At 44.5% G+C, this 144,179-nt stretch overlaps 2 protein-coding genes and 1 pseudogene across 3 annotated transcripts in view; 2 read left to right on the forward strand and 1 right to left on the reverse strand.

The window, feature by feature from the left end:
* Positions 1–3,139: 3,139 nt before the first annotated feature.
* On the forward strand, positions 3,140–3,310 carry LOC143990656 (U2 spliceosomal RNA; annotated as a pseudogene).
* A 7,763-nt stretch (positions 3,311–11,073) lies between these two features.
* LOC143988992 (cytochrome P450 2G1-like) lies at positions 11,074–104,191 on the forward strand. Of its 2 annotated transcripts, none has more exons than XM_077488975.1 (10): positions 11,074–11,211; positions 35,224–35,393; positions 38,794–38,956; positions 42,254–42,403; positions 58,279–58,439; positions 73,192–73,368; positions 75,632–75,773; positions 82,278–82,465; positions 103,572–103,713; positions 103,811–104,191. In XM_077488975.1, the coding sequence occupies exons 2-10, from the start codon at positions 35,226–35,228 to the stop codon at positions 103,999–104,001; spliced, it is 1,482 nt and encodes a 493-aa protein (XP_077345101.1). In that variant the 5' UTR covers positions 11,074–11,211; positions 35,224–35,225; the 3' UTR covers positions 104,002–104,191. The 2 variants fall into 2 exon arrangements, with proteins under 2 accessions (XP_077345101.1, XP_077345100.1); XM_077488974.1 differs by lacking the exon at positions 11,074–11,211 and adding an exon at positions 29,751–29,793.
* A 28,534-nt stretch (positions 104,192–132,725) lies between these two features.
* The window catches only part of LOC143986772 (uncharacterized), an 11,532-nt gene continuing 78 nt past the window's right edge, over positions 132,726–144,179 (reverse strand). Inside the window, exons 1-2 of the mRNA XM_077485178.1 lie at positions 143,384–144,179; positions 132,726–132,772 (exon numbers count right to left, since the gene is read on the reverse strand). The exon at positions 143,384–144,179 is cut by the window's right edge and continues 78 nt beyond it. Coding sequence (XP_077341304.1) covers positions 132,726–132,772; positions 143,384–144,179 — 843 coding nt within the window. The remainder of the gene's footprint in view (positions 132,773–143,383) is intronic.

Genomic DNA, 144,179 nt, shown 5'->3' on the forward strand with positions numbered 1-144,179 from the left:
CTATAACTTGTTACCCTTTAAAATCTATATTTCTGATTTATTAATCAGAAGATATGATATGGGTTAAAAGAGAATTCTATTGACAAGGAAAAGAAAGGTTTAACATAACACCATTTATTAGAGTAAGTTACAGGTCTATCTAATACACAGAAAATATCTCTATCTATGGTCTTACATCAAGGAAGAAAATACTAGGTTGAAATATAATATTTACATGCAGGAATACAAAGTATATTCTCTAAGACAGTATATTTAGTCACAAGCATACAAGCATATTTAGTTACAAGCAACACCTTAACCATAATTACCCATCCTTACATAGTTCCACTCTTGAGGACTGGTTCCCAAAAAGAGACCGTTACGTCCCCTCTGCCCGGAGTATCTTCCCTTCATACTGATGCCCCATTGGCTGCCTTAACTCGAGCATGATTGGAGGGCTTACTACAAAAGTCGGCCCCCTTTCATGCAAACCCTCGTGACTATTCTAGGAAGAAGATTTAATTGGATTTCCCCAGGAACTTAGCAATTGATTATGGTTGCCTCCCTTCATTGCATACCCCAGCATGGGGTCCTTTGAAGTCAGTAGGTGTAGAACAATGGAATGTGTTATCCCTGGTTGGAGTCTCGGCCCCGCTTTGTCTGCTCTTAACAAGCACCTGGGGGGAGGCATTTTACCTGGCTTTCATAGATGCCAGCCAAATGAGATCTATTTCTAATTACAATATTTTACAGATATTAATGAAGATTTCACATAAACTCATAAGGCAACAAACTTGTTGTATTTCTGCCTCGCATTTCTTATCTTTAATTAAATTATCATTCAATCTCCATATTCCATTCCTTTTCTTCGTTTCAATCACTGAAAGTTCCACATATATTGGGGCATGGTCCGACCAGAGGAATCCCCCTATTTCTGTTATTGGGGGGTGGAGGAGAGGGGGTGATAAGGGGTTTGGTGTTAAAAGAATTATAGGATGAATAATATCACAAAATAGAGGTGATGATAAATTATAGTAACAATACACACAAAATGGAATGTTATAAGATTTGATGTATTTATATATGATATAACACTATGTGCACTTAAAAAAAAAACATAACGGGGGGGGTATAGGTTAATAAATAAGATAAATAAAAAGGGTATGAATATGGTAATGGTTTATTAAGTAATAACTCACTTTTGATCACCTTTTTTTTTCTAATTTTAATATAAACACCAATAAAGTACAGGGGGATCCCTCCTCTTCCCCCCCCCCCCGTTTTTTGTTTTTTCCCTTCTCTCCCTCGTCCTTCTCCCTTTTTTTTTTCCCCCTCTCCTGATTTTTATCTTCTCTATAGACCTTGATACTCCTCCAGTAATGATAGGATGATTAAAAATTAAAACTACAGGCAATCTAGAAAGGATATAAACAAAGGGATAGTAGGGAGATGGAGTGAGAAAAAGGGGAGAAGAATGTGAATAGCTTGCATAGGCCAAAGGGGAGGATATCTGATTCAGTAGCTTAAATACCCCCTCAATAGGGACCTCACCTTTGGTGAGTTAGACTAATATAGTCAAATTATAGGGGAAAAGAGGTGTCATAGGGGTGGGTATAGAAGGGTGGGAGATAATTCAGTGTGTATGTGATGTAGGTATAGGGTGGGTGGGAAAAGTTAGGGGAAATTCTAAGAGATATTATTACTTATTTATTTATTTATTTATTTATTTATTTATTTATTTATTATTATTTTTATTTTTTTTATGGGTAGTGTGAAGTTATGTTCTTTTAATGTAAGAGGTATTAATTCCCCCTCTAAAAGAAATCAAATCTTAAATTTTCTACACAAGCAGAAAATAGACATTGTGCTATTTCAGGAAACACATTTTCGCTCAGATCATATACCTAAAATTAATAATAGAAATTATTGTACATGGCTACATGATACATTCCCTTATTCCAAATCAAAAGGGGTATCAATTGTGTTCCATAGGGACTTGCCGATCCAAATATTCCAAAAACATGAAGGCAAAGATGGGAGATCTTTAATAATAAAGTTTATGCTATATAGCAAAAAATGTACTATAATTAATTTGTATCTCCCTAATTATAGACAAATAGAGAAGGGTACAAAAGCCCTATCGGACGCAATGGAGAAGGTGGAGGGAATAGTAGTAGTGGGTGGTGATGTAAATTTTTTTAATGGATGTAAAGAAGGATACTACAAATACTCAATTACAAAAAAATATTAATAATAGTAGAATAAAGGAATTTAAGGGTATATTTCAAAAATATCAACTAACAGATATATGGAGGGCTCAACACCAAATGGAAAAAAACTACACATATTATTCAAACATTCATAACTCATATCATATCATAGATTAGATTATTTTTTTTATAAATAAAGAGGGTCTAATGATGAAACCAATAGCAATATACAGAATGGAAGCGCACCTCATAATAGAGAGAAGCATGTCCATCGCTGGGGGGAGTGTAAGGCCGCGTACACACGGGCGGACTGTTCGCTCAACTTTGTCCGCTGAACAGTGTTTCAGCGGACAGTCCGCTCGTGTGTGGGCTTCAGCGGACAGTTTCAGCGGACAGTCTGACGAACAAAGTTTTTCGGATTTTCCGTAAAACTGTCCGCTGAAACTTGGTTTGAGCGGACAGTCCGCTCGTGTGTAGGCTTGTTCGTCAAACTAAGTCTCGCGCATGCTCAGAAAGAATTTACACGCCGAAGGTTGCATTGCAGTGTATAGGACGTTGTTTTTCTAGTCCCGTCGTACGTGCCGTTCACGTCATCGCGCACGGTTTCAGCGGACTGTTCGTTCATCGTGTGTGGTCAAGTCCGCTCATGCTAATTTTGAGCGGACTGTTTGTCAAACTGTTTGACGAACAAAGTTGAGCGAACAGTCCGCCCGTGTGTACGCGGCCTGACACTTCAAAGTATTTGTTTTTTGTATATTTTCTTGCAAAATAAAGTAAACATTTTCAATCAAAAAAAACACATCAGGCATCATACCGCAGGATGAATGTAATTTAATGTATGCTTGAAACTGTATCATCATGTAGTGTATTTATGCTCTGCGTCGCAGTACAGAGTGGAATGTACCTCATTGAAGTATTTGTTTTTTGTATATTTTAATGCAAAATAAAGTATACATTTTCAATAAAAAAATCTGTTCTTATCGGTTTAATATCTAATACGTCCCCTATCTGGGGACCATCTATTAAATGGATTTTTAGAACAGGGAGATGGAAGAGGATGTTACTCTGTCCAAAACAAAATATGTGCATTGACGTCTAATACAAAGCTGAGTGCAACACATGTTGAAAAGGCGAGGAGACATATTCATATACATTAAAACATTTCAGTAAAAAAACACATTAGGGGATAATATGTGTAGTGCCCTGCTCCTGATGGACCGGCGCTATTATTTTTTCAAATTTAGTTGTCTGAAGCTGTAGTTGGCTCAGACTAATTCTCTCTAAAAATTCTGGTTTCTGTACCAGTCCAGTTGGGTTGCACTGGTTCCCACTTGACTGTAGGTGTCGCTGCCACCGCCGGTAAGTGTATTGCACAATAGCCACCTTTTCACTCTCCTCTTCACTATCCCTTTCCTCACTTTTTATCTGTGTTGTGTGAGTCACGTTTGTCACTTCACGTTTTGATGAGTAGGGTGTCGGTCCTCAGACCTATCCTGAAAGTCTTGTGGGAGGGTGGACATAGGCCTTCTGGCTTGGTCCGCCCTCTATTGGGGGGTCTCCCTTCGGGTTAGCCCCATAGTACCTAGTACCTGGGTGGGTCTGTTTCGGCAGACCTTCCGGGGAAAGGAGGTCGTCTGGCTTTGGCTGGATGGCCACTGATGAGTCTGGTACCTCAGTCCCTGTCTGGAGCCTAATGCCCCGGGGGATCAGGGTAAGGTCCTTCCTATTGGAGGATATCAGACACCCGTCTGCACTTTTTAGTGTGTCACTCTTTATGTGTGTGCACTTTTTTTGGCACCGGGTGGAATTTTTTCGGGTGTGTCTTGCATGCCATGGGCTTTTTCAATCGAAAAATGCAGCAGGCTAGATGTTTTGAATACCACCTCTTGCTTGGAAATGGCTAAATGGGAGTGGTTTCCCTGCTGTGCATTCTGGAAGAGGGTATTTAAGGTACCGATACCATTTTTGGTGGTTTGTTTTCCAGGGTCCGCTATCCCGACCTCAAGGCCCTCCTGGCCTGGGTCTGTGTAGCATGATCCTGCGCCTGGGGTCGGCTGGCCCGAAGCTCTGCAACTGAGAGTGTAGGTCCAGGAATGTCTTGAGGCCTACTGATCCAGGGGTGGTCCTGTGCTGTCCCGCCTGCGGAGAGAAGCCAAGAAAAGTGGAGGATCCAGGGGAGGACTATTCCAGTACAGGACTGAGCACAAGGCTGGTGTCTCTGGAGGAGCCTGGAAACTCAGTTGGAGGATGCAACCCGGATCAACACCCATACAGTATCGCCGGGTTGGCTGAAAGAATCTGGTACTGTATGGTAGCTCTTCTAAAACTCTCAAGATTTCTAAGTTCAATTGACAAGTCTGTGGCAGAGACTTTGTTGAGCATCTCATCGGCTGCTAGGTCAAATGAGAGGGGCTTATCAGGTGATTGCTGGATCCAGTCTGTGGAGCTATTTGTCCTCTGGATCTGACCAATACCTCTAACCCGCAATTACTAGGTGCCTGAACTCCCCTTTATCCTCTGACCCTCTATTGAAGGACTTTTGTGCTATTCCTGAATAAATGTTAAAAAAAGGACTAAGTATCAGATTCATCATCATTTGGGCTGCTTTCCAACAGGACCCCTAAGCCCAAATAAAACCAGCATCTCCTTTGGGGGTTAGTGCTGCATATGCATAGGCTTAATTCCAGGTGGATTTATCAATGGGATAATTGAACACAGATGACAGAAAAGTTGCAATGAAAAAAAAAGAAATGAGCATTTCTGTTTAGCAGCATTAGTAATATGAGCTGTATATAACTACTTGACTTTAACAGTATTTTTTAGCAATGTTAATGTTAGCAACAGGTATATTGTGCATAGCGCCCTCTTTTGATTATACAATTCTAGAAGCTGCATGTACAGTGGCAGTAATGGTGCAGTATACAGTGCCATCTATTGGTCTGTATACTATATGTTAGCTTTCCTATAAACGAATGTTGCAAGTTCAGTACATACAGTGTCATCTATTGGTTTTAAATTTCTATTGTCAGCCCTATGAAGGAATGCTGCAGACTCAGTATACACAGCGCCATCTATTGGTTTTAGATTTCAAGTGTCAGCCCTATGAAGGAATGTTGCAGACTCCGTATACACAGCGCCATCTATTGGTTTTATATTTCAAGTGTCGGCCTTATGAAGGAATGCTGCAGACTCGGTATACACAGCGCCATCTATTGGTTATAAGTTTCTATTATCAGCTCTGTGAGGGAATGTTGAAAACGAAGAATACACAGCGCCATCTATTGGTTTTAGATGAAAATTGTCAACCCTGTGACGGAACGTTGCAGACCCAGTTTATGCAGCGCCATCTATTGGTTTTAGATTTTTATTGTCAGCCCTATGAATGACTATTGCAGACTCAGAATACACAGTGCCATCTATTGGTTTTAAGTTTCTATTATTAGCCCTGTGGCAGAATGTTGCAAACTCAGAATACACAGCGCCATCTATTGGTTTTAGATTTCTATTATCAGCCCTTTGTAGGAATGTTGCAGACTCAGTATACTACACAGCGCCATCTATTGGATTGTACCAGGCGACCCTGTGGAGACTTCAGAGTAGACTCCGTATGTACAGCGCCATATATTGGTTTTACATTACAAGATAGCAAGCCTTTGTGAAAAATATAACACTATACACAGCGCATCTATTGGTTATATACCAGGCCTGTCAAAGCGGAGTCCGCCGTTTTTTTTTTTTTAAAAGCCAGCAGCTACAAATACTGCAGCTGCTGACTTTTAAAATAATGACACCTACCCGCCCAGCGTGCCCGCGATGTCGGCACCCGAAGCCGATCTCTCGATCATCTTTTGGGTGCTGCCGCCGCCATCTTGGGTATGGGAATCAGGAAGTGGAGCCTTTCGGCTTCATTTCCCGGTTCCCTACTGCGCATGTGCGAGTGGCGCTGCGCAATAAGGATGGTCCCAGCTGTCTTTGGGATCCATGTGTTTCCCAGCAGGGGACCTTCGGAAAGGGGCGTACCTTCTGCAGAATCTACACCGGAAGTGGGTGCAGATACCTGTACTGTACAGGTATCTGCACCCCCCTCCCCCCTGAAAGGTGGAAATTGTGGCACCGGAGAGGGGGGAGGATTCCAATGAGCGGAAGGTCCACTTTAGGGTGGACCTCCGCTTTAACAACTGTTCGAAGATGCACTATTTATAACCAACACCCAGGGGCGGACTGACCATTTGGCCACTCGGGCACTGCCCAAGCGCCCCATGCCACGGGGCCCCATCAGGGTTGCCAGCCTCAGTAAAACCAGGGACAGTATGTAAAAATCTGTGTTTTTTTACATCTGTCTCTGAAATGTCCCTTATTGACATCCTTTTGGTTTAAAAATCCTGAGATTATAGCTGCCCCACCTATCCAGTACCTTCTCAGCCAATAGAAACATGTCTGTGTATACTGTGTACATGTATGCATCTACTGTGTGTGTGTATACTGTGTGGCCCCATAATCGCCTTTTGCCCGGGGGCCCCATGAGTTGTCAGTCCGCCCCTGCCAACACCATTCAGTTTTATGTTATCCAAGCCAAACTGTGGATTGGTTTTCATATGGAAGAACAATGTGTTTGGAAAATGTATCAGGCACCCAATCACAAAAACTTGTGGATTAGTCACATTATGTAGTTTTTTATTATTTTATATAAGATATAGAAAATACAAGGTACTTAATCAGGGTACATTCCACTCTGTACTTCACCGTTTCACATGGATGCACTGCATTAAATTACAATACCGCTCCAATCACGCGATAAATACATTTACTCTGAGGTACAATGCTTATATGTTGCATAGAACAAAATTCCCCAAACCATCAGACAAGCATGACACCGCTTATCTTGAAAACATTGTGTGGTCCCTAATGTACCACTGAAATACCTAGTGGACAATGTTAGATGTGCAGTGCCTGAACCAAACCAGCGATGTGCTGCACATCACTAGTTTGCTTGCTTATTGTCTTGGAAGGATGTATCAGTATGTCCTTTGGGTCCTCTGATCATACTGTGATTGAGCCAGTGGTGCAGTGCCCAAAAACAAAACACCATGGGTGAATAAAACAAATGTACACAAGGGTGTTCATTGGTCCCATTCCTGACCTCCTGGGGCGCAAAACAACTAATGGTGGTAAAGCCCATGCAAGTTCACCTAGCCAAAAGGCCCCGCAAACACAGCTCCTCATGGTCAGCCAAGGCCAACCAACAAGTAGTAGGTGGGGTTCATAAAACAATGGTGTAGCCCCTAAACAGGGCCATCTTTAATTTTGATTGGGCCCTGGGCAAACATTTTCTTGCCCCCCCCCCTCCCCCATTCTGAGATATACAAAAAAATAGCAGATAGACTCAAAATCAGTTTACTACAGCAGATCACACAGCGATTGCAATTGTTTGCCAGAGGTGACAGCCTATCCTTACGGCTCACTGGCTGGTTGCTAGAGGTTACAACACATAATTTCTGCTTGCCAATTGGTTGCTAGAGGTTACTGCACATTATTAGCGCTCACTAATTGGTTGCTATAGGTTAATGCACATCATTTCCACTCACTGAGCAGTCTAGCAATCCCAAATAATTGAGCAAGTAAAGCGCAACATTAATACACATACTACAGGAGAAGGTCAGGGAGTGCAGACATACTGCATGAGAGTACCAGAGATTGCGCACATGCTACAAGAGATTACCAAAGACTGCGGACATACTGCATGAGATTATCAGAGACTGCGAACATACTGCATGAGAATATCAGAGACTGTGCATATACTGCATGAGATTACCTGTGAATTGGGGCCCTGATGACAGCTTTGCAGAGTGCACAGAGGACACAGGAGGCTATATTTGTGCACTAGCTAGCAGATAAGGGACGGGGGCGGGAGCTCCGTTTGGAACAGAGTGGCTGTAGTGCCCACTCTGATCACTGCTCTAACTACAGCCGTTCTTTTCTGTGCATAGAGGCTACATGGGGCAGAGTCAGCACGTCAGTGGAGCTCCTGGCTCCGCCCCATCACTGCTGGCTAGATCGGGAATACAGCCTCCCGCGTCCTCTGTGTACTCTGCAAAGCCATCATCGGGGGCCCCAATTCACAAGTAGCGTTGGCCCCCCTACAAAAATTGGGCCCAGGGCAGGTGCCCTGTTTGCCCTGGCCCAGCCCCTAAAGGTCACACATCTAGGTGTCCTGGAGTGGTGAGTAGAGTAGTAACCTCAGCCTGGACTCCAACCAAGCCACGTCCCCAACGCATTTCACTCTGCCCCCCCTGGAGCTTAGTCATGGGGAAGTAGTAGGTGGGGGTCTGTCCTGAAGGATGAGGAGGAAGGAACATGATGGCCACACATGGAAAAAATACACTTTTTTGGAATGCCGACAAAAAACCTTTACCCTTACAAATCTCCATAGACGACATTTAAAAAATTCTACAGGTTGCATTTTTTGAGTTACAGAGGAGGTCTATGGCTAGAATTATTGCTCTCACTCTAAAGAATGTGGTGATACCTCATGTGTGGTTTGAACACCAGTTTCATATGTGGGTAATACTCACGTATGCGAAAAAAAGGACAATTCCTTATGTCCCTGCATCGACTACTGGGAGTTGAACAATATTACTATTAAAAACAGATACCCACTACCACTAGTACCTGAACTTTTCCAAAGACTGGGAACCGTAACTATTTTCACAAAGTTAGACCTCCGCGGAGCTTACAATTTAATCCATAGAAGACGGCCTTACGTACTCGATTTGGGCACGTCGAGTACCTTGTTATGCCCTTTGGTCTGTGCAATGCATCAGCGACATTCCAGCATTTTGTCAACGACGTCTTCCGCGATTACTTGGATTTGTATGTCATTGTTTACCTGGACGACATCTTAATTTTCTCTGCTTCACTTGCCGATAACCTCAGGCATGTCCAGAATGTACTTGCTTGACTTAGGCAACATGGGCTCTATGCCAAACCCGGAAAATGCAAGTTTGAATTCCAGTGTGTTAAATTCGAGGGCATTAATATGGACCCTTAAAAAGTATCTGCCATCCTGGACTGGCCTGCACCCGCAGATAAGAAAGGGTGCAGCACTTTGTTGGCTTTTCCAATTTCTACAGGAAATTCATCAGAGGGTTCTCTTCAATAATCGCTCCTATTACCAAGCCAACCAGACAAGGGACCCGATTCTGCTGGAATCCTAAGGCGTAATCGGCCTTCAAAAAACTCAAAGAACTGTTTACCTCGACTACTATCCTTAAACACCTTAATCCAGGTATACCTTTTGTCTTGGAAGTTGACGCTTCTAAAAATTGCGGTAGGAGCGGCGCTCTCCCAATGGCAAGGTGCCAAGGCTCTCCTTTACCCAGTGGGGTTCTTCTCATGCAAACTTTCAACATTGGAAAAGAATTGCAATGTGGGGGATCAGGAACTTCTGGCCATCAAGTCGGCTTTGGAGGAGTGGCGTTATCTAATGGAGGGTGCTGCACATCCCATTCTGGTCTATACTGTAATAACGGACCATAAAAACTTGGAGTAGCTGAGAACAGCTAAAAGACTAAGACCTTGGCAGGCCAGATGGGCACTTTTTGTCTCCAGATTCCAGTTCCATATTAACTACAGACCCGGCTCCAACAATGTCAAGCCAGGCTCTCTCTCCCGTATGTTTCATGACTCTGAGGAAACCTTACCTCCGGACCCCATTCTTCCTTCTGGGAACTTCCTGCTTCTTCAAGGGGATCTCATCTTCCGGATTAGACAGGCCTCCATGGTAATGACCCCGTCTGCTGAGACTTATGCTAAGGATGGCCTGTTCTGGCACAAGGACAAGATTGTGGTCCCTGAGGGCCTAAGAGTACATGTACTGGAGCTTTGCCATGACCATAAGTTGGCCGGACATTTTGGTGTACTAAAGACTACTGACCTGGTACAGAGTACCTTCTAGTGTCCTCACCTTATTAAGGACTGTAAGGATTATGTTGACTCGTGCAATAAATGCACCCAAAATAAGAACAACCAGACAAAATCGTTGCACTCCCCCCATTAGAAGGCTTTTCCTCCATCTTTGTTGTGGTTGACAGGTTGTCCAAGATGGCACATTTTCTTCCCATGAGGGGCACTCCCTCAGCCATGGAGACAGCAAAAATTTTCATTAAAAAAAAATAATAATATTGCATGGATTCCTAATGAGTATTGTGTCCGATCGAGGTGTCCAGTTTACCTCTATGTTCTGGAAGTCCCTCTGTGGCTCCCTGGAAATAGAATTGACCTTTTCTTCAGCTTATCACCGCCAGACGAATGGGCAAACTTAGTGAACCTATCAGACTCTGGAGCAATACCTCCGCTGTTTCTCCACTTTCTCTCAGGATGATTGAGCCTCTTTGCTCCCTGTTGCTGAGTTCTCGCATAACAATTCTCTGCATTCATCTATCAACCAGATGCCATTCTTCGCCAACTATGGCTTCCACCCATCATTTCTGCCTAGATCAATACCCGAATGTACCGTTCCAGCAGTCTCTGAAACCTTGGATGTCTTCTTTTCTAACAATAAATTGCTGCAGGAAACCATGGCCAAGGCTCAGGAGTACTAAGAAGATGTGTCACCATCAATTGCAGAAGCATGTTTTGCCACCAATTGCAGCAGCCTGTGTCACCACCAAATTGCAGCAGCATGTGTCACCACCAAATTGTGCCTGGGAGATGTTTACAAGTCATTTGGGAGTTTTTTGGGGGTTAACATGAGACTCTTTAATGCTAAAGCTCCTGCAGAAAAAATAACAAAATTTTTCAGGGACGTTACATTTAGTTACATAGCTGGTAAGGTTGAATAAAGACACCAGTTTATCCAGTTCAACCTGTGTGGGTGTTGGTGTGTTTATGTAAAGTTAAAAGATCTTATACCTTGGATCTGTGAGTGGGCTGTGTGGGCTGATGCTAGACCTGTGATTAGGCTGAGCACAGGATCTCTGAGAGCGTGCCGGCCACAGGAGAACCCTTCAGGACACACTGAGAGGTGAGAGGAAGCTGTGTGAGGCTGGGCAACGGAAACTGAGCTAAGCAGTGGACCCAGTGGTAATTGGCGGTGCTTTGAATTAGGAGTGGCAGGAGTGAGAGCTGAGGCTGTATGAGAGGAATGTGGGAGCTGGGACTGAGGGATGTGACTAACTTGGAGCATTGTGAGTACTGAGGAATGTAAGTAACTAGGAATATTGGGAGTACTGAGGACTGATTAACTGGGAGCATTGTGAGTATTGAGGACTGAGTAACTGGGAGCATTGTGAGTACCGAAGACTGAGTAACCGGGAGCATTGTGAGTACCGAGGGCTGTGAGTAACTAGAAACATTGTGAGTACTGAGGACTTTGAGTACTGAGGACCGCGAGTAATTGGAAGTGACAGGGAAACCCCAGAACTCAAGGGATTTCAAAAAAATGTTGACTGCTGAAGCCAAATTCAACAAAGATGTATTTATTACGTAAAATCAAATAGATGGTGCTGCGCTCCCTTAAACCAATAAAATTAATTAATTAATCCATAAAGTGCTAACCAATAAATAGATGTACATAAAATGTCTGTGAATAGATTCTAATTACCGTGACCAATCGTGATCAGTGATTAAAGTGACTAGTGCAAGCAAACGTTCCAATAAAAAATATATACATATATATATGTGCAAAAAATATAAAATCACATCGAACCAAAACAAAATCGCATAAAATCACACGGTGATGGTGATAAATACAGATAAATAAAATATCTCACAGGGTGTATATAAAAAATATAAAATATAAACTCGCATCAGCCAAAGCAAAATCGCATAGAACCACACAGTGATAGTGATAAATACGAGTAGATAAAATATCTCACAGAGTGTATATAAAATATTAGAACAAAACTTAATAATAGTGAATCACTCAGTGCAAAAGTAAATAAGTCTCTCAAACTGCGGAATAGATTAAAAGTGACAAAAAATCCATAAGGTGCTTCTCGTAGTAACAAGTGCAATACAACGCAAACTGTGCACACTCTGGTGTCTCTTCAGTGTCCCGCACCTAGCAGTTAGGGTGGCCCCTTACCTTACTGCTGTAAGGTGAACAGCATATAGAGACCAGGGTCTCAGATGGTAAAAGCGGTGCATACTAGCTCATTATGCCTTTTGCTTTGCGCAGGTTTACTACCGCTTTAAAGATGTATTTATTATTTAGACATGTAGCTATCCACAAGCAGGGAGAACAATACAGTACATGGTGATATATTCAAAATAATTGGTCTGAAATGGCTGAGAGCCTCATAGTACAATTTATACATTCTGAAGGGGGTGGCACCTTGAATGGGACTCTTTTGTCCCATTTAGGGATGAGCTTCGTGTTCGAGTCGAACATACGTTCGACTCGAACATTGGCTGTTCGTCCGTTCGGCGAAGTCCGAACATTTTGGTCCGTTCGCGCCAAATTCGTGTGGCGCTCACGGCCCACAATGCACTGCGATGGCGCAGTGCATTGCTGGCTCATGATTGGCCAAGCATGCACTGTGACCCCGCATGCTTGGCCAATCGCAGCGCCAGCAGCGAGAAGAGCCATGATTGGCCACAGGCATGATGCCTGTGGCCAATCATAGCTCAGGCTGTGTAGTGCACGCCCCACACTATATAAGGCCGCCAGCGCGGCGGCCTTGTGTAGTGTGTTGGCGTCTGAAGCAGTGGGTGTTCTGTGTACCTTCAACACAGTACACACCGATCGTTTTCGGCCGATTTTCGATCTTGCTGTTGTGTAGTGGTTATTGTCTGCGTGCCCTGACCGCAGTATACACCGCTATATTCACCTCACCTATATAGCTAGTGATCTATCTTTTATAATAGAGCTTGCAGTCAGTAGTGTTAGGAGCTAGTGCGTGCTGTCTGCGTGCTCTGTACCCAGTACATACCGCTATATCCACCTACATAGCTGTTCTCTATTTGAGCCCACTTGCCATCTGCAGGAGTTATTGGAAGTTGTGTGTGCCTCCAGCACAGCACAGTATATATCTGTATATACCCCTTTATCTCTGGTGTTCTATAATAAAGGCATCTGCAGGAGTTAGTGGGTGTTCTGTGTACCTTCAACACAGTACACACCGATCGTTTTCGGACGATTTTCGATCTTGCTGTTGTGTAGTGGTTGTTGTCTGCGTGCCCTGACCGCAGTATACACCGCTATATTCACCTCACCTATATAGTGATCTATCTTTTATAATAGAGCTTGCAGTCAGTAGTGTTAGGAGCTTGTGCGTGCTGTCTGCGTGCTCTGTACCCAGTACATACCGCTATATCCACCTACATAGCTCTTCTCTATTTGAGACCACTTGCCATCTGCAGGAGTTATTGGAAGTTGTGTGTGCCTCCAGCACAGCACAGTATACATCTGTATATACCCCTTTATCTCTGGTGTTCTATAATAAAGGCATCTGCAGGAGTTAGTGGGTGTTGTGTGCCTCTAGCACAATATACACTACCCAACTGCTTTTTTACCCAACTCCCTTCAGGCCATTACCATGTCTGGAAGGCCAGCAAGGAGAGGCAGACAGGCGCGAGCTGATAAAAGAGGGCAAGCAGGCTCTGTGTCTAGAGACAACAGTGCTGGTCGTGGACGTGGTGCATTGTCATCAGCACGTGGCCATGGGACACACTTGTCCTTCTTTTCGGCAGCTGGACATGTTGAACCGCAACATGCCAACGACTTGGTAGAGTGGATGACCAAGCCCTCTTCATCCTCCTCATCCTCTCTCACCCAGTCTCAGGGTACTAGCAAAGCAGCTGCCAACGCATCGTCTTCCCTCGTCTCAATGTCATCATCAGTGACTCCTTCCCTAGACCCACCACGTCCTCCTGAGGAGTCTCCTGAACTCTTTGAGCACAGTGTTGGGTACATGCTCAAGGAGGATGCCCAGTGTTTTGTGGGCTCTGATGATGACACTCAGCTAGAGGAAGGCAGTAGCGTGAGCGCAGAGAGAGGGGATGCTTAAGAAGGACAGGAATCTGGCAGTCATGTTCCACAAGCTGCAGCATACTGCCAGGTTTGCTACAGCGATGAAGAGGGAGGGGATGATGAGGGCACTGACTCCACGTGGGTGCCTGGAAGGAGAGAGGAGGAGGAGGAGGAGGAGGCACATGTCCAACGAGGCAGGATGCCCTCCGGGGGCCAGCTTAGGGGCAGCACACCGACTGAATCACACCGCAGAGCTCCGCCTGTGCAGAGCGCTGCCTCTGCGCGTTATTCTAAAAGTTCTTTGGTGTGGGCCTTTTTTGAGACGAGTGCATCAGATCGCACCACTGCTATTTGCAACATATGTCTCAGGCGTATCTCACGTGGCCAAAACATCAGCCGCTTGGGCACCACATGCTTGACCAGACATATGTTGACCTGCCATGCAGCTCGTTGGCAAGCGTACCTCAAAGACCCACACCAAAGAACAAAGCGGACCTCTCCTTGCTCCTCATCAGCTGGCATCTCCAACCCCACTAGACCTTCAGTCCTCTCTGAAACCTGCTCTGAGAGGAATGAAGGTGTAGAATTAGGTGTGTCACAGCCAAGTGTTTCTGGGAACTCTGCTAGCGGTACACCCACGTCCGATTATAGCAGGCAAATGTCCCTGCCCCAGCTGCTGGACCGGCGAAAGAAGTTCACTCCCAGCCATCCACATGCCCAACGGTTGAATGCTAGCTTGGCTAAATTGCTAGCACTTCAACTGCTGCCTTTTCAGTTGGTAGACTCGGCCCCCTTCCGTGAGTTTGTACAATGTGCGGTTCCTCAGTGGCAGGTCCCCAAACGCCACTTTTTCTCACGGAAGGCGATTCCGGCTCTCTACCGGCATATGGAAGGCAATGTCCTTGCCTCGCTGGACAGGGCGGTCAGCGGTAAGGTGCATATTACCGCTGACTCATGGTCCAGCAGGCATGGACAGGGACGTTACCTGTCTTTCACGGCCCATTGGGTCACTCTTCTGGCAGCTGGGAAGGATGCAGGACAAGGTGCAGTAGTGTTGGAGGTTGTTCCGCCACCACGCCTCCAATATGCTACTATTGGTTGTGACACACCTCTCTCCTCCACCCCCTCCTCTTCTTCTTCCTCCATGGCCTCTTCCAGTGCTCTGTCCTCAGAACCAGCGGTGCTCCGTAGGCGTTCCAGGGGCTACGCAAGTACGCAGGCAAAACGATGTCATGCAGTGCTTGTGCTGGTTTGTTTGGGGGACAGGAGCCACACTGGGGCGGATGTTTTGTCAGCTCTGCAGGGGCAGGCCGAGAGGTGGTTGACGCCACACCAGCTTAAGCCAGGAATGGTGGTTTGCGACAATGGCACCAACCTCCTCTCCGCCCTCCGACAGGGACAACTGACCCATGTGCCCTGTGTAGCTCACGTCCTTAACCTGGTGGTGCAGCGGTTCTTGGGCAGGTACCCAGGCTTACAGGATGTCCTGAAGCAGGCCAGGAAAGTCTGTGTGCATTTCCGCCGATCATTTAATGCCTGTGCTCGGCTGGCTGAGCTCCAAAAGGAGTTGAACCTGCCCAAGAACCGCCTTATATGTGACATGCCCACCAGTTGGAACTCAACGTTGGCCATGCTGCAGCGGCTGCACACGCAGCAGAGGGCCATCAATGAGTACCTGTGCGACTACGGCACCAGGACAGGGTCAGGGGAGCTCAGTTTTTTCTCACCACGCCAGTGGGGCATGATCAGGGATGCATGCACTGTCCTGTCACCGTTTGAGGAGGCCACGAGGATGGTGAGCAGTGACAGTGCATGCATCAGTGACACTTTACCTCTTGTCCACCTGTTGGAGCATACGCTGCGTGGAATAATGGACAGGGCACTTGAGGCAGAACAGAGGCAGGAAGAGGAGGACTTCCTTACCTCTCAAGGCCCCCTTTATCCAGACAGTGTTCCTGCTGTGCCACCCATCACACAGGAAGAGGATGAGGAGGAGGAAGAGGAGGAGGAGGATGATTGTGTCAGCATGGAGGTGGAGGCTGGCACTCAGCATCAGCAGCAGCAGCAGTCTTGTAGGGATAATTTACAGTCCCAAGAAACCCATGGACTTGTACGTGGCTGGGAGGAGGTAGCTGCGGATCTTGTTGTCCTTAGTGACCCAGAGGACTCCGGACCGAATGCCTCAGCTAACCTACGCTGCATGGCCTCCCTGATCCTGCAAAGCCTGCAGAAGGATCCTCGTATTCTTCGGAGAGTGGCCAGCCAGTAATGGTCCCTCTCCTTGATCTACGGTACAAGGGTAAGGTTGCCGACCTTATCTTGCCATCGCAGAGGGAGCAGAGGATGAGACATCTCCGGGAGGCCTTGCAGAAAGGTCTGTGCAACGCGTTCCCAGAGACTGGGAGGTTACAAACTCCTGGTCCTGGACAACGTGTTGCTGAGGCATCGGTCAGAAGGAGCGGTGGAGAAGGTGGCCGTCTGACTGATGCTTTCAGACAATTTTTTAGTCCGCAGCCCCAAGGTATGATCGGTTCCAGCAACCATCGCCAGCGTCTGATTTACATGGTGCAGGAATACCTAGGGGCAAGGTCAGACTTGGACACCTTTCCCACCGAAAATCCTCTGGCTTACTGGGTCTTGAGGATGGATCACTGGCCAGAGCTTGCACAGTATGCAATTGAGCTACTGGCCTGTCCTGCATCCAGCGTTCTTTCGGAACGCACCTTCAGTGCTGCTGGTGGCTTTGTTACCGATCACAGGGTGCACCTGTCCACCGAATCAGTTGATCGACTGACCTTCATCAAGATGAATCAGTCTTGGATAACCCGCAGCTACCAAGCACCTGAAGCTGATGTAACCGAATAATTTTTTTTGAAATATCACATCCCTTCAAGACTGCCTATGCAGATGCTGAGTGACTGTCCTGTTATGTTGATTGTCTATCCTCTTCCTCCTCCGCTGATATGTTGGAAGAACATTTCTGGTTCTGGGTGATGCCATCAGCCCAATTTTTCTGCCCCTGTTTAACAGGGGCGTTTAATTACAATTTTTGATGCAATGCTTTGCAGCAGGGCTAATTCCTGCAATAAAACTAGAGTATATGGGAGAGGTTGCAGTGTCGTGGCACCAGTGCCTAAGGCCCAATTTATCTGCCCCTGTTAAACAGGGACATGTAATTACAATTCTTGATATAATATTTCACAGGAGGGCCCGTTCCTGTGCCCACCCAGAGTAACTGTGAGGACTTATAGTGTTGTGGCACCAGCACCACAACCACCAAAGGTAAATTTTTCTACCACTGTTCAACAATGGCATGTAATTACAATTCTTGATATAATCGTTCACAGCAGGGCGCTCCAGCGCCCACCAAGAGTCACTTTGAGGGCTTACAATGTTGTGGCAAAACCAACACCTTGTTCCGCCATTTCTGCAGAGCATATAGGGCAGGCCCCTACTTTCAAACATCCAACTTACAAACGTCTCCTACTTGCAAACGGAAGGAGACAACAGCAAGTGAGATGAAAAAAGACGGACGGCAAAACAAATTATACATGGGTGATAACCCTTCCCTATGTTTTCCAAAAAGCTTAAAAATTGTTTTTTTGACTGGAGCTACACTTTAAAAATGTACCAGTTGAAAATTACAAACAGATTCAACTTAACACAACAAACCTACACAGTCCCTGTCTTGTTTGCACCGCCTGTATACTGCTGTTCTGAGTATATAGGGCCTGGGGGCCACATGCATTTCCTTTTTTTAGCAGGAATACCTAGGGGCAAGGTCAGACTTGGACACCTTTCCCACCGAAAATCCTCTAGCATTGCATCCTTTAGGCATTGACCCATGTCCCCTGGGGCAGGAGCCAGGTCCCCAAACCCTTTTTAGGACAGCATCTTGCATATTAGCCGTTAAAATTAGCACTTTTAATTTTGAACGTTCAAGACCCATAGACTTCAATGGGGTTCTAAAGTTTGTACGAATTTGGGGTCCGTTCGAAAGTTCTGGTGCGAACCGAACCGCGGGGGTGTTCGGCTCATCCCTACTCATAGAATGTGACAGTGAAGAACAGGACCCGAGCATGCTGAAAACATTTGTCTTGAGAGGTTCCAGACGAATAGGGACAGGAGGGTAGGACATAGAGGGCCATATAATCAGTGATTGGGATTCCCAAACAGCTTGGGAACAACTAGTGCTCAGAATGAAATAAAGCCAGGAAGGAAGATTAATAATAAATTGGGTAAAATATAATTTCTAATCTTCGTGGAATGTTCCAATGGGAATGGTATTGTGACTCGTGAATATTATGAGTCGTGTATGTTCTTGAACAACCTTGCTAGGGCGAATACTGCTATGCAAAATGTGAGCAAATTGTTTCCTGGGAAAACCAAATCCTTAATCTAAAGAAGCTGCTGCCAATGCTTTGAAGCATCATCAACCTGAAAAAGAGTTTGGACTGTTCCTGTCAGGTGCTGGCAGGGGCCAGTACAGTGGAGGGTTGATATGTGGAGGTGCAGGCAACAGAACATAGTAGTTTGCTGACAGATGGAGTAGAGGGAAAAGCGTTATGGATACTAGTCCTGAGCTGACACATCCCAGCCAATAGATATGCCCGGTTGCGTGATGTTGGGGATATCTGTCAAGTAGGATTGCTGGAACAGAGTAAAAAAACTCCTCCAATGAGGATGGGGGCAAGTTTAAAGTAAAGGAAATACAGATACTGGTGGTAGGGGGCTCAGTTATTAGAAGGACAGATAGGGAAATCTGTGACAAAGACAGTGATCGCCAAATATTATGTTGTTTACTGGGTGCATGGGTTTGGCACATCTCAGATCAGATGGACAGATTGCTGGATGGGGCTAGTGGCTAGGGAGGACACAGTGCCGGGACAAGGTCATCCAGCGCCCAGGGCAAAGATGCCAAACTGCACCCCCCTTTCCCTTAGGGTTAGGGTCAGGGTGCCCCTTACCCCTGCAATAAACCATTGCGCCAGGGGCAGCCGCCCCTCCTGCCCACCCCTTGTCCCGGCCCTGGGAGGACGCAGCTGTCATGGTCCATTTTGGTACTAAAGACAAAGTTGGGGGAATAGGGAGCATCCTAAAAAAATATTTCAGGGACTTAGTGGCTACAATAAAAAAAAAAGATTCTTCAAGGAAGTATCCCCTGAAGCACTGCATGTACCTCAAACAGAACCAGAGAGGCAGCAGGAGATTAGAGAACATAAATGGCTGAGGAACTGGTACAGAAAGCAGGGGTTTGCGTTCATGGAGACCTGAGCTGATTTTTCTTTGGTCAGTTACTTGCACTATAGCAGGGACAGAAAGAACCTAAATGGGGAGGGTGCAGCTCTGTTGAGAGAGAAGATGGTGAAAATATTGGAGGAACTTTCAAACTAGGTGGTGGAAGGAGGGATCAGTGAACAATGGTCAGAGGGTGTTACTGGGGGCAATAGCGGTAGTTTAACTAAAATACCTAAACCCATCATGGGCCCGGTTGGTAGAATCCAAATGCAGCCACAGAACAACTAAACAGGAAATAATATGTGCCTGAATGATGGAATGAAAAAAACTGGAGTTGCTGATACACAAGGAGAATTTCGACTTTGTTAGAACATCTTAGTAGATGATAGGAGTCTTAGTAGATGATAGGCTCAGCAATGGCATGCAATGCCAAGCTGCTACTAACAAAGCAAACAAATTATTGGTATGCATTAAAAAGGGGATTAACTCCAGAGATAAAACTATAATTCTCCTGCTCTACAAGACTCTGGTCTGGCCGTACCTGGAGTATTCTGTCCAGTTCTGGGCACCAGTCCTCAGGAAGGATGTACTGGAAATGGAGCGAGTACAAAGAAGGGTAACAAAGCTAATAAAGGGTCTTGAGGATATTAGTTATGAGGAAAGGTTGTGAGCACTGAACTTATTCTCTGTGGAAAAGTGACGCTTTAGAGAGGATATTTTACAAATATCGTACTGGTGACCCCACAATAGGGATAAAACTTTTTTTTTGCAGAAGGGAGTTTAACAAGACATGTGGCCATTCATTAATATTAGAAGAAAAGAGGTTTAACCTTAAACTACATAGAAGGTTCTTTACTGTAAAAGCGGCAAGGATGTGGAATTTCCTTCCACAGGCGGTGGTCTCAGCGGGGGGCATCGATAGTTTCAAAAAACTATTAGATACAGTAAGCACCTGATCGACAACAACATACAGGGATATACGATCTAATACTGACATACTGTATAATCACACACATCGGTTGGACTTGATGGACTTGTGTCTTTTTTCAACCTCACCTACTATGTAACTATGTAACTATGTGGCCACTCACTCAGTGAGGTGTGAGGAGAAGCAGTTATTAGGGGGTTCTTTATTGTCAGACCAGTAAGAATATGGAACTCCTTTCCACAATTAGTGGTGTCTGGCAAGAAGTGTCAATAATTTCAAAAAACTCTTGGATGGGCATCTTAACAAAACAATATGCAGGAATATGGGAAAAGGTTTTGACATAAATACACTCACACGGGTTGAACTGAATGGGTGCAGTCATTATCAGTTATTTCAATACTATCAGAAAACTGCAGAATGATTTCTTCTGCTTTGTTTACTCAGTTTATCAAGGATTTGCTCTCTAAACAGGCCTTGGAGATATGTAAGGACAATGAGGTACAGTGTGCCTATCATGCAGAAAGTGGTAGATGATCACTATGTCTGGTCATAGCAACTACATGATTACAATGTAAATAAAACAGTCATGAATGTTCTTACTATTGAGATCCAGTACGATGTGATTATCTGTAGCCAGCTAATCAAAGATCACAATAGTAAGCAAGCTGTCGTGAATGAAAGCCATTCATGACAGTTAAAACTACTGCTATAACAATGTGCATTACTGTTTTATAAGCAGTAATAGTGTTGTAAAATAAAAATCCCTGATCAACCCCCAGAATAGTACTATGGTGACACTGAACTTCTCTGAGAGTATGTAAACAAAAAATCTTTAAAAAAAATAAAATAATTAAAAATGTATTTATTTATTTTTGTACTATCACCAGTCAATATCCCTGATCACCGCCACACCAGTCATATGATGACACTGTACTGCACTAATGACAGTATGTAAAAAAAAAAAAAGTGAAAAACAAACAAATGCTATTTCATTTTCTCAATTTTACAAAAAAAAGACAACTTCCAAAAACTCGCCATGCCTCTTGTATTTTCTACTTTCCAAAACGGGATGATTTTGAAGGTATTTTTACTATCCTGACATTTTAGGGCCTCAAGAAATGAAAAAGGCAATACATCAGGACTGATTAATTTTCATATATATATATATATATATATATATATATATATATATATATATATATATATATATATATATATATATATATATATATATATATATATATATACCATAGTTGCAGACTTTCACACAAGCTAACTAATATACTGTGCATTGATTTGGGTAATTTGGCAAATTTTTTACCAAAGAAATGTAGCGGAATGAATTTTGGCCTACATTTATGAAGTTAATTGTTTGCAAAATTTTATAACAAAGAAAAACGTGTGTTTTATTTTCATTTTTTTGGTATTTTTTCATTTATATAGCAAAAAATAAAGAACCCAGTCTTGATCAAATACTATTTGTGTGCAAAATACTGTATTTGTGTGAAAAAATTACATACATTTTATTTGCATACAGTGTTGCATGACCACACAATTGCTAGGTAAAGTAGCACAGTGCTGAATATCAAAAAGTGCCCTGGTCATAAAGGGAATAAAATCTTCCAGAGGTTAAATGGCCTGTTTGTTTTAATTTTCTTTTTACAGGTGAAGGTGGCAGGTGGCATTATGAAGTTACCAGAAACACTGTTATACTGTGGGATTGATCTATTAAAGCCATGCGCTGTCAGAGGCGCACGGCGAGACGCAACGCACAGTTCCATATTTACGACATTGTGTGCCGGTAGCAGAGCTCGAACGCACCATTTATTATAGTGGTCTCAGCTCACAAGAGAATGCAATCTGTACACCTATATGGACATGGTGCACGGCATCTCCAATTCAATATTAGCAGAAGATGGAGATGACAATATTATGGGGTGATGTGAGGAAGTTTAATAACAACTGCCCAAGTAACAGACATGCCCAAAATAGAATGAGAAAGTAACTTTTTCCGAGATAACCTGCTGAACCTGCAGGTATGTCTATAACTGCGTGAGATCCATGTAAGCATTGCATATGCACAAGCGGCACTTGCACCCATTCACATGTGTTTTTACATTAAGTGCCCAAAATCTTAGTAGATGTTAAGCAACGTACATGCAGTTGCATATGTTAAAAGGACGCACCTCTAGTCTTTGTGGAAATACGTAACTCATGACAATTTTTATTTTTTAAGCTGGTTCACCTTTATGTATTTTTTTTTTTTTAGGAGATTTGCACACCGGTCATATGAGCATGTCACGTTACCAACATGGGACATGTTCCTTGTTAAAATTATGTAAAAAGACTCTCGCTCCTCCTAGCTCCTTTTTTAAGGCCTAAAAGGGCATGAGCTCCCCCCTCTAATGCATATGATTTATTTTGGCTAGTTTTTGCTTTTAAAGGGGAACTCCACAAGCCACTCCATTCGCCAATGCTCTTGTCTTCCCCCCCCCCTCTATTCCCTTTGCTTTCCGTGGGCTACCTTTTGCTTTTAAAGGGGAACTCCAAGCTCCACTCCATTCTCCAATGCTCGTTTCCCCTCTCTAATGCCTTTGCTTTCCTTGAGCTAACTTTTGTTTTAAATGGGGAACGCCACACTTCACTTCATTCTCCAATGCTCTCGTCTCCCCCTCTAATCCCTTTGATTTCCTTGAGCTAGCTTTTGCTTTTAAAGGGGAACTCCACACTCCACTCCATTCTCAAAAGGCTATGGGCTGCCTTCAAAATCCAAGCAAGATCCCTTTTCTAGAGCATGCAACAGGGCCAGCTAGGAAAGGGGCAAGAAGAGCAAGCACCCAACCCCCTCCTGAACCATATAAGGCCGCATGCACTCAACATAGCTGGCTGCCTTTGAGGCATGTTGGGCTCAGCCCAATACCAACCACAAAGCACCTTGTACCCACTAGTTTAAAGTGGCTTTCCACATTCCTTAAAGCCCTCTGTCTGCACACCCCTAATCCCAGCCTAGGGTTGTGTGGAAGAGGCCCTTGTCCCCCTGAATATGGTAACAAGGTGGTTGACTTTTGCTATGGGCTGCCTTCAAAATCCAAGCAAGATCCCTTTTCTAGAGCATGCAACAGGGCCAGCTAGGAAAGGGGCAAGAAGAGCAAGCACCCAACCCCCTCCTGAACCATATAAGGCCGCATGCACTCAACATAGCTGGCTGCCTTTGAGGCATGTTGGGCTCAGCCCAATACCAACCACAAAGCACCTTGTACCCACTAGTTTAAAGTGGCTTTCCACATTCCTTAAAGCCCTCTGTCTGCACACCCCTAATCCCAGCCTAGGGTTGTGTGGAAGAGGCCCTTGTCCCCCTGAATATGGTAACAAGGTGGTTGACTTTTGGGGTGTCGAGCCCCCCCCTGTCCCCAAGCATGCACCCTCCTTTCTAGGGCTGGCTTGCTGTGTGTTTGGCTAGGGGTTTGTTAGTGTTTGGGAGGGGCACAATCTTTTTTTTAGTTTGAGGTGGTATTTTTCCCATTGGGGGTTCTAATTTTAAAGCCTTAACAGACCCAAATGGCCTGGTATGTATTGGGGGGGGGGCATGCTATTTTTTCTTTTTTGGGGTTCAGATCTTGCAGCTGCAATGTAGATTTGTAAGTTTTCTTAAAGCTGTATATCTTTGAAGCAGCATTTTGGATACATGCTACATATATACCACTTTACAGGAGTAAGCACCCCCCCCCCCCCCCCAATGTATTAGCTTTTAAACAATTTAGCATTTTTAAAGGCATATCTCCTTGTGTGTTTTCACCCTATCAGTGGTGCAGACATCCCCAAAAACTGACAAGAATTCAAATCTCTCTGCCCTCCCCAACCAAAAATAAGAAAGGATTTCATTTAGTTTAACTTTGCAAAGACAGACACATTCCTAAGTCCAACTGTGATGGTCCATTTAGACCTTATTTAACCACTTGTCGACCAGTTTCTGTCATACTGCCGCAGGTCGGCACGAACCGTCGCAGCTATATGTTAGTCAATTTAAGCGGGATATCGGGGTGCCGATGCTCATGACTGGCGGTCATGATGACCGCCGACCATGAGCGATCGCGGGCACGAGAGGCAGAAAAAGGGCATGTGTGTGTAAACACACACACATCCCAGTTCTGTGAGGAGAGAGAGATCATGAGTCCTTACGAGCTGGGAACCACGATTTCTCATCTCCTATAGTCCGTCCCATCCCCTGCAGTTAGAACACGCACATAGGGAACACAGTTAACCCCTTGATCGCTCCCTAATATTAACCCCTTCCCTGCCAGTGACATTTATGTAGTAATCGGTGCATTTTTTTAGCACTGATCGCTGTATAATTGTGAATCGACCCAAAAATGTATCAAACCTGTCTGATGTATCTGCCATAATGTCGTAGTCTCGATAAAAATCGCAGATCGTCGCCATTTCTAGTAAAAAAAATCAAAAATAAAATTCCATAAATCTATACCCTATTTTGTAGATGCTATAACTTTTGCGCAAACCACTCAATATACACTTTTTGTGATTTTTATTACCAAAAATATGTAGAAGAATACATATCAGCCTAAACGGAGGAAAAAATCAGCTTTTTTAAAAAAAAAATTGGGGCTATTTATTACAGCAAAAAGTACAAAATATTGTGTTTTTTGTTTTTTAAATTGACGCTTTTTTTTTGTCTATAGCGCAAAAAAACAGAAAAAAAGTTCTGCTTGTAGGAAAAAAGAGGCCAATTTTGTTTGGGTACAGCGTCGCACGACCACGCAATTGGTTAAAGAGACGCAGTGCCGCATCGCAAAAAATGGCCTGATCATTAAGCAGCCAATTCTTCCGGGCCTGAAGTGGTTAACAGAAAACACCAGCTGCCTCTCACTAGAAACATTTGTTAGTCCAGTCCTGGAAATCTGCATCTGCTTTCCTATTCTTCACCAATAAAGTTATGGGCCTGCACCTAGATGCGCGACTGCTGTGTGTGCATGTCCCGTGGTGCAAATCTGGTTGCTGGAAGCTTTGGCCAGCACACAAGAATGACATCACGTACGCCCCTCCAGGAAGTTGCTTCTATTGTTGCTAATTTCTTCCCACCACCATCCCCATATTTCTCTATATATCTATAGATGTAAGTTCTTGTGTCCACCAACAGAGAGAAGTTGGGTAGATGTCATACTCCCAATTCTGGAGGCATAATAATAGTCTAGCAGAGGGGTCTTCAAACTACGGCCCTCCAGTTGTTCTGAATGAATGACTTGTATAGCGCTACAACTGCGAACTGAATCGTCTCAAGGTGCTTGATCCATCCTGTGCTTTCCTGCTTCTTAGAAGAGGTGGGTCTTGAGTTTTTTTCTGAAGGCCGATGGTCTTCTTCCATGCGGATGTTAGTGGATAGAGCGTTCCATAGCCGTGGTCCTTGGACTGCGAATCTTTGTTCTCCCTTTGATTTGTAGTGGGATTTAGGGATGAGGAGGAGGTTTTGGTTAGTCGATCGTAGGCTGCGATTGGGTGTGTGGTGTTTTATTTTCTCGTATAGGTATTGAGGAGCGTTTCCTTGTGTGCATTTGTGGGTGAGGCAGGGGGTCTTGAAAGCGGTCCGATCCTTTATGGTTAGCCAATGTAGGGTCTGTAGGGATGGGGAGATGGATTCCCAGGGTTTTTTTCCCTGTAACTAGTCTTGCTGCCATGTTTTGGACGACTTGTAGGCATGCAATCTGGTATTTGGGTAGTCCTATGTAGAGGGAGTTTGCGTAGTCGAGTCGGGAATTGATGATTGTTCCAACTACTACTGCTTTCTCTTTTTCCAGAACGAAGGGGATGCGTCTACGTAGCAGGCGGAGAAGATGGCGAGATCCACTGACTACTGATCCTATTTGTGCATCCATCGACATCTCTGAGTCGAAGACGACTCTGAGACTTTTGGCTTTGGTGCTTGGGGAGGTGGTCTGTCCAAGGATGGTGGGTGGTGTCCAAGGGGTCTTAGAAGAAGCTCTGTTTTGGATCCATTGATTGTGAGGGAGCTCGTGGTTATCCAGTCATCTATCAATGTGAGGCATTTTTCTAGTTCCTGGTATTGGTCATTTTGTCCGGTGATGCGAAAGTAGAGTTGTTATCCACATATGAGTGGAAGCATAGGTCCCTTTTCCTGATGATTTTGAGGAGAGGGCAGATGTAGATGTTGAAGAGCACGGGAGACAGGGGTGATCCTTGAGGGACTCCATACAAATTTTCCTGAGTTTCAGAGGTGAAGGCTCCTAGTTTCACTGTCTGTGAGCGATTAATTAAGAAGGATGCGTACCATGGTAGATCGGAAACTGTGACTCCTGCTACTTCTTTGAGGCGTATGAGCAGAGTATTGTGGTCCACTGTTTCGAACACTGCACTGAGGTCCAGAAGTGCCAGGAGACATGATTCTCCATCATCTGCTGCTTCCAGGGCGTCGTCCCATATTTTGAGAAGTGCCGTTTCTGTGCCATGGCCTGGGCGGAAGCCTGATTGAAGTGGATCCAAGAGTTTGTGTGTGTCCAGATGGAGTGGTATCTGTTGTACTACTGCTTTTTCCATAATTTTGGAGATCGTGTTGAGGCTTGTTACCGGTCTGTGGTAGTTAGGGTCTTTGGGGTCGAGGTTGGGTTTCTTTAGAAGGGGTTTGATTATGCCTTGCTTGAGGGTGGTCGGAACAATTCTGTCTTTGAACGACTGATTTGCGAGATGTGTTCTAGTAGGAGCCAAGATGTTGGAACATTCTTTCAGGAGTTCTGAAACTACTATTCCCATTATGCCTAGTCATGTCTGTTAATGTCAGAATTTTACAATGCCTCATGGGACGTGTAGTTCTGCAACAGCTGGAGAGCCGTAGTTTGAGGATTCCTGATCACACTAGCATGTCTTGGAAAAAGGTGTGTTCTCATGTGCCTTGTATAATGCCCAAAAGCTATTGTTTGGAAAATTCAAGTGGGTCATGGCACATCTAAATTCCAAATTTTGCACTTTAGATGGTCATGCACTATACAATCTGATTGACCAATCTCTGTACAACTTGATATTTAGGCAAAACAGGTACTAGGAAGACGTACTTGAAAAATGAATTCAGATGATAGGAAATCAAACAGGCTCTTACACTAAATCTATTTTTTTAAAGATCTAATTAATTTCAGCATATGGTCACCTTTAACCACTTCAGCCCCGGAAAATTTTACCCCCTTCCTGACCAGAGCACTTTTGCGAATCGGCACTGTGTCGCATTAACTGAGAATTGTTTGGTCGTGCAATGCTGTACCCAAACAAAATTGATGTCCTTTTTTTCCACAAATAGACCTTTCTTTTAGTGGTATTTGATTACCTCTGTGGTTTTTATTTTTTGCGCTATAAACAAAAAAGAGCGACAATTTTGAAAACAACGCAATATTTTTAAATTTTTGCTATTAGAAATATAACCCAAAAATGTATAAAAAACAAATTTTTTTTCCCTCAGTTTAAGCCGATATGTATTCTTCTACATATTTTTGGTAAAAAATTATCACAATAACCTTACATTGATTGGTTTGTGCAAAAGTTATAGTGTCTACAAAATAGGGCATAGTTTCATGGCATTTTTATTAAATTATTTTTTTTATTATTCATAATGGCGGTGATCTGCGATTATTTTTTTTTTTTTTTTTTTTTTTTTTTTTTTTTCTTTTTTTTTTTTTTTTTTTTTATTGTGACGGCAACATTATGGTGGACACATCGGACACTTATGACACTATTTTGGGACCATTGTCATTTATACAGCAATCAGTGCTATAAAAATGCACTTATTACTGTGTAAATGACACTGGCAGGGAGGGGGTTAACCACTAGGGGGCGCTGACGGGATTGAGCGTGTCTTAGGGAGTGATTCTAACTGTGGGGGGAGGGGCTATGTAGCAAATTACAGCGATCACTCCTCCCGATCACAGGGAGCAGTAGACCTCTGTCATGACACAAGTCAGAACGGGGAAATGCCTTGTTTATATAGGCATCTCTTCGTTCTATCTCTCCACATTGCAATCGCAGGCCGCCAGAGAACATCGGGTTACCGGGAACTGCGGGCACGCTCCTGCGGCGTGCGCCCATGAAAGATGGCAAATTTAAAGGGACGTACCTGTACGCCCATTTGGCTGCCTGTGCCATTCTGCCGACATACATCTGTGGTCATCTGCAGTCGGCAAATGGTTAAAGATCAAGATCTGAAAATATAAATATATTGGGTATATAAACATTCTCTGTTCTTTGTAATGTATTGAAAGATTTGGGTAAAAAAAGAAAAAAAACACATTTCAAAGATATATTAGAAGTAATAGGAATGAGATTAGCATCAAAAGGGTTAATTAACTGAGAACAGCTACTAATTGCCTAACAAGACACACCCAATTAGACGAAATTAACCAACTGTATTGGGTGTGCGCTATTATTAACAAGAAAACTACAGTTTACATAAAGCGGCAGTTGCAGTTTACATATGCGGCTATTTATTATCGCTATTTCCCTCCCCGTTTTTCTATATTATTAGCTAAATAGTATAATTATACTATGTTTTTGATAAATGTATTCAGGTATTGCTAATTTCCGGTCAATGAGGAATTTACTATATAAAGTCCTGTACACATGATCAGAAAATTGTATGAAAAATAAAGCTTTTAAAGCGATCATATGTACACTCTGATCATTAGTACACAACTTTCGATATTATCAGAAGGACCAAACACAAATGTTTTTTCTCGTACAATACCAGATCGTGCAGTTTTTAGTTTAATCAGTACAGTTGTCGTCTGAAAATATAATACAAATGCCATACAATTTATTATATCATTTCCGAATTTTTATTCTGTCGTACGAGAATTTTAATAACCTTAGTAACCTCTTTTATTTTCGACATGAGACTAGCAAGGGGAAAAAAAAACGGACAATCATTCATCCTGTTGGAATTGAACATGAATTAATGGTATATATCTAATGTTCTACACATCTGTTTGTACAACCAAGCTCATCCGTGTTGATACTTGCAGTCCCACACGTTTAAAAGGTATAGAGGAATGTGGCACCAAATAGAATCTGCATAGCAAAAGGAAGTCTCTTCAGCCCACCTGGTGTGTACAAAGCTTCAAATAGATTTAGGACAATGATGGCTCCAGTCTGTCTGTGAGGACAAAAGGTGGGCCTAATGAGCGGGAAGGGCATCCGAGATCGAATCACAAGATGTGAACCCAGTCGGAGCAGTTGCAATTCATGGGCAAACACTGCCCCCCAGAGGCCAATTATGGCAGGACGGTCAGATTTTTAGCATGGGGGAGGAGACGCCCCAGAGACACTGATTCGTCTACAGGCAAAGGGGGGTGGGCAATGGGATGTGGTGTGGCTGAGGTGGGTTTATCAAAAAGGATTCATCAAAGAGCGCTGTCTCTCTCACTCCACCATGAGGCTCAGCCACGAGGACCTGCTAAGTATTGCTTGTATTATATTCTGATTGTATGCTATGTACTCTTTTAATTTCTATGGATACCTTATGTAAGCTTTCTTATTTCCTTGGGAAATAAATGAGATTTGATTGATTTTAGACCGTGTATTTGGTTTCATAGCTAACTTTATGGTATTGTGATATTAACGATAGCATGTGCTCAGAGTATAGATAGACTAACTAATCTATAGGGACTAGACAAAGTAATACATAACTGATAATAATAATAGGTTGTATGCATCAGTTACTTCACATCCGATAATCTCATCGTGTCTACCAGGCATAATGAACATGATTGTGGTTGATCTTTATTCTTGTCATACCAGATGATGAATCTTAACGGGTCCAAAACTTTTATTTTGATGAGTTTGGAACTCTCTTAATAAATATACAAGGGGGTGCAGATTGGACTACAGATGTTTATTACCAAAAGTATTGGGTGGGATGTCTGACTTTACATGCATATGAACTTTAATGGCATTACAGTCTTAGTCCATAGGGTTCAATATTGATTTGGCCCACCCCTTGCAGCTACAACAGCTCCAACTCCTCTGGGAAGGCTGTCCACAAGATTTAGGAGTGTGTCTATGGGAATGTTTGACCATCCTTCCAGAAGTGCATTTGTGAGTTTAGACACTGGTGTGGATGAGAAGGCCTGGCTTGCAGTTCCTTCACCCCTAACTCCCTCATCCATGTCTTTATGGACCTTGCTTTGTGTACTGGTCCAAATCATTTGGTTGGTTGGGAATTATGGTGTGGGGTTGTTTTTCAGGGGTTGGGCTTGACCCCTTAGTTCCAGTGACGACAACACTTAAGGTGTCAGCACACCAAGACGTTTTGGACAATTTTATGCTCCCATCTTTCTGGGAACAGTTTGGGGATGTCCCCTTCCTGTTCCAACATGACTGTACACAAAGCAAGATCCATAAAGACATGGATGAGCAAGTTATAAAAGAGTTCCACGGTGCTGTACAGAAAACACTGAGCCTGTCACATCAATCTCAGCTCCAGAGGACATTAGCATACTCTAATGTCCCACCAAAAACATTATTATTATTATTATTATTATACATTTATATTGCGCTAAAATATTCCACAGTGCTGCATAGGGAACACCGAGCCAGTAGGGTTGCAAACTTTTTGTTTTTTGTTTTTTTATAGTATAAACTATACATATATTTTGCCATTAAATAACATTTCTAATCATATTAACCTCCTCCCACCCGCCCTATAGCAGAATGACGGCCTTAGAGCGGGCGGGTTCCTTCGCCTGGCCGTCCCTGGACGGCCTGGTGTTTACTTCCGCAATGCGCGCCGCCAGGGGCGCGCATCGCGGAAGTATTGTATTCGCCGTGTCTCCCGGAGACGGGCAAATGCAGATCGCCGTGAATGGCCAATCAAAGCGGCCGTTCACAGCGCGATCGCAGCTGCCAATGGGAGATGATCTCATATGTAAACATATGAGATCATCTCCCATTGCAGTGTCTCTCCCTCCTCACACAGAGACAGCGTGTGAGGAGGGAGAGCGATCTGTGTGTCAGCCCCAGTGCCAGTGTCAGCCCCAGTGCCAGTGTCAGCCCCAGTGCCAGTGCCATCTGTCAGTGCCAGTGCCATCTGTCAGTGCCAGTGCCATCTGTCAGTGCCAGTGCCATCTGTCAGCCCAGTGCCATCTGCCAGTAGTGCCAGTGCCGCCAGTGCCGTCCGTCAGCCCCAGTGCCGTCCGTCAGCCCCAGTGCCGTCCGTCAGCCCCAGTGCCGTCAGTGCCGTCAGCCCCAGTGCCACCTGCCAGTGCCACCTGCCAGCACCAGTGCCACCTGCCAGTGCCACCTGCCAGCGCCAGTGCCATCCGTCAGCCCCAGTGCCGTCAGCCCCAGTGCCGTCAGTGCCGCCAGTGCCAGTGCCATCCGTCAGCCCCAGTGCCGTCAGCCCCAGTGCCACCTGCCAGTGCCACCTGCCAGTGCCACCTGCCAGCGCCACCTGCCAGCCGCAGTGCCATCTGCGAGCCCCATTTGCCAGAGCAATTAGCCAGAGCAAATAGCCAGCACCATCTGCCAGTGCCATCTGCCAGTGCCAGCCCCAGCCCCATCTGCCAGCCCCATCTGCCAGCCCCATCTGCCAGCCCCATCTGCCTCCAGTGCCATCTGCCTCCAGTGCCATCTGTCAGTGCCACGTGTCGTCAGTGCCACGTGGGGTCACTTTGTGGGCATTTCCATTGTCCTGGTGCTCCAGGGCCTTCAAAACTGTAATAGGTGGTTGAGAAATAAGATGTGTAATTTATGCTCCTAGAACGCCTGATGGTGCTATTTCAATATTGGGCCTCTGTATGTGGCCAGGCTGTGTAAAAGTCTCACAAATTTAGTATCGTTATACTCAGGAGGAGTAGTAGAACGTATTTTGGGGTGTAATTTTTGCTATGTACATGCTATGTGTTGGAAATATCTTATAAATGGACAACTTTGCGTAAAAAAAAAAATGCGTTTTCATTTATTTTCCACATTTTCCCAAAACTTCTGGAAAAAAATGAACCATTCAAACGACTCATTATGCCTCATAGATTATACGTTGGGGTGTTAGCTTTCCAAAATGGGGTCACTTTGTGGGCATTTCCATTGTTCTGGTGCTCCAGGGCCTTCAAAAATGTAATAGGTGGTTGAGAAATGAAATGTGTAATTTATGCTCCTAGAACGCCTGATGGTGCTATTTCAATATTGGGCCTCTGTATGTGGCCAGGCTATGTAAAAGTCTCACACATTTGGTATCGTAATACTCAGAAGGAGTAGCAGAACGTATTTTGGGGTGTCATTTGTGGTATACACATAGCATGTGAGAGAAATAACCTATTACATTGAAAATTTTGTGAGAAAAAAAAAATAAAAAATCTTCATTGTGGGAAAAAGATGACAACATCAAAAACCTCACCATGCATCTTAGTAAATACCTTGGAATGTCTACTTTCAAAAAAGGGGTCATTTGGGGGGTATTTGTACTTTCCTGACTTGTTCGGGTCGCAAGAAATGAGATAGGCCACCAGTACATCCGGTGTGATCAATTTTGTGCGATTCGCACCACAGCTTGTAGACTCTCTAACTTTCACAAAGACCAAATAATATCCACTAATTTGGGTTATTTTTACCAAAGATATGTAGCAATATAAATTGTGACCAAAATTTATGAAAACAAAATTATAATTTGCTAAATTTTATCACAGAAACAAAGAAATATGCGTTTTTTTTTCAAAATTTTCGGTCTTTTTTCATTTATAGCACAAAAAATAAAAACCCCAGAGGTGATCAAATACCACCAAAAGAAAGCTCTATTTGTGGGAAAAAAAGGACAAAATTCATTTGGGTACAGTGTTGCATGACTGAGTAATTGTCATTCAAAGTGTGAGAGCACCAAAAGCTGAAAATTGGTCTGGTCAGGAAGGGTGTTTAAGTGCTCAGTAAGCAAGTGGTTAAGTTAAAGGGGTTGTAAAGGAATTATTATTTTTTTTTTTTAAATAACAAACATGTTATACTTACCTCCACTGTGCAGCTCTTTTTTCACAGAGTGGCCCCGAACCTGGTCTTCTGGGGTCCCTCGGCAGCTGTCTCGGCTCCCTCCCGCAAGGACTCCACAACTTCACGCGAGCTCCCTCGCATGATGTGGAGTGCTTGTGGGCGCACTCCCGTGATACAGCCGACGGCTATAGCCGCCCGCTCTATCACTTGGCCCCGCCGCCCGGCATGCTGCGTCATTGGATGTGATTGACAGCAGCGCTTTCAATCCATCCACTGTAACCAATCAGCGGCCAGGCTGATCGTCGAAGAGGATGTCGGGGGTGAGTGTGGGACTTTCGAGTGGTAAGGTAAGTATAACTGGGGGCCAGTATTGTCAGATGTTTTTTCACCTTAAAGCGGGAGTCCGCCGGGACTCCGCTTTTTTTTTTTTTTTTAAAGTCCGCAGCTACAAATACTGCAGCTGCTGACTTTTAAAATAGTGACACTTACCTGTCCAGCGCGCCCGCGATGTCGGCACCCGAAGCCGATCTCTAGATCGACACTCGAGTGCTGCCGCCGCCATCTTGGGTATGGGAATCAGGAAATGGAGCCTTTTCGGCTTCATTTCCCGGTTCCCTACTGCGCATGCGTGAGCCGCGCTGCGCAATGAGGATGGTCCCCGCTGCCTCTGGGATCTGTGTGTTTCCCAGCAGGCAGCAGGGCACTTGCGGAAGGGGGCGGGCACTTGCGGAAAGGGGCGTAATGTACGCCCCTTTCCGCAGAGAGCTAGCCCGGAAGTGGGTGCAGTTACCTGGATTATCCAGGTAACTGCACCCCCCTCCCCCCTGAAAGGTGCCAATTGTGGCGCCGGAGGGGGGGAGGAATCCGATGAGCGGAAGGTCCATTTTAGGGTGGACCTCCGCTTTTAATGCATAGAATGCATTAAGGTGAAAAAACTTTTACCTTTACAACCCCTTTAATAACAAGAGTCCCCCTTTACATCAGAGTCCACAGAGTTCCCCTTTTATATCTCAACTTGCAGAGTTGTTTCACTGTAAGGGTTGACTCTGCAGACTCTGAAGTAAGGGGGAACATGGTGCCTTTTGGTGTAAAGGGGAACTCTGATGTAAGGGGTGCTCTGAGAACCCTGATTTACCTTAGTGTACTCACTCAGAGACAGGAGAGAGAAGGGGGAGAGACTTCAGTCAGAGACAGAGATGGATGGTGAGCTCACTTATCCCTTGGCAGTCAGGACCTCTCATCTAGATGTATCTGAGGCTGCTGGACTTCAAATTTCCATCTCCCGCTTTCCTTTTCTGAGGCACAGTGCCAGGGATTGGAGTGTGAGCAGACACAGAGGAGTAGGAGTGGGAGGAAGAGGTGCAGATCGAACCCTCTCTCCTCTGCCATCTGTGTGCGTGTTTGGTGGGGGGTGGGGGGGGTTGTTAATGCTGGTTTTGGGCAGTGTGAAAGAGAGTGTAACAGACACTCTCAGCTGGGAAACCACAGTCCAGTCTGAATAATGTGTCCGGGTTTCAGGCAGCCTGAAATCCAGACGCGTGGTTCCAAACCCAAACTGTCTGGGTGAATCCTGGCAACCCTATGAGCCAGTCATATTTTCAACTGCGCTAATGGAAGTTACACTCTAATGTCCCTACCAGTGCTGAAAATAGTTCTCAAAGAGTTAGCAGTGGGCGTTTGTCAGAGCCATCCCCACGCCAGGGAGTTTGGCACAACTCTTGAATGGGTTTCCAAGAATTTTCCAAAAATTGTCTCTCTAGCTATCCTAATCTCTTCTCGGGATCCTGATCTACTTGGGGTAGTTGAGCTTTGGTAAACACTGGGTTACACAGTAACATAATCCTTTTCTTCAACTTGTTAATAATTGGCAAAGATATAGGAGACATATATACACTGTGGTTCTGTTTTGTTGTCAGATATGGATGTCCTCACGCTGTCTTTCTGTTCATTGCTGCTCTTCTACTTCATTATCACTGTATGGAGAATACAGAAGACACGGCTCCGACTTCCTCCAGGACCAACTCCATTGCCATTTATAGGTAATCTGCTTCAAGTGAGCTTCGCATTGTACCGGTTTTATCCCAAGGTGAGTCCTAAACACAAGTGCAGAAGAGCCAATCACCCATATACCTGAGTTTAGAGGGATAATCATTGATAAAATGGAATTGGATAAGTGGAAACTCTTTAGTTGATTTGGATAAAAGTCTCTCCATTAGTAACAGGCTGCTGCGCTTACCTCTGCTACTGCATTCTATAGAAATTATTATCTATTAATTAACTCTTACTTTCATATCATATGTTTTCTTTCTTTTCCCTGGATCAATGTCTTACTCAGCTAGGTCATTTTCAGTAGGCATCGTTTAATTACAGTAGTTACACTTCATAATTTTATGGAGAGTTAGAGGTTCATTCCTAGCAAAAGCACCATTTAAACTATAGGTACTCTGGTGAATGGAGTGACTCACTAGCTTCTTATGTAAATCTAGGATGTGAGTGGCAACACATTGTAGCTGTAGTTCCATCTGTCAATATTGGGTTTTCCCCTCCTGTAAAGCAGTCCATGGATGGTGCAAATTTCTTTCCTGCAACTACAGATTGCACGATTCCCTATCAACACAGACAGAGCTAAGGGGAATCCCTCCTGCCAAGACAGCAATTATTGCTAGCAGCTATAGCAGCTGCTAGCAATAATCACAATTAAAATCTGACAGGCTTATTGTACCCAAATTGATCGCTTGATCAACTTGATACATTCAGTTTGCCCATACACGATTCAAATCTCGCCCAATTGATGACAGAAGATAGAGACTGCAGACATACTACAGGAGATGGCCAGGAGATAGAGCACAGGGGTCATGTCCACATAGCGTACAGCATAGCATACAGAGCACAGGGGTACAACACAAAATAAAAAGCGCAGGGGTCAGGTCAGTGAAATATACAACACAGAATATTCAGTAGGGAACAAGGGTCAAGTCTATTTGAGATAAAACATGAATAAAAAGAAAATGCAATACAACACCAAAGACTCTAAAGTTCAGAATTTGTAATGATTGACAACCTGTGGATCGCAGCTGCTCTGATTAATGGCAGAACGAAAAAAAACTAGTGTTAAAAAAATAATGGTGAAACAGAGCACATCTAATTAAAAATGAGCTAAATATATCTTATAATAGAAAATCTATAAGAACATATATGATCTATGACCAATCTATGCAAATATTTATGATCTATAACCATTTAGTCATACAATTTCTAGTGACCAAATTCATATGTATGCAAAACATTAAAGTGTAATGTGCTTGTGAAAAAAAAACACATATACACTGAAGAAAAATTGTGAACAATAAAGTCCATAAATAAGTGACAACATTTTTTTTGCGTATAAAGTGCCTAAAAACGAAAACAAATTTTTACATTTCAATCAAAAATGTGATAAAATGGTGAAAAAATATAAAGATAATTCTTGAAACAACAATCCATATCAATATCATGTAGTGAAACTTGTATACTGATCAAAAACTGAGACAATAACACCCAAAAGTGATCCTCCAGCTGCACCAAACTGACTCGCCAGATCCAATACCTAGTCAGATTATAAACCAGCAGCTGCGCCTTTTTGCAATAAATGCTTGAGTTAGAGGTATTTGTTGGCAAGTGCACCAGGTCCTCTCGAGTGAATTGTACCATGATATCCATATATATAAGGGAGGGAAGAAGGAAGCTCCAATAGTGTGATACCATTTATAAAAAGATTTATTTAAAACATTAAAAGTTACACTCACACTTTTCAAGTCAGACAAGACACCATTTTTGGCATAGATATGTAGCCTAATTGTCTTGAGCCCCTTTAGTTCGTATGCAAGCTGCAAGTACGATCATGGACAGCGTGTTGGCGTCAGTGTCCTGACCCCGCTCTGCGCGTTTCGTCATATGACGTCCTCCTAGCTATTGGATCTGGTGATTCAGTTTCATGCAGCTGGTGGAGGATCGATTTCGGGTGTTATTGTCTCAGTTTTTGATCAGCATACACATTTCGTGCCATGAAAATTATGTGGATTGTTGTTTGAAGAATCATCTTTATATTTTTCACAATTTTTTCAATTTTTGATTACGCACTTTATACACAAACATTTTTTTGTCACTTATTTATGGACTTTATTGTTCACAATTTGTGTTTATTGTATATGTGTTTTTTTCACAAGCATGTTGTACTTTAATGTTTTGCATATATATGAATTATGTCACTAAAAACTGTATGGCTAATTGGTTATAGATCATAGATGTTTGCATAGATTGGTCATAGATCATATATGTTTGCATAGATTTTCTATTATAAGATATATATTTAGGGCACTTAAGATAAAACATAATCAATATAGTGCAATGGTCAGGAAAACTTTTTTAAAGTGGATGTAAACCCAATGTCATCCTTTCTAAACTACTGCCATAGGGGTTATCTATAAGGATATACATGCCTCCTGCATGTATCTTTACCTGTCAAATGTCTCCCCTCTGTCTGCTATGAGACCCGAAAAACTGCAGATTCTGTGGGTGGGTCTGTTGTCTGGAGCTCAGTGAGTGGATGTCGGTAGACTCCCCACCCACCTCTACACTCCCTTTGTCAATATGCATATTCTCCTTTGTATTTCTTACCCTGAACTTCTCCTATGATCTCTAACATCCAGTGAAAAGACAGGAAAGTAACCACATGACTTCAGCATGCCCAATCATGTTGAGATGGGGAACATCCAATTCTGGCAGCGCTGCAGAAGAAAGGAGTGGGAGGGAATTAAAAAATAATGCATGTCTCTTAGGCTAGTGCACGAGATATGTAAATCACCTGTCACTCACAGCAAGGGGGAGGGTTTGACAAAGTTTTTCTCTGTTTGTCAAGATTTATCTGACTGAACAATAAAAGAGTATTGCTCAGAGATGGATTGACTAGTTGTGGCAAGACTGGGCTGAAATGATAGGAAATCTTATACTCTACATTATGACATAAAAAAAAAAAACGGGTTTACATCCACTTTAATTTTTATTTCTGTTATTCCCCAATGTTGGTGGTCAGTGGAATGAAAAAATGCCCTGCATTCTGTGGTCAGTAGGAAAAAAAATCCCTTGGTGCTCAAACAAGACATCTGTCACCATAGAAATAAATAGGCAGTTGCTCAGCCTAACCCAAAGAACAGATTATTCAGTGGCTGCATATTCATTTTCATAGCAGATATAACTTTCTTCCAAGACCATCTATTCATTTCTATGGTGGGACATATATTTGACCCAGAAGGCAGTGGAATTCTACTAATACTGGAACAATCCTGAACAGTTGGAGAAGATACTCCTAGGAAGCCAGTCCAAAGGAGTGACATGTATCAGACGCTTGGAGGAGAAAGTACATGTAGGCAAAAAGTGAGAGAAAGGGATGCAAAAAAATTATGAAAAATATGAGCAACGAATTAATCTAAGTGTTCTCTTTTTTACAGCTAACTAAGCAGTATGGACCTATCTTCACTGTCTGGTTGGGTCCTAGACCAGTGGTTGTACTTTCTGGATACGCAGTTATTAAGGAGGCCCTGGTTAATTATTCTCATCAATTTGGCGCTCGTGGATCCTTACCAGTAACGCAACGACTCACAGAAGGTTATGGTAAGGAAAAAAATATATACAGTATCTCACAAAAGTGAGTACACCCCTCACATTTTTTGTAAATATTTTATTATATCTTTTCATGTCTTTGGGAAATGGACATATGAGTGCTGACAGCATTGCTGCAGAGGTTGAAAGGGGGGGTCAGCCTGTCAGTGACCAGACCATATGCCACACACTGCATCAAATTGGTCTGCATGACTGTCATCCCAGAAGGAAGCCTCTTCTAAAGATCATGCACAAGAAAGCATGCAGACAGTTTGCTGAAGACAAGCAGACTAAGGACATGGATTACTAGAACCAAGATAAATTTATTTATAATTAGAATTTATTAAAGAATTAGCCAGTTACAATACAAATATAACAATACATAATAATCGCAAATACAATTGCCTGTGTGTACAATAGGGTAGCAATAGTGTTACAGATAAAGATAAATTTATTTAGTACAGGTGATGTCACGCGTGTGTGGCGGCAACCAGGTGAGGAGTACAAAGACAAGTGTGTCTTGCCTACAATCAAGCATGGTGGTGGTAGTGTCATGGTCTGGGGCTCCATGAGTGCTGCCATCACTGGGGAGCTACAGTTCATTGAGGGAACTACGAATGCCAATATGTACTGTGATATGCTGAAGCAGAGCATGATCCCCTCCCTTTTGGAGATTGGGCCACAGGGCAGTATTCCAACATAACGACCGCAAACACACCTCCAAGATGACCACTGCCTTGCTAAAGAAGCTGAGGGTAAAGGTGATGGACTGTAAAGCATGTCTCCATACCTAAATCCTATTGAACAGTGGCAGCTGTTGCTCAAAATTTTTGGGGGGCGCAAACAAACTGAAAACTTCTGAAAAAAACATAAATTGCAGCCTCACTGTGCCCCATCAAACGCTGCCACTGTGCCCCATCAAATGCTGCCACTGTGCCCCATCAAATGCTGCCACTGTGCCCCATCAAATGCTGCCACTGTGCCCCATCAAATGCTGCCACTGTGCCCCATCAAACGCTGCCACTGTGCCCCATCAAACGCTGCCACTGTGCCCCATCAAACGCCGCCACTGTGCCCCATCAATTGCAGCCACTGTGCCCCATCAATTGCAGCCACTGTGCTCCATCAAATGCCGCCACTGTGCTCCATCAAATGCCGCCACTGTGCTCCATCAAATGCCGCCACTGTGCTCCATCAAATGCCGCCACTGTGCTCCATCAAATGCCGCCACTGTAACCCCGCCCACTCACCGTCTGCACGGCACTTGCCCTATCTCAGTGGTGGATCAGGCAGTGGGTGACGGTGGCGAGCTGTAAGACCTCGCATCTCCTCCCCTCCTCCTGATTGGCATTCAATCGCAGCGCCTGTCCTTTCAATCAGGTGATGGGTATCAGACCCACGCTACCTGATTGGCGGAAAGGCGGTTCAGTGTTAGAAAAGCAAATATTCACTTTTCTAACTCACCTGGGTGGACTGCGAGCGCAATGCTTTGCGCCAGGAGTCCACCTTTTTTCAAGCCTATTAGAGCCTATGGCTCTAATCAGGTGCTTCAGAAATATACCCATGCTGCTGTAATTCAGGGGCAGCCATGGATAGATTCATGCAATGCATGAATCTATCCATTAGTCATAGAGGGGGTGGCTGGAGAGAGGTGCCCATGCGCCCTTAATAGATGCACAGCCATTGCTATTGAGCATCCTCAAATGGAAGGTGGAGGAACGCAAGGTCTCTAACATCCACCAGCTCTGTAACGTGGCCATGGAGGAGTGGCAGAGGGCTCCAGTGGCAACCTCTTAAGCTCTGGTGAACTCCATGCCGAAGAGGGTTAAGGCAGTGCTGGAAAATAATGGTGGCAACACAAAATATTGACACTTTGGGCCCAATTTGGATATTTTCACATAGGGGTTTACTCACTTTTGTTGCCAGCGGTTTAGACATTAAAGTGGTTGTAAACCCTCCCCCACAACTTTGTTCCATGTAAATCAGCATAAAAAACCCTAATGAACACTGCTTGTAGATATCTCCTTACTTGCTTAGTATTGTAATCCTTTTTGTTCTTTAGAATGAAGTCACTGAGCTTGCCCAGATCTCCCCTGATTTACGGCACACTCTCTATGTGCTTATCTGTCTGTTATCAGGACTTCCTAAGGGCACACCACTGATATCCCAGAATCATTCAGAGCTTCTTCCTATACACCATGTGACCATGTGACATGACATGCAGTGTAAACATGGCCATTACTGCAGTCTTATCAGCTGGAGCTGATAAGACTGACAAAGGCAAACATTAGACATCGGCACAAGTAAATTCTATGAAATAAAACAAGTCAGCTATGAACAGGGAAGCAGGGTTGCCATAGAAACATTGGATTGAGGAGGCTTGGTTAACAGTACAGGAAGTGCTCAATCTAAGGGCGGAAATACACTCCACTGTGGACTCAGAAATCAATACTTAAGATGGCACCGCCTAACCTCTGGAAAAAAGTTTTTTAAAGTTTCTTTAAACAGTAAGTAATATATTTTTTATATTTGGGCTGGATTACAGTGGCTATAGTTTGATAATTACTTATTCTAAGGGACTAAATGAAAAGAAGCATCCGAGTGGAAGAGTTTACTTCCTCTTTAATGGCTGTGTGTTTAGATATTTTGAGGGGACAGCAAATTTACACACTGTCATGCAAGCTGTGTGTGTATATATATATATATATATATATATATATATATATATATATATATATATATATATATATATATATATATATATATAAAAAATACAATCTGGTGAGATCTCTTCACTGAGTTCCGGAATCTTCAGTAATGTTGTACCCATTATAAGGTGATCCCACTCTCCTTGCTGGATATTTAAGGGATAATAATGTCAATGCTGGAGTATCCAAGACTTATAAGAATCCAGGGGCTGATTGAGCCCAACTATAACTAAAATATCAGTTTTGGGTGGACTGACTCTTGAACTTTCCACCTTTGCAAAAGAGGGGAAACATTATTACAGCTCAGTACTACTTCTGGCGTACTAAAGGTCTGCTAAAAATGTTTTCTCTGTTAGAAATACATTATTATTGAAAAAGAAACATTCTAGGATTCTTTCTTCTCAGTATGTTAGCTGGATCTTTGTGCACCTCTCTCCACATCGCCAAACTGATGAACAAAGGATTTTCCAGCTGTGGGACAGTTTTAAGGATATAGGAACTCTGCAGAGGTTACACCAAAGCTATTATGCCAAGATCCTGAAGTCATAACATCATGCAAGAACTAACATCAATTAGATTAATCTTTTTTTTCTAAATGTAGGTATTGTTACCACCAATGGAGAACGCTGGCAGCAGGTTAGGCGGTTTTCTGTGACGACATTGAGGAATTTCGGCATGGGGAAGCGTTCAATGGAGGAGAGAGTTCAGGAGGAATCTCGTTACCTAATAAAGGCTATAGAGGATACTGGAGGTGAGATCAGGAGGAAGGAAGTCATTGACATTTCATGCTGTAACAGGCAGTCCAAGGCTCTGTCATAATATGTATTTTCAGTAGATGTTTTGGAAGACACATAAAAGGAGGAAATCTAATCAGGATTTTCCAACAAAATTGAATATGTCTGAGACTGCTCATGAAGCAAGCAGTCATATTAGGCTCTTTAGAAAAGCATCTTAACCACTTCAATACGGGGCACTTTCGCCCCCTTCCTTCCCAGCCCAATTTTCAGCTTTCATCGCTCTAGCGCTTTCAGTGACAATTGCGCGGTCATGCTACACTGTACCCAAATGAAATTTTTATCATTTTGCTCGCACAAATAGAGCTTTATTTTGGTGTTATTTATTCACGACTCCGTTTTTTTATTTTTTGCGATATAAGCGCAAAAAAAGCGGAAATTTGGAAAAAAAAAACATTTTCTTTTTTCTATTTTAAAAGAAATCCAATAAAATCAAATTTTCTCATAAATTTAAGCCAAAATGTATTCTGCTACATGTTTTTGGTAAAAAAAAATTCCGTTAAGTGTATAACAATTGGTTTGTGTGATCACGGACATATGTACGCAAATGATCATGTACAGATGTGTGCAGGTGATCACGTACATATGTGTGCAGATAATCATTGGGACATGTGATTTTTAGTGAGACATATGTGGGGGACATGTTTTTATTATTAGGAACATGTGTTTTTATTATTTGGGGGCATGTATGTTTGGGGACATGTGTGTTTTGGGGACATATGTGGGGATATTGTGTTTATACTGTGTGGTGTGTTGTGTGTTTACACTAGACTGATGATCAGTGAGTAAAAAGCTGTAAAAAACAGCTCATACTCACTGATCATCAGCCGGCTGCAGCAATGACTCTGTGTGAGGAGAGGAGGAGCCGATTGCCTAGCAACCGGCTGTTTACATCACATGACGGCCGTGATTGGACACGGCCGTCATGTGATCAGGAGGGCCAATCACAGAGCCCTCCTGCCGATCTGAGATGCGCCATGTCCGGGTGACACGAGCACATGGGGATTGCGCCGCTGCGCGGGCACGCGTGCGCGCGATCCCGCTCCTTCTGAAGGACGTTCAGGAACGTCCTATCAGAAGTAGACGACTCCCACCCGGCCGTATATGTGCTTTGGCCGGGTGGGAAGTGGTTAAGCAGCCATGAATGAGCTCATAAAGTCAAAAAGAGCTTGTTGATAAATAATTCATAGTAACTTAAAAATCCCAAACTGGTTTCAAGGATTTTACATGTACCCCTTCTTTGAGGCTCCTAAAATTTTGAGAAAATTTTGCCTTTTTGTGTGGGCTTAAGATACACTGGTGACTTGCATCCCTGACGAAGGAGCTACTGAAGCCCCTGAAACATGGTAGCAATTTATTAAGTTACTATTGTTCTGGAATTATTTCTGATTGGGATTCTAAAACAGGTGTTAATACTGCAGCTGCAGGAACAGATTAACAGGATGCAATCACTGTGTGTAAAATGTCCGTTCAGTGCCAAACTTTATTATTACATGTTATTTTATACATAGATAAGAAAGGGGTGGTGTGAGATGTTATTAAAAACTAACAAATATAAATGTTATTAAAAGCTAACAAATAGAAATATATTATTAAAAGCTAGCGAATAGAACATTTGCAAAAGTAAAACCTTGAGAGGGGAGGGGGGAGTAGAGACAGGGAGAGCTTCTAGCAGAAGATGTGTCTGTGTGTTAGGTGAAGGTTACAGAACACATTTCCACAGTGCGGAAAAAATGGAGTGCTTAAATGAACAATACAGTGAATGTCCATGTCATTTGCCTCCTTTTGTTTATTTGACATCATTCTTCTCCGAGTAAAATTCAGCTGATTGCTGGTAACAAATGTGCAGAGAGACGGCATCCTGTTCAGCTCTCTACTAGTTTTCTCACAGTAATGGGTTCATCAGGGCTGGTGGACCATTTGTTGGTACAGCGGGTAGTCGCACAGAGGCATAGCCTGATGAGGAAGTAAACAACAAATAGGAACACCACAATGTAAGCGCCTAGTTTCTGTAACCATGTTGCTATGCCATATAAAAGTCACCAAAATCTCCTAAACCCTTAAAGGGGTTCCATCCATCTTTAGCAATATCTCTGGCCTTATTCTGTAGTTCTCTTATCTTGGCAAGATGCCCTTTAATAATGTCCTCATTATAAGACATGTATATACAACAGTCAGTGTGAAATACCTTACACATCCCACCATGAGCTGTAGTGAGATAGTTTACCGTTAATCTGTGCTCTAATACTACTTTTCAAAGCTGAGCCATTTCTTCACCTAATACACCTATATCAGTGGTAGTAAGGTTAATAATCTCTTCTACAATTCTAGTGTAATTTTTGTTTTCATTGCTTTAATTCCCCATCCTGTCCAGGAAGGGAACCATGACCATGCCATGTCACCTTCAGCGAACAGCTCTCTTTTGAACACTAAAGGGTATTCTGGACTTTGATATGGTGACTATCTTTGCGAACAGCCAAAGCAGGTGCTAACTTCCCATTATAACATGTGCAAGTAACATTAGTAGGAAGCCAGGCGTAAGCTTACCACATATATAATATAACTCTATATGTATAGATGGTATACCTGCTCCTAAAAACTGGAAGCAATAACATGGAATCTCAGTTTACCGATATTTTCACATATTGGGAACTGTAAGCAATTTGTACTATAAAAAGGGTTCTTTTTCCATGTCTCAGTTCTCACAAACAACAAAAAAAAAAGAAACATCATCATCATTTTTTCAAAGGATATCATCACTTCAGGATTTTCTTGCAGTGACTGCCATGAATCCAGATGGGCTTTCCATCCAACTTGACAGTGGAACCGGTTGTCAAAAGCACCAAATGTGGTTCATCAAATTTTGGTTCTAGTAGCTTTCTGACATGTCGCTGGTTGGGTTCTGTAAATACCTGAAACAGAATCTGTATTTTGTTCAATGTTCTTTGCAAAATCTGAACATATTCTAACAGACTAGAGTGAGAAGCCTGCAACTGTTGGGGAAAATATAGCCATGTTTTTGGTGACCCTCCGAATAAAATCTCATAGGGGGACAGCCCATATGGTTGTTTAGGGGTAGTTCGTACATAATATAGGGCTAATGGCAAAGCTTGTACCCATCCCTTTCTGCTTTAATTTTTGCACATCTGTTTTTCAAAATTCCATTAAGTCTCTCAACTTTACTACTACTTTGTGGATGATGAGGTTTATGGAAAGCTTGCTGTATGTGAAGGGCTTCCATTACAAAATTAATACCCAATTCTATCCCCAGAGTTGATCCAGAGGAAGGTGAAAAACCCCAGCAGAGCATGATCCAATTTGCTGAGGCAGGGGAAAAAATTCTTTCCTGATCCCCCCGAGAGGCAATCGGATTTTCCCCGGATCAACTTTACCTATAAATGTTAGTACCCAGTTATATTATGTACACTTAGGAAATAATCTAGGCCTTTCTTAAAGCAATCTACTGAGCTGGCCAGAACCACCTTTGCAGGGAGTCTATTTCACATTTTCACAGCTCTTACTGTGAAGAAACCTTTCCGTATTTGGAGATGAAATTTCTTTTCCTCTAGACGTAAAGAGTGCCCTCTTGTCCTCTTTCTTGACTGTAAAGTGAATAACTCAACACCAAGTTCACTATATGGACCCCTTATATATTTGGACATGTTGGACATGTTGATCATATCTCCCCTTATCAAGAGTGAATAAATTCAGTTCCCTAATCTTTCCTCATAGCTGAGCTCCTCCATGCCTCTTATCAGTTTGGTTGCCCTTCTCTGCACTTTCTCCAGTTCCCCAATATCCTTTTTAAGAACTGGTGCCCAAAACTGAACTGCATATTTCAGATGAGGTCTTACGAATGATTTGAACAGGGGCAAAATGATCTCTCTCTCTGGAGTCCATACCTCTCCTAATACAAGAAAGCACTTAGCTCGCTGTGGAAATCACAGCTTGGCATTGCATGCTATTATTGAGCTTATGATCTACCAAAACCCCCCGATCCTTCTCCACTACGGATTCCACCAGTTTGTACTCCCCCTAGAATGTATAATTAGCAATTAGACAGTGCATTGAGGTTGGCTTGTAAATTGGAGACCTCCTGTAAGGTCGTTATTCCACTGCATAGCTTGGTGTCATCTGCAAAGATGGAAATGTTACTTTTGATCCCAGACCCAATATCATTTATAAAGATATTAAAAAGTAAGGGTCCCTGCACTTAACCTTGGGGTACACCAACCTTACACCATTCAGAGTAACAATCATTAACCAGTACTCTCTGAATTCTGCCTTTTAGCCAGTTTTCTATCCATTTACAAACTGATATTTCCAAACCTGTAGACTTTACCTTACACAGCCGTGTGTGCGGAACTGTATCGAATGCTTTTGCAAAATCCAAGTATACCACGTCCTCCGCCACCCCTCTGTCCAATGCTTTACTTACCTCCTCATAAAAAGAAATCAGGTTTGTCTGACAACTTCTATCTTTCATGAATCCATGCTGTCTGTTGCTTAAAATATTTTTTCCCTGCAAGAACTAGTCTATGTGGTCTTTTATTAATCTCTCCAGTATCTTCCCAACTTTAGAAGTTAAACTAACAGGTCTATAGTTACTTGATTCAGCTGAATTTTCTCTTCCTCCACTATCAATTCCATAAGTGAGATGCCATAATTAATACACAATTCCTTCCATTTTGGCAGGAACCTGTCATTGTGGAGATGCGCTCAGCAGGTATTGTCCTGTCACACAGTCCACAAGCGACCATTCTATGCTCTATATAGATCTTCAAAAAGGAAACATCGCATTTACTGTTCAGATGTTTTGTCAGGAGTTTTCTGTTCCTTAAAACCGTTTTTTGATTTCTTCATCCTGAGAAATTGGGACGAATTCTTCTGGAAAGCTTCCCTTATCTCCTGCTCAGTCTCCTCACCCAAGGTAAATGGCATAACTGTTTTTGATTCTAACTTCGCACCAGTCCAACAGAGGTAAAGAAAAGGAAAGCACAAGACAAAAAAACTTAAACCAGTGAGGCCAGGGAGAGAGGTGTAGGAACCTGTCAAGCACAGATAAAAAATGGTCCTATGCATATAGACGCAGATACAAAACAAAAAAGTGACAGGTCCACTAATGGCAGCTCTATCATTTATGTGGATTATTACAGACCCTATGCCACTCATACTGATCAAATGTTGCTGCCGTAGCCAAGCAAAGGGCATTACTGGAGTCTGATAAAAAAATACAAAAAAGTTTATGCAATTCAACAATATGGAGAATAAAAGCATGGCTCAGGTTACTGAGAAATGGGGTTACATCTACACTGGTTACAGTTTATAAAATCCCACACTACTAGAATAGAGATTTATTGTCCATCAGTGATCAGCAGCCATCCCAGTAGCAACTTTGGTGCATCTATTCAGTGGTCATTATAATATACAGAATATTACCTGTTTGTTGCAGGACTTTTTTAAGTGACGGGAGCAATTTCTATGCATTTTTATCTGACCATAGTAAATGCTTTTATTCTCCATATTGTTGAATTGAATAAACTCTTTTGTATTTTTATCAGACTCCAGTATTGCCCTTTGCTGCCCTGCAGCTGCTTTATCTCCCGGGTTTCCCTCATCTGAGGTTTCCCACACTTATATTTCTGCCTACCTAGGGTGTGACCATGACTTGAAGCACTTGAAAATTCAGTCTGCAGAGGGATCCTGAAAGCGCTCTTGAGAAGTGAGTTCTGACATGGAAAGGACAGGATTTCTCTGCAGGGGTTTAAGTCAAAATGATGGCTGTGTAATCACTGAGCTCTGGTGGACTATGAAACTTTTCCTTGTTTGTTGGGTGCACTGAAAAGCATACACAAAGAATTGGATCTTCTGAAGTGCCTGGAGCTTTTGATGCATTGAATAATGCATTTTTGCATGTTTAAAGGAAGGGTCTAATTTGGTCTCTATTATATGTAGAATTTTGACAAAAGAGTGAAATACCATATCTAGTTTTATTTCTGTCCTATGTCTTAATGTATCTTGCTTCAGAGTGAGGAACAATTCCTTTGACTGGGAGTATATGAAACTCCTTGTCCATGGGGGGGGGGGTAGTTCCTTGGAATAGACTACTATGTAGGAGTGTGGAAATTACCCTGTCTGATAGACTTTTTCTCTAAAAGGGTTTCCATTTAGGATACAGGTCAACAGGTGTGGTTGAACAATCTGATGCTGTAGAAGGCGATCCTTCCTGCAGAGAAGGATCATCAGAGGTTCCTCTACCAGTGGATGGAATAAAGGGAACTTTACCCATTTTGGCCAAAAGGGGGCTACCAGGATCAATCTGCAAAGGTTCTGAGGCAGCTCTCCTTATAACCTCCCCTAGTAGAATAATAAGAAAAAATGCTTATACAGGGTTTAAGTCTCATTGCTTGGAAATAGTATCCAATCTCTTTTGGATCCCCCTGATGGGCTCCAGCTTGTTGTTTTGGGACTTCACAAAAAATGCTTGTTGATGTCCCATGGGTTGCTTAGAAAATGAAAGTCCTCTGATAAAGCTTATATTCTCTTTATTTAAAGATCTATCTGTTTGGAACTTCTGCTGTGTGGCTCTTTATCCCTTTAATGTACATTGGCAAAATAGAAGCTAGATTCTCTTCTCTCCTCTGCCCAGTGGATGATGGGTTTTGCTGTCTTCCTTAATGTTTATGAAATTCTTTCCCCTTCACCATTTCAGTGTGAGACTGTCATGAAATTTAGAGTACTAACACGTTTACTGGGGTGATTATAGAATATGGTGTTTGTATACTTGAAATGGAGGAGAGCTTTTCCCACTGCCTGTAGTTGAAGTGAGAGATTAGAGGTTCATTTCCTTTGAGCAATGTCTTCATTCAGGTGTGCTCCTCAGCCCCAGCAACTGGTATCTGTGATCATTTTTTGCTTGGATTGAGTAACTCCATAGTAAGCCTTGTTTCAGGTGTTCTTCTTTGGTCAACCATCTTAGGGATTTTTTACCCAGATTGAAAGGCAGATGGTTTGTCCAGGTCTTCCCTTCAATCCGACCGAGCCCAAACTACTCCCAATATGATATGGTAACTAGAATTTACATGGCCTTCCCGATGGACAGTTTGGGGGTCTTACTCACCCACCTTATCTGGCCCACAATCCTGAGAACCTTCTTTTTTACCAGAAAAGATTTTATGTATTGAATTAAGGAGGTACCTTAGAAACAAAATTGACTGTTTTGATGTTAATTATGTTTTCTTTTTCCAATTTTGGGGTCCAGGTTAGCTCCAGAAATAGATTTGAGGTTACCAACAGGTTATTTCAAATATTAGGAAGTTATCCTGGCATGAAATAATGACAGTCCTTTGCTTCTAGGGGATATAAGCAAAAAGTACTAGAGTATATAAAAAGAAACAAACAAATTTGTAATACAAAATACAATTAAATATTCCTAAAATCATAGAATAGGATATATATGCATATACAGTCACTTGTTGTTTGGATCGCATATGGACTCCAAAAGAAGGGGTCATGCAAACGATATGATCACAAAAAATCCCAACATGTTTCGGAAATACAGGGAAATAGGGATAACATATTAATTTCCTTCCTCAGGGGTTAAATAGAAGCGAACTGTTATATGTCTGATAAAGAGAAAAAAATTGTATTTCAGTATGATTAAAACTTTCAATGGAGAGCATATATGTATATTTACTTAAAATAGCAACCATTGTATAAACATAGCAGAACAAATCGGGACATGGGATAAGAGATATACTCACAATTACAATATCCATTGTAGGATAGTGCACAAACCACACTGCAGAGCGACCGAGCCTTAGGTCTCAAAAAATATTTAAACAGCAGTATTGTGCCAGAGAAACAGAATTCAGCCAATTAATTAATTAACTAGTAAACATTGAAAAATCCTAGACTGGGGTGTTTCCGGGTTGTGTTTCAAAGTATGCCGTGGTATGCACTGTGTCCACAATTAAGCAGCAAATCAAAACTCAAAAGGAACAGCCGTAAAGTCAGTGAGCCGTCAATCTAACAAAAAAGTAAAAATATATAATGGTATCAATAAATGTATATTCATTCTTAACGATGAGTCATTTTTGCACATCAGTTGCAGACATATTTTACTATGTATCTCCCAGCGCTTGCACCTGGTTCCAGCTTACTCTAATAAACCAATTAATGAATCACTATTGACCCATTCTGGCTTAAATACTCCTTGTATGCATCAGTTTTCTACTGCACAGACAGGATTCGGTCACACATGTAGTCTGTGAAACAAGGTGAGCGCTTTTTTCAGAATTAAAAACCTGCATATGAGTCTTATTGTGCACATCTGTTGAAAGGAAAGTTTATCTATTCTCTTTACTGGAATCCAGCTAGATTTGGTATTATCCTATGACCTGATTTTTTTTCTGCTATGTTTATACAATTGTTGCTAATTTAAGTAAATATACATATATAATCTCCATTGTATGTTTTATCATACTGAAATACAAAATTTTTATTTTTAACAGACATATAACAGGTCACTTCTATTTAACTCCTGAGGAAGGAAATGAATAAGTTTATCCCTATTTCCCTGAATTTCTGAAACATGTTGGGATTTTTTGTGATCATATCGTCTGCATGATCCCTTTTTTGGGTCCATATGTGAGCCAAACAACAAGCAACTGTATATGCATATATATCCTATTCTATGATTTTAGGAATATTTAATTGTATTTTGTAATTATCATTTTGTAATAAAAATTAGTTTGTATATACTCTAGTAATTTTTGCTTCTATCCCCTACTCATACTCCTACCCGTACAATCCCTTTAAGGGCATCCTTTTTTCCAAATTGTTACAATATGGGATGTGGTAGGAGTTTTTGAGAATTAACTCTTAGGTGATTTCTCTTGATTTTTATTTATTGTCCTTTGCTTCTAAGGCCCCTTTCACACTGGGGCGTTTTTCAGGCGCTACAGCGCCTGTATAGCGCCTGAAAAAATCTGGCCCCTTTCACTCCAGTGTGAAAGCCAGAGGCCTTTCACACTGGAGCAGTGCGCTAGCAGGGCAGTGAAAAGTCCAGCTAGCCGCATCTTTGGAGCGGTGAAGGAACGGTGTATTCACCGCTCCTAAATCGATCCTACCCATTGAAATCCATGAGGCAGCGCGGCTATACCGCCGGCAAAGCGCCGTGCAGCGGTGCTTTGCGGGCAGTTTACCCCTTTTTTGGGTGCTAGTGGGGGTTTAAACCGCCCCACTAGTGGCCGCATACCGCCACTAAAATGACACTAAAAACAGCGCCGCTTTACCGCCGACGCCACTCCTGCCCCAGTGTGAAAGGAGCCTAAGGATCCCTATCAGTTCTGTCATACATATGTTTTGCACAGAGACCAACCTGAAACGTAAGGTTTGAAACTGGAAATGGCATGTTCTTTATGAGCCCTGCAATATGAAGTGCAAGTACTGTTGCTGATCCTGATGTTTAGGGGTGGTGACAATAATGAAAAGTGATAAACCCCAAACTATGGAGGGAATGGGGAAGTCATAATGAACACAATCTCACCCTTATTTCTCCAAAGTTCCAAAAGTCAGTAACAACAGCATTCAAAATTAAATCTCATGTCTGTTCTAGGCATTTTAGGCAGTGAAACCTTTGACGGAACACAATCCCACAATCGATACAGCAGAGAAAGTTGATGGAAAGTAGATGGCAAGCAGCAGCATTATAAAAGCTCCTCTAGCAAGGTCTGCAAAAGCCTGTCTCACAGAGCAATCTAAAACTTTATACATGCAGTCCTCCTTCTACTTTCATGAAAAGGGGTTACATGAACGTCTAAGAAGCTATCAATTAGGTTGACACCAAACACGCCTAATCTTACAAGATCCAAAAAGGCTAATAAAATACATTAGCTATTCTAAGAGAAATATTCATAAGATCTATATCATATTTGATCTCTAATAAATCATAATTTCTTCTGTTGAAAAATATCTTGTTTGTTGGATTGTGAAATCTTTCCTTGTGAAAATATAAATGTATTCATGATGGTGGCCATTGAGGGCTTGTCAACTGAGCATAAAATGCTCCAGCTTACCTTACAACACACCCCTCAGTCACTTGACTTAATGTGTTCATTCTGTAATACTTTCTTTGGGAACCAGGAAACATGGTTGCAATTACTTAGTTTTCACTTTGAATACCTTGTATTTTACTGTTGCTTTTATCTGATTTAATACCTTTTCCATCAATATTTTATTTCATACTATTTTCTCTTTTTAATAAAATTTATATTTAAAAATCATTATGCTGAATCCCTAAATGATCTAATTAGAAGGGGTGTGTAAAGAGTTACCTGCTCAGTTAGCCTGCCCCAGTGATGATCAATATCAATTTACTGGTGCTTAAATTGTTTTCTCATAAGCTGGAAAATCATTCTACAGGTTGAGGTTATGTGCAGGGGGGACCACCTATCCACCTGGCCCAAGCACCCCTCAGTTTCTCTCCCTCTTGGCTTGGCTTTCAGCTGCTGAAGAGAGAGACACACAGGGCATCATTTCTATAATTTCCCCACCCCACTGATCCACCTCCCTGTCTGGGCCACACATGATCCCCCCCCCCCCCATGTGTGCCTGCCCCGCCCCCCTCCCTCCCCAGTGCTGTCTGTTTTTCTCTCCTGGAAAACAGAGGGATGCATCAGAACACTGAGAGCGGGAGAAGGGGCCGGTAAATATGTAATTCATCTCTACCTGTCACACTGCCTCTCTCTCAGGAAGTTGTTATCCCTTTCTCCCTTCTCCCAGACGGTTTGCCGACATCTAGAAGCTTTGATAATTTACAGCCTCTTCCCTGGCTGTCTGGAATTTTCCTGACACTTTTTCCAAGAATTTGTCCCTCCAGTTCACTCCCCCCCTAGTCTTCTCTGCAGACACTTCACCTTCATGCAAGTGTGTGTCCCCCACATACACAAGCACTGCAGGTGACTGGAATCCCGCACCCTGCACACCCCCCAAAACTGTCTCTTTACTAGTTAATGAAGATCACTCCCACTTAACCAACCCTGCCAGACAGCCCATTTGCTTTTATTACACTGTGGCTATTCCTCACCAACCCACAGTATTCCCCATGCCCATCCCTGACCATCCCTCTCTAGTCCCCTTGACCCCTATCTATTTGCCTCTCCTCCCCCTTCCCTCATGCCAGCACAAATCCTCCTCCTTTTTTTCCTTATACAGACCAGGATCCCCCCAGTTTCATTTCAGTTCTTCTCTACCCATCCCCCATCTCATACCCACCCCCGCTTCCCCTTTCCCCTTTCCTCTTTCCTCCTTACCCTACCCTACCCCATGTTTCTCATACACATTCCATACCCCCATTTTTTTTTTTCAGGGGCTAAGGCAGAACCCAGAGATGGAGCATCTTACTATTGCTGCTGCTTGTATGGGTGGGATGTGTACTGTGCCAATCCTAGCTGACCATCTTCTCCTATTTATCCCATGTGATTGGCACAGTACTCATTCCACCCACACAAGCAGCAGCACTAATAAGATGCTCTGCCTCAGGGTTTTCCCTTAACCCCTGAAAAGTCCTGGAAGAGAGCCAGAAACTTTGGAGGGGAAGGTAGATGGGGAGTTGTCATTTCAGTTGTAGATTTAGCCCAGTGACAGCCTGCCAGAATAGGTAGGATCTGTACTGTGACCATTTACCCTCCCCGTATACTGTGCCCTCTGCTCCCCCCTGTGTTGTACCCTTCTAACCACTGTACTGTGCCGTCCCCCCCCCCCTGTATTGTACCCTCCTGCCCCACCCACCCACTGTACTGTACCCCCCTGTTCCCCTGTAAGTTTGTAAGTGATGTTGTGTTTGTATCCACTAATGATTTTTGTATATTTTTAGCAAAATTATTATTTTTGGGGGGCCCTATTTATGTGCATAAGACATCAAATTCTGGTTGCAACAGTGGGACTGAGAGTCTTATTGTCACATGGGGACATTTAGATTGTATTCTTTGATGTCTAGCATAGTTAATAAGGTTTTGGGGGGTCAATATTCCAGATGGTATATGCATATATAATCTGCATCCAAAATTGTCTGTACCACCTTTTTTAGTTTTATTCAGTCTAATAATAAGTCAAAACTTACCCAATGACCTTCCTCATGATTTGCAAATAAGAGCCTTTAAACATTTATGAGAAACAGGTTGGGACACCACTCTACCCCTCAGAAAAAGTTTTCCTTCAACCCCATCGGGGACATCAATGGGATTTAGAGATTGAAACAAAAGGGTTTAAGAACAACCCCTGCTTTCATTCCCCCTTCCCAAAAATCTTTGCACCTTGCGCTTACTTTTTCAAATTGCTTGGTTTTTGGATGTTCTTGTGAAAGTGCTTATTGGGAAACCTTTTATCTTGTAAAACAATGATACACTAACTCTCCCCCTATCACCTGTGTATCACCACTGCGCTAAAAGCAACCTAAACTCTAAGCCGCCACTTTAAAAAATAAAATGTGTATAGTATTCCTTTAACGAGTGCTGGAACAAGTGGCGCTGAATATAGTGTATATTTCCACCAATAAACCAAAAATACTAAATCCTATAAATCTGTGTCAGTGAACTTAAAGTCCTCAATAATACTTCACTATGTGTTCTGTGACTCATAAACCGAGTAAAATAAATAAATATCTTGTGAAAAGATAACCTTCAAGTGAATAATAATAGCAAATAAATATAATCTAATGAAGTAAAAACACCCTGTGACCGAGTGATTAACCAACCCACATGATTTGTTATACACAAACCTACTTCCTACAGAAATGTTACAATTCACACAGTGAAACTTCCTAATACAATATAAAGTGTTACAAAATAACATAATAGTCCATAAATCTTTAAAACATGCTCCACATAGCAAATAGGAATAGTGAAAGCAACAATGATCAGTGTCTCTTGGGGCTTCCCCAATGACGTATGGGTGACCCCCGCCCCCCTCTGATGTAACGGAAACCTGCGTACACTATTATATGTAAATTTGCACCAGTGTGTTCCAAAACACAAAAACTAAGCAAATAAACACATGAACATCAGCATACATAAAATGAAATAAGGTATATGCTGAAAAACCTTATACTTAACAACACACATAAAAATCCCTAATACATGTATAAAAGTCCTTTAAGATGACTCCTTAGGTACACAGCCCCAAAGTGTATATTTTTGTTACAGCATGGTTCCATACAATAGCCAAAAGGGTAATAGGAAGCCGAGTGGCCCTCTTACCAGAGATGTCGGATCTCTATTAAGGAGATCTAATGGGCACAATCAGGGGGGATCACTCAGGTAGAAACAGCGATATAGGCATCCATCAAGATCCTCTTCTCCGCCAGTAATACCAACCTCCACAATGCCTCACAGAACCCATGTTTACAGGAAAAAGGCTTTCAATAGGAACATCATGAAAGGAAAGAGGGTGGCTTCGTAGTGCAACGTGTTTTAAAAAACCAAAGTTAATTTATTCAAAAAACGAGGCACAATACAGCACCACTGCAATCTTAAAAACAGCAAGCAGGAACTTAAAACACGAAAAACACAGCCGCGGCTCGTGCCAGCTGGTTGGGGCTTGATGCGTGGTAACATCCAGTCGGCTAGCTCCACCCAACACTGCGTTTCACAGTATTACGCTTCAACAGGGAAAGGAGGCTAGGCACCTAGCGATCACGGGAGCCGGTGGGGATCGCGACCGCTGGCCACTCGCATAGTGGGCGAATATGTTACCAACGTAACATGAGGCAATTCGCACAGCCAAGCACAACTCCGGCGGCTGGTCAGCAAGTGGTTAATATGTCAAAAGGGGTGAAATAATACTAACATATGGGGATTGGATACCCTCAAAAACATTAGAGTAAAAATGAAAAAAGTGGGAGGAGAGGATGGAAGCTCACGGTATAGAGATTGAATGACAAATTGAAATAAAAACCTGTTTTTTAGTAGCTCAACCAAACCTGTGGTAGCACATATCTATGGAACTTCACTCACCATACAAGCATGATTAGCAAAAAAAAATGTATTGGTGTCAAAAATAATAAAGACATTTACAATGGCCAAGAGGATGTGTGCAAGTGGAATGGTAATGAGTAGAAGTGTTCAATAAAGTGATGTATGGCTCACTGGAACCATAAGAACATAGACCTCTTTGACCTCCCTCTCACTGTACCAATCAGAGTCCCTATGAAGACTCGCTCTTACACCCAAAATAGAACAGCAAAGTGAAGACGTAATCCTGTCATTCATTTAACCTATGAGTTTCTTCCTTTGTCTGTATTACAGTTAGATTGTGTGTATTAGTCTAGGCCTCCTTACCATTTACCAATGAATTCTTGTTATTGTGTTCAAACTTTCACTCATGGTCAAAGAACTCTCATTAACCCAAATCATATCTAAGAGATATTAAATATCAAATATAACTTACTAGTAACATCATTTCTGACCACGAAGGGACTCAAGCCCTCAATCTTCTACACAAGTTATCCACAGAGGCAGTCACAGTCACCCCTTCCTTCTGCTACCCGGGGCCCGTGTGTACCCCAGATCACCCTCTCCATGCAGAGCTGCAGGCTTTCCTGCACCACTCTGCATATGTGGATTGGCAAGAAAGGGATGCAAACTACCCATCTTCTGAAACTGACTGGTATATCCCAATCCATGGGTTGCTAACCCCCCACTTTAGAGCAATCAAAAATCATCTTATAAATTGTATGTGGGAAGAAAAAGGCAGCCATTACATCTTACCCAAATAGCACAGGTAGAATCTAAATCTTTAAACACTTGTCCAATTATGTCCAACTCATCCAATTGTAATTGTGTCCAAATATGAATTGGGAATCCAAATATAAGAGTAATGCCCTATACAAATGGTCGGACATTCCGACAACAAAATCCATCAGATTTTTTCTGACATATTTTGGCCCAAACTTGCCTTAAATACACACGGTCGCACAAAGTTATCGGAAAATTTGATCGTTCAGAACGCGGTGACGTAGAACACATACGATGGGACTATAAACGGGCCAGTAGTCAATAGCTTTTGTCTCGTAATTTATTCTGAGCATGCGTACTTTGTCCGTCAGAATTGTCTACACGCGATCGGAATTTAAACGATCGGATTTTGTTGTCGGAAAATTTTAGATCCTGCTTTCAAACTTTGTGTGTCTGAAATTCCGATAGAAAAAGTCTGATGGAGTCCACACACGATCGGATTTTCCAACAAGATCCGATCGCATATTTTCCGACCATGTGTACAGGGCATTATAGCTTCAACTGTATTTCTGGTATGCGTAAATATCAATACTAATTCTTTACCCCTAGAAGTCCCAGTACTAATGTAAAAAGACAAATATTAATAACTCCCATGTTTTAACCATAAAGCTGGCACATCTTCTCTCTGAACAATCAGGCTTTTGCAGAACATTTTCTGAATGTGCACTGCATGGTCTGAAACTTATTAGACATTCAATGTTTCAGAATTTTTGAATATTGGAATAAATAAATTTGTTTCAGAGTCTAGGTGAGATTTTACACCTAGGTAATGCTAATGTGTAATGCCAAATGGTGGTGTTCAGTGAGAAATGTGAAAGATCTATAAAATCCCTGTTGAGCAGGCATACAAATAAGACATTTGGCCTCTCCGTTATACTGTACAGCTAAAATATTATGTTTCTTTTGGGTTAACTTTTTCCTGGCTTCATCAAGATTGCGATGTTATTATGTTTATGAAAATAAGTAAAAATATTATTTGAACATTTTTGCTCTTGGCTGGATTACCGTATAACAACCTTTATTCCCTGCATCTCCAGGTGAAGTGTTCAATCCTTCGACAATTCTTGGACGTGCTGTTAACAATGTGATAAACTTGGTGATGTTCGGCCGGCGTTGGGGCTATGAGGATGAAACCTTCCTAAAATTTGTCTCTGTCATTAACAATCTGTTTACTTTCATCCGAAGTCCACTAGGATTGGTCAGTGCTTTTTAACATCATTGACATAAAGTATGCTTATCGAGAAAGAAGTAGGTGACTAAACTCATTGTGAAAAACCTGTCATTCTAACCTCCTGACATTAGTGCTTTGTTAGGGCTCATTCAAACCATTAGTGTAAGTTACATTAAGGCGGCCCATATATGTACAGTGTATATACAATAACTTGAAAAAGTATTCATACCTCTTGAAATTTTCCACATTTTGTCATGTTACAACCAATGTATTTTATAGGGATTTTATGTGATAGACCAACACAAAGTGGCACATAATTGTGAAGTGGAAGGAAAATGATAAATGGTTTCCAAATTTTTTCCAAATAAATCTGAAAAGTGTGGCGTGCATTTGTATTCAGCCCCCCCCCTCCCCCCCCAAGTCATTATTGTGTAGAACCACCTTTCACAGCAGTTACAGCTGCAAGTCTTTTAGGGGATGTCTCTACCAGCTTTGCACATCTAGAGTGACATTTTTGCACATTCTTCTTTGCAAAATAGCTCAAGTTTTATAAGATTGGATGGCGAGCGTCTGTGAACAGCAATTTTCAAGTCTTGCCACAGATTCTCAATTGGATTTAAGTCTGGACTTGGCCATTCTAACACATAAATATGCTTTGATCTAAACCATTCCAGTGTAGTTTTGGCTGTATTTTTAGGGTCATTGTCCTGCTGGAAGATAAACCTCTGCGCTAGTCTCAAGTCTTTCGCAGACTCTAAGAGCTCATTTACACTTGCTTCGGCTTCAACACACATTAAAGCTCCTACTGCTTCAACAAGCTTTTCTGATATATTTTTTTTCGGTGGTGATTCGATGAGGCTTCGGTGGTGCTTCAGTGATGCTCTTTTGAAGCTTTGTTGAATCTTGGCAGATGCCCTGTGTGTTTTGTTGATAACTCACACCTGCAATTTCTCCAAAACAAAGCAAAGCTAAAGCTGAATTAAAGCCTCTCAAAAGCCACAGGTACTTCAAGCGAGCTTCAAAACAAGCTTTTTCATAGACTTCTATGGAGGCTTTGAAGACGCTTTGAAGCACCACTAAAGCTGCATGGGGTATAATTTTTGAAGCAAAGCAAACACAAGTTGTAAACAGGACTGTAAGCTAACCATTTAAATTAAGTGACATGAGCTTTGACTGGCATTAAGAGAGCTTTAACAAAGCCTGTCTGAAGCCCTTTTTTGAAGCAAGTGTAAACAAACCCTAAGGGCTCATTTACACTTGCTTCAGCTTCTTAACACATTAAGGGTTAGCTTACGTTTGCTTCAAAACAAGGCTTTGGCTTTGTTAAAGCTCTCTGAAAGCTAATCCAAATTCCTGCCACTAAATAAAATGGTTAGCTTACAGTCCTGTTTACACTTTACTTTTGCTTGGTGCTTCAGTGGGCTTTGATGAGGCTTCAGTGGGCTTTGATGAGGCTTCAGTGGGCTTTGATGAGGCTTCAGTGGGGCTTTGATGAGGCTTCAGTGGGGCTTTGATGAGGCTTCAGTGGGGCTTTGATGAGGCTTCAGTGGGGCTTTGATGAGGCTTCAGTGGGGCTTTGATGAGGCTTCAGTGGGGCTTCGATGAGGCTTCGGTGGCGCTTCGATGAGGCTTTGGTGGCGCTTCGATGAGGCCATGTTTTGAAGCAAGTGTAAACTAGCCCTAACAGGTTTTTTTCTAAGATTGTCCTGTTTTTGGCTCCATCCAACTTCCCATCAACTCCGACCAGCTTCCCTGTGCCTGCTGAAGAAAAGCATCCCCAAAACAAGATGCTACCACCACAATATTTTATGGTGGGGATGGTGTGTTTAGGGTTATGTGCAGTGTTAGTTTTCTGCCACACGTATTGTTTTGCTTTTAGGGCAAAAAGTTAAATTTTGGTCTCATCTGACCAGAGCACCTTCTTCCACATGTTTGCTGTGCCCCACACGTGGGTTCTCACAAACTGCTAATGGGACTTAATATGGCTTTCTTTCGACAATTGCTTTCTTCTTGCCATTCCTCCATAAAGGCCAAATTTGTGGAGTGCCCGACTAATAGTTGTCCTGTGCACAGATTCTACCACCTAAGCTGTGGATCTCTGCAGTTCCTCCAGAGTTATCATGGGCCCCTTGGCTGCTTCTCTAATTAATGCTCTACTTGTTGACCTGTCAGTTTAGGTGGATGGCCATGTCTTGGTAGCTTTGCAGTTGTGCCATACTTTTTCCATTTTCAGATGATGGATTGAACAGTGCTCCATGAGATGTTCAAAACTTGGGATATTTTTTTTATAACACAACCCTGCTTTAAAGTTCTCCACAACTTTATCCCTGATCTCTCTAGCGTGTTCATTGGTCTTCATGATGCTGTTTGTTCACTAAGGTTCTCTAAAAAAAAACTCTGAGGGCTTCACAGGACAGTTGTATTGATATTGAGATTAAATTACACACATGTGGACTATATTTACTAAGTAGGTTACTTCTGAAGGCAAGTGGTTTCACTAGTTTTTAGATTTTAGTTAGGGGTATCAGGGTAAAGGGAGCTGAATACAAATGCACGCCACACTTTTAAAATATTTATTTGTAAAAAAAATTGAAAAACATTTATAATTTTCCTTCCACTTCAGTTATGTGCCACGTTGTGTTCATCTATTGAATAAAATTCCAATAAAATATATTTACGTTTTTGGTTGTAACATGACAAAATGTGGAAAATGTCAAGGGGTATAAATACTTTTTCAAGGCACTGTAAAAATAAATAATAAACTATTAAACATAGAAACACTTGCCTAATAAATCCATGCTTCTGGTCTGGATTCAGCAGCATCTCTGTCATGGACAGAACATGTAATCTCAGACTCTCTTCCTCTATTCACTTCTGGGGTTTCAATACAACAACCCAGAGACATGAAGTAATACTTATCATATAATTATTTTATCAAGGCTATTTACAAATACAGATAGTAGAGGGAAGCAGATCCCTTCACAGGAATACGTTTTTAAATTGGAGTTGGAAGTTCTCATCTGCATACTTTAGGGCAGCAGATCAAACCCAGAGAGTAGGCATGGAAGCCAGGAAGCCAGCATTTTCAGGTCAGTAATTACAGCCTTCACTTTTTAATGACAAGATTCCCCCAAAGCTCATTAAAAATGATTATATAGGTAAGTTAGTAATTTTAAAAAGATATGCATAAATAGTAATTTAACATATTATTTGTTAATGTAGGTAACACGTTTTCTGGGATAAACGTTGGGTGCAATTGTTTCTATCATGTTAAATACCAATGTGTTCTCTTCTCTTTTCTGTTGTTTAAAAACCATGGCCCTCAGTAGACATAGAACTGGTAAATATTAATTCCAGTTAATTCATTCCACTGTTCTATTTGAATTTAAGGTGTCCAATTTAGAGTGGTGTCAACTGGCCAGCAATCCTGACAATACATGGGCTACTAACGATAACTATTACAACTGGTATGTGGGTAAAAAAATGGCATAAGTAAAAATATATGGAAAATTACAAATATGGGAGTTTAGTCTTCCTCTTCCTTTCCTATATTCCAGGACTCCTATTTGGGAACTTTTAGAAGTCTCCCCCTCCCTCTGGTCATACATGTCCTTAGTGACCAGAGAGAGGAGATGGAGACAGCACAACAACCATCTCCTTCCTTCTCTCTCTCCTCTCCACTTGCCACTCTGGCCACTGAATAGCAAGTAAAGAGCCAATGGTATTACTACTCTTGTCAGTTAGTCAGTAGTTGAGCCAAAGTAAACTCCCAATGTCCTGGAGCCCATGTAATTAAACCTTTTAAATTGAGTCTTGGGGCCTAAGCCATAAAGTTCTCAGCAATGGTATCAAACCAGCATATGAGAAAAATGCAGTGGTGCATTATTTTTTTGTTCTACATTAATAAAGTTTTTAATACATTAAAATAATCATCATTTCAGCTAAATGTAGCAGACATTGTAGCCCTATGGCTGAAGGACTGGTGGATGGCTAGCCTTTAACAAGATCAATGCTTTCTTTTCACAAACTGTACTAATAGTAAGATAAACAGTCTTACCATCTTAGCCCACGTACACACGGTCGGAGATTTTGCCAACCAAATCCGTCGTATTTTGCCCGTTGGATTTAGTCCGACGGATTGTGTCCGAAACTGTTGCATACACACGGTCGGGCCAAGTTGGCGAAAAATCCGATCTTTGAGAACGTGATGACGTAATTTCGTTACGATGGGACTACATTCAGGCTAGTAGCCAATAGCTTTGATGTAGGAATTTGATTTGAGCATGCATGACACTTGGTCCGATGAAAATGCTCTACACATGATCGGATTAGGTCCGTCCAGCCTAGTTGGTCGGGAAATCTTTCCAACATGTTGGAAAATTGGGTCGGACGGAGATTCGGACGGAATCAGTCCGATGCATACCACACACAGTCGGATTATCTGACGACACGGTCCGATAAGACTCATTCCGACAGATTCTCCGACCGTGTGTACAAGGGCTTAGGCTGGGTACACACAGGGCAGCCATACATGGATTGACGTTCAGCAGGGACTGGATGAATTTTGATCCATGTATGGGCAAGCTGGTTGTACACAAGTGAGCCTATCAATCAACTTTTGTACAACCAGCCTGTCATGTTTTCTTCCACATGATCAGTGCTGCCGGGTATAGCCGGCAGCATTGATCATTGTATTCTGATGGAGGGGAAGGCTCCCAGCTATCAAAATGCGGTGATGGAGAGGGAGTGACCACATCCACTTTGATTGTGTGGAATGTGGGAATCGGATCTTTTTTTCATTCAACAGCAATCAAGCAACAGCAAGCAAGGTGGATTCATGAATCCGTCCTGCTGTACTATTGTATTCTGACAGCAGGGACTCCTACGCTGTCAGAATACACTAATCAGCACTGCAGCCAATTTGATGCAGGCCGTTGATTGAAGGATGTTTTCCAGCAACATCGTTTGACAAAAGCTGATTTAATGATCGGCTTCTTTCAGCCTGGAAGGCATACACACAGATTGGAATTCATATGGTCCCTGCTGAACCGGGCAATTTTCGATCCGTGTGTGTGTACCCAGCTTAAAGCGGCCATTCAGTAATTTTTTCAACTTACCATCTATCAACCACTTCAGCCCCGGAAGAATTTACCCCTTCCCTGACTGGGCCTTTTTTTGCGATATGGCACTACGTCGCTTTAACTGATAATTGCGCAATCGTGCAATGTTGCGCAGTCATGCGACCCAAACAAAATTGATGTCCTTTTTTCCCACAAGTAGAGTTTTTTTTGGTGGTATTTGATCACCTCTACGGTTTTTATTTTTTGCGCTATAAACAAAAAAGAGTGAAAATTTTGAAAAGAGCACAATATTTTATTTTTTGCTATAATAAATACACAGTTTAGGCTGATATGTATTCTACTATATATTTTTTGGTAAAAAAAAAAAAATCTCAATAAGCGATTATTGATTGGTTTGCACAAATGTTATAGAACCTACAAAATAGGTTATTGATTTATGGCATTTTTATTATTATTATTATTATTTTTCTTTTTTTTTACTAGTAATGAGAGCGAGCTGCAATTTTATTTATTTTTTTTATAACATTTTTATTGCAAATTATAAGCAAAAACAAGTGAGTAAATCATTACATAGTCATTCACAGATAATGAGGCCACATTTGGTATACAGTAAATGCGGATGCAGCCGCTTACAAGAAATAAGGTACCATAAGACAAATATATGACTATGGTGTAAACATCAATAACCAAGTCTGGACTTTTCTGCCCTTCCATGGAACAATCTCTTAATGTTTTCCTTGAAATGGATGGCAGAAAGCAGAACAGTAACATACTTATAATATAACTTATATCTTATCAGCGGAAACTCTTGAAAATATTCTTCATTTTTTTTGGTCTAAGATCAGTATAGGTTAAAAGGGAATTTATGGCGAGTGGAGGTATGGATGTTAAGTAAGGGGAAGTACCGTTTCTAAAGATATCTGTGGAGAGAGCAGACAGGTGCTCTGCAATTTTCTCTTAGAGGGGGTCCAGTTAGATCAGAGATCATGTGGGAGGGGAAGTCTCTCAGGGATCGATCTTAATATTGTAAAAGTGATCTGTCATTGCCTCTGATTGAATCAAGCCTGTACGAGGTGCTTATAGGTGTCTGTGGTCTTGAAGTGAATCCAACAAGACCAAGTAGCTGTAAATTTCGTAGGAGTGTCTCTCACTTGGTGTATAAGGTCCTCCATTGTCATTGTAGCGTTAATACGGTTAAACCAGTCTCGAATGAGCGGTGGGTTATGGGAGCGCTATCTACGTGAAATGCACATTCTGGCGGCGTTGACCATGTGCATGGCTAAGGATTTGTATCATGAGCGAGTGATGTAATAAAAATTGGGCCGGGGACTTATCCAACTGGTAAGTAGTTACAGTAGTGATTATCCTGTGTACTTCTGACCAGTAAGGTTGTAGGATTGGGCATGCCCACCAAATGTGGATAAACGTTCCCACCTTGATGTTGCATCTCCAACATGTCTGGGTGTTAGAGGAGTTAATTAGGTGCAGTTTATGAGGTGTGTTGTACCATCTTGAAGCGATTTTGAAAGAGTTTTCCTGAACTTGAACGTTTACTGATCCCTTATGGACAAATCTGAAAATGTTATCCCAATCAGTATCTGTAAAGTTCGTTTGAAGGTCAATAGCCCATTTTTGCCTTGTTTGGAGGTCCGTCTGAGCACAGTCATAGTATAAGAGTGAATAAGTAAGCAAAATCAAATGGCGCTGTGGTTCTTCAGTGGAACATAGAGATTCAAAGGTAGTTAAAGATCTGGACCAATGCGGCCTGAGTCTGTGGTTAAGTAAAAAATGATGGAGCTGTCGGTATGTCCAGAAGGGAAAGGGCACTTGAGACGTGAGAGTTGCTAATTCCTCTTGGGATAAAAGATTGTCATTGCTAAAGAAATGGAACGCTTTCACTGTTGTATGTGGCCAAGCAACTGTCGGGAAGGATGGGTGCATACCAGGAGTAAATTCTGGGTTTCCTCTAAGAGGGGTCATCGGTCCATTGGTGGAAGAAATTTTGTGGCGATTGCAAGCCCATCAGAATGAGTGTATGGTCGGTTTAATCAAGGGGTGGGTTTTGTGCACTCGGGACTGGTACTGATAGTTAAGCCATGGAAGGGAAGTCAGTGGAACGAGGGAAAATGATTGTTCAAAACGAACCCAATATTTAAGGGAAGCGTCAATGTTCCAGTCGATTACACAGGTTAGGTGACATGCAACCTGATATTTACGAATATCAGGGAGGCTGGTTCCTCCCTTAAGTTTTGGAGTGGTTAGTTTAAGAAAGCTTAAGCGAGGGCGGCATTTATTCCATATAAATGATGTGCATGTTTTACGGTTTGTTGTGAAAAAGGCCGGGGGGAGTTTTATCGGAATGGTTTGCATTAAGTATAATATACGTGGTAGAATATTCATCTTAATGATTGCGATTCTGCCGAACCATGAGAAACGTTCTGGGGTCCAGGTCTGTAAGTCAGCGATAAGCTTCTTCATTAATGGGCTATACTTTAACTTGTAAAGGTCTGAGAGGGAGGCTGGGAGTTGAATACCCAAATATGTAATCGATCTATCTTTCCATTGAAAAGGAAAGTTGGTGCGGCAGAGGGAGCACAATGGTTGGGGCAGGGTGATATTAAGAGCACTAGATTTGTTGAAGTTTATTTGTAAGTTCGTAAGGGTTTTAAAGGTATCAAAGTCTTGAAGTAGATTGGGAATGGTAGTGAGGGGTGCAGATAAGAAGAGGAGAATATCGTCCGCAAATGCAGCTACTTTGTATGTGTGTCCCTTAATTTCAATTCCTCTAATGTCGGGGTTCTCTCTAAGTCATCTTAATAGGGGTTCAAGGGTCAATATGAAAATCAAGGGGGACAAAGGGCATCCTTGACGCTTGCCATTAGAGATGGAGAAGGCATTCGACAGGTGGCCGTTCACCCTGACCGTCGCAGTTGGGACCGAGTACAGGGCTTGTATAAGGTTTAACATTTTGGAGGGTAAATGTATTGCTTTGAGAACTTCAGACATGTAGTTCCAGGCCACTCTGTCGAATGCCCTCTCCGCATCCAGAGACAGCATGAATCCAGGCGTTTGAGAGACGGAAAGCCAATAGTTTATGTTTATGGCTTTAAGGGTATTGTCTCTTGCTTCTCTACCGGGGATGAACCCAACTTGATCGGGACTAATGAGTTGGGGCAGGAGTGGTAATAGTCTTTTTGGTAGTGTTTTCGCGTACCATTTAAGGTCTACATTTAATAAGGAGATGGGCCGGTAATTCGTCACCACCGAAGAATCTTTACCTGGTTTTGGTATGACAGTTATGTGAGCTTTTAGGAATTCTTCGGGGGGGGGGGGGGGGTTAATGGGTACGGTGAAGGAGTTAAAGGCCGTTAGAAAAATGTGGTGTGAGAATATCCGCAAAAGATTTATAATAGGCCACTGTTAGACCGTCCGGACCTGGGCTCTTACCCGGTTTGAGTTGTTTCAGCGCGGCAGAAATTTCTGCAATCGTTAAGGGGGTGTCTAAGTCCTGTGCAGTGCTGTCGGATATAGGATTGGGGCTGTATTGCTGGAGGAATTCCTTAATCTTGTTAAGTATGGAGGAGTGGTCGTTAGGTGTGTCCGTTGGGGGAAGGTTGTAAAGTTTGGTGTAATATTGAACGAATTGGCTTGCTATTTCTGCAGACTTGTGTATCCTTCTACCTGAAGCGTCTGTTAAAGAATAGATAGTATTGGAAGCTCTTTTGGCTTGGAGGGCACTGGCCAATATTTTGCTTGCTTTGTTGCCGCATTCATAAAATGATTTTTTGTGTAAGATGTATTTACATTGGGTCTGTTTGTCTAAGATTTCCAGCAGTTCGAGCTGCAATTTTTATCGGGACGGCAATATTGCGGCAGAGAGATCGGACACTTTTTTGAAACCATTGACATTTATACAGCAATCAGTGCTATAAATAGCCACTGGTTACTGTATAAATGTCACTGCCAGGGAGGGGGTTAACATTAGGCGGTTAAATGTGTTCCCTCACTGTGTGTTCTAATTGTTGGGGGATGGTACTGACTGGAGAAGGAGACCGATTGGTGTTCCTATATACTAGGAACACACGATCCGTCTCCTCTCCTCTGACAGAACGTGGATTTGTGTGTTTACACACAGATCCATGTTCCTGCTCTGTCAGGAGCAATCAGAGGTGCCCGGTGGACATCGGAGGACATCATATGATGTCCGGCCAGGATGGGAGATCCCATCTGCGGATGTCATTTGACAATACGTAAGATATGAAGTGGTTACATCTTTTGCCCTTGTTGTTTTAACTTTGGATAGTAAAACTTTTTTTTCTGCCAGTAAGTACCTTATACAGCCCACTTCCTGTTTCTTGATCATTAGCCTAGGCCTATGACATCATGCACAGCTCTCTCGTTCTCTCTCTCTCTCTCGAGTTTGCCAGGAAGGGAGGGGGAAGAATCATGTGAGCCAATGAGAGGTGCAGAGCTTGAGGTATGCCTCTGTGTAAATCCAGGAAGTGAACAGGCTGCAGCTGCCCACAGTTAAAATGGCTGCAGCCAGACTTGGTGGAGGGAGATTTCTGCAGCATATTTGGCAAATACAGAATCGCAGTATTTATAAAATAATATGCAAAGCGGTTGGACGGAAGCTTCAAAATGGCAAAGTTTGATGTTTTTATTACAAATTATTTGAGCAGACTGCAGCTCCTATTTAAATTTTGCTTATTCTCACAGTGAAAACTTTAAAAAAAAGAAAATATTGAAGTGAATAGAGTAAAGAATGCTTAAGATCACCATCAAGTTGTGTTATGCAGAACCTCTCCCTGTACTTTATTACTCTCCCTGGCAATTGGGGTCTCTGTTCCTTACTCAGTCCAGGTGCCTGAATGACACAGGCACCCTAATATATAGAGACCCACACCAAGATCCAAGATGCATTCAGTCAGGTAGCTGCAACCTTTGGGACAATTGGAGTCTGCAAATTTTCCTTTAGGGCTGGGTTCACACTGGAGAACACAGTGGCTCACAGGAGTCCAGTGCGTCTCCATTCATCATTCCAGGTCTGAATTCAGCCCAAATTGTGGGCTGAATTCAGACCTGAAAAGAACCAAAAGACTCACAGGGCTCCTGTGCAATTCGCACCAGAGCCGCTGCGGAGATGTGTAAAGCAGCTCCATAGAGAGCCGGGCACAATCTCCTGCTATGAAAACCTGCATCCAATTTGCATAAGTGCGAACCCAGCCTAAGACTCTGCCCCATCTGTACAGTGGCACAGTACCACCTAATGGATGGAGGCCTAGTTGCACCTGCCTACATACGCTTCAAGAAATGACCGATTTGTTTCCCAATTGGTCCTGTCTGGTGTCATAATTGATCTATAATCAACAAGCCATTTGTTCAAAATACAATTGTATTCTCAAACTAAGCATCTCAGTGCTGCCGATTATTGCAAAACAACCAACAATTTTTCATTCTGGCCAATCGACTCAGTTTGATCAGATCTGATCTAAACTGAGTCTAAATAAATCAGAAAGGATGTTATGATTATTGGATTGCTTGTAGGTTTGATCCCTTTGATAGAATAGCACGATAATCAGATAAAAAAATCAAAGTAGGTGTGGTCACTTCTGGACAGCTTTCATTACTACGGGTTTACCCATTGGTAGATTTCTCTTCACCTCCTATTATGCCCCATACACATGGTCGAACATTCCAACAGATTTTGGCCCAAACTTGTCTTGCATACACACGGTCGCACAAAGTTGTTGGAAAATCCGATCATCTGGAACAAAGTGACGTAGAGAACATACGATGGGACAGCACAGAGGCCAGTAGCCAATAGCTTTCGTCTCCAAATTTTTTCTGAGCATGCGTGGCACTTTGTGCGTCGGAATTCTCTACACATGATCAGAAAAAGTCAGATCAGATTTTGTTGTTGGAAAAATTTAGATCCAGCTCTCAAACTTTTTCCATCGGAAATTCCGAAAAAGTCTGATAGAGCTCCCACACGATCGGTTTTTCCAGCAACATAATCCAATCTGACTTTTTCTGTCGGAATTTCCGACCATGTGTATGGGGCATTACTGTGACAAAAAAAAGTGGGATTTACCATCACTTGCTGTACTGAGGATAATGGTCACCTGTACAAATAGAGAGAGTGCAAATCTCCCTATATTGGACACAGATAGTAATACAGTCCTTTCTGGGGTTCTAACCTTTTCCTTACCACTTTAAATAATCTTTAACTTGGAAGTAAAATTTTGGACATTAAAAACATTTGATAGGACAGTACATTAACGTGACTTTGAAATGAGCAACAGAAAAGATGATCAATTTGATAGAAAATGTATACTATATTTTGCAAGAAAATATACAAAAAACAAATAGTTTAAACAGGGTACATTCCACTCTGCACTGCGACGCAGCGCATAAATACACTACATAACAATACAGTTCCAAGCATACAAATAAATTACATTAATCGTGTGGTATGATGCCTGATGTGTTGCGCAGAGTAATGTTACTCTAAAACATCCCATCATGCATGATGTCGCATTACCCTGAAAGCATTACTTCAAAAACATGTCACAAAAAGTCAAGTCATACTGTCAAATCAAATGGCATTTCAATAAGCAACTGGTGTGATGGGGGGAGTTCACAGGCCCGAAGCTTTATTGAACTGCCAAAGGATACATAGCGGGGGCAGAGGGTGGGAGGGAAGGGGGAAATCTTCAGACCTCCTCTTCCTCCTTAAAGTCCATCAAGTGATAGTCTCTGAGCAGACTGTGGATCAGTCTGCGACAGTCTTCGATGGACATCCTCTCCCTCTGGTGGATGAGATGCTTTCTGGTGCACCAAACAGCATCCTTAAAGCAACATAGAACCCGCCAGGCACTGTCAATGTCCTCTTGTGAATGAGTTCCACAGAAGAGTCCGTTCAGCACACCAAAGTTTGTGATAGCAGTCTGTGGTACAAAGTCTTTGAGATCAGGTTCCAGGGCCCTCAACAGACCCTGTGCAAAGGGACACTCCCAGAAAACACGCAAAGCAGTTTCCTCCTGGATGATGCAAAAGGGGCAGTGTCTGTATCTGCACAGGTTTCTGGCATGCATGAATGTCCTAAGTGACAACCACCCTTGGATTGCCATCCATGCCAGATCTTTATGCCTGTTGTTGAGTCTCTTTGAAGAAACATTCCTCCAGACCACTTTGCAAGTGGCTGAAGGGAGGCCTGGAACAGTCTCTAAAATGTTTGATGCTCTAATCAGCTTGTGGATAGTTTTTGGCTTCCACAAGTTGGGCTTCACTCCATGTAGCCCCAGCTCCTTAATAAACTTGAAAGTGTCCAAGTAATACCAAGGAGTGTCCCAGTTGTAGGGGATGGAGCTGTCCCATTTGTCCCATCCAAGGGACCTCCAAAGAGGCAGGAGGAAAAACGGGACACGGAGTTACCACCAGAGTCTATAGTCCTCTCAACCAAAGTTCTGCAGATGCATTTACAGGCAAAGAACACCCTCAGTAGAGTTGCAATGTCAGACACGCCCTCACCGCCCTTGAGGGGTTCCTTGAACATAACCACCCACTTTACTCTGTCCATTTTGGATCTCCAGATGAAGTGAAACACTGTCCTGGTTATGGCGTTGTAGGTGTTAACATGGGGGGGCCAGGCCTGGGCGAGGTACTGCAACACAGGGAGGATGTTTTACCTTCAATGGTGAGTTCTCTGAGGCTCCAAAGTCCAAACGTTTGTCGCATCTTAGCCAGTCTTTCTTCCCAGGACATCAGGGCTGCGCCCTCCGCTCCTAACCAGACTCCGAGAATTTGGAGGAAGTCTGCTTTGATGCTGAAGGGCATAGATGCAGAAGAAGGCAGGAACCACTTTCCGAAAAGCATGACTTCCGACTTCCCGCAGTTGACCTTTGCCCCTGAAGCTTGGCCGAAGTCCTCACAGGTCTGGGCGAGTGTGTCGATGGAGCGCCGGTCGGCACAAAACGCGTCACATCATCCATGTAGAGTGAGCATTGACCCACTGTCTGTCTGGTCCTGGTGCGGTAATCCCTCTGATCTCTGGGTTCCATCTGATGCTTCGGGCGAACATCGCTACATAGACCTCAACTGGGAGACCATCGTAACCCAGGGTCCTGCCCCGCCTAAAGGATTTAGCAGCAGAGTGCAGCTCCTCCAACACCAAGGGGGCGTTGACGGCTGATGAACCTGCAGGATCAATATGGTTAGAGATACCTTACAGGAACCTGTCGGCTGCCTGCGTGTCTGTTGTTTTCGGGGAGTAGAGGTTGGTGTAGTAGTTGCTGACCACTTGCATCACAGCCTCCTTTCCCTTCTGGAGTGTTCCGGTCTCGTCACGCAGCTCTGACAAGGGTGTGTTTCCTGAGTGGAGTTTCCTGAAAAAAGAACGAATAACACTTATCACCTTTCTCAAGAATCTCCCCCTTGGCACAGAAGACCATGTTCCTCGATTCTTCCTCAAAGTGCCCTTTCAGGCTCTTCTTGGTGTCCTCCAGGTTCTGCCTAACATCCCAGCCGCAGTGGTGAAGTCAATGGGCACTGGAAGGTGTCCTCTCTTACCATTCCATAACTCACCGGCCACTTATCTCATGCTGGACCTAAGTTAACATTTTTAGTACTTATGGGTATAGGAGGAAACATGAAACTTCCCATGTCTCCCACAATAAAACCAATTAATGGGACCAAATGGTGCCCTTTACCAAGTCAGTCTCACATTTTAGTTCAGTGCATAGTCACTCTAACTCCAGATAAAGAGCTGAATCCTCAGATGAACTAAATATATATATATATATATATATATATATATATATATATATAAAAAATGTACCTGTCAAAGTATGTGTAGCTCTATTATAGGCACACGTAGGGGGGGGGGGTGTACACCCTAATTAATACATGCTGTGCCAATTCCCCCTGCTGCCAGGGCATGCACAGGGGGGTGTACACCCTAATTACTACATGCTGTGTCAATTCCCCCTGCTGCCCCCCCCATTTTGTCTCTTCTGCTCTTTCAAGATGGAGAATGGGGGAACTGGCTAGTAAATATGTACTTTACCGACCCCTTCCTTTTCTAAATGAACACATTGAACACACTAGCTCACGGTGTTCATTTATAACTGAAGCATGGTAAACTGTTTACTATGCTTTAGTTTGTGAATGAACAGGAAGCCACTCAGCACGGCGCACTTCCCATTCATTCACTGCCCAGTGCTGCTGAGGCTGCAGAGAAAGGTATGTGTTTGTTTGAGCTTTGGGGTGTACACCCTAATGCTTTAGACTGTGCAGATCTATGATCTCTATTCATCCAGACTCAAGACTTACACAGCACTGCCCCACAGCACAGAGGACCTGTTCTTTCTTCAGCAGATTTGCCTACTGGTCTCCTCCCCACCCCGTATTAAAACAGTAAAAGGAAAAACAGCACATTGGCAAGCTCATCTTTGTACTACCTTGCTTTCTCTTTTTATTAGCATGACTGTTTGCACTCCAGCACACCTGATATTTGTGCTGCTTCTCCCTCTCCCAATCTAAACTCTGCTGTACAGAGGCTGAAAGAGGCACAGACTTCAGACAAATTCAGATATTTACACCGCTTGCATTTAAAAAATACCTTTAATGATATATTAATGATTACAAAGAAGCATTAACATTCAGTCTTTTATATCTTTGTTCTTCACCCCACTCAGGCGTATGTTTCGTTTGCTAGAGTAATGAAATATCTTCCGGGCCACCATCAGAAGGTGTTTGCAGACTGTGAACATGTGAAATCTTTCATCAGTGAGGAAATCAGCTCCCACAGGAGATCCCTGGATCCAGAGTTCCCCCGAGATTTCATAGACTGCTTCCTCATCCAGGCCAGCAAGGTAACAGAATATATATATATATATATATATATATACACCAGGCTGTACTGCAAAGTATCTGTAAATCCTACAACAGAAAATTTTGAGATTATGGTTAAAGTTGATCATACATGACTTAAATTTCAGGTAGATTTACTAGGAGTCAAAACAGAAATTTGAGCTGTAAGCCACCCAGCTCGATAAAAGTTGATTTTTAAAAAAAAGGAGCTGGGTGAAAACTTGTTGGACAAACAGTAACTGCCTTCAATCAGATGCACTCACTTTTCTGACATTCAGACAGCTGTGGGTAGCTCAAAACATTGTCATCAGTGTAGATTCCTCCATCCCCACTATTTAGTGTGGATGGGGGAATCAATTGAGTGAATTTTGTTTAAGAAAGTATATTCTAAGAGGATAGTTGCCAACAGTCCAGATTTTCCCAAGACAGTCACGGAATTCACAAACAAGATATTTGGGGGGCACACCCTAAAAGATGCATTAAAGATGGTGAAGTCATAAGACCATACAACAGAACAAAATACTACAGCGCACACATTCAAAAAAAAAAGACATTTACCTCCAGCAAGGCTTATATAAAACACATAGACATTTTCAAAAAACATTATCAAAAAATATGGGGATTTGGTCACACCTTATTGCTATATGGTGCTTAAGCCCACTTATTGCGACAAAGTACTCCATGATTAGTGGGTCCTAGACTGGGAGATCGTGCTTCTCTGAACCATGGGAGCCATATACTCCTTTATATGGGAGAACTTAAGGTCTCTACCCATGACACAGGTGGACACTAATGAGAGGTACTTAATGAGGGAGTGGGGTGCTCCTCACCCAAAATATCTTGTTTGTCTATTGTATGGATTCTGACCAAATCCTTTTGGGTGGGGAGCACCCCACTCCCTCAATAAGTACATCTCATTAGTGTCCACCTGTGTCATGGGTCAGGTTCTCCCATATAGAGTAGTATATGGCTCCCATGGTTCAGAGCAGCAGGATCTCCCAGTCTAGGACAGTGTAGGACCCACTAATCATGGAGTACTTTGTCGCAGTAAGTGGGCTTCAGCATCATATATCAATAAGGAAAAAAAACGGGAAAAGAACTGAAAATGGGTCAAATAACGGTGAAGTGGTCCAATCCCTATATACTTATCAAAAAAAAGGACTTCCCCCTGAATGGGTGGGATTTTAAAAGAAGATATCTGAACAATGTCTGTAGTTGCAGGCATTATTCAGATATCACCACTCAAACCCAAAAACATCATATGACGCGTGGCGTGCGGGAAGTGGCTAAAACTTAAACTTCTCATTCAGTAGGTCAATTGTCATAGAATTTTCACATAGTGTAAAACCATTTTATATCGAATTTATTAAAAGAATATTGCACTTACATCCAACAGGAAGAAACAGGCATGTCATCATAAAATCCAATAAATCATATTAATGGAGTAATAAGTGTGGGTGAACTAATTTTTCTTTTTTTTTTGCAAAAAGTGGACTATGCCAGTTGTTAAAAATCTGTAGTTAGGTGATAAACATGCAGTAAATGCAGGATAACTTAAATCAGAACTAAGGCCCCTTTCACACATGCGGACTGTTCATTTCATCAGTTCAGTCACATCAAAACAGATGAAGTATTCATCAGTTTTTCATCAGCTGCTCAACCGTTTCTCATCAGTTTTGTTTACATCCACTACCAATGAAAAAACGGATGAAAAACTGACCATTTGTCAGTTTACATCTGTTTTTCACCCGATCTGTTTTTTTAACGGAAGAAAAATTTAGTTTTGATCCTTTCCAAAAAATGAATGTTGATGGATGCAGATATAAACAGATGTAAATGAATGGATCATCCATTTACATCCGTTTTTCCATAGAGAGATGCATTTTTGTCAGTTTTTCATCCGTCAACGGAATGTGCGAAAGGGCCTTGAATACATACCTGTCTGGTTTCTCACCAGTGTCATCTTCTTCTGAGTGCTGGTTTTTGGGCCTTATCATTGGCTGGTGGAGGATGACGTCACTCCCGCACATACGTAGGAGCTAGTCATCCCGGCACTCAGAGACCAGTCCAGCACTGTAAGCTGAGCTATGCATACAGCAAGCAGGCAGGTTGGGGTATTTTATTACAGAAGCGATCTAGGCCACAGGCAGAAAAAAAAACTGACATAGACATCTTTAGAGATGCCGCAAACCACACTGCTGGGAAAAGTGACCAGAAGTGAGTCTTGCCAAGACTGAAATTCACAATTCTTGTTCTTCATTGCAGGAGAAAGATGTGAAAAATAGTGAATTTTGCCAGGAGAATCTGCAGGCTTCTGTGTTTGAAATGTTCATTGCTGGAACAGATACCACAGGCAACAATTTGCAGTTCAACCTGTTGGTGATGATAAAATATCCAGACATCCAAGGTAAGGCTGTGACTGGTCCATGAAGGAAGGATCACACTGCATTCAGCACATCTGTATTTTAAGTGAGTGTGGCACTTGGAAGGTGAAGACTTCCATTATTCTCACTGCACTTTTCTCACCCAAAATTGTGTGACTTTTTGTCCCTCCAAAAAGTGACCTGTCTGTTTTTACCCATCAGAAAATCAGGCACACCATCATTTTCTATGACCAACACCAACTCTTAAAGGGATACCATCACTTTTAAATGTTTGGTTTGAAATCTATTTTTAATATTTACGATTAAAAATTTAGTTAAAGTGGAAGTGAACTCCCCTATCGTTTTCAGCCAAGGAAGCTGCCATCTTTGCCTCTGTTTAATCTTCAGCTGCTATGGTGCTGCACATGTGATTCATTATGACACCAGCCACTGGATGGTTTGATAGTTTGGCTGAGAGCACAGACAATGTGCAGTTAGCATTCCCGGCATGCCTTTTTTTTTAACTGTTTAAATAGATGGGTTTACTTCCACTTTAATGGAAAAAGGATTCTCACAGCACTATGAGTTCAAAAAGAAGAGTAGATATCCTTTAATGCATTCTGTCCCTCACTGAAACCTTCAGTATAGCAATATGGAGGGAATACAGTGGGTGGGAGTCACTTAGTCATTACTGTGAATCATTCACTCATCATAAATTGGTAATTTAAAGGGCCTAAGCATTACTGATGAAGCAGTCAGTGCCATTAGTACATTGGGGCTTTATGAGACACTGTAGAAATAGAATGTGCTTACTGAAATAGCCTTAATTGAGTGTAGCCTATTGCAATTAAAGACCCAATGTCACCTTGGTCATGCAGGGCAAAGTGACAGTATCTTTGCAAAGTAGGGGTGCAAAGTATCTTTGCACCCCTCCCTCCGCCCTTTATACTTCCCTTGCCTTATCTTCCTTGCCACTCCTTCCTCCATCATAGCCGTCATTGAAATCACTGTTTATGGAGTGGTGATTTGATACTCCCTTGGTCATGTGACAATGCTTTTGGCTGCTTGGCTGCTTGGCCCTAGCACTGTTACAAGGGAGGAGGCTACATGCTTGCCTATACTGGGAGGTTTTTTTTCGGTAGTGTTGCTGCACTGACAAAGGAAGCAGCAGCAGGGGAACGCTTTCAGAATGAGTGTAAGTGGGTGCCCCGTGCAGAGACATTGTCACTTTATACTGCATAGGTATGGTGACAGAGGTTTTAAAAAAAATCTGTTTATTTAAGGTATTTTTCATACCGTATATACTCGAGTATAAGCCGAGATTTTCAGCCTCTTTTTTGAGGCTGAAAGTGCCCCCCTCGGCTTATACTCGAGTCATCGCTGTCTGCCTGCTCGATCAGCGTGTCGAGCAGACAGACAGCGGCCATTCTATAATTCAAAAGCCGCGCCTCCGGCTCCGCCTTCGCCTGTGATAGGCGGAACACTGAATTTCCCAGCAGCCTGTGTTCCGCCTATCACGGACATCGTCTCATCCTCGTACTACGGACGAGGATGAGACGATGTCCGTGATAGGCGGAACACAGGCTGCTGGGAAATTCAGTGTTCCGCCTATCACAGGCGAAGGCGGAGGCACGGCTTTTGAATTTTACAATGGCCGCCGAGGCGCCGACGAAGAGCGGCGATCCTGGCAAGGCACGGGACGGAGGCAAGGCAAGGCACGGCACGGGACGGGACGGAGGCAAGGCACGACACGGGACGGAGGCAAGGCACGGCACGGGACGGAGGCAAGGAGGCAAGGCACGGGACGGAGGCTCGGGACACAGGTAGGCTGGACACACACACACACACACACACACACACACACACACACACACACACACACACACATGGACACACACACACAGGGATGGATGGATGGAGACACACACACACAGGGATGGATGGATACACACACACACAGGGATGGATGGATGGATGGAGACACACACAGGGATGGATGGATGGAGACACACACACACAGGGATGGATGGATGGATGGAGACACACACACACAGGGATGGATGGATGGATGGACACACACACACACAGGGATGGATGGATGGATGGACACACACACACACAGGGATGGATGGATGGATGGACACACACACACACAGGGATGGATGGACGGACACACAGGGATGGACGGACACACAGGGATGGACGGACACACAGGGATGGACGGACACACACACAGGGATGGACAGGCATGTCTCACCCTCGGCTTATACACGAGTCAATAAGTTTGCCAGTTTTTTTGGGGGTAAATTGGGGGCCTCGGCTTATATTCGGGTCGGCCTATACTCGAGTATATACGGTATTTTGTAGAAAAAGAAGAGCAAGTTAAATGGTACATCGTAAATGTGATAACCAAGCATGAGTGGCAGTACCATTTAGCAACCTAAAAAAGAGGAAATAGGAAAGGACAATTCAACACTTGGTGCACAAAGAGCAGGGAGTGAGTAGTGGTGGTGGTGGGGAGAGGTTCAGGGTAGGAGAGAAAGTTAAGAGCTAGAAGGAATGGAGTAATGAGGGTTGGGGGTGGGGCCAGCTGTATGGTACCCAACATGAGGAAACAGCACACTCAGAGCCCAAGGCAGTTTCATAGTATTGTATTTAGTTCACTGCAGTTCCAAAAAAAAAAACACTTTCACCTGTAGAGCACAAAAGTGAGCACCAGCAGCTTTCTCTTACACAAGTGCAATGTCTCTCAGGGTAACAGGCACAGCAGCACTCAGTAACAGGATCAGTAATATTAGTAACAGGTTCAGTAACTCTCAATAACAGTATCAGTAATACTCAGTATCGGGTTCAGTAACTCTAAGTAATAGTTTCAGTAACCAGTACTGAAAATCACTCCACACAGGCACAATGTAGGTGCCAGCCAAATGCTACACAGACCTTGAGGTACAGGAGTGGCAGAGCACTATAGCTACAGTAGGTTGGCTGATACAGGAAGGTTGTACTCCGGTATCATTGTACAACAGTGTATTCTCAGCACACTGGATAACAACACAGCCTTAGTCGATCTTACTGGGCAGCATCTGCAGGAGGGGTGGTGGGCTGGCAGGTAGCTGACATAAGGGGCAGCAGCAGTACTGGAGATCAGTGCTGACTACTAAGCATGCATGAAGTGTCCTCTGTTCTGTCCCTTCTGAGACTGGAACCTTTCCCTGATATTAATTTTGTCTCTGTCAGAGGGTTTCCTCTCCCTACACTAACCACTCACAAAATGGGCACCAAACTCATCAGAGCACTGCTACAGTATATATTAGCACTGCCTTCAACCAAAATGGCCATGGAAGGTCACTGGGAGTTGCAACATACATTTAGTTATCTGCCTGTAACACCTACGAAGGCTGCAGAGGAACATGATTCCCCACAGGATTCTACTCTATTACCAAGGTAGCAAGGCACCACCAGCTGGCTAGTGTAGGAACTACACTTGCCAACAGTTAGGTGTCCAGCCATGAAGGTTCATATATTAGGAAAGCTACACATAATTTCCCTCTAAGTTCTTGCTTAATGAGGTCCGTGGGAGTCTATGCCCGGAAGTGGGTGCAAATACCTGTCTTAGACAGTTATCTGCACCCCCTCCCCCCTGAAAGGTGCCAACTGTGACAACGGAGGGGGGGAGGGTTCCAATCAGCGGAACTTCCACTTTATTCTTTATTATTATTTATTTATTTTTCTAATTAAGGTTGTTTCACATAAATGCATTTTTTGCACTGTTTTCTTCACCCTCTTCTCCATCCGGGAATGTGTATGATAAAGATGAATTATCATTAATTCATTATGATATTTGATATGGATATATAATATGTATTTTTGAGATTCTGTATAAAAATTCTTTAATGATTATCTATGTGTACTGTTACAGCACATTTATATTGAGATCTGAGGTCCTAATGAAGCAGGGTTTTCCAGTGAAACACACCATCCTTTGCAAGCTAATCTCAAGGACATATGACAAGTGACTTTGAATGGCTAACTTGCGCACATTTTTTTTTTTAAGTGTTCGAAAATGTCATAATATTGGAGCATATCCAAAAAAGGTACCCAGCTCGACTCCACACCTTCAATACCGGTTATAAGTGAAGTGTACAAACAATGGAGGTGCTCAGGGGATTAATACCAGCGAGATAAGATCTTATAAGAATTTTTTCTTGTACAGGGAGCAAATGAAACTTTTGCTGGCTTTATTCAACATAGCTTTTGTAAATCCCCTCTAAACTAGAAGTAGTTGGAAAGGGACAATAGTGGAAAAAAAAAAGTTAAAGTAACACTAAAGCCCCGTACATACGATCAAACAATCCGGTGGAAAAGTCGGAAGAAGAGGGCAACGACGAAGAAGAAAGCCGGGCTCCTCCGCTAGTAAAAGAGCTAGCAGAAGATAGCGGAGGAGTCCGGCGAGAAGACCCCCGGAGTTGTGCAATAAACCATTTTAACCTTTGTGTATTGTGTTTTTTTTTTTTTATTTTTACAGGTGAATGGGTAGGGGTACATTGTACCCCATACTCATTCACATAGGGTGGGGGGCCGGTATCTGGGGGCCCCCTTATTAAAGGGGGCTCCCGGATTCCGATAAGCCCCTGCCTGCAGACCCCGACAACCAACGGCCAGGGTTGTTGGGAAGAGGCCCTTGTCCTCATCAACATGGGGACAAGGTGCTTTGGGCCTTCCCCAAGACACCCCCCCATGTTGAGGGCACGCGGCCTGGTACGGCTCAGGGGGGGGGGGGGCGCTCGCTCGTCCCCATCCCCTTTCCTGGACGGCTGGGTAGTGTGCTCGGATAAGGGTCTTATATGGACCTGAGGGGGGGACCCCCACGCCTTTTTTCGCCATAGGGATTCCCCTTTAAATCCATACCAGGTGACCAGGTACCTGGAGCCGTGTTCAAAATGAACGGACTTTCTTCCGTGTGTGTGGGCGAGTCCGTTCATTTCAAAAGTACGGCGGATAGTCCGGCAATATGGTGGATAGTCCGCCGCAAAAGTGCCGTGTGTGGGCAGGTAGCTCGTTCGGAAAGTCCGCCGGAAAGTCCAGAAGTTTGTCCGCCAGACAGTCTGATACGTGTGTACGCGGCATAAGGCCTTGTTTTGTTTTTGTTAAAACTAACAAACCTGTTATACTTCCATTCTCTGTGAAGTGGTTTTGCACAGAGAAGCCCAGAGCCTCCTCATAAGTCCCTCTTTGGTGCTTCTGTTGAGTGGCCACATAGCAAGCAGCTTGCTATGGGGGCACCCAAGCCGAGTCACAGCTCCCTGTGTCCATTCAGACACAGAGCCATGGCCATGGCCCTGCCCCCTCTCTCTCCTTATTGGCTCACTGACTTTGACAGCAGCAGAAGCCAATGGCGATACGCTACTGTCTCAGCCAATCAGGAGGGAGATTCCTGTACAGCCGGGTCTCTCGTGCAACATCGCTGGATATAGATGGGGCTCAGGTAATTTAATAAGGGGCATAGAGGGGCTGCTGCACACAGAAGGCTTTTTATCTTAATGCATATAATGACTGACTGACTTTACAACCACTTTAAAGTAGACCTTTCAGAATCTACATTCCTGAAATTCCTAAATTTTATTTATTTTTTTACTCAAAATCCTTGAGCTAAACTCCAATACATTTGCCTAATTGTAAATGATGTCATCAGTCTGCTGCAAGAGGAAGTATTTCCTATCGCCCAGTGATCAAACTGTACAGTGTAACTTTGTAACAATTCACAGGGTAAAAGGATGCAGTAAGGGTGTTCTGTGTCAGGCATTTGTGAACAAGAGTAAATAACTGCACAGGCATCATCATTTATATAACTGTGACTTCCTCTTAAGCCGTGTACACGCGACCAGACTTTCCAGCAGAAAAGGTCAGACGGTCTTCCCGATAGACTTTCAACTGAGTTAAAATGGACTAAAATTCATTTGTTTTGAACGTGATGACGTACGATGGGACTAGAAGCGGAAGTTCAGTAGCCAATAGCTGCCCTTGCAACGTATTTGGTCCATCGGACCAGCATACAGACTAACGGTTTTCCTGATAGGAATTGAGTCCGTCAGACAGATTTGAAACATGTTCTATTTCTAGGTCCATCTGATTTTTTTTAAAGAAAAACGATCTGATTATCCCACACATGATCGGACTATCTGACAGAATGATTCAGTCGGACCTATTCTGCTGGAAAGTCCGGTCGTGTGTACGTGGCATTACTCATGATAAGCAAATTGGATTTTTTTCTGCTGAATATCTGCATGGCTTGTTCAGTCGGTAAAGAATCCTACAATTCACAAATTATGATTTCAGGAATTCTGAAACGATGTGATTTTTTTTTTTTATATCAGCGGACTCTGAATACAAATATACAAATGAACAAAAGGAAATTGGTCTGTTTCTAAATTCAAAAATCACTGATCACGAAAAATGACTCTACAGGAAATTTTACATACATTACAACTGTACATTTTTATTCATTTCCCATATGATTAAACTTTGGTATGTTTTACTTTTTTTCTTAGAGAGGATACAGGAGGAGATAGATGCAGTCATTGGAATGGACAGACTGCCCAGTATGATCGACCGTTTCCAAATGCCGTACACCAATGCCGTTGTCCATGAGTCTATGAGATATATAGATCTTGCCCCAATGGGGCTTCCCCGTATAGTGACTGAAGACACCAACTTCCGAGGTTTTAACCTCCCCAAGGTGAGAACCATCTGGGCACTTCTCTGCGTGTTAGGGCAAATTGTCTGGATTAAGCTAGGCTGTTATTCAGTTCTTATATGCAATACGATAAATATCACACTACTGTATAACTAAATTTCTCTATGGTTTTAAATTTATTATAGGTTTAGCTGGATATTGGTTTATATGGGTCAAGAGTATTAGAACTCAAAAATTCAGTTGTTTCTGCCATATAAATATAATAGCAAGAGCATTTAAGTGTAGCGGATGACATTTGGGACCAAATGTCACACGCTTTGTAAATTTAGTTTTTGCCTCAGGACCTTACAGTACAGAGGGTTAATTGAGTAGGTAAGCCTTAACACCAGTCTGGCCAGGCCATGATTGATGTTCTGCCTGGTCATGTGAGCGGTGAGGTGCGCATGACAGACGAGAACCAGGCTTGGTTGGATGTTTGGGTATGGCCCTCTCGGAGCCAATCAGCAGGAGTGCCCGGCCCGCTGGGGAGTCTGGGAAGGGGTACTTAAGCAGGTGTGGGTCACGTGTTCGGGGTTCCGGAGTTGTTTGAGAGACCCGTGGGGTCTGTTCTAGTTCCAGGACCGGGGTAGCCCTGTGAGGGGTCCCAGTCACGGGGTGTTTGACATCCCGCAACATGGTCCTGTCAGTGGCCCCTGTTAGACCCGACTGGTCTGGGGTAGGGATCCATCTGTTCCCGAGTCTTGGAACCAGCTGGTCCAAGGCACAGTAACTGAGGGAGGATTTAAAGTGTCCAGGTGTGCTCTCAGTAGATAGCATGTAAGTAGCATGGCACCCGGGGATCTAAAGCAGAACTCAAAACACAGCCGTGTTCCAAGGAAAGGCAGATAAACTTGTTTGTAAAAAACAATGTTGGTGGTCAGACGTGGCCAGCAAAAGGTCCCCTACAGCCGTTGGTCTAAAGAAACAGGTGCAGTAAGTATATATAAAGAAATGGGCGTTAGTCCACATCAAAAATGATGACCACATAGTGTGACAAATAACAGCAAGTGCCAAGCAGCTTCCTGTCATGAAAACACAGGTTGCACTGGCAGTAGCTGAGCAAGTCGGTCTTACCTTTAAATGCCTATAGTGGAGCCTGTCCCCGGGTGGCAGCCATCTAAATGAGGGCCGCACTAAGCATCCTTTTAAGAGCCTCCAACCCACCCATGTCACCGCGCAGGCTAGTGCCAGCACCCATTGTCACCGGGTCCATCTCTCTCACTGCGCATGCACAATGTGCACACGTGCGTGACCCTCAAAAAGATGGCCAAAGGGCCGTCATTGAGGGAAGAACGGAAGAGAAATCCACAGAATGGAATCCCACCTCCTTATGGAGAGACGTATTTCCACCACTGAGGGGAGTGTAACGCCTCAAGCCGTTAATCCCATGGCAAATCATGCCTAACAACAAGACTTATACAAGGAAAATCAGTTTAACTAGATGCTGACCGCCGGCCGTCAAATGACGGCCAGGCGGCGCACCTAATGTGGCGGGAGGCCGTCATATGACGGCCTCCCGTTTAAACAGGGAATGCGCGCAATCGTGCGCGCGTCCCTGTTTCTTCGGTGGCGGCGTGTCACGGAGACACCGCTCGCCACCGAAGGGGGTGAACAGCCATTGGTTATGGCTGTTTACCACGTGATCGGCCGTGATGAAGTCACAGCCGATCACAGATGGTCACACCCCGACTGTGCACGGCGCATGCACGCGATCGTGAGCGCGCTGCGCGTGCACGTAGGTGGCGGCGTGTTCCCCGGGAACACTGCTCGTCACCGACGCTGGTAAACAGCCATTGGCCGGCTGTTTACCCACGTGATCGGCTGTGATCCTTTCACAGCCGATCACTAAAATGTAAACAAACCGCGGTAACGAGATGTTACCGGGTTGTTCTCCTCACACACCAATCGTGTGTGAGGAGGAGATTGCGGTAACATCTTGTTACCGCCTAGTGTACACCAATCCCACTGATTGCCTGCCTGCCCCCCCCCCCCAATAAAGAGGACCTGTCACCACCCCTCATAGTACCTGTCAATCACAGTCCATCAGAGTACCTGTCACAGTCCATCAGAGTACCCGAGTACCTGTCCCAGCCCATCAGAGTACCCGAGTACCTGTCACGGCCCATCAGAGTACCCGAGTACCTGTCCCGGCCCATCAGAGTACCCGAGTACCTGTCCCGGCCCATCAGAGTACCCGAGTACCTGTCCCGGCCCATCAGAGTACCCGAGTACCTGTCCCGGCCCATCAGGGTACCCGAGTACCTGTCCCGGCCCATCAGGGTACCCGAGTACCTGTCCCGGCCCATCAGGGTACCCGAGTACCTGTCCCGGCCCATCAGGGTACCCGAGTACCTGTCCCGGCCCATCAGGGTACCCGAGTACCTGTCCCGGTCCATCAGGGTACCCGAGTACCTGTCCCGGTCCATCAGGGTACCCGAGTACCTGTCCCGGTCCATCAGGGTACCCGAGTACCTGTCCCGGTCCATCAGGGTACCCGAGTACCTGTCCCGGTCCATCAGGGTACCCGAGTACCTGTCCCGGTCCATCAGGGTACCCGAGTACCTGTCCCGGTCCATCAGGGTACCCGAGTACCTGTCACGGTCCATCAGGGTACCCGAGTACCTGTCACGGTCCATCAGGGTACCCGAGTACCTCTCACGGTCCATCAGGGTACCCGAGTACCTGTCACGGTCCATCTGAGTACCCGAGTACCTGTCACAGTCCATTAGAGTACCGAGTACCTGTCACAGTCCATCTGAGTACCAGAGTACCTGTTCCAGTCCATCTGAGTACCCGAGTACCTGTCACAGTCCATCTGAGTACCCGAGTACCTGTCACAGTTCATCTGAGTACCCGAGTACCTGTCACAGTCCATATGAGTACCTGTCACCGCCCTTCAGAGTACCCAAATACCAGTCACCAAACCATCAGAGTACCTGTCACCAGGCCATCAGAGTACCCGAGTACTTGTCACCAGGCCATCAGAGTACCTGAATACCTGTCACCAGGCCATCAGAGTACCCGAGTACCTGTCACCAGGCCATCAGAGTACCCGAGTACCTGTCACCAGGCCATCAGAGTATCAGAGTACCTATCTCCAGCCCATCAGAGTACCCGAGTACCTATTTGCAGCCCATGTCTCATAGAATATACGATGGGGTGTTTGCTTTCCAAAATGGGGTCATTTTGTGGGTAATTTCACTGTCCTGGTGGTCCAGGACCTTCAGAAGTGTGATGGGTAGGAATTAAATGAGATGTGTCATTTATGCTCCTAGAACGCCTAAACGTACTACTTCAATGTTCGGCCACTCTATGTGGCCAGGCTGTGTAAAAGTCCTACACATGTGGTATCGCCATACTCGGGAGGAGTAGCAGAATGTATTTTGGGGTGTAATTTTTGCTATATACATGCTATGTGTTAGAAATATCTTATAAATTGACAATTTTGTGTAAAAAAAAAAAAGCGTTTTCATTTTTTCCACATATTCCAAAAACTTCTGGAAAAAAATTAACCATTCAAAAGACTCATTATGCCTCACAGATTATATGTTGGGGTGTTTGCTTTTCAAAATGGGGTCATTTTATGGGAAATTCCATTGTCCTGGTACTCCAGGGCCTTCAAAAGTGTAATGGGTGGTTGAGAAATGAGATGCGTCATTTTTGCTCGTAGAACGTCTGAAGGTACTACATCAATGTTAGTGCTCTGTATGTGGCCAGGCTGTGTAAAAGTCTCACACATGTGGTATAGCCGTACTCAGAAAGAGTAGCAGAATGTATTTTGTGGTGTAATTTGTTGTATGCATATGCTGTGTGTGAGAAATAACCTGATAATATGACAATTTTGTAAAAAAAAATAATAATAAAAAATAAATCTTCATTTTGCAAAGAATTGTGGGAAAAAATGATAACTTAAAAAAAACTCACCATGCTACTAACTTAATACCTTGGAATGTCTACTTTGTAAAAAGGAGTAATTTGGGGGTTTTTTGTACTTTCCTGACTTGTTAGTGTCTCAAGAAATGAGGTACACCTGATGTACTGAAGGCCTGATCAGAAGTGATCAATTTTCAGCGATTGGCACCATAGTTTGTAGACTCTATAACTTTCACAAAGACCAAATAATATACACTAATGTGGGTTCTTTTTTACCAAAGATAGGTAGCAGTATACATTTTGGCCAAAATTTATGAAGAAAAATTACTAATTTGCAAAAATTTATGACAGAAACAAAGAAAAAGGCATTTTTTTCACAAAATTTACGTTTTATTTTATTTATAGCACAAAAAATAAAAAACCCACTAGTGATTAAACACCACTAAAAGAAAGCTCTATTTGTGTGAAAAAAAGGACGCAAGTTTCATATGGATACAGTGTTGGATGACTGAGTAATTGTCATTCAAACTGTGAGAGCGCTGAAAGCTAAAAATTGGTCTGGTCAGGAAGGGGGTGTAACTGCACTGTATTGAGGTGGTTAAACAAACAAAAACATGACACAAAAACATGACACCACCCTCCCCTGGGACACAGTTGAGTTCCCAATGGGTTGTCTATGGGAGGTAACTGCGAGTACATTATATATACCAGTTGGGTTATCATTTTGGTGCAACTTCTTAAAAGTTAGATTTTTTTCTTGTGTTTCTATGTGTGACTAATATCCAAGTCGGTATTTCATAAATGTAATTTTATAAGATCCCTTTCACACCATGCCACCCATAGTGTCGGCGGTAAAACGCCGCTATTCTTAACAGTGTTTTACCGTCGGATTTGCAACGCATTGCGGCCACTAGCGGGGCACTTTTACCCACCGCTAGCGGCCGAAAAAGGGTTAAAAACGCCGGCAATACGCTGCAATATCGGCATTTTACCAGCGGTATTACAGTTGTTTTCAATGGGGAGCAGCGGTGGAGGAGCGGCAAACACACCGCTCCTTCACCGCTCCAAAGAAGCTGCTGGCAGGACTTTTCCTGACGTTCTGCCAGCGCACCGCTGCAGTGTGAAAGCCTGGAAGGGCTTTCACACTACAGACAATGGTGCAGCTGTTTTAGGGCGGATTGCAGGCGCTATTTCTAACGCTATAGCGCCTGCAAAACGCCCTTGGTGTGAAAGGGGTCTTACATGTAAATAGTCATGCAATGTACCCTTTGTATCCCTTTTGCATATTATTAAATCAATAAAAAACAATTGATGAAAAAAAAAAAAGATTTATATAAGGAAAAATCAGTTTAAACAAACAATTAGCGAGGAAATGTTTTTGCCAAAGCAGCGACTGCAGCAATAGTTGCATCCCAGTCAATGCCAAGGCACACACATATGCCAAGCAAATACACAAAAGGGATACAAAGTGTACATTGCATGACTATTTACATGTTATAAAATGACATTTATGAAATACCGACTTGGATATTAGTCGCACATAGAAACACAAGAAACAATATAACTTTTAAGAAGTTTAACTAAAATGCTAACCCAGCTGGTATATATAATGTACTCGCGGTTACCTCCTGTAGACACCCCATTGGGAACTCAACTGTGTCCCAGAGGAGGGTGGTGTCATGATGATTGAGTTCAGCATATTAACTATATCCATACTCTAATGAGAATAGTGTACTACATAGCCTCGGGTCACAGTAAGAACATATCAAGGTATTAGTTGTGGATGTTCTAGGAATCCAGCGGCTCCCGACTACTGTTCCCACGGTGTCCACCTATTTTTTTCTTTGGTTAACAGACCCTCACTGGAGGCCATCATCAGTTCGTAACTGTACTGAAGGTTGATAATGTCCAGAAGTTGGTTTAATGGAGGGAGTCTTGTCTGTTTTCCATAGCCTAATTATGGACAGTCTAGCTGCCAGTAGGATGTGGGTCCTTACGAGTCTAAGTAAGGTATTTCGTCTATGGTCAGTCTTAGGAGAGCTAGGCCCGGAGTGGGGGGGGGGGGGTATGTAGGCATGCTACGTCAGTTATGATTTAAAAACGGTATTGCAAAAGGTCTCAATATGTTTACATTTCCAAAAATTGTGGAGTAAATCTCCTTTGGTAGAATTACACTCCTTGTATAAATCTTGTTGTTGGGCATGATTTGCCATAGGATTAACAGTGGCTTGAAGCGTTACACTCCCCCCCCCCCCCCCCCCAGCGGTGGACATGCTTCTCTCTATTAGGAGGTGGGCTTCCATTCTGTATATTTCCCTCTCCTTTTTCTCTCGATGACGACCCTTTGGAGGGAAGGGGAAATCTTCAAACCTCCTCTCCTTAAAGTCCATTAAGTGATAGTCTCTGAGCAGACTTTGGTCTAGTCTGTGACTGTACTCGATGGACATCCTCTCCCGCTGGTGGATGAGGCGCTTTCTGGAGCACCAAACAGCATCCTTAAAGCAAAATAGCACCCGCCAGGCACTGTCAATGTCCTCCTGTGAATGAGTTCCACAAAAGAGTCCATTCAACACACCAAAGTGTGTGATAGCAGTCTGTGGTACAAAGTCTTTGAGATCAGGTTCCAGGACCCTCGACAGGCCCTGTGCAAAGGGACACTCCCAGAAAACATGCAAAGCAGTTTCCTCCTGGATGATGCAAAAAGGGTAGTGTCTGTATCTGCACAGGTTTCTGGCATGCATGAATGAATGAATGAATGTCCTGAGTGGCAATCCCCCTTGGATTGCCATCCATGCCAGATCTTTATGCCTGTTGGTGAGTCTCTTTGAAGAAACATTCCTCCAGACCACTTTGCAAGGGGCTGAAAGGAGGCCTGGAACAGTCTCAACAATGTCCGATGCTCTAATCAACTTGTGGATAGTTTTTGGCTTCCACAAGTTGGGCTTCTCTCCATGTAGCCCCAGCTCCTTAATAAACTTGAAAGTGTCCAAGTAGTACCAAGGAGTGTCCCAGTTGTCCCATCCCAGGATGGGAGGCAGGAGGAAAAAAACGGAACATGGGGTTACCACCAAAGTCTACAGTCCTGTCAACCAAAGTTCTGCGGATGCAGTTACAGGCAAAGAACACCCTCAGTAGAGTGACAATGTGGTTGTCACAGAACACCATCACATCATCCATGTAGAGTGAGCACTTGACCTCCCGTCTGTGTGGTCCTGGTGCGGTGATCTCTCTGATCTCTGGTTCCGTCTGATGCTTCGGGCCAAGAGCTCTATACAACAGACAAAAAGCAGAGGTGAGAGAGGGCAGCCTTGTCTGACCCCAGACAAAACTGGAAAGGGGTCAGTTTTCCAACCATTCATCAACACCACACTACAGATGTTATTATACATTACATTCACATACGAACAAAACATTCCAAGACCAAACCTGCGCAGAGCACTGCACATAAACTCATGGGAGACCTGGTCAAAGGCCTTCTCCTGGTCAAGACTGAACAGGGCCATGTGCACACGGCGGCCATGAATGTACTGGACCGTGTCCAGGACAAGCGCAAGGCTGTCAACAATCCTGCGGCCAGGAATGCCACAAGTCTGATCCGGGTAGATGATCTGTCCGATGACAGACTTCAGCCTGTTGGCCAGAACCTTGGAGAGGATTTTGTAGTCCACGTTCAGAAGGGAGATCGGACACCAATTTTTCAGGTCCGATCTCTTCCCCTTTTGCGCTTATACAAAATCGTGATCATCCCCTCCCTCAGTTTCGTAGGCATTCTGCCCTCCCCATCATCTCCTCGTACAGCTCGAGCTGTCCCTGTAACAGCATGCATACAGAGGCATAGATTTTTTTTTTTTCTTGAGTAAGGTTCAACAATGAAGGGTGCAACTGCCAGCATGCCTAAAACACCATGACTGGCAGGGTAACCTGCAATGCCACAACACAATATGGTTAATAGCTGCATACTAGACATGTGCATTATGTTTCGTTTCAAATCGAAATTTGGCTGAATTTTCATTATTCGGACATTCGGATGCATCCAAATTACCAAATCCGAAATAACGTTTCGAATCAAATTAGAAAAAAATTCTAGTCTAAACGAATTTGAAAACAATTCTAATCGAAAAAAATTTGAATAAAAATAAAAAAATATATAAATCAATTTCTAAAAATGAATACAGTAAAATAGAATATAAAATAATAACACAATAGAATGAAAATAAAAGAATAGTAAAGAATAGACATGTGCATTAGTTTTCGTCCAAATGCATTTTCGTCCGAATTTCAGGTAAAAGTGCAGAATCCGAAAAACAAAAGATCCAACATACAGTAAATAAATGCTTTATTTTAATTTTCGTTGTTACAACAGTTCGATATAGAATAGAAGATTTGATGTGACTCTGACAATAACAATCTGTGTCTATTGAACCTGTGGTCGAATGTGCCTAACCTTACCTCTATTAGTCCAAGATTATATAGAGAAAACATTCGACAGAGAGAAAATATTCAACATACTTACTTTCACTTACGATTGCTAGCAGAGAGAGACACACACTGAATCATTTCAATAGACAGTCAATCTTAGCTGGTCCGTTTCAATTTTCACTTGTCAGCGAACCCAAATTATTATTAAGCACAGCAGCAGAACAATAGTGAAGCAAGCTACAGTTCAACTTAGATTTTTCCTAATAATCTGCTGATATTGTGTTAGTGTGAGAACCTTATAGTAATACTAGTGTTTCTGCTAGTGTTGTTGTGATAGCCTCAGAGGCTGCATGTGTTGTGGGGGGGATTTATTATTATAGAATCTTATCACCTGCCTGATCAGTGATTGCTATCACCAGTCCACCAGTTTCTGTTTGAATGAGTATATAATATATATACAGAAACACTTGTAGATGGCCCAGAAACATCCTCCAATGCCTCCATGTTGCTCTCACAATGGGTTGCCGCCATATTCGTTTTATCAGTCACTCACTATCTGACATCTGACACTGTGAGACTCAGACCATTCATTCAACATGAACGATGGAGATTCAACAAAGCAACGAAAAACACACACGTTTATAATAATATTCGTCGGAGCATCGAAACTGTACGGCGCTGCAATCGTACATTTCTGGAGTGAAATGCTTCACCTATAGGCTACAGTGCCTTGTGAAAATATTCGGCCCCCTTGAACTTTTCAACCTTTTGCCACATTTCACGCTTCAAACATAAAGATATAACATTTTTATTTTTTGTGAAGAATCACCAACAAGTGGGACACAATTGTGAAGTGGAACAAAATCTATTGGATTTTTGAAACTTTTTTAACTAATAAAAAAATGAAAAGTGGGGCATGCAAAATTATTCGGCCCCCTTGCGTTAATACTTTGTAGAGCCACCTTTCGCTGCGATTACAGCTGCAAGTCGCTTGGGGTATGTCTCTATCAGTTTTGCACATCGAGAGACTGAAATTCTTGCCCATTCTTCGTTGCAAAACAGCTCGAGCTCAGTGAGGTTGGATGGAGAGCGTTTTTGAACAACAGTTTTCAGCTCTTTCCACAGATTCTCGATTGGATTCAGGTCTGGACTTTGACTTGGCCATTCTAACACCTGGATACGTTTATTTGTGAACCATTCCTTTGTAGATTTTGCTGTATGTTTGGGATCATTGTCTTGTTGGAAGATAAATCTCCGTCACAGTTTCAGGTCTTTTGCAGACTCCAACAGGTTTTCATCCAGAATGGTCCTGTATTTGGCTGCATCCATCTTGCCCTCAATTTTAACCATCTTCCCTGTCCCTGCTGAAGAAAAGCAGGCCCAAACCATGATGCTGCCACCACCATGTTTGACAGTGGGGATGGTGTGTTGAGGGCGATGAGCTGTGTTGCTTTTACGCCAAACATATCGTTTTGCATTGTGGGCAAAAAGTTTGATTTTGGTTTCATCTGACTAGAGCATGTTTGGTGTGTCTCCCAGGTGGCTTGTGGCAAACTTTAGACGAGACTTTTTATGGATATCTTTGAGAAATGGCTTTCTTCTTGCCACTCTTCCATAAAGGCCAGATTTGTGCAGTGTACGACTGATTGTTGTCCTATGGACAGACTCTCCCACCTCGGCTGTAGTTCTCTGCAGTTCATCCAGAGTGATCATGGGCCTCTTGGCTGCATCTCTGATCAGTCTTCTCCTTGTCTGAACTGGAAGTTTAGAGGGACGGCCAGGTCTTGGTAAATTTGCAGTGGTCTGATACTCCTTCCATTTCAAAATGATCGCTTGCACAGTGCTCCTTGGGATGTTTAAAGCTTGGGAAATATTTTTGTATCCAAATCCGGCTTTAAACTTCTCCACAACAGTATTGCGGACCTGCCTGGTGTGTTCCTTGGTCTTCATGATGCTCTTTGCGCTTTCAACAGAACCCTGAGACTATCACAGAGCAGGTGCATTTATACAGAGACTTGATTACACACAGGTGGATTCTATTTATCACCTTCAGTCCTTTAGGACAACATTGGATCATTCAGAGATCCTCGCTGAACTTCTGGAGTGAGTTTGCTGCACTGAAAGTAAAGGGGCCGAATAATTTTGCACGCACCACTTTTCAGTTTTTTATTTGCTAAAAAAGTTTAAAATATCCAATAGATTTCGTTCCACTTCACAATTGTGTCCCACTTGTTGGTGATTCTTCATAAAAAATTTAAATTTTATATCTTTATGTTTGAAGCCTGAAATGTGGCAAAAGGTTGAAAAGTTCAAGGGGGCCGAATACTTTCGCAAGGCACTGTATATAGAGTTTAGCAGGTCCGTCGAATCTTCTTTATACATTAGACAGACACCATAAGCCTTCAAAGACAGATTTGACCGTAATTCATGTGGATTTTCGATTGAATGCAATTTTTGAACGAAAAACAAATTTCAGGAGTAACTAAATAAATTTATTTTTTGGACGAAAACGAAATTCCGAAATAAAATATTTCACTCTGCACATGTCTAGTAAAGAACAGAATAGAATTTCATAGAATGTAATAAAATACAATAGAAGAATATGACCTTCTTCTGAAATTATAATTTAGAATAGTATAAATTCGAATTCGAGAATAGATTTGAAAATAACTCAAAACAATGGAAACTAAAATAATATATATTATATTTTATTATAGTCTATTCTTAGCCCTTGTACACACGGTCGGATATTCTGACAACAAAATCCGTGGGATTTTGTCCGAAACTTGTGTTGCATACACACGGTCGGACAAAGTTGTCGGAAAATCCGATCGTTCAGAACGTGGTGATGTTATTTCGTTACGACGGGACTACGTTCAGGCTAGTAGCCAATAGCTTTGGTCTAGGAATTTGATCTGAGCATGCGTGGCACTTTGTCCGATTGGAATTCTCTACAAACGATAGGACAAAGTCCCATCGGACCATGTTAACGGAAAATTTTATAGCCCAGCTCTAAAACTTTGTTGGTCGTCTGAGGGAGCCCACACATGGTCGGATTATCCGATAACACGGTCCGATCGGACATTTTCCATCGGAATGTCTGACCGTGTGTACAAGGGCTTAGTCTATTATTTTCTATTATTTTATATTCTAATATATTCTATTCGAATTTGATCCAAATTTTTATACTAAATTTGAATTTCAGAAGATGGTTTTATCTATTCTATATCAATATTCAATATTTTCTATTCAAATCTATTAATTTTCTATTCACCCCCACCCCAAAGCACCTTGTCCCCATGCTGATGAGGACAAGGGCCTCTTCCCGACAACCCTGGCCGTTGGTTTTCAGGGTCTGCAGGCGGGGGGGGCTTATCGGAATCTGGGAGCCCCCTTTAATAAGGGTGCCCCCAGATATCAACCCCCCCACCCTATGTGAATGAGTATGGGGTATGATGTACCCCTACCCATTCACCTGGTGAAAAAAAGTGTAAATAAAAAAACACAACACGTTTTTAAAATAATTTATTAGACGGCTCCGGTGGTCTTCCGTCTTGGGAGGTCTTCTTGCCGGACTCCTCCGCTATCTTCTGCTCTTTTACTAGCGGAGGAGCCTGGCTTTCTTCTTCATCGCCAGGGGTCTTCTTCCGATTTCGGGGTCTTGTCTTGCTCTTCTGGGGTCTTGTCCCCCTCTTCGGTTCTTCTGCCAGGCCTCTGCTATCTTCTTATAGCTCTTTTACTAGCATTGGCCCGGCCTTCTGTCGCCGTCACCGTCCGGGGGTCTTCTTCCGACTTCGGGGTCTTGTCCCCCTCTTCGGTTCTTCTGCCAGGCCTCCGCTATCTTCTTGTAGCTCTTTTACTAGAGTTGGCCCGGTCTTCTGTCGCCATCCGGTGGTCTTCTTCCGACTTCAGGGTCTTGTCCCGCTCTTCTGGGGTCTTGTCCCCCTCTTCAGTTCTTCTGCTGGGCCTACACTATCTTCTTATAGCTCTTTTACTAGCGTTCCCCAAAGCACCCCCCCATGTTGAGGGCATGCAGCCTGGTAAGGCTCGGGGGGGGGGGCGCTCGCTCGTCCCCACCCTGTTTCCTGACCGGCCGGGTTGCATGCTTGGATAAGGGTCTGATATGGAATTTGGGGGGACTTCCCCTTTAAGTCCATACCAGGAGGCAGGGCCAGCAACGTGTCAATCTCACCGATGGAGGCGGCGACATTGACTTCCTTCGCTAGTTCCGTCTACCTGGAGCCGTGTTCAAAATGAACGGACTTTTCTCCGTGTGTGAGCAAGTCGTCTGTTCATTTCAAAAGTCCGGCGGACTCCCGCCATAGTTCGATCGTGTGTACGAGGCATTACTAGACCTACTTATTACCAACAATACAAACCTGATCATGGATGTGGGGCAATTTAGGAAACAGTGATCACAGGTCATTGATTTTCAGTATAAATCACACTAATAGGAAACATAAGGGGTATACAAAGACATTCAATTTCAAAAGAGCCAACTTTCCTAAACTTCCAGCCTTGCTAGAAGATACTAAATGGGATATAATCTTGGGAACAAATAATATGGAGGAGAAATTAGTATGCTTTAAGAGCATATTAAATAAGGGCATTAGCCAGTGCATCCCAATGGGAAATTAATGTAAAAGAGCTAAGACAAGTCCTGGGTGGCTTAACTCAAATGTAAAAATTCATATAAAAGCAAAGGAGAAGGCCTTCAAAAAATACAAATCTGAGGGATCATCATTAGTATTCCAACTTTTCAAAGAATGCAACAAGAACTGTAAGGGTGCAATCGGGGCAGCTAAGATAGAACATGAAAGTCACATAGCAGAGGAGAGTAAAAAAATCCCAAGAAATTCTTTACGTACATAAGTAGTAAGAAAGGAAGGTCAGATCTTATTGGTCCCATAAAGAATGATGAAGGGATTCTAGTTACTAAGGATGGAGAGATGGCAAAGGTATTGATATTCTTCTCCTCAGTCTTCACGAGGGAATCGGGGGGCTTCAGTAACCAAAAATGTTTATCCTCATGACACGTCACAGGAAGCACCCTCATAGCCAACAGAGGACAGAATTAGTAATAGACTTGAAAAACCTAACATTAATGGGTCACCGAGACCAGATGTCTTGCACCCGAGGGTCCTTAAGGAACTCAGTCAAGTAATTGCCAGACAATTGTTTCTAATTTTTATGAACAGTCTACTGACTGGAATTGTACTAGCTGATTGGAGAAAAGCTAATGTAGCACCAATATTTAAAAAAGGGCCAAGATACATCCCTGGGAATTACAGACCAGTTAGCCTAACCTCAATTGTATGCAAGCTCTTGGAGGGGACGATAAGGGATTATATACAAGATTTTAGTATAGACAACGTCACCATTAGTAGTAATCAGCATGGATTCATGAAGAATCGCTATTGCCAAACCAATCTTTAAACCTTCTATGAGGAGCTGAGCTACCATCTAGATAAAGGCAGGCCCGCAGATGTGGTGTATCTGGATTTTGCAAAAGCATTTGATGCAGTTCCCCATAAACATTTACTGTACAAAGTAAGGTCCATTGGCATGGACCATAGGGTGAATACATGGATTGAAAACTGGCTACAGGGGCGAGTTCACAGGGTAGTGATAAATGGAGAGTACTCTGAATGGTCAGGGGTGGAAAGTGGGGTCCCCCAGGGTTCTGTCCTGGGACCAATCCTATTTAATGTATTCATAAATGACCTGGAGGATGGGATAAACAGTTCAATCTCTGTATTTGCAGACGATACTAATCTAAGCAGTGCAATAACTTCTCTGAAGGATGTGGAAACCTTGCAAGAAGATCTGAACAAATTAATGGGGTGGGCAACTACATGACAAATAAGGTTTAATGTGGAGAAATGTAAAATAATGCATTTGGGTGGCAAAAATATTAATGTAATCTACTCACTGGGGGGAGAACCTCTGGGGGAATCTAGGATGGAAAAGAACCTAGGGGTCCTAGTAGATGATAGGCTCAGCAATGGCATGCAATATCAAGCTGATGCAAGCAAAGTAATTAGAATATTGGCATGCATAAAAAAAGAGGATTAACTCCAGAGATAAAATAATAATTCTCCCACTCTACAAGACTCTGGTCCAGCTGCACCTGGAGTATGCTGTCCAGTTCTGGGCACCAGTCCTCAGGAAGGATGTGCTGGAACTGGAGAGAGTCCAGAGAAGGACAAAAAAATGGGCTGTAGGACGTCAGTTATTAGGAAAGGTTACAAGCACTGAACTTGTTCTCTCTGGAGAAGAGATGCTTGAGAGGGAATATGATTTCAATGTACAAATACTGTACTGGTGACCCCACAATAGGGATAAAACTTTTCAGCGTAAGGGAATTTAATAAGACATGTGGCCATTCACTAAAATTAGAAGAAAAGCGGTTTCTCCTTAAACTGCGTAGAGGATTTTTAACTCTATGACCAGTAGGATGTGGAATTGCCTTCTACCGGCAGTGTTTTCAGCAGGGAGCATTATCCATTTCAATAGATAAGCATCTGAATGACCTCAACATATAGGGATATACAATGTAATACTGACATAAAATCACACACATAGGTTGGACTTGATGGACTTGCGTCTTTTTTCAACCTTGCCTAGTATATAACTGTGTAACTATGTAATTATATGTCCTTGAAAAAATGTAAAAGTGTTTGGGTATGTAAATTATTCATATTGTTACAGTCCTGTTAACAACACAGCTAGATATGGTCTAGGCATCTACATATCAATGACATATAAAGGGTTAACAGGCTGATCATGCTGAAACTTGGCAAGATATCTAAGGACAGACCATATGTAATTTTCAATGGCTTGGTCAGCATTTCTGCATCTGCAAGTCAGCCTGTCTCTGTGCTGGATATGGATACAGAATGTTCTAGTAAACTATTAACTTTTAAACAATTTGACCTTATTTTAAAAAGTATACATTTACCTGCCTATCACCCAGTGGAAATGTACTGTATATCGGACTGGAAGAGAGGAGATATTAAAGTGTATATAAACCCAAGAATTAAAATGTTATATACTGCATCTTACCAGTTTGTAAGAGGGGCCAGATGTTTGGTACCTAATTGGAGTAAATATACATGTAGGTCAAGGAATGCAGCACAATGAATTAACTCAAAGTTCCAACAATGTGGCAACAGAACCTGAATATCAAGGCTGAATCCAGTACAGCAGTACCTTACAGGAGAATTCGTAGAACAGTCCCAATACCGTAGAAGACACGTTAGCAAGTTTATGATACCAAACGGCATCTTACAAAGAAGGTGGCTGGTAAGAGGTGTGGCAGCAAGGGCTTCCAAGAGGCGAAAGAAAGGAGGTCCAAGGCAGCAGCTACACGTCACCTATACATGGAGGGTGATGGAGGTTGAACTACACTACCCACAAGTCGATGACTTGTTTTCTCTTTTATTTTCTCCTTGCAAACATTCCAGTAATACCCTTCCTGTCTTATGTCATGCTCACAACGTTCACTAACTGTACGGTATCTATTGAAGAATAGCATTGTCACCCTAGGCAGGGCTCGATTAATGTAGGAGATATTGGAGCTGCAGCTTCAGGCCCCTACCTTAATGTAGTCCCAGCAGGGACAAACTGACCATTTGGGCACTTGGACAATGCCTGAGGACCTGGGGACAGTAGGGGGCCCCAGGAGAGACTCTTGGTACCTCCTGCATGAGGGGGTGGGGACAGGGAGAGGGAGGACAATTACAAGCACCAATCTACCTCTACTGCTTTCCATGAAGCAGCTGATAGCCACTTCTTCTCCCACAGCTTTCAGCTGCTTCAAATAAAGCCATAGACAGAGATTGTTACTTGTAATTACCTGTAATTGTAGCAGCTCCCCATCTGGAGCTGCTAGTTACTCTGTGGGGACGCATTCGCAGTACAAACACAGCCACAGGTCCTGATTTAAAAGGTGTGCAGGTGTGGGCGAGTGGGCGAGTGGCCACTGAATGCCTACTGTGTGTATTTGGGGCTGTACACGTTTACACTGAGTGAGTTGCCCCAGGAGTGAGGCAACTCACTCAGTGTGCAAGGGGCCTTTTTGCTGTCTCTCTCATTCCTCTCCATCCGCAGGACTCTTCGTGGATGTGCTTTCTAATGCCCAGGGCCAGGCATGCCTACGCTAATGTGACATAAACATTATGGTGAACTAACCATAACTTGAAGCTGTCCTACAGGTGCCTCCCATTCCCATGATTCATAAACCTGCCCAGAATGCAATATTTTGAAGGAGAAACCACAAAGCAGTGTACCATTCCACCAGCCCAGCTTGACTCTGCCACCTATCTCCCAGTGACAGAATGGAGTAGTGCCATGCACCACCACAGACCCTGTGCATGAGCATATTTACTCTTTAAAGACCTAGCTGTATGGTAAAGAAGAGTAGAGTCTCTGCCACGTGGTCAGGTCCCGATTGCTGGGGCACTGACCACTCCCTTTACTATGCATGAAACCTGTTGCCCCTGCCATTCATGCTCTACTGGATGTTATATCACCCTTCTCTGGTACTTTTTGCCCCTAACAACAGCATGTCATGACTTCACCTCATGTGTGTGCATTATGCCCCATACACACTATCAGTTTTTCTGCTGAGTTTTTCGTTCAGGTTTACCAAAACCATGTAGTGCAAGGGCCTGCCTGATTGCATACAAATTGAAAATCCTAAGGTTTGACCTCATATTATATGATTTTGGTAAATCTGAAGGAAAAACTCATCAGAAAAACTGATAGTGTGTATGGGGCTTTACAGGCCCTGTTTTTTCATATGCCATTACCACCATGCACCCCTTTAAGTAACCTTAGCTCAGACAAAGTTTCAAAAGCTTTACTGGAAACTCTCACTATAACAGCTCCAAAACAAAGTACACAGTCTTTTGCCGAGGCAAGAGTCCATACGCAACAGAGCCCACAGTGGTAGATCTCCAGAGTTGGTGTTCTTCAGGTCCCAGCAATCCCCTTATATGTGGAAGGTTCCTAGAGCAGGGGAGGCTTTCTGATAGTTGCAGCAGCTCTGTGATGTGGCTAGAGATTACATGCTGTGTCCAGTCTGGGTCTTCTCTCCCATGAAGACTGTGTGTCTGGGCAAATCTCTCCCTGTTTTATTATAAGCAAGGGTAGAGAGGCAGAGCTTAGTAGAAAGTGCAGCAAGCAGGTTAACGGTTTCCCTCCCACCTAGAGCAGTAGCTGTCTCACTAGCCAGCATTTCAACCTGCTTTAACACATGGAAACCTACACGCCTGTCAAAATAGCACTTGTGGCTATTTTCATACAGTTGCTGTGTCCCCATAGCGTAACATAGGCTGACTATGTGTTTTAATTTTATTTACTTCTATAAAAAGGCCCCCCAAAATCCTCAGCACCCATCCTGGGGCCCATGATGCTCTTAATCCAGCCCTTACCCTAGGACATGGAGTGTATTAGAACTTCTCTAGGATAAATGTACAGGTAGCTCTGGAACTCTAAAAATACCCTATTAGTAAAGTAGTTGTAGTAGTATTTGGACAGAGAATATGGATTCTGGACTGACATCTTCTCCATTCCAGATTTTCCACCGTTTCCTTTGTTTATAACAAAATACATCTGAGATTGAAGCACCACCCCGGAGGTTATTAGTCCAGATATACATTTATTCTAATATAAGATTCGACTAAAAGACTTTGCCATAGAGCCAACATGTTTCAGAAATTAAGTGTATAGTGTTTTGACCAGACTAATATTACAGTGAATTAAGTATACAGTATTTTGATCAAACTAACATTGGAACACAGAGTTAAAGTGTTTGTTAACCCACAAAAAAAATAAAAATACACATCCTGGTCCCTTAAAGCAGATTACACAGCCCAGTGCTTGTGCTGTGTAATCTGCCCCCCTCTAAACTGTAAAAAAAAACAAAAAACTGAACCTGCCACTTCCTGTATCCCCTCTCTGCACTGACCATAAAAATTAGGGCTGCTGAGCCCTGACCACCGTGGTCACAGTGCGTCCCTGCATCATACGCTGCTCTCCTCTCTCTCTCCTACACTCCCTCCCTCCTTCCTGCCTGTGTCTGTCTCCTCCCAGCCCTGCACCCCGTCACCATTATTGAAACAAAAAAAAATGTAAATTTGTCACTGCCAGCCCTTCTATTAGAGGCTGGCATAGCACACTATGTAAGTTGTTTTAAAAAAATGAGCATTGTAAATACTGATTTTGAGTTGTCTTCAGGCTGGTCACATGACTCGCGGCCGCATTACAGCTACAGAACTTCTGTGGGAGGAGACAAGCAGCCATGTGATCTCCCCAGCTGACATCAGAGTGAGATCACAGCCCCTCCCGCAGAAGCCATCCATCGGAGCTGTAAAGCAGCCGCGAGTCGTGTGACTTGCCTTAAGCTCAAAATCAGGATTTACAAGCCTCAGTTTTTAAAACAACTTACATAGGGTGCTACGCCAGCCTCTAATAGAGGAGCTGGCAGTGACTTCTAAAAATGGGTTAACAAATACTTTAATTAGCTAGTGTGAAGTGAGAAAATGTGTTCATGACAAAAAAATGGAATAAAGTCTTATCTCTGGTGTCCCTGATAGGTTGACACTAATAGGGTTTTCTACATTTGACCCAGGGCCCCCATTCTCTGATAGGGCCCCAGGCGGCCCCTAGTCTATTACAGTTAAGTGTCCCCACTGGTATAAAGAAAAAATAGCTGCCAACATCCCACTGATGGAGCAGTTAATCTTGAAATCTCTGATCTGGTGATTTTGCTTAAGTAGCTAAACCATCTGTAGCACACTAGTCCACCTTTTCCCAGGAACAGCGAACATACATACATACTAATGATAGAAGATGTTACTTTGCTGCAGTATACTTCCCAACCAGCAAAACAAATAAGGACAAGTAACTCAGAGGTGGTGGATCTGGTAATGCCAAGTATCTTAAAGGTGGTGTGACAGATGATGCCAAGAATCATAGATGTGATGGAACAGATGATGATATATGTTGGCGAGTATTTTTTTTTTTTTTTTTTTACAGTTAAATGATGCCAAGTATTTAGTTGGTGTGGGACAGTGGATGACTAATGATTCTAAGAATATCATATGTAGTGCTATCCCTGAAGGAGCCACTGAAAGTTTGCCCAGGTTCTTTTCCAAGTGGACTGCCCCGCAGCCAAGCACACATTCATAGTCACTCTTTGGCTCAATATCAAGTCCAGGGGTGTTCTTTTTTGTTTTTATTTTTGGAGAAACTTGGATAGGGTTGAGGGAATTGAGTGGGATACTCCAAAAACAGAACAATGTTCAGGTTGAGGACAGTAAGCTAATTTCTTTAAAGCTGAAGCAGAAGCCCATGCATATACAGAAGCAAACCGTGGACTTGGCTTGTAGTCTGAGCTCTTCAGGGTACCAGCCGATGTCCCCTTTGGTCAAACACAGTTGACACTCCAACACAAGAGGGGTGACAGCAGCCCAAAAATCTCTAAGATTTCTCAAGCAGTCTGTACTCAAAAATGTTCAAGGAAAGTCACTTGCCTTCTTCAAAAATCCATGCAACACCTTTCTCCAGTGATACCAGACTAGATCTTCGGCAGACAGCCGCTCAGTCAGCTCTCTGTAGCTTCAGCATCCAGGCCCTCAGGTTTACTGAGGCCTCCCAAACATCTTCAGCATGAAAAGACCCAGGAGCCCAGTCTCTCAGAGTATTTATGCACTTTCCCAGCAGCCTTCAAGGCCCTGGGATTGGCCAGGGCTGCATAAATATTCATACCAAACACCAAGCATGTGGCAGTTTTGCCCTGTAGCGTGGAAAGCCATTCAGGCTGGACCTTCCCTCTGCAGGCAAAGACCCAGAAGCTCTGTGTCTCAGACAATTTTTGCAGACTCTCAGCATCCTTCAGGGCCATCCTCCCTGGGATTGGCCAGGGCTGTATAAATATTTATGCTGATATTTGCATTGCTCCACACCTATTATTCAGAGAGTTTTCAAACTCTCTGGAAAGCAAAAGATACATGCAAACCAACAGCAGCAGCAGCAGAAACACTGAGCAGATCTAACTAATCACATGCAGCTGCACTGATTATAGCGAGCGCAACAAATTTTACCTAACATAGTAATTTCAGCCAACTGGTTACAGTGATACAAGCTAAATTTACCTAGCAACAGAAATGCAGCTCCACTGAACACAGTGAGCCAGCACTAATCTAACCAATCCTAGCCCCTATCTAAAAGGGTGCTACACATAGGTGGAAATACAAAGGAGGAGAAATGGTTCTCACAGGGGGTGGGACAGATGACGACAAGTGATCTATATGGTGATCAAATGTGTTTTTTTTTTTAGATAAATTCTTACTGAAAAATGCTGAATTCAGCAAAAAAATAGATTCTGTAAACCACAGTCTTTGCAGAACACCTCATCATTAAAAGGAGGGATCTTGCTGGTTACGCCTTGGACATTCCTAAATAATGGAACTCAGCAGCCTGTCCTCAGCTCTTTGGCTAAAATCAAGCAAGCTAAACTTGTGTGGTGACTCAGCACAGCTCTGCACTATGCCCGCTGCACAGTGCCACCTAGACACTTTTTTGGGGGTAACCCTAAGCTACTTTAGTAATACCACTGAAGGGATCTAAAAAAATACAAATATACTAATATTTCCAAAGTTACTTATTGCACTATAAGATGCAATGAGTTTGTTTCCAAGACCTACACACAGATCTAATGCTGGGCTCAGTATGTGAAAATTATTTATTGAGTAGGATCTTTGTAAAAACCGCTTGTGCCATAAATGTCTTCCTTGTCATTGTGTTACAGGGGACCACCGTATTTCCTCTCCTTTGTTCTGCTCTATCAGACCCGGAGTACTGGAAGTCACCTTATGACTTTAATCCAGAGAATTTCCTGGATGAAAATGGAAAGTTCCGTCCACAGGAAGCTCTGATCCCTTTCTCCACAGGTAAGAAACAGAGAGAGAAAAAAAATCATAGTGGTTTCTTCTGCCTTGTAATGTGGCCATGTGATATCTTCTATCTGCTGCTCTCTGGTTGTTCCAGGAAAGAGGATCTGCCCAGGGGAAGGTTTGGCCCGGATGGAAATCTTCCTATTCCTCACTGCTCTGCTCCAAAAATTCTCCTTCCAACTTGCAAACCCCACCGACAAGCTCAACCTGGAGGAGCTTCGACGTGCCTTCCATAAACAAGGGCTCGCCTATAATCTGAGAGCCATTCCAAGAACAAAAAAATGAATGAACATATAAGACGAAGACTTGAAGACTTACTCCAAAGAAAAAAGAAAGTACTGCTCATTCTAGCTTTTAATAATGATCACTTGATTCTGTAGGTTCTTATATACTTTACTTAAAAGACTGAGACGCCCATTTCCTCATTACTATTCCTCATTATCATATTCCCAAATAAAATAAAAATTCTCTAGAAGTCTTAGAACTTTCTCTTGATACCACTTTTTACTTACTTTGTTTATGCCAGATACTTGAGTGTTGGTGGTGATAGGTCAAATGAAGTCTGATCATTGCTGTTATGTCAACTGCCTGATGTTGCACACTATTTCCTAACAGTGGAAAAATTCATAGTTCTGTTGTTAAGATGAATGTAGGAGTTGGGGGACAGACAATAAGTGCACTCAGGAAGTTGAGAGGATAGGAAAAAAATAGATTTCAGGTGACCACTAATACTTAAAGCGCAGTTCCACCCAAAAATTGAATTTTGGCTTTAAATGATGATGACCCCCTGACATACCACATTTGGCACGTAATTTTTTTTTTGGGGGGGGGGGGGCGGCGTATACCCTCTTTTTAGAGGCATTCAGCTCCCACTTCCTCCCGGGGCTCAGCGGCGCCAGAAGGAAGTTCACTTCTCCCCCCTCCCTCCCTGCATTCTTCTGGGACATGTCACAGGTCCCAGAAGATTGGAGAGAAGAAAGAAATGGTTGCACATCCAGAACTTCCAATTGGCTTTTATTTTGCTTCACAAAGATAACACCAGAGACACCAAATTTTGGTCATATAGACATGTTTTACACATACATCTTGTGCATATTAAGCACAAGATGTATGTGTGAAACACGCCTACGTGACCACAGTATGGTGTCACTGGTGTTATCTTTGTGAAGCAAAATAAAAGGCAATTGGAAGTTCTGGATGTGCAACCATTTCTTTCTTCTTTCCAAGTTTCCCACGGAGGCGGGTTGGGGCTCGCACTCTGCAAGATACTCCAATCAGCCTAATTTTTATACACCTGGAGCAGCGGTTCTTTTTCTTGGTCCCAGAAGATTGCCTGGCCATTCACAGTGTGCAGCGTGGATCGCTCATTCGCAGTGCGTGCCCGACTTTGAATCCACAGCCAGGCTCCCACAGAAAGAATGCTGGCACCGTGGAGAGGAGGGGAAGAGGAGTGGGACTTCGTACGCCCACAGCGCTGGACCATGGGACAGGTAAGTGTCTGATTATTAAAAGTCAGCAGATACACTTTTTGTAGCTACTGACTTTTATTTTTTTTTCAAAAAAAAAAGAGTGTGGGAGGGGAGTGGGCAGCCGCTCCTGCCGGGAGAACACAGTGATTATTGCTAGCAGACATAGACATTGGCAATAATCGCATGTTGAAAATATAACATGCTGGTTGTACCCAAGTCGATCAATGGATCGACTTGGGTACAATCAGCCTGCCCATAGTTTGAATCTCGGCTGGTTCCTGCTGAACTGGCTAAGATTCAAACCATCTATGGCTGGCTTAAGTTCTCTGTGCCTACTAGCTGTCAGTGTCCTCAAGATGATACAGTTTTATGAGTTAGTTAAAGATTTTGCAGATGCTGATAAGTACAGGAAGAAATACTTTTTGTAAATATTGTAGTGTGATGTGTGACCTGCCAGTTCCAGTTACCTGTGTAACATACTGTATATTCTTACAGTCAATAAAATTGAGAAAAAAAATTAGACAAGTGTCTTCTTTGGAACATGACTTAAAACCACTTCCAGACCACCCTCTGTTGATATACATCGGTCCTTTGATGTTAAATACCGTTGTTGTGGCAGCAGGTAGCTGCCATAACCCCGGTATCAACGGCGGGCAGTCTGCTTTAAGATAACAGTGGTCTCTGTGGTGGATTCACTGCGAGATTACAATCTTATACGTTTCACACTCTTCTCGTCTCCTACCTCCGATGATGCCAACCCACAAACCATTACCCACAGAAACCTTCGGAACCTCAGCCCTTCCCTTCTTCATTCTGCTACTGACGGCCTTTATGACAAAATCGCACCTCTGTCCTGCCCAGACCTAACCCCTTCCATCTACAACACGCTTTCATCCTCCCTAGAGATACTTGCTCCTCTTTCTACACGCAGAACCAGGCCCCATCTGCCACAACTCTGGCAAACAGATGACACTAGAAGTCTCAAGAGACGCAGCCAAATCTAAATCCCTGCAGGACTTTACAGTCTACAAATCTGCCCTTCTCAAATACAATTCCTGCCTCCACATTGCTAAACAAACCTACTACAACACTCTCATCAAAACCCTTTCATCCAAACCTCATCAACTGTTTTCTACCCTTAATTCCTTACTTCACCCCCCCCCCCCTTCCCCACCCACTAACTTGCTTACCGCTCAATAGATTGCCAATCATTTTCAAAAGCAAAATAGACACAATTCGCAAGGAGATACAGCCTTCAACTTGTTTCCTTCACCACAACTTCAGGTCCAACACCACACTGAATACTCTCCTCCTTCTGTCCAGTTACCACAGATGAAGTTGATAAACTCCTTTCCATGGCCCACCTCACCACCTGTCCCCTCACAATTACTGTGACCACCTTCCCACTCTATCCTAAACTCCCTAACCGACATCTTCAACCTCTCCCTCTCCTCCGGCACCTTTCCTTCCCCGCTCAAACATGCACTGGTTACACCCATACTTATAAAAAAAAAACCTCACCAGACCCCACCTGTTTGAATAACTTAAGACCCATCTCCCTGCTCCCATTCGCCTCCAAGCTCATCAAACGCCTTGTCCATGACCAAATGATTTGCTACCTCATGGACAACAACCTTCTTGACTCCCTACAGTCCAGCTTCCATCCATGCTCCTCCTCATCAAACTACACTCCCTTTGGCCTCAGTGATTCTGCTTTATCCTGGTTCTCTTCCTATCTGTCTCAGTGCAGTTTCAGTGTCACTTAGAACTCCATCTCCTCCGCTCCTCTTTCTCTCTCTGTTGGGGAACCCCAAGGCTCCGTCCTTGGGCCCTTCCTATTCTCGCTCTATACGTCTTCCCTGGCCAGTTGATAACCTCCCATGGCTTCCAATACCACCTCTATGTCAATTACACCCACCCATATCTATCTCTCCAGTCCTCGACTCACCCCCTTGATCTCACGGATCTCAAACTTACTGAATGACATATCGGTATGGATGTCACACCACTTTCTCAAACTCAAGCTTTCTAAAACTGTGCTTGTTATATTTCCTCCTTCCCGGTCCCCCCCCCCCATGACTTTACCGTTAAGATCATCAGCATAACCATTGGTCCCTCCACACATGCCAGGGTGCTGGGTGGAATCCTTGACTCTGACCTCTCCTTCAACCCCCACAACCAATCGCTGGCTAAATCCTAAATCTTAGGAATTTGACCTTTCTGGACTAATGACACCACAAAGCAACTTATTCACACCTTGATTATTTCCCACCTTGACTACTGCAACTCTTTCCTTAATGGCCTACCCTTATGCAGGCTATTCCTCCTTCAGTCTATTATCAGAGGCGGCTCTAGGCTTTGTGAGGCCTTAGGCAAAACTTAAACATGAGACCCCCCCTCATGCCCATAATAGGACAAATAATTCAAGCACTAAAAATTAACTGTATAAGGAGGGTACAGAGGGAGGGTAAGTGGATACAGTACAGGGGGCAGGAGGGAACAGTACAGGGGGGAGGGTAAGTGGACAAAGTACAGGGGGCAGGAGGGTACAGTACAGGGGGAGGGTAAGTGGACACAGTACAGGGGGCAGGAGGGAACAGTACAGGGGGAAGGGTAAGTGGACAAAGTACAGGGGGCAGGAGGGTACAGTACAGGGGGAGGGTAAGTGGACACAGTACAGGCGGTAGGAGGGTATAGTACAGGGGGAGGGTAAGTGGACACAGTACAGGCGGTAGGAGGGTACAGTACAGGGGGAAGGTAAGTGGACACAGTACAGGGGGCAGGAGAGTACAGTGCAGGGGGAGGGTAAGTGGACAAAGTACAGGGGGAAGGTAAGTGGACAAAGTACAGGGCGCAGGAGTGTACAGTACAGGGGGAGGGTAAGTGTACACGGTACAGGGGGAAGGGGGGTACAGTACAGGGGGAGGGTAAGTGGACACAGTACAGGCAGCAGGAGGGTACAGTAAAGGGGGGTGGGTAAGTTGACACAGTACAGGGGGCGGTTAAGTGGACACAGTACAGGCGGCAGGAAGGTACAGTACAGGGGGAGGGTAAATGGACACAGTACAGGGGGCAGGAGAGTACAGTACAGGGGGAGGGTAAGTGGACACAGTACAGGGGCAGGAAAGTACAGTACAAGGGGAGGGTAAGTGGATAAAGTACAGGGGGCAGGGGGGTACAGTACAGGGGGAGGGTAAGTGGGCACAATACAGGGGGCAGGGGGGTATAGTACAGGGGGAGGGTAATTGGACACAGTACAGGGGGCAGGAGGGTACAGTACAGGGGAAGGGTAAGTGGGCACAGTACAGGGGGGAGGAGAGTATAGTACAGGGGAAGGGTAAGTGGACACAGTACAGGGGCAGGAGGGGGGTACAGTACAGGGGGAGGGGAAGTGGACACCGTACAGGGGCAGGAGGGTACAGTACAGGGGGAGGGGAAGTGGACACCGTACAGGGGCAGGAGGGTACAGTACAGGGGGAGGGCAAGTGGACACCCTACAGGGGGCAGGAGGGTACAGTACAGGGGGAGGGTAAGTGTACACAGTACAGGGGGCAGGAGAGTACAGTACAAGGGGAGGGCAAGGGGGCACAGTACAGGGGGCAGGAGAGTATGGTATAGGGACAGTAATGTATAATACAGAGCTGCTCTCACAGATCCTAGCTATTCTGACAAGCTGTCACTGGGGAAAGAAAGAAAAGAACCTCCATCATAAAAGTGTGTACCACAGTAAAATGTTATATAGTGTGATAGAGATATCAAGAATAAGTAATATATGTACATTCCGAAGTGCTGGTACAATAAATAATAAGCATAAAACATACATGTCACACAAAAAAATCCAACAAAACTGTGCTGTGATAAACGTGTACAGACCCACTGCAAACTATTTGCTCGGACTTCAGTGTACCATCACCAAAACAAAGCATATACCATTTGCTTACCAAAAAAATTAGACTCCTTAAACTTATTAGGTCACATGCACTTGTTATCAGCTGGATATTTACAACCACTTCACTCAAAAAACAGCACTGCAGGCATAGTATCTTGGTCCGGTACCAACCACAGGGAACCCCCGTAAATGCAAAGAATAAAGCAACACCAGGACAAGTAAACAATTTGTTGCTTTATCCCAGTAAATTTGCTGTAAGTACATTACTTTAATAAAGCAGATAATAAATGTCCTGATAATGCATACAATATGTTATTATTCTTTGCATACACGGGGTTGCTGTGGTTGGTACCTAACCAGGCAGAGTGGTGAAAGGACGCTCCTGGGAGAAAGTTATTATAACTGCCTTGTCACTTTTTGAGTGAAGTGGCTGTAAATATCCCGCAGATGACAAGTGCATGTAACTTCAAAAATTTAAGGAATCACATTTTTTGGTAAGCAAATGGTATGTGCTTTGTTTTGGTGATGGCACACCGAAGTCTGTGCAAACAGCTTGCAGTGGATATGCACAAGATTGTGACAGAACAATTGGAGTATGTGTGTGCGTCTGTATATATATAATTCTTGACATCTATCACATTGCACTTTAGGCACTTTCACATGAAGGATCCAATCGGGTCCACCTGTAATATTTTCAGGCAGACCTGATCGGACCCTCCATTCTCTTCTATGGAGCGGTGGATGTAAATGGACTTTTGCCACTTACACCCACCTACCTTCAATCCGACCCAACAAAAACAAACTGAAGGGGGATCCATTACCCTCTGTCTGGGCTGATCAGGATGAATGTCAGTTGGGTATAAACAGACAGTCTGACTGCACATAGAGCAGTATGGGCTGTGTGTGTGTCCGCTTGGCATAAGTGAAGCAAATACAGACCTGTTAACCTCTTGCTCTGCTCGGAGGGTAGTCAGCAGACAGACTCCCTGCTGAGCAAAGCAGAGTCTGTCCCACATGAAAGGGGCCTCATTGATGTCTTGTTTTGTCCCATCACCTTTGCTCTGTCTGCCCCCATGTATTCTCTAACTGTCATCATCTCTCTTATTCCCTTGCTCTGTCCTTATATCCCCTTCTCTGCCCAATCTATCCCTCCTCTATCTCTAGATGGTCCCTATTATGTACATGCAGCAGGCTGTGTAATCAGTACAGTCCCACATGATACAGCACCTTACCTCTACCCACCTCTTAGGATCCATGCCATTCCTCCTACTGTGTCTGCTGGCCCCTCCCCCGGTCTCACTCGGCCCCTCCCCCCTCCTCTCACTTACTTCCAGTTCACCAACCAGTTTGCTGGAATGGAGGCAGTTCTGGTACCGCCCACGTGGGAGGAGATTCTCTTGGATAGAAGCAGCAACTGATCGATGTGCTGAAATGAAAGGCCATCATCTGCCTTTCATGTGGGAGGAGGAGGGGCCGCGGAAGCTCATGAAAGTTAGTGTGGAAGCTGAAGCTTGCAGTTCCCGGCGCTGCATGTTACCGGTCTGATGTCTGCTTTGCTGAGCAGGGCGCTTCCGGCATAAGCACTTGAAGGACCATCAGCTTCAGTGCCCCCCTCTCCTGCCGCCCTAAGGTGGCCTTATACTACCGCCAGCGGCCAGCCCTGCTGAGTGGCTCTCTCTGTGATCCGGAGCTGTCAGCCTCAGAGGTGGCTCTCTAATTAGACAGATCAGGCAGCCGCGAGGCCCCTCCCAGTGCGGGGCCTAAGGCGACCGCCTAATATGCCTAATTAGAGAGCCGCCTCTGTCTATTATGAATGCTGCTGCTAGACTAATACACCTTACTAACTGATCTATGAATAACTGGCTTCCCCTACCCCACTGTATAAAATTCAAAATGCTAATCACAACATACAAGGCCATCCACAACATCACCCCCAGCTACATCATCAACCTCATCTGCAGATATCACCCTCATTATCCCCTCCACTCCTCCCAGGACCTCCTGCTCTCTAGCTCCCTGGTTACCACCTCTCAGGCTCACCTTCAGGACTTCTCCAGAGCCTCTCCCATCCTCTGGAACTCCCTGCTCCTATATATTCGATCAGCCCCTAAGCTGTCCACCTTTAGGATATCCCTGAAAACTCACTTATTCAGGGAAGACTATCCCACACCCACCTAACAACTGTCCCCGAGCCACCCACATCAAATCACTCCCCGCATCTATTACCTTTTCCGCCACCACCCCCTTACTTTAGAATGTAAGCTCTATGAGCAGGACCCTCCTGTCCCTTCTGTTTTGAACAGAACTGTAATTATGCTGCGTAAACTGTTGACGCTATATAAATTGTGTATAATAATAACAATATTGTCACGGTCGTCTCCGCTGCATGCCGAATCCATCGGTAGCGACGTTGATGATCAGATCCTTTCCCCTGTTTAGCACTGAGTCAAGTGAGGGATTGATGGCCCCCACTTGACTCTATGTCATTGGATGATGGCAGTGACGGAAAATGTCACTTATGCCCAACGGACTTAAAGGGACAATGTTTTTTTTTCTTGGGGAAAAAAAAAAGGACAGACATTCATTTGTATTGCTTTTAAGTGTAAATGTGAGATCTGAGGTCTTTTTGACCCCAGATCTCACATTAAAGAGGTCCTGTCATGCTTTTTTCTATTTACATTCCATGTAAAAGGAATAAAAGTGATCCAAAAATAAAGTAAAATAAATAAGATTTTTTTTTTTAAAGTGGCCCGTTCCTCCGAGCTCATGCGCAGAAGTGAAAGCATTCTTAAGTCGCGCCCACATATGATTTCACCTTTGGATTGATGGCCCCAAACACATCACATGTACTTGTGCCCTCTGGCACTTCCGCACAGATTTCTGTCCTGTCCAACAGTGCTCCAGAGTGCCTCTCATACACAACCTCTGTATGACGCAATCCAGCACACTGTGAGACAACTTTCCATAATAACAACGATTGCATTACATGCTTTCAAAACTGCAGAGATTGCGATAGTACAGCCTGTAATATCAAGCTTCATTTATGCATACCCCATGGTACAAGTTCTCCAAATGCAGGAGAGGACGGCAGGACATACACGGCTGTACACTCCAACATTCTAACATTTCTCTCAGCATATCTGCCATAAAAAGGCACTACAATTCTACACACAAAACCTTCCTGGGGTCCTTAATGTTCCTTGGGATGTGGAATGACTCATTTACTAATGCCTTAGAGGTGGTGCTTCTTAAAGGGGCTTCCTCCCCGCTGGAGGTATCCAACGCAATAACCTGGTGCTCTCCTAAAGCGCAGCTAGGTGTGGGAGTCACCACAAAACTCTCAGGCTCAGTGTCAATTTTCTGCTCCTGGTCTTCTCTATGGACAACATTAGTTTGGTATACCACACCAATAACTCCTTTATGGCTTGTGAATAGGGATGAGCCGAACACCCCCCTGTTCGGTTCGCACCTGAACCTGCGAACAGACCTAAACTTTGTGTGAACTTTAGAACCCTATTAAAGTCTATGGGACTCGAACGTTCACAATCTAAAGTGCTAATTTTAAAGGGTAATATGCCAGTTACTGTCCTAAAAAGTGTTTGGGGACCTGGGTCCTGCCCCAGGGGACATGTATCAATGCAAAAAAAAGTTTTAAAAACGGCCGTAGCTGGGGGTATCTATAGTATGCCTGTGAAGGGGTGCATGTTTCTGCTGCTTAGAACTGTCCCTGCACAAAGTGTCATTTGTGCAGGAAAAAAAGTCTTTTAAAATCACTTGCGGCTAAATTCGGCTCCCCGTAATACAGAGAACACTCAATGAGGGTTCTCTGTATTAGCCGACAATTCATTCATTCATTGATAAAAAAAAAAAGCGTGGGGGTTCCCCTAAATTCAATTACCAGGCCCTTCAGGTCTGACATGGATATTAAGGGGAACCCCGTGTCAAAAAAAAAAAAAAATTGACGTGGGAGTCCCCCTAAAAATCCATACCAGACCCTTTATCCGAGCACGCAACCTGGCAGGCCGCAGGAAAAGAGGGGGGGACGAGAGAGCGGCCCCCCTCCCTCCTGAACCGTACCAGGCCACATACCCTCATTATTGGGAGGATGCTTTGGGGGTCTGTGACCCCTCAAAACACCTTGTCCCCATTTTGATGAGGACAAGGGCCTCATCCTCACAACCCTGGCCAGTGGTTGTGAGGGTCTGCGGGCGGGGGGCTTATTAGAATCTGGAAGCCCCCTTTAACAAGGGGACCCCCAGATCCCCCCCCCCCTGTTTGAAATGGTAAGGGGGTACAAAAGTACCCCTACCATTTTACAAAGAAAGTGTCAAAATGGTTAAATAAGACAAACACACTTTTGAAAAATTCCTTTATTAAAAATAAAAAATAAATAAAAAAAAGATTCCAGCGGTGCTAATCCACCCTGGAGATCCGTCGCTGGATAGCAAGAGTGGATTAGCACCGCTGGAATCTTTTTTTTATTTTTTTTATTTTTAATAAAGGAATTTTTCAAAAGTGTGTTTGTCTTATTTAACCATTTTGACACTTTGTGAAATGGTAGGGGTATTTTGTAGCCCCTTACCATTTCCAACAGGGGGGGGGGATCTGGGGGTCCCCTTGTTAAAGGGGGCTTCCAGATTCTGATAAGCCCCCCGCCCGCAGACCCTCACAACCACCGGCCAGGGTTGTGAGGATGAGGCCCTTGTCCTCATCAACATGGGGACAAGGTGCTTTGAGGGGTCACAGACAGGTCTGGTATGGATTTTTAGGGGGACCCCACGTCAATTTTTTTTAAATTTGATGCGGGGTTCCCCTTAATATCCATATCAGACCTGAAGGGTCTGGTATGGATATTTAGGGGGACCCCCACGTCAATTCTTTTTTTTAATTTGACACGGGGTTCCCCTTAATATCCATGTCAGACCTGAAGGGCCTGGTAATTGAATTTAGGGGAACCCCCACGCTTTTTTTAAATCAATGATTGAATGAATTAATTGTCGGCTAATACAGAGATCACTCATTGAGTGTTCTCTGTATTACGGGGAGCCGACAATTTAGCCGCAAGTGATTTTAAAAGACTTTTTTTCCTGCACAAATGACACTTTGTGCAGGGACAGTTCTAAGCAGCAGAAACATGCGCCCCTTCACAGGCATACTATAGATACCCCCCAGCTACGAAATTTAAAGGAATATTACAGTTTTATTGTTTCACTTTAATCATTATTAAAATCACTGCTCCTGAAAAAACTGCAGTTTTTAAAACTTTTTTTTGCATTGATCCATGTCCCCTGGGGCAGGACCCGGGTCCCCAAACACTTTTTAGGACAGTAACCTGCATATTACCCTTTAAAATGAGCACTTTAGATTTCTCCCATAGACTTGTATAGGGTGTTCCGGCTTTTCGAATTTGCTGCGAACAGCCCAAATTGTCCATTGTTCGCTGAACAGGCGAACAGGCAATGTTCGAGTAGAACATGAGTTCGACTCGAACTCGAAGCTCATCCCTAGTTGTGAACACAACCTCTGCTATGTACTCAATCTCTTTTGGCCCTTCCATCTCCTGAGGAATATCCTCTGCAACAGCAGCAAGTGAGCCCTGGTCCAGAAGCTGCTCCCTCCATTTAGCATAGCAGAAATGGTGTCTGCTCCATTGTTACACATTGAGATTTCTTTCAATAAAACCAACAGACTTGTTGCCCATCTGTCCCAGTCTACTTTCTCTGGGCTCCCATCAGAGGCACTATGCAGTACCACTCCAAATGCCAAAGGAGACACAGGACAGAGTGGCTCCACATCAGCCACATTGCACATATCACTTTTGTTTAAACTAACCTGTGGCAAAACCTTTTTAAACACAGCAGGCTGCAACACCATAACTTCACAACCTTGCTCGGGTGGCTCTTCATTAAACTTATGAAGCCCTTTTGCTGTCAGCAGTGACAGACCGCAGTAACCCATTATCACCACAAGTAATTTCAGACATTTTAGTTTTACCATTTGACACATTATCACCAAGGTCGAGTATCTTCTTATCCATCAGAGTGGCACCACAGTTGTCCTGGGTAACCTCTGGCTCCAACACACAGAGCTCCCTTGAGGTTTCTAGGGACACCTCTGCTGCACTACCTGAGGTTACCATGGGAAACCCCAAACCATCAACATTGTCAGTAATACACTTTTCAACATCATTATCCACCTTCCTGCCTTGTATAAGCTGTGTTAGCACATTAGCAGTTTGAGATTGTAGGATATTTAGTACATTGCTTTTCATCTCATGTGAAACACATTTGTCAGTCGGGGCGGCGACACAGTTGTCCTGAGAAACCCTGAGCTCAGACACCATGAGCTCCTGGGTGGTCTCCAGGGACACATCTGCTACACCCGCCATGGTTTCCAGGGGCAACTGTACAAACAATTCAGTGGTTACCCCTGACATTTCTGTATGCAATATCACATTTTTACCACTTGTCTTCCTGCTACACAGTACACTGCCTGAAGACAAGTCCTTATCAGTCCTTGAGCTTGCTGCATGTTCAGCTTCAAACTGGGCTTTGCTACTACAGACTACTACAACTTGCAGCAAGTCTCTGAAAGCAATTTTTTCCACTGGACTTACTCTCGCTTCACAGGGAATAGTCCCATAACCAGTCTCTCTCACATTTGTAACTGCAATAGTCTTACCATTCCACGTTTGTCACTGCACGTTTGGCGAGTAGGGTGTCGGTCCTCGGGCCAACCCTCAAAGTCTTGTGGGAGGGTAAACATAGGCCTTCTGGCTTGGTTCGCCCTCTCTTTGGGGGTCTCCCTTCGGGGGAGCCTCTACCCTAGTACCTGGGTGGGTCTGTTTCAGCAGACCTTCCGGAGAAAGGTGGTCGTCTGGTTTCGGCCAGATGGGCCATGTATGGTAGTACCTCAGTCCCCGTCTGGAGCCTAACGCCCTGGGGGATCAGTGTAAGGTCCTTCCTACTGGAGGACAGTCGACACCCGTTGCACGTTTTTGTGTTCACTCTTGATGTGTATGCACTTTTTTTGGCACCGGGTGGAAGTTTTTATTCCATTTGGAAGGTGTGGAAAGCTTCAATTGAAGACGTTGTACCTTCTTTAACAAAATTGAATTTAGTGCCCGGATCAACCAAATCTATTTTATTATTACAGAAAAATCATTATTTAACTAATCAGCAACTTAATTCTGGGCCAAAGCAACCAGAAACAGTGACTCTCCTATTCTTATAGCATTTCAGAAAAAACAGGGAGAAAAAAGAGAGAGATTTACCCAAGAAGAGCAGCGAGAGACCTGTTGCTTGATTATACAAAATATAAACTTTAATTCATATCAAAGAAGAACCATTTTAATGAACCTACACCACGAGCAGAGACCACATTAACAATCCACAAACAATTAAAAATAAGACAATGTTATCTAATTAAAAAGGGGGAGGTGCAGCAGTACTCACACTTACATACATCTCACTAATGCATATCCACATGCACACCTATGAATACAGCCTTTACAGACTGTTAATAGGGATGAGCTTCGTGTTCGAGTCGAACGTACGTTCGACTCGAACATTGGCTGTTCGTCCGTTCGGCGAAGTCCGAACATTTTGGTCCGTTCGCGTCAAATTCATGTGGCGCTCACGGCCCACAATGCACTGCGATGGCGCAGTGCATTGCTGGCTCATGATTGGCCAAGCATGCACTGTGACCCCGCATGCTTGGCCAATCGCAGCGCCAGCACCGAGGAGAGCCATGATTGGCCACAGGCAGGATGCCTGTAGCCAATCATAGCTCAGGCTGTGTAGTGCATGCCCCACACTATATTAGGCCGCCATCGCGGCGGCCTCGTGTAGTGTGTTGGCGTCTGAAGCAGTGGGTGTTCTGTGTACCTTCAACACAGTACACCGATCGTTTTCGGCCGATTTTCGATCTTGCTGTTGTGTAGTGGTTATTGTCTGCGTGCCCTGACCGCAGTATACACCACTATATTCACCTCACCTATATAGCTAGTGATCTATCTTTTATAATAGAGCTTGCAGTCAGTAGTGTTAGGAGTGTGTGCTGTCTGCGTGCTCTGTACCCAGTACATACCGCTATATCCACCTACATAGCTGTTCTCTATTTGAGCCCACTTGCCATCTGCAGGAGTTATTGGAAGTTGTGTGTGCCTCCAGCACAGCACAGTATACATCTGTATATACCCCTTTATCTCTGGTGTTCTATAATAAAGGCATCTGCAGGAGTTAGTGGGTGTTGTGTGCCTCCAGCACAATATACACTACCCAACTGCTGTTTTACCCAACTCCCTTCAGGCCATTACCATGTCTGGAAGGCCAGCAAGGAGAGGCAGACAGGCGCGAGCCGATAAAAGAGGGCAAGCAGGCTCTGTGTCTAGAGACAACAGTGCTGGTCGTGGACGCGGTGCATTGTCATCAGCACCTGGCCATGGGACATGCTTGTCCTTCTTTTCGGCAGCTGGACATGTTGAACCGCAACATGCCAACGACTTGGTAGAGTGGATGACCAAGCCCTCTTCATCCTCCTCATCCTCTCTCACCCAGTCTCAGGGTAGTAGCAAAGCAGCTGCCAATGCATCGTCTTCCCTCCTCTCAATGTCATCATCAGTGACTCCTTCCCTAGACCCACCACGTCCTCCTGAGGAGTCTCCTGAACTCTTTGAGCACAGTGTTGGGTACATGCTCCAGGAGGATGCCCAGTGTTTTGTGGGCTCTGATGATGACACTCAGCTAGAGGAAGGCAGTAGCGTGAGCGCAGAGAGAGGGGATGCTCAAGAAGGACAGCAATCTGGCAGTCATGTTCCACAAGCTGCAGCATACTGCCAGGTTTGCTACAGCGATGAAGAGGGAGGGGATGATGAGGGCACTGACTCCACGTGGGTGCCTGGAAGGAGGGAGGAGGAGGAGGAGGAGGAGGCCCTCCGGGGGCCAGCTTAGGGGCAGCACACCGACTGAATCACACCACAGAGCTCCGCCTGTGCAGAGCGCTGCCTCTGCGCGTTATTCTAAAAGTTCTTTGGTGTGGGCCTTTTTTGAGACGAGTGCATCAGATCAAACCGCTGCTATTTGCAACATATGTCTCAAGCGTATCTCACGTGGCCAAAACATCAGCCGCTTGGGCACCACATGCTTGACCAGACATATGTTGACCTGCCATGCAGCTCGTTGGCAAGCGTACCTCAAAGACCCACACCAAAGAACAAAGCGGACCTCTCCTTGCTCCTCATCAGCTGGCATCTCCAACCCCACTAGACCTTCAGTCCTCTCTGAAACCTGCTCTGAGAGGAATGAAGGTGTAGAATTAGGTGTGTCACAGCCAAGTGCTTCCGGGAACTCTGCTAGCGGTACACCCACGTCCGATTATAGCAGGCAAATGTCCCTGCCCCAGCTGCTGGACCGGCGGAAGAAGTTCACTCCCAGCCATCCACATGCCCAGCGGTTGAATGCTAGCTTGGCTAAATTGCTAGCACTTCAACTGCTGCCTTTTCAGTTGGTAGACTCTGCCCTCTTCCGTGAGTTTGTACAATGTGCGGTTCCTCAGTGGCAGGTCCCCAAACGCCACTTTTTCTCACGGAAGGCGATTCCGGCTCTCTACCGGCATGTGGAAGGCAATGTCCTTGCCTCGCTGGACAGGGCGGTCAGTGGTAAGGTGCATATTACCGCTGACTCATGGTCCAGCAGGCATGGACAGGGACGTTACCTGTCTTTCACGGCCCATTGGGTCACTCTTCTGGCAGCTGGGAAGGATGCAGGACAAGGTGCAGTAGTGTTGGAGGTTGTTCCCCCACCATGCATCCAAAATGCTACTATTGGTTGTGACACACCTCTCTCCTCCACCCCCTCCTCTTCTTCTTCCTCCATGGCCTCTTCCAGTGCTCTGTCCTCAGAACCAGCGGTGCTCCGTAGGCGTTCCAGGGGCTACGCAAGTACGCAGGCAAAACGATGCCATGCCGTGCTTGCGCTGGTTTGTTTGGGGGACAGGAGTCACACTGGGGCGGATGTTTTGTCAGCTCTGCAGGGGCAGGCCAAGAGGTGGTTGACGCCACGCCAGCTTAAGCCAGGAATGGTGGTTTGCGACAATGGCACCAACCTCCTCTCCGCCCTCCGACAGGGACAACTGACCCATGTGCCCTGTGTAGCTCACGTCCTTAACCTGGTGGTGCAGCGGTTCTTGGGCAGGTACCCCGGCTTACAGGATGTCCTGAAGCAGGCCAGGAAAGTCTGTGTGCATTTCCGCCGATCATTTAATGCCTGTGCTCGGCTGGCTGAGCTCCAAAAGGAGTTGAACCTGCCCAAGAACCGCCTTATATGTGACATGCCCACCAGATGGAACTCAACATTGGCCATGCTGCAGTGGCTGCACACGCAGCAGAGGGCCATCAATGAGTACCTGTGCGACTACGGCACCAGGACAGGGTCAGGGGAGCTCGGTTTTTTCTCACCACGCCAGTGGGGCATGATCAGGGATGCATGCACTGTCCTGTCACCGTTTGAGGAGGCCACAAGGATGGTGAGCAGTGACAGTGCATGCATCAGTGACACTGTACCTCTTGTCCACCTCTTGGAGCATACGTTGCGTGGAATAATGGACAGGGCACTTGAGGCAGAACAGAGGCAGGAAGAGGAGGACTTCCTTGCCTCTCAAGGCCCCCTTTATCCAGACAGTGTTCCTGCTGTGCCACCCATCACACAGGAAGAGGATGAGGAGGAGGAAGAGGAGGAGGAGGATGATTGTGTCAGCATGGAGGTGGAGGCTGACACTCAGCATCAGCAGCAGCAGCAGCAGTTTTGTAGGGATGATTTACAGTCCCAAGAAACACGTGGACTTGTACGTGGCTGGGAGGAGGTAGCTGCGGATCATGTTGTCCTTAGTGACCCAGAGGACTCCGGACCGAATGCCTCAGCTAACCTACGCTGCATGGCCTCCCTGATCCTGCAAAGCCTGCGGAAGGATCCTCGTATTCTTCGGATCAAGGAGAGGGACCATTACTGGCTGGCCACTCTCCTTGATCCACGGTACAAGGGTAAGGTTGCCGACCTTATCTTGCCATCGCAGAGGGAGCAGAGGATGAGACATCTCCGGGAGGCCTTGCAGAAAGGTCTGTGCAACGCGTTTCCAGAGACTGGGAGGTTACAAACTCCTGGTCCTGGACAATGTGTTGCTGAGGCATCGGTCAGAAGGAGCGGTGGAGAAGGTGGCCGTCTGACTAATGCTTTCAGACAATTTTTTAGTCCGCAGCCCCAAGGTATGATCGGTTCCAGCACCCATCGCCAGCGTCTGATTTACATGTTGCAGGAATACCTAGGGGCAAGGTCAGACTTGGACACCTTTCCCACCAAAAATCCTCTGGCTTACTGGGTCTTGAGGATGGATCACTGGCCAGAGCTTGCACAGTATGCAATTGAGCTACTGGCCTGTCCTGCATCCAGCGTTCTTTCGGAACGCACCTTCAGTGCTGCTGGTGGCTTTGTTACCGATCACAGGGTGCGCCTGTCCACCGAATCAGTTGATAGACTGACCTTCATCAAGATGAATCAGTCTTGGATCATCCACAGCTACCAAGCACCTGAAGCTGATGTAACCGAATAATTTTTTTTGAAATACCACATCCCTTCAAGACTGCCTATGCTGATGCTGAGTGACTGTCCTGTTATGTTGATTGTCTATCCTCTTCCTCCTCCGCTGATATGTTGGAAGAACATTTCTGGTTCTGGTTGATGCCATCAGCCCAATTTTCCTGCCCCTGTTTAACAGGGGCGTTTAAGTGCAATTTTTGATGCAATGCTTTGCAGCAGGGCTAATTCCTGCAATCAAACAAGAGTATATGGGAGAGGTTGCAGTGTGGTGGCACCAGCACCAGTGCCTAAGGCCCAATTTTTCTGCCCCTGTTTAACAGGGGCGTTTAAGTACAATTTTTGATGCAATGCTTTGCAGCAGGGCTAATTCCTGCAATAAAACTAGAGTATATGGCAGAGGTTGCAGTGTGGTGGCACCAGCACCAGTGCCTAAGGCCCAATTTTTCTGCCCCTGTTTAACAGGGGCGTTTAAGTACAATTTTTGATGCAATGCTTTGCAGCAGGGCTAATTCCTGCAATAAAACTAGAGTATATGGCAGAGGTTGCAGTGTGGTGGCACCAGCACCAGTGCCTAAGGCCCAATTTTCTGCCCCTGTTTAACAGGGGCGTTTAAGTACAATTTTTGATGCAATGCTTTGCAGCAGGGCTAATTCCTGCAATAAAACTAGAGTATATGGAAGAGGTTGCAGTGTGGTGGCACCAGCAGCAGTGCCTAAGGCCAAATTTTTCTGCCCCTGTTTAACAGGGACATGTAATTACAATTCTTGATATAATATTTCACAGGACGGCCCCTTCCTTTGCCCACCCAGAGTAACGGTGAGGACTTATAGTGTTGTGGCACCAGCACCACAACCACCAAAGGTCAATTTTTCTACCACTGTTCAACAATGGCATGTAATTACAATTCTTGATATAATCGTTCACAGCAGGGCGCTCCAGCGCCCACCAAGAGTCACTTTGAAGGCTTACAATGTTGTGGCAAAACCAACACCTTGTTCCCCCATTTCTGCAGAGCATATAGGGCAGGCCCCTACTTTCAAACATCCAATTTACAAACATCTCCTACTTGCAAACGGAAGGAGACAACAGCAAGTGAGATGAAAAAAGATGGACGACAAAACAAATTATACAGGGGTGATAACCCTTCCCTATGGTTTTCCAAAAAGCTTAAAAATAGTTTTTTTGACTGGAGCTACACTTTAAAAATGTACCAGTTGAAAATTACAAACAGATTCAACTTAACACAACAAACCTACACAGTCCCTGTCTTGTTTGCACCGCCTGTATACTGCTGTTCTGAGTATATAGGGCCTGGGGGCCACACGCATTTCCTTTTTTTAATATGGGTACAGGGTTCCCCTTAATATGCGTACAAGACCCAAATAGGCTGGTAATGGGCAGGGAGGGCTACCCATGCCATTTTTCTCAATGATTTTCAACCATATTGCAGGAACCAGATATAACATTAAAACCGCAAGCAGTTTTAAATGGTGTTATTTCCGTTTAATGTAATTTTGTGCAGGGACTGTTCTAAACACGGGAAACACGTGGCACTTCACAGGCATACTACAGACACCCCCCAGGCACCATATTTAAAGGAATATTTCACTTTTTTTTTCACTTTAATCGTCATTAAAATCAGTGCTCCCGCCAAAACGGCCATTTTTAAAAACATTTTAGGCATTGACCCATGTCCCCTGGGGCAGGAGCCAGGTCCCCAAACCCTTTTTAGGACAGTATCTTGCATATTAGCCGTTAAAATTAGCACTTTTCATTTCGAACGTTCGAGTCCTATAGACTTCAATGGGGTTCTAACGTTCGTTCGAATTTGGGGTCCGTTCGAAAGTTCTGGTGCGAACCGAACCGAGGGGTGTTCGGCTCATCCCTAACTGTTAGGCAGAGGGACATGTAACTTTTTATCAACATATAGGTGATGTAAACGTGCGGTCAAACAAAGCTAAATGGAAAAATAATAGTACAGTAGCACCAGGAAACAAAATTTTTGTTGCATTATTTCATATTTATTGCATATTTCCTTTGGTGACAATTCATAGATTTGCTTTGTGAAATGAACGGCAAGGCAGCACAGTTTAATATTAAATATAAGCACAAACGCAGAGCAAACAGGCTCCTGGATTCCAATAAGCCCCCCGCCCGCAGACCCCGACAACCAACGGCCAGGGTTGTCAGGAAGGGGCCCTTGTCCTCATCAACATGGGGACAAGGTGCTTTGGGGTGGGGCGGCCACGCGGCCCCCCCTTCCCCAAGGCACCCCCCATGTTGAGGGCAAGCAGCCTGGTACGGCTCAGGAGGGGGGGGCGCTCGCTCGTCCCCCCCCTTTCCTGGCCGGCCGGGTAGCGTGCTCGGACAAGGGTCTGATGTGGACCTGGGGGGGACCCCCACGCCAATTTTTGGGCGTTGGGGTTCCCCTTTAAGTCCATACCAGGTGGCGGGGCCAGCGACGCATCCTTTGCGGGCCCCGCCTACCTGGAGATGTGCTCAAAATGAGCAGATTTTTCTCCGGGCGGGAAAAGTCCGTTCATTTCAAAAGTACAGCGGACTGGCATACGCACGGCTGGATTGTCCGCCGAAATGCAAGTCCGGCGGGAAGATTGGAGTGCAAAACGACTTTCTAAGTCCGCCGTACTTTCGGGTCAAAAAAGTACACCGGAGGCTACACACGGGGGGATTGTCCGGCGGACTTGAGTTTGCCGGGCTTTTCCACCCAATTGTTTGATCGTGTGTACGCAGCATTAGTTAGACTAAGCAAGGTAAGTGGAGTAAAGGAGACAAAGCAGGAGCAAAGCAAAAGCAGAGTGTTACATATGCTTTTATATCTGTGTCTCCAACATTCTCATATCAGTCTCTTCACACTGCTACCTGCTTCCATATGTAGGTGGAATGAAAAGGGTCCAGCAGGAACAAAGCAAGGGCAGAGCAGGGGTGTCAGTATTCCTTTTCATCAACAAAACTACATTCAGCCTAGTTCGCTCTCACTTGCAGCACTGCAGCTCTGGCCTTACACTTCAGGCCCTTGTCTGTCTCCTACAGACTTTTTCACCGACCACCCTGGTGCACACAGCTAGCAGCCTCTTGCTGCACTGGCTCCCCCGTGGAGCCCTCTTGACTCCTGGTACTCAGACTTCCTGTCTGCCTCCAAGCAGTCACAAAAAAAAAATTTGGATTTTTTTTTTTTTTTTCAAATGGACCTTTAAAAAAAACTAAAATTGAGTGCACTGTGTTCGAGCGCCACGTCAATGCAATCACAAGATTGCAGACGCGGCGCTTCATTTGCGGTCTTGTGGCGCAATGAAAAGTGCAGATAGGCATCCGCCTGGCGCCCATAGTATTACTATGGCCTTGTGCTTTGAGTGACAGACTAGTTAGTATGTCACTTCCGGTTTTCCCTGTGTCAGACCAGTGCGTCCAAGCGGAGGAACGGACTCCTCCACTTGCCGCTGTGAAATTCCAGAGACAAAACAACAAGGTAGATGCTGGAAATCCACAGGAGGGGGGCAGAGCTGAATGATTCCACTGACACACCCAAACGAGACACAGCACCACCAGTGGAGATATTAGAATAATTGACAATCAACACAAGGCTGGTCTCCTTATTTCTACAGGATGGATGCATGGGGAGGCTTCGCATTGGCTGTGTGTTTAACAAGTGCTGATCGTCAATGCTTCTATTATCTCCACTGGTGTTGCTGTGTCTCGGTTTGGCAGTGTCAGTGGAGGCACTTGTTAAACACACAGCCCATGTGAAGCCTCCCCATCCATCCTGTATATAAGGAGACCAGCCTTGTGTGACTGACTACACACGAGATAAGACATCCTTCACAGCCAGCGTATGGGGCAGAGGAGGAGTCACAGCTGCCTGTCACTAGCCATGGATTCCTGCTCAGGACAGAGCCTCATTAACAGACATGTAAGTCCTCATCACTGATCTGTGTGTGTGTTCCTCCCACCCAATATCTATCTCTCCCTCCCACTCAGTGTCCATCCATACATCCGACTCAGTGTCTATCCATCCATCCCATTCAGTGTCCATCCATCCCACTTAGGGTCCATCCCTCTCAGTGTCCATCCATCCATCCCACTCAGTGTCCATCCATCCCACTCAGTGTCCATCCATCCATCCACCCCACTCAGTGTCCATCCATCCATCCCGCTCAGTGTCCATCCATCCATCCCACTCAGTTTCCATCCATCCATCCCACTCAGTGTCCATCCATCTATCCCACTCAGTGTCCATCCCACTCAGTGTCCATCGATCCCACTCAGTGTCAATACATCCATCCCACTCAGTGTCCATCCATCCAGCCCACTCAGTATCCATCCATCCAAATCAGTGTCTATCCATCCATCCCACTCAGTGTCCATCCATCCCACTCAGTGTCCATCCATCCATTCCCTCCCACCCAGTATCTATACATCCCTCCCTCCCACCCAGTATCTATCTATCCATCCCTTCCTCCCACCCATTATCTATCTATCCATCCATCCCTCCCTCCCCCCAGTATCTATCTATCCATCCCTCCCTCCCACCCAGTGTCTATCTATCCATCCATCCCTCTCACCCAGTGTCCATCCATCCCTCCCACCCAGTATCTATCTATCCATCCCTCCCTTCCACCCAGTATCTATCTGTCCATCCATCCATCCATTCCTCCTACCCAGTGTCTATCTATCCATCCATCCCTCCCTCCCACCCAGTGTCTATCTATCTATCTAATTTCTCTGTCTGTCTTTCTATTTATCAAACTATCTGTAGGCCCTATTGCGGGCGAGTAACCAGCGGGGGGCTCATTCGGGCTTTGTTTGCGCCCATCCAAAAAATGGAGCACCAGCCGCCACTGGCCCAGAGCTATGGTCAAGTTACTACTACAGGCCCAGCACACACATGACCAATCAGTATGCTGGCTGTTCTCAAAATCAGGACCCAGGACTAGGGATTTCATCCCACCCGGATCTCTCAGAAATCACTGAGCTCCAGGTCCCAAAGTGGACTTTACAAAACACTGAGGAGACTGAAAGGCCAGTTTCCTCTTCATGTTGCATGCTCCGTGGAGCCCCTCAACCCATCTGGTTGAGAATTCTGGGTCACATCCCCCTTTTAGACCCTGGCAGGGCAATGCTCTGCCACTATATATATATATATATATATATATATATATATATATATATATATATATATATATATATATATATATATATATATAATATACAGTATATATACAGTATATTGTAGTAAAATGTTTCATGCATGCAACTCAATGAGCAAGACCGAATTTATACTTCTTTCTTCACTAGGCCAGCTACTTTGTGAAGCTCCTCCAAAGTTATTTTTCAGATCGTCTACTTTTCAAAACTGTTAGGAAGTGAAACTTTCACTTCCTCCTTTCTCTGCTCATGTGATATATCATACGATAGGGGATAGCGGAAGAAAGACAGTTTCATTACCTGGCAAGGTGAATTCTGACAGGAGGTCTACTGCATAAAGCTGCAAAACTGTATATGAAGGGGAGCATTGATTACCATTGCTTCTCCATGATGCTTGTACAAGCAGTGCCTGGTGCATAGGGCACCCACTTCCACTATACATGGATCCCGCAGGACAACCCCAGAGTGTCAGGCCACAGAGGCATTTCATTAAACAGTGAATCTGACATTTGAAACATTCACTGCAGATGCATTATCCAGGTACAGGTGTTTTAAATTACACTGATTTATTTACTACCAGTGAATGTTTGGGGAATGTCAAATTCACTGATTTATAAATGTGTCCCTTAGCATCCCTGGGCTTGGTGGCTTTCCAGAGGAAATGATGTCCTAGGCCATTACTTATAATAAGTGGTGTAGTGGAAAATATGGCACAGTAAGACAATCTGTATTTGGGTTTTACACAACCATTACGTAAGTACAGCACAGCTTGGTGCCTTTGGTTGTAGAGGGTGACAGAGGGGGTTTTATAATATTGTCCCCTGATCGCATTTATATACTGTAAATTAGGTTCTATTTAAGGTGAAACTGCATAGTCCATGCAAGGCAAAGCAAATGGTTTAGCTTGTTACAACTCTTCTCAGCCTCAGCTACTTATATTTATCTAGGGTTGCTCCTTTTCCTGCAGATGTAAAACCAAAGTTGATCTGGTCAAAGCTTAAACAGAGATAAGGTCCCTCCTCCTCACCCCCTCTGTGACATTACTGGTGTCTGGCGATTGAACACCCAGATACCTAGCGCTGCTTTGTGGTTGAAAGGGGTGAATGCCACATGGTCTCCCATATTCCGAAATAGAAGATATTTAACTTCATTATAGCATGTGAATGGAGAACTGTGTGGAGTGAAGGGAACATACAGTAAGTATATGCAATGTGTGTGTGAGATGGGACATCTAAAGCATATGCAGTACCCAGGACAAAAATGATAAATTGTGCCTCTCCACAGATTAATACAAATTACTCTGTGTCTATTCAACAAAATATAAAAAATATTACAAAATAGGTTTGCTTCATTCCTTCTAAAACTCAATAATAACTCATAGCATTATCGCCAGTTTCCTCAATAATAACCCATAACATTGGTCCCAGTTTCTGCAACCCCCAGCATTGGTGCCATTTCCGCAATAACCCCCAACACTAGTGCCAGTCTCTGCAGTAATATTAACCAGCATTGGTACTAATTTCTTCTATAATAACCCACAGCATTGGTACCAGTTTCTCCAATAATAACATCCATAATTGGTGCCAGTTTCCACAGTAATAAACTCCAGCATTGGTAAAATTTTCCACAATAGCAATAAAAATGTGCACACACATAAAGAGTGAAATACAGGGGGGCATGGCTTGACCTCGTGGAAGATGGCTGCCTAACTCCAGAGCTCTTGCTGACAGGCATAGATATCTGCCTAAAACAGAGGGTTACTGAGCACCAGCATACCAGGAAAGTATGGGAACAACTTCTAGAAGCTCGTCGGCTTCACAGTTATGTTCACCCTAGGATTTGACTGGAAGACCAGCTCAAAACACCCCAGAGATGTTTCGGACCCAGCCGGGCAATATGGCGCCTGCTCTTTCCTCACAAAGCTCACAGAGACAAGCGAATGGCACTAATGGGGCCACAGCTGCCTCAAAGAATGATACCGCTAATGGAGGGATTGCTCTCACCCTGCATCAACAGCCCAGCTTAAATGATCGTCGATCTGTGGCAACAGACAAAGGACACCCTGACAGCGGCATTTACAGATTTTAGGATTGACATTCAGGCTATCACAGGCAGAGTACAGGCAGTGGAGAAAACGGCAGCACTGCACTCCATACCGATTCGAAGAAATCACCAGATTTTGGACACACACACCAGACAATTAAGAGATATGAACCGCCATCTAGTAGTTCTGGATAATCGCGGAATCACCATTTGAGGGGCTTATCAGAGAACATTGATGTGGAACACTTACAGACTGAAGTCACAAGCCTCTTTTTTTCGATTGAAAAAGCCCATGGCGTGCGAAACACACCCAAAAAACTTCCACCCGGAGCATAAAAAAAGTGCACACACATAAAGAGTGAAACACTAAAAAGTGCAGACGGGTGTCTGATGTCCTCCACAAGGAAGGACCATACCCTGATTCCCCGGGGCGTTAGGCTCCAGACAGGGACTGAGGTACCAGACTCATCAATGGTCTTCCAGCTGAAGCCGGAAGACCTCCTTTCCCCGGGAGGACTGCCGAAACAGAACCTCCTAGGTACTTGGTACTATGGGGCTTCCCCGAAGGTAGGCCCCCCAATGGAGGTTGGACCAAGCCAAAAGGCCTATGTCCGCCCTCCCAAAGACTTTCAGGATAGGTCAGAGGACCGACACCCTACTCATCACACGTGCAGTGACAAACGTGACAAGACACACACAAATAAAATAAATAAAAAGTGAGGAAGGGATAGTGGAGAGGAGAGTGAAAGAGGTGGCCATTGTGCAATACAATGACCAGGCCCTCCGGCCAGGAATCAAAAATTCCTCTGGTCCTAGCCAAAAGGCCGGGCCCTAGAGGCAGGTGTAAAAAAGCGTGTATCTGGTGACATGACCTAGGTGCCGAATATCAAAGTGCAAAGCACAGTGAACATAAGGCACCCCTGGACTGCCACTCCAGGGGCACATCACCATGGGCTTTTCAACAGAAGCATCCCCGACCTCCCAGCCCAGACCATGTCAGCCCCCACCCCAGCCAGAAAGGCATGGAGATCCAGGAGCTTGGTGAGACCCTTTGCCATCAGGTCACACCCTCACTCCCATCACTCCTACCTAATTGCATTCGGAAGTTACAGGCCGCCCCCCTGCTGGAACAGGAGAACAAACGTTCCCTCCCGAAAAACTGACTGGAGCTAAAGCTGCCACAATCCAAGCCAGAAGGCCAGGGTCCCCTCCCCTGGCGCCGACCAGTGGTTCTCCATCCCCATCAGAAGGCTTCCCATTCAGCTACGAACCGCTCCGGGTCACCTTTACACCAACAGACTTTGCATAGCAACCCCCACCCCTGCTCCACCTCGCCGTAGAACAGAAACGGAAGCAAGCGCCACCTATTGGTAACTGATAAGAACAGATACTACACTTGATCTTAGCCAAAAGGGAAGTCACAAGCCTCTTTAACAACATGCTGGAGAGACCCAGGGATACACCAATCAACATGAAACGAATCCACAGAAGACCAAAGAGAAAGGAAGAGGATCCAACTAGGGATGTGGTGTGCTACATAGTGGATTATCGCTAGGCTTGTGCAATTCGTTTCGTAACTAATCGAAATTCGGCCGAATTTTGCATCTTTCGGACATTCGGATGCATCCAAATGTCCGAATAAAAAAATAACAAATTACAACGAATACGAAAGAAATATAACGAATGAATTCGAATTAATTCAACATGATTCGAAATGATTTCAACCGCAATCGAAATTATTTCAACATGATTCGACATTATTTCAACTGCATTCGAAATGATTTCAACATGATTCGACATTATTTCAACCGCATTCGAAAATATTTTGTGACCCGACTTTAGGGCCATGTATCACGGGGTGACTTGGTGCTAGACACTTCAAATTATGTTATAGTGCTAGTATTATTGTGTTTGCATACCAAATTTGGGGTTTCTAGCTATAAGTGACCCAGAGATATGTGGCCCCAAATTCGGGTCGCAAAATGTTATTAGAGCAGAGAATGACATTTTGCGACCCGATTTTGGGGCCACATATCCAAATTGGGTATGCAAACACAATGGTACTAGCACTACAACATATCCAAATTTGAAGTTTCTAGCACCAAGTGACCCTGAGATACATGGCCCTAAAGTCGGGTCACAAAATATTTTCGAATGTGGTTGAAATAATGTCGAATCATGTTGAAATCATTTCGAATCCGGAAGAAATATTTTCGAATGTGTCCGATTTTTCGAATTCAGTAGAAAACTAAACGAAATCCGAAAACGAATTTAAGGAAGTTAACGGATATAACTAAACGAAATTAATGAATTAACGAATTAAAACGAAACGAAACTAAATGAATTTTTTACTTTTGCACATGTCTAATTATCGCCTCAAAGAGGAGCCACTGAGGAAAGCCCATGTATTGGCACCATTACTTCACAATGACATGGAGATTTTCATATTCCAGGATCTTTCCAATATAACACTTCGGCGCAGGAGGGAACTGAAACCCCTGCTGGCAATTCTCTGCGGGAAAAGGATCACCTATCTTTGGAAATTTCGTTTCGGCCTTGCTGCTACTACTCATGGCTGCTCCAATCTCCTCAGAGTCCCAGATGACCTCTAACATTTCTGTGAGATGCTGGAGATCCCACTCACGGAGGTCCCTGAGTGGTATGTGGAATTTCGCCCCCCATGTCTCAAACGCCTCATTCCAGACCCGAACCGATGGAGACCCAAGATGTCCGCTATCGCAGACACCGATCGCCCTCTGAAGCTAGGTCGCAATACCCAGGCTCACATTCCTCTTCTCTCAACAGCCCGACCAAAACCTTTGCATACTCGTAGAGCCAGAAGTGATCGTTAGCTAAGCCCCCCCCCCCCAGGAACACCGATCTGTATTCTGTACACAGTTAAGTTGTTCCTTACCCTTACCATGCTTAGTTTATCCAGGCTCAGTTTTTTTTTCTCAACCCGTTGCCATATGCCGGCAGAAAAGGTCAAACGGAATCATTTCATCAGATATTCCGATCATGTGTGGGCTTCATCAGACTTTTTCTTTCGAAAATTCTGATAGACCTAGAAATAGAACATGTTTTACATCTTTCCGACGGACCAAAAACATTGCAAGGGCAGCTATTGGCTACTGGCTATTGAACTTCCTTTTTCTAGTCCCGTCATATGTGTTGTATGTCACCACGTTCTAGATGATCAGACTTTGGTGTGATCGTGTGTAGGTAAGACCGTTTCAGTGGAACTCCGTCGGAAAAAACGTCAGAGTTTATTCTGACGGAAAAGACGGTCGCGTGTACTTCTCAGTCTCCCTCTTCATTTTTAACCGAACTTATAAATGGCATATGTATGAATTACTGTATTAGATATGAACAAATCTTAGCTGAGTTTCTGTTAACCTAGCTCACATGTGGTGCTGATGTTTATGTATTTTTTTTGACAATTCAATGAACTTTATTTTGTAAGAAAAAAAAAGAAGAGGGTGAAAAGTGCAACGGGTACACAAACCCTCTAAAATCAGAGGGTATTAGGCTCCAGACAGGGACTGGGGTACTTATACTTGGTCCATCTGGCCGAAATCAGACAGACCCCATTCTCTAGAGAGTCTGCCGAAACAGACCCACCCAAGTACTAGGTGGGGCTCCCCCAAAGGGAGACCCCATGAGAGAGAGAAAACTAAGCCAGAAGGCCATGTCCATCCCCTTCCAAGTCTTTCAGGACAGACCCGAGGACCTACACCCTACCAGTCACACGTGCAAAATCGTGTACAAACACAAAAATACAAAAATTGACAAAGGGCTTAAATTAAAAGAAAGTTGGGGAGAAGGATAGTCATTGAGTGCTACAATGACCAGGCCCTCTGGCCAGGAATCAAAAATTCCTCCAGTCCAAGCCAAAAGGCCCAGCCCAGGAGGCAGTTGGGGGGAAAAAAAAGTGTGCTTATGGTGTAGTGACCGTGGTTCCATAAATCAGAATGATCATCACTCACAGTGATTTTTATGGCACCCCTGGCCTGCCACTCCAGGGCCACATACACCATGGGTTTCTTTTCAGACCCGACCCTCAGCCAAAACAGGCCCTCTACCCCTGCCAGATAGTGATCCCTTCTAAGTTTTCTCAGGGAGAGCCATGGACGCCAATCACAGCCTCAACTGATACTATCCTTTCCAGGCCCCCATCATGGTCCAGTGAGTTTGCATGGCAATACCCTGCTCTCATGGTCAGGATGACAGTTCCTCCACCAAACCCTGACAGGAACAGCGACCACACCAATCCTAGCCAGAAGGCCGGAATGATCCAGCCCTTCGGCCAGACCAGTTTTTTTTTTGATTGAAAATGTATACTTTATTTTGCAAGAAAATATACAAAAAACAAATACTTTAAAAAGGGTACATGATATGGGAGGCACACAAGGTGGTCATGCGGGAGGTCTTAATTAAACATGGCTCCCAAATGAACAAAGCACGAGAAGCGCAGATAACAAAACTATTAGAAGAAATTCAAATCCTTGAATTGCAACATAAGAGAGTACAGACACCACTTTTGGGGAAGGACCTAGCATACTTGAGGAGGCAGATGACAGACCTGCTCCGCTATAAGGCAAAAGCGGCAATACAGGCAGGGAGGAGAGTAATGTATGAACTAGGAGACTAGTGTGGCAGAGTGCTGGCAGGGAAGCTTAAGGAGAAGGGGAGGACAATTTATGTACCCAATATAAAGGGAAGAAGTGGACAGTTAATTACAATAACTAAAGCTATAGTGCAGAGATTTAAAGAATATTATGCTGCCCTTTATAATTTGACATCTCCTTCTTTTCCCACGGCTAAAATGGAGGAATATCTATCCTCGGCAGGTCTTCATAGACTGCCCTCGCCGGTCCGTAATAGCTTAGAAGCCCCAATAACTGTTGAAGAATTAAGTGTAGCAATAAAATCAGTCAAAAAAGGAAAGGCACCAGGTCCAGATGGATATACAATACAATATTATTTGATTATTCCGAAGGAAGGGAAGGATCCGTCGGAGTGCGGCAGTTACCGGCCGATTTCATTGTTGAACGTGGATTTAAAACTGTTCACTAAAATATTGGCTTCTCAGCTACAACCGCAACTACATCAGCTGGTGCATCTGGACCAAGTAGGGTTTACCCCCTAGCGTGAAGCAAGGGATAATGTTATTAAAGTACTGCATCTGGTACACTTTGCCAATCGAACAAGAACCCCGAGTGTCTTTTTAAGTACGGACGCAGAAAAGGCATTCGATCGGGTCAACTGGAGATTTATGTTCGCAGTATTAAGACACATGGGGGTGGGAGAGGGTATGTTACGGTGGATTACTGGGATAGATGCTTCTCCACAAGCCCTGGTGAAGGTAAATGGAGTTCTCTTAGAACCATTCAAAATTCTGAATGGAACACGCCAGGGCTGCCCTCTCTCACCCCTATTGTTTGTCCTCTCATTGGAACCAGTCCTGAACAAAATCCGACAAAACCCGGACATTCAGGGACTCCAAATAGGGGAGTACAACTATAAAATATCAGCATATGCGGACGACCTTTTGTTCTCCTTGTCTAGACCACACATCTCTCTTCCAAATCTTATGGAAGAAATTGAAAGATATGGAGAGATATCAAATTTAAAAATAAATTATACAAAATCAGAGGCAAAATCAGGGGGTAGCCCTGCCTTTAAGGATACAACAGACTATACAACCTAACTATGGCTTTAAATGGGTGAACGCAGCACTTAAGTATTTGGGTACATATATCCCAGTTAGGTTGGAAAATACTTTTACAGTAAATTTCCCTCCACTACTTAAGGAAATTCGGGCACTATTAGACAAATGGAAATAGGGACTGCACACGTGGTTTGCCAGATGTAATATTATAAAAATCAACATACTGCCAAAATTGCTATACCTATTCCAGGCCGTACCTATAGATATCCCAACAACTTTTTTTCACCAGATAGATACTCTTTTTACCAAATTTATATGGGCGAATAAACGACCAAGGATTAGTAGAAACATCATGAGAATCCCTAAACAATAGGGCGGCCTGGCAGTAGCAGACATGCTTAAATACTATCAGGCAATACATATTGGCAGAATGATAGACTGGTGTAGACACACAGAATTCAAATTATGGACAGAAGTAGAACAAGAATGCAGTCCAGTACCCCTACGAAGGGCAATTTGGTGTTATACAACACTATCATAATCTCTTAAAAGACACCCACTTATAGGCCCAACGCTGTGGATAGGGGCTAAGATTAGTCAAAACCATCAATTCGCCACAATAAACTCACCATTATTCCCCATTCTGGGTAACCCTGTTTTTTTTACTGGGAATAGAACCAGGGGCATTTCAGGGACTTAAAGAAAGGGGCTGTACTCAAGCATCACATTTTTTACACTCAGAGACATGGCCATCGACGCAATGAGGAGGGCGCTATGAAATAAATTTCTGGCAGGCATTACAGCTGCGCCATTTTTTTAAATCATTAGGAGCGGCGACAAACTACCAAAGACAACTGACAAAGTTTGAAACATACTTTGAGGAGAAAGAACCCCTTTCATGGACAATCTCTAAGATATATGAAATGTTGAGTGCCCCCCCAGAAGATTTCAAGATGCCTGGAATTGAGAAATGGGAGAGGGACTTAGGAAAGACTTTTACACCCACACAACGGCAGAAGATTATATATCTGGCATTGAACTCATTGATCTGCTCGCGGACTCAGGAATCGAATTATAAGATATTGACGCAGTGGTATTATACCCCGTCAAAAGTATGTACCGTATATACTCGAGTATAAGCCGAGATTTTCAGCCTCTTTTTTGAGGCTGAAAGTGCCCCCCTCGGCTTATACTCGAGTCATCGCTGTCTGTCTGCCCGATCAGCGTGTCGAGCAGACAGACAGCGGCCATTCTAGGATTCAAAGGCCGCGCCTCCGTCGGTGATAGGCGGAACACTGAATTTCCCAGCAGTCTGTGTTCCGCCTATCACGGACATCCTCTCATCCTCGTCCGTAGTATGATGATGAGCGGACGTCCGTGATAGGCGGACCACTGACTGCTGGGAAATTGAGTGTTCCACCTATCACGGACATCCGATAGGCGGAACACTCAATTTCCCAGCAGTCAGTGGGAAATTGAGTGTTCCGCCTATCACCGACGGAGGCGCGGCTTTTGAATCCTAGAATGGCCGCCGACGAAGAGCTGAAGGACGGAGGCTCGGCTCGGGACGGGCCGGGACGGGCCGGGACGGGCCGGGCCGGGACGGGACGGGCCGGGACGGGACGGACCGGACGCAGGCTGGACGGACACAGGCTGGACGGACACAGGCTGGACGGACACAGGCTGGACGGACACAGGCAGGCTGGACACAGGTAGGCTGCACGGACACACACACACACACACACACACACACACACACACGGATGCATGGACACACACACACACACACACACACACACAGGGATGGATGGACACACACACACACGGATGCATGGACACACACACACACACACACACACACACACACACACACGGATGCATGGACACACACACACACACACACACGGATGCATGGACACACACAGGGATGGATGGACACACACACAGGGATGGATGGACCCACAGGGATGGACGGACACACAGGGATGGACAGGCATGTCTCACCCTCGGCTTATACACGAGTCAATAATTTTTTCCAGTTTTTTGGGGGTAAATTGGGGGCCTCGGCTTATATTCGGGTCGGCCTATACTCGAGTATATACGGTAAGTTCTTTCCAGAGGCTTCTGACCGCTGCTGCCGGTGTAATAAGGAACAGGGGACCCTGTTGCATATATTTTGGCTATGCCCCAAGATAAGACAATACTGGCTAGAAGTACAAAGGATCTCCCAAAAACTTACAACATTTCAGATCCCAGATGACCCGGCCTTTTTCTTGCTCCATTGCACAGAAATACCTTTACAAACATATAAGAAATCGGTAATATGTCATCTAGTCAATACAGCTAAGGCAGGAATCGCACTCAGATGGAAATATCCTAGGCCACCTTCAATTGCAATGTGGCTCAATAGAGTGAGAAATGTTGGAGCCATAGAGGACTTAGTTCTCTCAGCCCAAGATAGAAAGGATCAATACGATGAAACATGGAGATCATGGAACTCAAGAATTCTTTTTTCCTTTTTGTTTGTCTTGTAGAGACTGGGAATCGGGTTAAGGGGTATAAAAAGAGAAAAGGAGAGGAAGGTCTAAGATAGATGGGGACTGCTAGCAGGAGAAGATAAGAATTATAAGAGATAGAGATGGAAAGAGATAGACAGAGTGGATAAGAACTAAATATACATAAACTGAAAGATATAAGTGAAGACAGAATAACTAGGTTTAATCTATAAATGTGAAGAGGAAAATGGAACATGTTCTATAGGATATAAGATACATTGATGTAAGATATGATGTCTCTGCCGTTTCATTGCCCCCCCACATGTACTATGTGGTATAAATAAAGAATATAAAAAAAAAACAGGGTACATTCCACTCTGTACTGCGACGCAGCACATAAATACACTACACAACAATACAGTTCCATGCATACAAATAAATTACATTCATCCTGCGGTATGATGCCTGATGTGTTGTGCAGAGTAATGGTACCCTGAAACATCACATCATGCATGACGCCCGCATTACCCTGAAAGCATTACAAAAAAATGTCATAAAAATCAGGTCATACTGTCATAGTCAAATGGCATTTCAATGAGCAACAGGTGTGATTGGGGGGGAGTGGAGAAGGTGGGGTAGGGAGGGGAAAAAAGAGTTCACAGGCCCAAAGCTTTATTGAACTGCCAAAGGATACATAGTGGGGGGAGGGGGAATCTTCAGACCTCCTCTTCCTCCTTGAAGTCCATCAAGTGATAGTCTCTGAGCAGACTGTAAACCAGTCTGCGACAGTCCTTGATATACATCCTCTCCCTCTGGTGGATGAGGCGCTTTCTAGCACACCAAACAGCATCCTTAAAGCAGCACAGTACCCGCCAGGCACTATCAATGTCCTCCTGTGAATGAGTTCCACAAAAGAGTCCGTTCAACACACCAAAATGTGTGATAGCAGTCTGTGGAACAAAGTCTTTGAGATCAGGTTCCAAAGCCCTCAACAGGCCCTGTGCAAAGGGACACTCCCAGAAAACATGCAAAGCAGTTTCCTCCTGGATGATGCAAAAGGGGCAGTGTCTGTATCTGCACAGGTTTCTGGCATGCATGAATGTCCTGAGTGGCAACCCCCCTTGGATTGCCATCCATGCCAGATCTTTGTGCCTGTTGGTGAGTCTCTTTGAAGAAACATTTCTCCAGACCCCTTTACAAGTGGCTGAAGGGAGGCCTGGAACAGTCTCAACAATGTCCGATGCTCTAATCAACTTGTGGATAGTTTTTGGCTTCCACAAGTTGGGCTTCACTCCATGTAGCCCCAGCTCCTTAATAAACTTGAAAGTGTCCAAGTAGTACCAAGGAGTGTCCCAGTTGTAGGGGATGGAGCTGTCCCATTCGTCCCATCCAAGGGACCTCCAAAGAGGCAGGAGGAAAAACCGGGACATGGCGTTACCACCAGAGTCTACAGTTCCGTCCACCAAAGTTCTGCGGATGCAGTTACAGGCAAAGAACACCCTCAGTAGAGTGGCAATGTCAGGCACGCCCTTACCGCCCTTGAGGGGTTCCTTGAACATAACCACTCGCTTTACTCTGTCCATTTTGGAGCTCCAGATGAAGTGAAACACTGCCCTGGTGATGACCTTGCAGGTGTTAACCCGGGAGGGCCAGGCCTGGGCGAGGTACTGCAACACAGGGAGGATCTCGCTGCGGAGTACCAGTGTTTTACCTTCAACGGTAAGTTCTCGGAGGCTCCAAAGTCCAAACTTTTGTCATATTTTAGTCAGTCTTTCTTCCCAGGACTTCAGGGCTGCGCCCTCAGCTCCAAACCAGACCCCGAGAATTTTGATGAAGTCTGCTTTGATGCTGAAGGGCATGGGTGCAGAAGAAGGCAGGAGCCACTTTCCGAAGAGCATGACTTTCAACTTCCCACAGTTGACCTTTGCCCCTGAAGCTTGGCTGAAGTCCTCACAGGTCTGGGTGAGTGTGTCGATGGAGCGCCGGTCGGTACAGAACACCGTCACATCATTCATGTAGAGTGAGCACTTGACCTCCCGTCTGTCCGGTCCTGGTGCGGTGATCCCTCTGATCTCTGGGTTCCGTCTGATGCTTCGGTCGAAGAGCTCTATACAACAGATAAAAAGCAGAGGTGAGAGAGGGCAGCCTTGTCTGACCCCAGACAACACTGGAAAGGGGTCAGTTTTCCAACCGTTCACCAAAACCACACTACAGATGTCATTATACATTACATTTACATACGAACAAAACATTTCCCCAAGACCAAACCTGCACAGAGCACTGCACATAAACTCATGGGAGACACGGTCAAAGGCCTTCTCCTGGTCAAGACTGACCTGGGCCGCGTGCACACGGAGGCCATGAATGTACTGGACCGTGTCCCGGACAAGCGCAAGGCTGTCCACAATCCTGCGACCAGGAATGCCACAAGTCTGATCCGGGTGGATGATCTGTCCGATGACAGACTTCAGCCTGTTGGCCAAAACTTTGCGGGCTGGGGAGGGTCATCCTCTGGCACAGAGGTGGTGGATGGGGGTGTGCTAGAGGCAGGGGAAAGGGTCTGGACAGGGGCCTGGGCAGGGGCTGGGGTAGGGGTGGTGGGAGTGGACTTACCAGTGGCCTTCCGAGGTTCCTTTGCTTTTTCTGGCTGCTTCTTCCCGGTGCTAGCGGATGGCTTTCCCTAGATCAGGGCTCCAGCGTAGGACCGGGTCCTCTGGGGGCAGTGTTTAAACACATGCTTGGCCGCTCCGCAGAAGTTGCAGGCTTTGGACCTTGGACAATCCTTGGTCTCATAGCCTGTGACCCTACAGAACCTGCAAGCAAGCTCTGTGCAATCCTTACCCATATTTCCGGTGTGGCTACATCTGTTACATGTGTAAGGTATCCCGGGGTAGAATAGGATTCCTGCAGAGTTGCCCAGGGAGAGGCATGGCTGCAGGTGCTGGATGTCCCCCGAAGGGTCCTTTTTTTTGATTGAAAATGTATACTTTATTTTGCAAGAAAATATACAAAAAACAAAATACTTTTAACAGGGTACATTCCACACTGTACTGCGACGCAGCGCATAAAATACACTACATAACAATACAGTTCCAAGCATACAAATAAATTACATTTGTCCTGCGGTATGATGCCTGATGTGTTGTGCAGAGTAATAATACCCCGAAACATCACATCATGCATGACGCCGCATTACCCTGAAAGCATTACCAAAAACCATTACCAAATACATGTCAAGTCATACAGTCTTAGTCAAAGTCAAAATCAAAATGACATTTCAATGAGCAACAGGTGTGATGGGGGGGGTTGGAGAAGGTGGGGAGGGGAGGGGAAAAAGAGTTCACAGGCCCGAAGCTTTATTGAACTGCCAAAAAGGGTACATGGTGGTGGGGGGGTGGGGGGAAGGGGAAGTCTTCAGACCTCCTCTTCCTCCTTGTTGTCCATCAGGTGATAGTCTCTGAGCAGACTGTGAGTCAGTCTGCGGCAGTCCTGGATGGACATCCTCTCTCTCTGGTGGATGAGGCGCTTTCTGGCACACCAAACAGCGTCCTTAAAGCAACACAGCACCCGCCAGGCACTATCAATGTCCTCTTGTGAATGAGTCCCACAAAAGAGTCCGTTTAACACACCAAAGTGTGTTATAGCAGTCTGTGGAACAAAGTCTTTGAGATCAGGTTCGAGAGCCCTCAACAGGCCCTGTGCAAAGGGACACTCCCAGAAAACATGCAGAGCAGTTTCCTCCTGGATGATGCAAAAGGGGCAGTGTCTGTATCTGCACAGGTTTCTGGCATGCATGAATGTCCTGAGTGGCAACCCCCCTTGGATTGCTATCCATGCCAGATCTTTGTGCCTGTTGGTGAGTCTCTTTGAAGAAACATTCCTCCAGACCACTTTACAAGTGGCTGAAGGGAGGCCTGGAACAGTCTCAACAATGTCCGATGCTCTGATCAACTTGTGGATAGTTTTTGGCTTCCACAAGTCGGGCTTCACTCCATGTAGGCCCAGCTCCTTAATAAACTTGAAAGTGTCCAAGTAATACCAAGGAGTGTCCCAGTTGTAGGGGATGGAGCTGTCCCATTTGTCCCATCCAAGGGACCTCCAGAGAGGCAGGAGGAAAAAACAGGACATGGAGTTACCACCAGAGTCTACAGTTCTGTCCACCAAAGTTCTGCGGATGCAGTTACAGGCAAAGAAGACCCTCAGTAGGGTGGCGATGTCGGGCACGCCCTTACCGCCCTTGAGGGGTTCCTTGAACATAACCACCCGCTTTACTCTGTCCATTTTGGAGCTCCAGATGAAGTGAAACACTGCCCTGGTGATGGCCTTGCAGGTGTTAACCCGGGGGGGCCAGGCCTGGGCGAGGTACTGCAACACAGGGAGAATCTCGCTGCGGAGTACCAGTGTTTTACCTTTGATGGTGAGTTCTCGGAGGCTCCAAAGTCCAAACTTCTGTCGCATCTTTGTCAGTCTTTCTTCCCAGGACTTCAGGGCTGTGCCCTCTGCTCCAAACCAGACCCCAAGGATTTTGATGAAGTCTGCTTTGACGCTGAAGGGCATGGGTGCAGAAGAAGGCAGGAACCACTTTCCGAAGAGCATGACTTCCGACTTCCCGCAGTTGACCTTTGCCCCTGAAGCTTGGCCGAAGTCCTCACACGTCTGGGCGAGTGTGTCGATGGAGCTCCGATCGGCACAGAACACCGTCATATCGTCCATGTAGAGCGAGCACTTGACCTCCCGTCTGTCCGGTCCTGGTGCGGTGATCCCTCTGATCTCTGGGTTCCGTCTGATGCTTCGGGCGAAGAGCTCTATACAACAGACAAAAAGCAGAGGTGAGAGAGGGCAGCCTTGTCTGACCCCAGACAATACTGGAAAGGGGTCAGTTTTCCAACCGTTCACCAACACCACACTACAAATATCATTATACATAACATTTACATACGAACAAAACATCTCCCCAAGACCAAACCTGCGCAGAGTGCTGCACATAAACTCATGGGAGACACGGTCAAAGGCCTTCTCCTGGTCAAGACTGACCAGGGCCGCGTGCACACGGCGGCCATGAATGTACTGGACCGTGTCCCGGACAAGCGCAAGGCTGTCCGCAATCCTGCGACCAGGAATGCCACAAGTCTGATCCAGGTGGATGATCTGTCCGATGACAGATTTCAGCCTGTTGGCCAGAACCTTGGCGAGGATTTTGTAGTCCACGTTCAGAAGAGAGATCGGACGCCAGTTTTTCAGGTCCGATCTCTCCCCCTTGCGCTTATACAAAATCGTGATCATCCCCTCCCTTAGGGTCGGAGGCATTCTGCCCTCCACCACCATCTCCTCGTACAGCTCGAGCAGGTCCGGGCCTACGAGATCCCACAGCGTTACATAAAGTTCAACTGGGAGACCATCGCAGCCCGGGGTCCTGCCTTGCCTAAAGGATTAACGGCAGAGTGCAGCTCCTCCAACACCAAGGGGGCGTTGACGTCCGACGAACCTGCAGGATCAATTGGGTTAGAGATACCTGACAGGAACCTGTCGGCTGCCTGTGTATCTGTTGTTTTCGGGGAGTAGAGGTTGGTGTAGTAGTCGCTGACCACTTGCATCACAGCATCCTTTCCCTTCTGGAGTGTTCCGGTCTCGTCACGCAGCTCAGACAAGGGTGTGTGTCCTGAGTGGAGTTTCCTGAAAAAGAAAGAGTTACACTTCTCACCTTTCTCAAGGTTCTCCACCTTGGCACGGAAGACAATGTGCCTGGATTCTTCCTCAAAGTGCCCTTTCAGGCTCTTCTTGGTGTCCTCCAGGTCCTGCCTAACGTCCCAGCCACAGTGATGAAGGTCCTGCAGGGACTGCAACTGACGTTGCAGTCTCCTGAGTTCCTTCTTCCTGGCACACACTTGCTGTCGTCCCCTTGCCTGAAAGAAGCTGCGCAGCTTGACCTTCACAAACTCCCACCAGTCACTTACCCTTCCGAAGAATCGCTTTTCCTCCGCCCAGGTGGCATAGGCCTCCCGGAGTTCCCCCATCAGTTCCTCATTTTCCAGCAGGGTACTATTCAGCTTCCAGGAGCCTGGTCCGCGGGCAAAGCCCTCGCCCAGGTCACCCCGAAAGTGAAAAGCCCTGTGGTCAGAGAAAAAGCAGGGGATCATGGAGAAATCGCGATGCTTGACTGCTCTTGAAGTGAGCACGAAGTCGATCCTGGAACGCACTGATCCATCGGGATGGCACCATGAGTAGTTCACGGTACCTCTCCCTATGGATCCCACGGCGTCCTGCAGGGAAGCCTCCGAGATCATCTCCTTGAGCAGCCTGGATGTAGCATCAAGTTTTGCGTACATGCTGGAGCTGCGCCCATCCTCCTCTATCGGACAGTTAAAATCACCGCCGATTACTACTGCCCTGGTGGTGACGAGTTGGGTCCGCAGGGTCTGGAAAAGTTCCAGCCGCTCATTCTTATCTGGGGGGGCGTACACGTTGATGAGCCTAATTGGCTCTGCCACCCACGAGCTGTCTATGACCAGAAGACGGCCACAGACTGGCTCATGGATGGAGTCAACCGCGAAGCGCCCACCCCTGACAAGAATGGCTACACCTGCAGACTTACAATCGCCACCCCCGGACCAGTAGGAGGGACCGAGGGTCCACTGGGAGGTCAGATGGGTGTACCTCCTCAGAGGAGGGAGTGCGCACTCCTGGAGCATGTAGACATCACTCTGCTGAGTGGCTAGGAATGTCAGTGCCGCTTGCCTTCTAGATGTATCCTTGATGCTCCTCACATTAATGGAAAAGATTGAGATCTCTGCCATAATGAAAAAGGGGTATGAGGTCTAGTCGGCAAGGGACCGAACTTACCTCCCCGGTGGGGGGTCTTCCGCTGCCTCTTCTGCTTGTCCTGTGTTCTCGGACAGGCCGAGCTCCTCCAGGACAGCATCCATCATTGTCTTGGTGATGACGACGTGGAGGTCGGAGGGGAGGTCAGGCTCAGGGACGACCTTGACCTCCACCTCCCCCCCACGTCCTCATCTTCCTCCCCCGCTGACTCGAGGTCCTCCACTATTGGCTCTGGTCCCTCGCTTTCGCGATGGTTGCCAGTGGGCCTTTTAGTGGAGGAAGCGGGTTCCTCTGCTGTTGGACTCCTAGGCTTCCGTTTCCGGCTTCCTGAAAGTCCACTGGTGGGGGTGGAGGGGAGGGTGGGGAAGTCCTCCAGGGAGGACAGGTCCGGGGTGGGTGAGGGGAGGGTGGGGGGGTCTCCTCCAGCACAGAGGAGGTGGGTGGGGGTGTGCTGGAGGCAGGGGCTGGGGCAGGGGTCTGGGCTGGGGCCTGGACAGGGGTGGGGGTAGGGGTGGGGGTGGACTTACCAGTCTTCGTCCGTGGTTCTTTTTCCGGCTGCTTCTTCCCGGTGCTGGAGGATGGTTTGCCCTGGATCAGGACGCCAGCATAGGACCGGGACCGCTGGGGGCAGTGTTTAAACACGTGCTCAGCCGCTCCGCAGAGGTTGCAGGCTTTGGACCTCGGACAATCCTTGGTCTCGTGGCCTGCAACCCTACAGAACCTGCAAGCAGGTTCTTTGCAGTCCTTCCCCATGTGTCCGGTGTTGCTACACCTGTTGCAGGTGAAGGGTATACCGGGGTAGAAAAGGATGCCTGCGGAGTTGCCCAGGGAGAAGCACGGCTGCAGGTGCAGGATGTCCCCCGAAGGGTCCTTCCTGAACTTGCAGAGTACTGACCACTTACCTATCCAGAAGCCGTTGGCATCGAGGATTCGGACGGGGTCCTTCACCACGGTGCAGAACCTCTGGAGGTAAGTGGCTATATCCTTACCTGAGGTATGGGGGTTCCTCATGGCCACCGTCACCCACTTCTCGTCCCGTGTTATGGGGCAGTTCGCAGCGAACTTACGAAAGGGGGATTCAGGACCACTCGCCTTGACCATATCCCAGTATCTTCTGCAGGCCTGGAAAGACACAAAAGTTATTAAAAATATACCTCTTGTGAAGGCCTGCACCGAAAGCGTTTCCGCTTTGCTGAACCCCTGCTCCAGGATCATCTTCTTGCCGAAGATCTCCGGGGTCATGTCGGGGACCCTTCCGTCCACCTCCTTCAGTTGCAGCACGACCGTCTGCTTCATCCAGGACTCCAAGGTAGGGAGCCCGTC

This window comes from Lithobates pipiens, unplaced genomic scaffold, assembly GCF_037356315.1.
Source record: "Lithobates pipiens isolate NorthernLeopardFrog02 unplaced genomic scaffold, aLitPip1_a1.2 Scaffold_18, whole genome shotgun sequence".
Lineage (NCBI taxonomy): Eukaryota > Metazoa > Chordata > Amphibia > Anura > Ranidae > Lithobates > Lithobates pipiens.

Coding starts and splice junctions, on each gene's coding strand:
- LOC143988992 (XM_077488974.1), top strand. CDS start 29,766: ATGAGGCTCAGCCACGAGGACCTGCTAA. Junction 58,440..73,191: donor TCCGAAGTCCACTAGGATTG/GTCAGTGCTTTT, acceptor CACCCCACTCAG/GCGTATGTTTCGTTTGCTAG. Junction 73,369..75,631: donor TCCTCATCCAGGCCAGCAAG/GTAACAGAATAT, acceptor TCTTCATTGCAG/GAGAAAGATGTGAAAAATAG.